The 136,288-nt window shown below is 36.1% G+C and overlaps 7 protein-coding genes across 14 annotated transcripts; 5 read left to right on the forward strand and 2 right to left on the reverse strand.

Moving 5' to 3' along the window:
- Positions 1–15,522: 15,522 nt before the first annotated feature.
- On the forward strand, positions 15,523–30,892 carry LOC117340531 (mitochondrial import receptor subunit TOM40 homolog 1-like). Its single transcript, XM_033902289.1, has 6 exons — positions 15,523–15,838; positions 20,708–20,815; positions 21,930–22,035; positions 22,773–22,904; positions 27,147–27,332; positions 27,921–30,892. Exons 1-6 carry the CDS (start codon positions 15,659–15,661, stop codon positions 28,067–28,069), a joined length of 861 nt encoding a protein of 286 aa, XP_033758180.1. The 5' UTR covers positions 15,523–15,658; the 3' UTR covers positions 28,070–30,892.
- A 1,962-nt stretch (positions 30,893–32,854) lies between these two features.
- LOC117341131 (AMP deaminase 2-like) lies at positions 32,855–84,411 on the reverse strand. Of its 7 annotated transcripts, none has more exons than XM_033902977.1 (19): positions 84,300–84,411; positions 82,155–82,377; positions 75,197–75,205; positions 73,405–73,455; positions 65,566–65,734; positions 60,937–61,129; positions 58,656–58,667; positions 55,286–55,514; positions 53,890–54,019; positions 53,283–53,417; positions 48,168–48,230; positions 46,305–46,436; positions 44,905–45,068; positions 43,299–43,425; positions 42,653–42,816; positions 41,795–41,915; positions 40,246–40,419; positions 39,677–39,787; positions 32,855–38,636 (listed from the first exon to the last, which is right to left on the reverse strand). In XM_033902977.1, the coding sequence occupies exons 1-19, from the start codon at positions 84,337–84,339 to the stop codon at positions 38,457–38,459; spliced, it is 2,427 nt and encodes an 808-aa protein (XP_033758868.1). In that variant the 5' UTR covers positions 84,340–84,411; the 3' UTR covers positions 32,855–38,456. The 7 variants fall into 7 exon arrangements, with proteins under 7 accessions (XP_033758868.1, XP_033758865.1, XP_033758869.1 ...); XM_033902974.1 differs by lacking the exon at positions 75,197–75,205 and adding an exon at positions 80,857–80,892; XM_033902978.1 differs by lacking the exon at positions 75,197–75,205.
- Positions 84,412–88,169: 3,758 nt separating this feature from the next.
- On the reverse strand, positions 88,170–99,788 carry LOC117341192 (39S ribosomal protein L39, mitochondrial-like). Its single transcript, XM_033903048.1, has 9 exons — positions 99,656–99,788; positions 97,452–97,646; positions 95,414–95,553; positions 94,017–94,116; positions 93,508–93,575; positions 92,252–92,512; positions 89,411–89,482; positions 88,979–89,026; positions 88,170–88,306 (listed from the first exon to the last, which is right to left on the reverse strand). The coding sequence occupies exons 1-9, from the start codon at positions 99,714–99,716 to the stop codon at positions 88,244–88,246; spliced, it is 1,008 nt and encodes a 335-aa protein (XP_033758939.1). The 5' UTR covers positions 99,717–99,788; the 3' UTR covers positions 88,170–88,243.
- Positions 99,789–99,858: 70 nt separating this feature from the next.
- On the forward strand, positions 99,859–110,528 carry LOC117340811 (cilia- and flagella-associated protein 45-like). 2 transcript variants are annotated; one of them, XM_033902589.1, is made up of 10 exons: positions 99,859–99,994; positions 101,146–101,441; positions 102,501–102,645; positions 103,239–103,409; positions 104,027–104,374; positions 104,614–104,721; positions 105,668–105,975; positions 106,401–106,625; positions 106,981–107,092; positions 108,927–109,107. In XM_033902589.1, the coding sequence occupies exons 1-9, from the start codon at positions 99,992–99,994 to the stop codon at positions 107,048–107,050; spliced, it is 1,674 nt and encodes a 557-aa protein (XP_033758480.1). In that variant the 5' UTR covers positions 99,859–99,991; the 3' UTR covers positions 107,051–107,092; positions 108,927–109,107. The 2 variants fall into 2 exon arrangements, with proteins under 2 accessions (XP_033758480.1, XP_033758479.1); XM_033902588.1 differs by lacking the exon at positions 106,981–107,092 and having other exon boundaries at positions 108,927–110,528.
- Positions 110,529–111,975: 1,447 nt separating this feature from the next.
- On the forward strand, positions 111,976–113,337 carry LOC117340532 (breast cancer anti-estrogen resistance protein 1-like). The gene has a single exon (XM_033902290.1). It carries the CDS (start codon positions 111,976–111,978, stop codon positions 113,335–113,337), a length of 1,362 nt encoding a protein of 453 aa, XP_033758181.1.
- Positions 113,338–126,395: 13,058 nt separating this feature from the next.
- Positions 126,396–127,592, forward strand: LOC117340533 (uncharacterized protein F54H12.2-like). Its single transcript, XM_033902291.1, has one exon. The coding sequence runs from the start codon at positions 126,396–126,398 to the stop codon at positions 127,590–127,592; it is 1,197 nt and encodes a 398-aa protein (XP_033758182.1).
- A 1,970-nt stretch (positions 127,593–129,562) lies between these two features.
- On the forward strand, positions 129,563–131,651 carry LOC117340534 (SH3 domain-containing protein C23A1.17-like). Its single transcript, XM_033902293.1, has 3 exons — positions 129,563–130,562; positions 130,830–131,032; positions 131,634–131,651. The coding sequence occupies exons 1-3, from the start codon at positions 129,563–129,565 to the stop codon at positions 131,649–131,651; spliced, it is 1,221 nt and encodes a 406-aa protein (XP_033758184.1).
- The last annotated feature ends 4,637 nt before the right edge of the window (positions 131,652–136,288 follow it).

Genomic DNA, 136,288 nt, shown 5'->3' on the forward strand with positions numbered 1-136,288 from the left:
CACTGGAAAAGTATAATGCCGTCATATCCGATCCCGTAGTACAAGGTATTGTATCTTAATGCTAAAACGCAGCGAAACTGTAAAATAACATTGTTTACAGGGTAATGTATAAGAGCTATTTTAGATCTGTATCGGTAAGGCGTAAGAATGGTATAGCGGATGCTCCCACTGCATGACCGTATGAGGCGACTTAATTTTGAAATGATCTTTTTCTTAAGAACACCCCTCCCTGTTCTTCTCCCTTGAGCCTTAACATTGCGTCAGTTTGTATTTAGTAGGCTATTGGCCCTGTGAGGATGGTTCTTTTGAGTGGAATGGTTGGTTCGGCCATTGTCAGTATATGATAGGGTTGGTGTCCTACCTGTTGTGCTTCGTCTGTGAGGTAGCTATAGACTATAAAGTGTGCAGTGGGCGCTGTCGTAGGGAGAAAAACACAAGTAGAGCAAGGGTACGTAGTGTCGCACAGTACGTAAAATCGCACACCTGACGATTTTTTGATTTTTTCCTCCAATGACTCGAGGACTGCTTTTTTGTTTATATGTTGACTAATGCCAAACTTTAGTGGAACTTTTTCAATTTCAAATACCTCTTTTCAGATTAAGTTCGTTTTGAAAACATAATTTAACTGATACGACTCTCTTCCGATAAAATGATACCGGATGATTAAATATTTTATTTAAAATAATCCCAGTTGTTGGTTAGGATGTGAATTTGCAAATATTTAGGGGAAATGTCATTTGATCAAATTTTAATAAAACTAAATTCAAACCCAATAAAGTAAAACTAATAAAATAATTGACCTGCAGACCCCCGTCATTTTCGCCTCCTTGCTTACATTACCTCCGTAGGGAGCAGTCATTATTCAAAGAAAAAATGGCAGTAAAAAGACACTTTCGAATTTTACATTAGTTTGTTTTTTAAGATTATTTTAATCATAGGGTTTGGCTTAATCTTAGTTAAGGATGTTTGTCTACAAAATGGCTGAAAACTGTTTTTACCGACAAAATTAAAGAAGTTAGATGGGTGTGCGAAATTACGTTCCCGATCGTCTTCAAACCCAACAATGAACACAAGTTAACAACAGCTCCCATGCGCAGTGATACGCTTGCGCATATCGGGTTACACATGTAACGAAGCATTTGTACATCTAACAATGTGAGGTTTTCTTTCTCGATTTGAAATTAATTTGATGGAAATGTATTTAGATACATACCGAAAGTGTGCGAAATTACGTACCCTTACACTATACCGCATCCTCCCCAAACAAACCCGCCATTCGCATATATTTTACACACAGGGATATGGTATGGTTAAGTATGTTTAACGTCATATCAACGATATGTTCATTAAATGACCATAGCTGTTGATAGGACGTCAAGTAATGCAAAACCAAACCAACACATCGCTTTCATTGCGAATTATAAAGTAGCTTCTACACAAGGATGACCGTTCGAATAGATGGCAACATTAAGTCAGTTTCAATAGCACCATCTAGGATATGACGACCATGCTGAATGCGTATCATAAACCTAATGGACGGGATTTAACTTTCTCTCAACAACCGAGGTCATATTCGCATAATTGTCGATGTGGCCAGAGTAGAAGGGGAAAGATAATGGCAAGTGTTAAAGTTGCTCGTTTAGCCACACACAAAAAAGCTCCTTTCCGGAACAATCCAATTAAAAGCTTGATGGTCATTCTCAATCCGTTTCGTTACATGATTGTTTCTGCAAGGGCTTCAAATCTTAGTCGCCTCCTGCGTTGCGCAAAGGGCAACAGCGGGCCATGAGTTTCAGCTTTGTATTGTTTTACAGCCATTCGACTGGTAAAGTCACAAGTGTTTTAGTGACCCGAAGTCAACCAGACTAAGATGACAGCGCCTTTCGCAAGCCCCTTCACGACCATAACGATGCACTAATTGGACAGTGTGTGTAGTTTTTCTCCTGTGTCACTACTTATTAGCACATTTATTTTTTGTCCAACAGCCTGACTATACTAGTGTGCTGACACGTTAATAAATGGCCTGACGAGATATTGTACCGGCTGCATACATTTCTTTTCATGAGAGGCGACTAATTTTTGGATCTCGCTGTCTTTCTTCTTTTGAAGCAACTTTCCTGATAATGTCTCCCTGGACACTGCCTTACTTTTCGCCTTTAGTTGAGCGCTCGCCCCTGTGAGGAATACTTTGTGTTCTGTCACCTGGCCGAGCCATACCACAGTCTTACCGTTGCTACACCTGCTTAGGGCCGTCTTATGGGAGTGGGCCGACAGTGAGGCAGCACTATGAAGTCGGCATCAGTTCCGCGCTATCACAAGGAGACCAACTCCAACAAACATATACACCTCACACATACATCACGCACTCATGGGAGACCGTCCTGAAATTACCTTGCCTGTTTGTTGATAGGCCGTTAAACAATACTTACTCAAAACCCAAGTATGCCTCTAAGCTTGAGCTTAATCAGAGAATAATATTGCCATATACACTACAAAACCAAATATATAGTTCACATCAATCTATTTCTAGCAAGTGTGAGTTTTTACCTCCAGGCATGAAAAGTTATCCCATGCAGGTACTTTCTTCGTGTCACCACTCGATAAGTTTTCGGTGCAATCGACCAAACAGTACTGCAGTTTTTTGTTCAGAAACAAAATAAGTGAAGAGACGGACAAATCTGATCACTTAAGGCCCCAGAACAAGGATTTAACGCACTCGCAACGGCTACGGTCATATGCGGACGAATGTCAAAGATACATTTTCACAAATTCCATTTAATGTTGCATTAGAGGCATAGGATATGTTTTGGTCTCTTCAATGCCCCCTACAAAGAAGACACTGAAAAAACTCCCGGATTCTGCAGATAGCTCACTGTCAGTCCCCTTCTACGATCAACATGTAGAAGGATTTGGTTTAGTTTGGTTTGGTTTATTTTGTTTAACGTCCTATTAACAGCTAAGGTCATTTAAGGACGGCCTCCCGTGCGTGCGACATACATGCGTGTGGTGAGTGCGTATGTGTGTTTTTGGAGACTGCGGTATGTTCGTGTTAAGTCTCCTTGTAATTGGCCGGAACTTTTGCCGATTTATGGTGCTACTTCACTGAAGCATACTGCCGAAAACATCCAGCAGCACACCCCACCCGGTCCCATACTGACAACGGGCGAACCAGTCGTTGCATTCCAAATACGCTGAGCGCTAAGCAGGAGTAGCAACTACCATTTTAAAAGACTGGTATGTCTCGGCCAGGGGACAGAACCCAAAGCCTTCCTCACAGGGGCGAACGCTCAACTAAAGGCCAAAAGTGAGGCATTGTCAAGGGAGACATTAGGAAGAAGAAAGTTGTTAAGAAAGAAGAGAAAAGATAAGTTTAGTCGCCTCTTACGATCATGCAATGGGGGCAGCAGGTACAATTCTTACGCCCTACCTGCAGGGCAGATGTAGAAGGATACAGCGGCCTTATTCTTTGGGCCTCCAATGACTAAGAAACTCAAAAGATGCATTCTTAGTTCCGTTAGTTTTTCTAATCCTAATGAACCCACACATTTAATATAATATGAAGATTATTCTTTTGATGATTACGGTTTTTGAACTAAGACTTTTTTAATAGGATTGTCAAACTGGTGGATAGGAACAACCAAAGTAAACGGAGTCTGGACAATGACAACCGGAAGCGAGATTGACGCCCAAATACCTGTTAAGGAAGATTCGGGTGACGCAAACTGCCTGGGAATTTTTGCATCTACTCTCTCGGATAGTGATTGTAATTGGAATACAGGTTTCCTTTGTGAAAAGTGATTGGAGCTGGATTCACTGATACTCGTGGAAGAGGAAAAATAAAGTTATGTTCAAAAACTAATTCTCACATTCCCCAATCAAAATAATAATCATGTGTAAGGATATCCAAACAATTGGCGAATGAATTTTAGCTTCAGCGCATCGTAAGCAGTGAACCATTTATCGTTAAACAAGTTTCAAGATGATCTACAACAAACATGATTTAGATTTTACCACAGTCAAAACATTCCTTTCAGAATTGTAAGCTGATACAAAATTTTGAATTATCTTAAAGCTGCTGGTCTGTATCACAGGATTTGAGTACCCAAAGTTTTTTTTCTTTTAAACTATACGTTAGTGTACCAATACAAGTTTTACTATTTGTATGGATTGGTTGATGTTGTTTCGTTTTGCCCATTTTAATGCAAATTATTTTGCCGTAGTCTCCAAAACACGTACTCAACACACGTATGCATATCGCACAGGGGGGAAATAATCTGAACAATGATGACTCTTGACACCCCTGGGGACAGAGGTATGGGACCCAATAGGGGAATTCCTTTAAATCGCTACTTGTCACAAAGTACAGACCGGTTTATAATCATTTGGTCAGAAACATCCATGGGGAAAGGGGAAAGATTTTGTATGGATGGTGACTCTGACCTCATTAGACAAGAGGGGCGGAGCCGAATAGGTGAGATACAAGCAAATTTTTAAATCGCTACTTGTCACAAAGTACTGAATGGATTTCAACCAAATTTGGTCAAAATCATTCTTAGGGGAAGTGGGGGATTTTGCATTAATAATGACTCTGACCCTTGGGCAGGAGAGGAGCGGAGCCCAGGAAAAGGGGTACAGACCGGTTTATAATCATTTGGTCAGAAACATCCATGGGGAAAGGGGAAAGATTTTGTATGGATGGTGACTCTGACCTCATTAGACAAGAGGGGCGGAGCCGAATAGGTGAGATACAAGCAAATTTTTAAATCGCTACTTGTCACAAAGTACTGAATGGATTTCAACCAAATTTGGTCAAAATCATTCTTAGGGGAAGTGGGGGATTTTGCATTAATAATGACTCTGACCCTTGGGCAGGAGAGGAGCGGAGCCCAGGAAAAGGGGTAAGTCCTTTAAATCGCAAATAGTATTTTTGAAAAACTATTGTGATCATCACTCTATAACATATATGGCATTACTGGGCATCAAGAGTTAAACACAATACTGTTACAAAAATGGATTCCAGGGACTTTGCCGACTCCTTTGGACCAATCTAATTGAAATCTAGATGGTCATTCTCACTACGTTACATGAACATCCCATAAGGAGTCACTATTAATGATAATAATAATAGTAAGGAATAATCGCAACATGTTAAAAGTGTTATCGATAAGAGGATAATTTTTATTGTCCTCCCTGCCTCGCGGTCTTAATCAGAACAAATTTTCTGAGACTGTTCACCTGAAGTAATTTGGGAGTGGGACGACTGGTTTGTCAGTATAATGTGGCTAGTTAGGTGTCATGTTGGTGTTGTCATCTGCCGTGACAGTGGGGAGAAACACGTGACCTGTAACAGATACGGGGACACTAAAATGACGGACGAATGTGCCGGTTCGCGGTAAGTTTGATGCTTTTAAACTCAATTACTGTATCGATATCAACAATTTGATAAGTGCACGGGACCCGTAATACTTATAGATAATGGATATACACAAAATACATCAATATATGCTGTAGTTATTGCAAACACTTATACACCATTTCTCACAACACGCAAGATATGGAGAATACATCGTCCATGAACATTACAAACATCATTCAAATAGTAATATTTAGCTGGTTAATTGCAGCCTAGGTTCTCTAGTTTAATCAAAATGGTAAAATAATATGATATGATGTTGACTCTGCTATCAAGACGCTGTATTTGCAGGTTTTCCTTGAAATTCTATAGAAATGATACGGAGAACACACCTTGTTATAACAGATATGGGAACATTTTTTTCTGTACGAGCGCTGACACATAGGCTAAGAATTAAATAAGTCGGGGTCAAACGTAATCGTAATTAACTGGACGCCATTTCACTGCTGCTATCATTAGAAACATCCGAGGTTCAAAATGTTGATTTTAATTATCGTGTAAGATTCGGTCAATTCAGCTCTATACTAAACTCGGTATTTAAACAAATATAGATATATATCTTCATGTGGATTTCAATAGTAAAAACATAGAAAGGAGAACTAAAAGAAAAAAATTATGATTCCTGCAAAATTTCCCGTGAAGATATTTCCCCTGTGTTACCTTGTGTTGTTTCGTTGGCCTTAGCTGTTCCGTGTTCGTGTTGTTCTGATGTACTCTTTTATGAAGTGTTAATATATTTCAGACGAAAGTTTCTATGCAAGCATTGTGGAAAAACCTATGAAAATAAAAGTAGTTTAAAACATCATAAAAGGAGGCACTCTGGCGACGCAAAATACAAATGCAATGAATGTGGGAAAATGTTTTTTTTTTCCAAAGTAACATTCACACGTCACCTAAATATACATTCTGGGGACCGTCCCTATGTTTGTACTGTATGTGGCAAGAGTTACATATCCAAAGCCGCAGCGAAGCGAAGAAGGCACACTTCAGCTCCAGTGTGAAATTTGTCACAAAAAAATCGAGCGGAAAGAACAAATGCAAGATCATCTGACAAAACACTCAGACGAAAAGAAGAGGCAGTGTACAATATGCGCAAAACATGTGAGGTACGCAAGTAACCTGTATCGTGATATGAAGATACACAGACAAAAAAACCAGCTTGTGATGTATGTGGGATGTCTTTCAAGTCAGCATCGTACATGGATGACCATAGAAAATATGTCCATTCGGATAAAGTTTTCCCCTGTGAAACCTGCGGAAAAGTCTTCAAGCACAGAAATATTTCACACTCCATGAGAGGAGAAGGCATTAATTCCAATCAATAATGTTTTTACAAAGTTCATTTTGAGTTCACGTTTAAGGAATAAACAACAGATTTTTTTTTGTAGCCAAACCTAATTATAACGTTTAAAATACGAACGCTAAGTAGTAAACTGCTACCAGGTTTAGTGTTATTAAAAATAAGGTACATTTTTAGGTCATCTGACCCGAAGGATCAGGATGACCTAAATAGTCAGCATGTTTTGTCCGTCGTCGTGCGCCGCGCGCTGTCCGCCGCCGTGCGTGAACTTTTCACATTTTAAACTACTTCTCAAATTCCAATAGTGGGATTCAGCTTTAACTTACCAGAAATGATCCTGAGATGGTCCTGCCCAAGTGTTGTTATTTATCGGGTCGGTCAGAAATCCAAGATGGCAGCCATCTTGAAAAACACTTTTTAAACTTCCTCCCCAGTTCAACTAGTGCAATTGAGCTGGAATTTGGTTTTAGTTTAAACATATTTTATTGTATCAAATATATACAATAGGATTGGGCACAAGTTTTCCAACTTATATCAAGCCCTTTCCATACAATATTATATAACACATACAAAATATACAAGATGACATTAACAATAAAATAATTATTTAGTGTGAAAGTGTGGATAAGGGAAGGGTAAGGATGGGGTGTAAGAAGGTGCAAGTATGTGAAAAGAATGTGACAATCTCCTTCATTTTAATTCTTTTATGAAATAATTTAGACATTTCCACTAGTAATTGAAACATCTTTTTTTTTTAAGACTGCGTGAATGATTTTTCTCGACCCACATGGCACAAGTACACAGTCCACTACTCGTAACTTTCGGCTTATCAATGTTCATCATATCCCCTGCCACGGTTTTCTTTCGCTTTGGTCTTTCCTTTCCTTCTGATATTTCCGTTTCCCAAGTGCCATATGAGTCGAGAAAGATAAAAGACGCAGACTTTGATAGAGTTAAAGGGGTTAAACAATTTACATATATATATATGTTTTTTTCTTTTTCTTTTCTTTTCAAAAACACAATATATCAAATATATTAAGTACTGAAGAGAGATATGTTGGGGAAAAAAAAAAAAAAAAAAAAAGAGGTAGGTGGTAGAGAAAGTACAAATGTAAAATCAAAATCTATTTGTATCGTGAATATATTGCTGAGTGTGCAGAAATATTTTTTCGTTGTCTGCTTTGGATAATTCATGACTGCCATGTAGAATAAGCTCTTGGTCCAGTGGGATGAAATCATTTAACTCACGGTACCACTTTATTCTCTGATCTATGTACTTGTTGCAAATAAAAAAGAAGTGAAATGCATTTTCAATAGAATGTCCACAATGACAAATTTGAAAATCAATTAAGTTAGCATGAAATAAGTCGTCGTTTAGAGTACTTGAATTAGTTCTTAATCTAGCATGCAAAATATTAGATTTTCTGTCACCAAACAAATAATAAGAGGGGATATTTATGTCATTAAGCTTACGAAGAGAGTTTTTAAAAGCTGGGGCTGACCTACTCTGTCTTATGCCAGGGTGAGGAATTTGGTAAGGATTTTTAGGAAGGAGAGCCAACAAATTCTAAGATGGCCACCATGGCAAACAGTACCACTATACTCGCTACAGAGAATGCATACTACAATAGTATAAGGGTTTTTAATTTAGAGTCAGAAAACCGTTACGGCCCTTGGGCCTCTTGTCGTGTAAGCAGTTATAAGACACTTCTAAGATGACCACAGCAGTACATTATAGGACTGACTACAGAAATATGTCCTTTGATATATAATATAAAACACGGACACAAACAATCCGTCATGGGGGGTACCTATTCCTTCATAATATCGATGCCTATGGAAATAGTCGTTTAATAATGTTTACAATATTACTTCCAACAATGTTCTTGATATTTAAATCAGATTTGTTCGACCTTTCTAAACAATAGTAATTCAGAGCTATCATATCAAGGGGCAACTGTCTAGGGTGTCAATATGACGAAGAAGCAACTAACTCATCAGTAGGCCTATTATACAAATAGTGTTGAACACAAAATCAGAATATGGATGAAGAAATCTTTGAATCATTATGTAGTTATAATCATAACTTCACGCTACCATGTCATGTTTTCAAAGTTAGTTACGATTTATTAAGATATTAAAAAATGAAAATCCGTGTTGTGTGTTTCGTTATAAAAAAAAAAAAAAAAACATTCCAAAAGTAATACGATCCTCAAATATGTCCGGGAGGTAATAGGACTAGTGATCAGTTAGGCGTGTCCTCATCTCTTAGTCCCATTTCCCCCGTTAAAAGCATCTTCCCCTCATTCACGCGCGCTTTCTCCCACCTAGCTCCCAATGTTCCTTTCTGCAGTGAATTCCTATCCATGGAAACAGTGCCGAACTTGTCTTTTCTTTGCTGTTCCTGTCGTAAGTCAAAGAAGTGATCCCTTCAAAAAACAATGTAAATGGATAGTTGCTAAAAGTGTAACAGAAGGTCATGAGTTCGATTCCTGAAAAGTGACACTGAAGTTTGAAATAAGAAAATGTCGTTGAAGGATAGAAAGTTGGGTGAAAATGGCTTACTGTCCATGCAACAGCTAAGGCCATGTGCGGAAACATCTGCCTGTCGAGTAAAGGGGGGCAAAGGATGAAAGATAGGCCCAGCCATAATGGATTCAGTGTCAATGTAGTGTTACTGAACACGATATATGTCCTACATGTAGCTTCAGCATGATATCCCGGTGTACTCGTTGGTTGAAGATAACTAGGTGTTTTCGCGACGTGCGGACAATTTCACGTGATTGTCCGCAAGATTGTCCGCAAGTCATTTAGTTATAGTTATTGCACAGACATTCAGTCCTTGCCTCTCATCACGACTAATTCTACGCATAGACGGTTATTCATGGACGGGGACAAATTCGATAATAGAGGTAACCTTTGTGTCCAACGCAATCTACACATCAGTCAGTATTTGGCACATCCAAAAACTCACATACGCACTCAGAACACACATGCACGCCAAACGCACGAGAGACCTCCTTAAATGACATGATCTGTTGTTAGGACGTTAAACAATAATAAAACAAATCAAACCAAATCGGCGCATGCCACAATCGGATAAAACGGACACGCGTAATGATGGCAGTTAGGTGTTACACAATGCAGAAACAATGGAAATGTACTCCCGTACATTTGGCAAGTTCTTGTTAGGAATCACCATTTCAAGGTATCTTCATGTCTTTATTCGCCCATTAATTGTTTAAATTATCCGTCTTAAAATTTTGACAAGACGGTACCTTTTTCCCTCTGCCGTAGACATTTGCTTTACTTCCTAATATAAAAAAGAGGGTGGGTATGTGTCAATGTCATTGGGCAACACATCGCTAAACCCTCTCTCCAATAGCAGGATATCGTTCTGTTTCATCCATGAAGAAATGCTATCGGCATTTGTCTGAAACATATGTCTTGTTATCAAAGAATCATTATTTCTGCTATCGGTAGCTCGGTCCAACAATTCTAATGATATATATATTGGTGGATACTATCATCATGGGCTTTATGAGATGGTACTTGTGCATTGAAAAACACTTTCTTCGTAACTTGTGTATTTTGAATGTTTGGTTTGGTTTGGTTTATTTTGTTTAACGTCCTATTAGCATCTAAGGTCATTTAAGGACGGCCTCTCGTGTGTGCGACATGCTTTCGTGTGGTGAGTGCGTATGTGTGTTTTGGGAGGCTGCGGTATGTTCGTGTTAAGTCTCCTTGTGATAGGCCGGAACTTTTGCCGATTTATAGTGCTACAGACATGTGTAATCCACTATCAATATCACGGAGTCGGATATAAAGTTAGAAAACAGTTGCACAGACAAATCTGTTCTGTGTTTTTTCAAGGAATTCCTCCCGCAATATGTGCCTAAATCACAAAGTGAAACAAACTCCACGGACAATGCGCGTTTAGCGGCAATGATGGTGCGAGAAACTTGTTGCCGATTGTTTATCCCACAGTGGTCCAATGACTCTGGACTATTTAAAAAAAAAACCACTAAATTACCACAATTTGTTGAAAGTCTCTAGAGAGGTAACAGCGTCCACAAAGGACAGCTACTTATTATGGCCGACTTCGGCTCACCGTCACATTGGCGCCCGGCCAAGCAAATAGCGACAGTGCGCCATGTGAACAGCGACAAAAGTACCCCGCAAATACGACAGAGCGACACAATTTTCATGTCGCAAAGTCACATAATTTTGTCGCACTGGTAAGCTCATTTTTCGCTCGGCGCATGCCGCAGTGTCGCTGGGGGTCAGTGAGACAATGGCCGAAATCAGTCGCCATATTTTGAGAGGCCGTCCTTAAACGACCTTAGCTGTTGATAGGACGTTAAACAAATAAAACCAAACCAAACCAAATCTAAGGCAAATAAGCTATGATGTAATGCTAACATGTATAGGTGAATGCATGTAGTCTTAAGAAGTAAATATTGACCCACAGTTAATGTAACATCTTCAAATTAACAAAATATTTTGCGAAAAAAGTTCAGCTTGTTGACAATAAAAAGAAAGAGAAAGATACCATGCCATCAGCACGCCAGACCTACTCTCAAACGTGACAGTATACCAGATATACAGTCTGTGACTGTTTTTAACTGTCAATGAACTAATTGTGGACAAACGAATTTATTTCTGCAACACATCGAAAAATGTTCATTTAGTTTTTGCTGAATATAACGTGTCACTTTCAAAACACATTCCTCTGCATCAGTCATGTTTTCAATATTCACATGCTCCTCGTCCTCCTCGTCACTATCAGCGACACTGTTGTCCGTAATAGATGCCTCAAAATGTCACCGTCCGACAGCGCTGTTGTTGTTACAACATTGATATCAACTGACACGTAATCCCAAACGTTATGCCGGTATTTTCCTAGCTCTGAATTATCCTGGGTTCGGCTAACGATACAATTGTAACAGGGTCTAATTTTATTAGTTTTTATCATTTTATATATTAAATGTGATATTTGTGTTCAGATGTCTGTTTAAATGTGCCCAGATTGTATTGTGTATGTGTTTGTCGTTTATTGGCGTTACATGTTACAGGGTGTGATGTTTTGTGTTCTCTGTGTTATGTCTTGCTGTATTTTGTGTTACAGTTTACACCCTGTGATCTAAGTCCAAAGTCTATGTCATTTTCTTGTGTTTTATTGGTCACTATTTTTATTTCCTTTGTTGGTCAGTTTTGGCGGGAATGCTATTGTTAGGGTAGTTAGACTCCTGTCGGTCAAGCTGATCACAAGTATATTTTCCTGGTTCAAGATTTTAGACAGGTTAAAGTAAGTTTCTATTATTTCTATTATTTCTTTGATTTTTATAAGCATAGCTAATTTAGATTACCTAGTGATAATTTTGAAGTATTTGGTAAAATTAGTTATTTTCTTATTTCTATAATTTCAGTCATAGAGCTAGAGGTAAATGTGTAAAGTTGATGCTTTTGAAAATGGTTATTTTGCTTCTTGAAATATATTCATCCATTTGTAATCAGAGTACATGTAGTAAATAGTTATTTATATTATTTTAGAATTTATTGAAACTGTGCAGAGAACGTGGAAGTATTGTGCAAGATGGCTCTGTGCCACACACAGGTATTTAATATATTTTATTTATAAATGGTTAATGTTATGTAACATTTATGTAACTTAAATATTCCTAAATGAGATATATATATATATACTGAAACGAAAAAGAAACGCAACTTCAAATTGTAGGTTTAATAAAATAATACTTGTGAGCATTATGTTTAAATTTCATATGTAATAGTTAATATTGAATATTGATGTAACATCCTTTAAATGTTTAGAGATTTTTAAGAACAGGTCACTTTGCTAGAAGGTCATGATTGGTAGTACCCTACGTGAATCCAAGTTGAAATGGCAGCAGTTTTGAAACCGTGCCCTAATATCGTGTGTGTCCTCCTCGAACAGTTATCACATCTCTAATTCTTTGTTGCATTGAGTTCATCAGGGCATTGACTTTCCGTATTGGAATGTTATTCCATTCTTGGACGAGTGCATTTGCTAACTGAGGGAGGGTATTTGGGGGGTTACGGCGATTTCGAATTCTTCTGTCTAATTCATCCCACAAATGCTCGATTGGGGACAGGTCGGGGCTATATGGAGGCCAATCTATAGGAACAATGTTCTGTGTCGCAAGAAAGTCTCTACAGACTCTTGCAACGTGTGGTCTCGCGTTATCTTGCTGAAAGGTTAGATGATGCTGCCTAACAAACGGCACAACATGGGGCCTAAGGATCTCATCCCGATAGCGTACGGCCGTTAAATTCCCATTGACTACCACCAAAGGCGTCTTCAATATATATGATAGGCTGTAGATCATTTATATAGCTGTAATTCTTATTAATTTAACTGTAATGTTATAATACTTCGAAAGAAGTTATTATTAATATTATGTAATTGAAGTCAATGAATTTGTAAATCTTTAATATCATAAAGGTTATATCTATTGTGATACTTTAGTAATTCTATCTAAAATGGAATTATTTATGTAAATTATAATAGCGAGTTATCTCCCTTAGTTATGTATGCGTGTGCAAGTTCTACTGTTCATCATACTCAGTGTCTAGTATATTTTTATATATTTATTTCAGAGTGTTTCCATTCCATTCCTTTCCTTTACGTATTCGTTCTTGTTCCCGTTCTGTACAACATGTGCTGTGTATAATACCTGCTCGAACGCTTCAGAATAAAGAACTCATCATCTTATATACCGGCTTTATCTTGTATAAAAAGCAACACGGTTACACAATCATCAACACATCCCGTATACTATATATAGTGAGTCGATTCCGTACGAATTAAGTTAAAATTGGCCAATTAAACCGAAATTTCACACATTTAACTTCAAACGGAAACTGAGTAAATCGTTGATTGCACTTTTTTATACCAATGAAAATGGTCTATCTCAACATTTTTTTAAAAAATTTCTAACTAATATTAATATATTATGATATGTTAATTAATGGATGCAGGCAATATGCCTCAACATAATGTATATCCATATCTGAATTATTAGTTTGAAAAGTTAGTTTCTCTTCTGGATATTGTGTTATAATTATCACTTGCCAAATGATGATATTTTAGTTCAAGGTCCTTCCAGTGGTTATCAATGTTGATTTCAAAGTCTTTTATCGTTGGTGAAACAACAACACGTTCGGCTCCTCAGGGGTATCTCGAAGCTCTGTGCTCCGGGATTTCCTGAGTAGAAATGTAAATGTGTATAGAACTTTGTAGTGTTGTGGACATTGCTAAGAAGAAAGATGGGTTTCAGTTTTGTTTTTTTAGTGTCTTAATTAAATAAAATTCATTTGCATAAACATCTAGTAAGTATTATATGATATTAAGGAAATTATATATTTGTGCTGAATTATGTCCTTCTTTCATCTCTTCTTTGTTTATTGTATGTAAATATCTACGTTTATATTTAATATTATTTTCAGAGTGAAAAGTGTATATACCGGTAGAACTGTGAAATAATTGTTAAAAAAAGTGTTTAAAGTATTCTATATTGATATCAGCAGGGACATACGTCCCTGATATCAGTCTAACTATAAAAGTATAAATACAGTTAAGAAATGTATCATATTCACCAAAATAAAGTCAGAATTGTATATGCTTTATTACATTGTTGTAAATACACTGTATATATATATGCTTTAGTACATTGTAAATTTGTGAAGAGAAAAAAGTTGAAAGTTGTCAATATGATTACATACTATATGTATCAACAATTAAGTGAGGCATAAATAAATAATATATATCCCATCTACTGAATTTTCTTGTCTTTTCTTTTCTGTAGTTTTCGTTGTTATACACAGGGACGTTTTATAATAATAATAATACGAGGCATAGGTTGATATCACGGATCCAATCACATCACCGCGAAAACAACACGATATATTGTTAGCTTCGATTAAACACGCTACATTGTATACAACAATGACGGAGACAAAATTGTATATTCCGATTAAGGGGCGACAACCTGTACTGAATAAAATTGTAAAATTATTATATGTTTACATAAATATATATATATATATATTACATATATATGTATGTAACACCAGAAAAGATTAAAAACACAACATGGGGGGTCGAAACGACTAAGGGGCCGGAACGACTAGGGACGGACCGGTTAGGGGCCGGAACGACTAGGGGCCGGACTGGTAGAGGCCGGAACGACTTGTACCGTTGTCAAGGGAGACATTAGGAAGAAGAAAATTGTTAAGAAAGAAGAGAAAAGATAAGATCCCAAATTTAGTCGCCTCTTACGATCATACAATGCATGGGGGCAGCAGGTACAATTCTTACCACTCAGCACATGGTCAGAATAAACTGTATAATCGGACACCGCGTGATACCAGAGACATATATACATAAAAAAAAATATCGTGGAAAAGACAAGCATCGAAATATACAAGGATCTGACTGCTTACTCAAGACACCACACTTGATACTATCAAGAGACCGAATTACACATCATAATGTCGCACAGGATACCGAAATATACACGGGTGTGTGATAGGACGCCGACACAGGGGCTCGGTTTCGGAATTTCGATAACCAAAATAATCTATACAGTAAGGATCAAGAATGTATATGAGTACCCAATTTATAGTGTTGTGGTTGTTAACTGATGTCATGATATGTTACTCAAAATCCCGAAACTGAGCCCCTGTAGACGTCGAGACACATAAAAGACTTCAAAACATGATCCGGAAATAAAGTCTAATGTATGTTTCTAAATTAGTATAGCCGGAAATGCAACTTACGCATGCTCGGTTGTCAACTTTCAATGGCGGTGTGAAACCACGAGGACATCACATAGGCATGATCTAGTTGCGATTTTCAAGAAAAGTACATTACGAATATCATTGAAATTTTACCACCATAGAAAATGGGTAACGTTTATGCTGCTGCGCCCCCTCCCGCACCCAATATGTCGCTTTCTCCCCCAGTACTGGCTCCGCCATCAACGACCAGTGCACCCGGGGAAACCGCTCCACAGCCCCCGTCAAATGCAGACGATAACAATCCCGGCACCTACGAAGACCTACATAAAAAGTGCAAAGGTAGAGTATAATGGATTTGTTATTGACCAGTAACTGTGGTACGGTAATTAAGTATTTTCTCAATCTAAAGTAAGTGTTTCTGTTGTGTTGTTATTCGTGTCAAGGGCAAATGTAGGCCAGTTCTCGTAATATGTCATCATTCTTAAATTTCAAGATTTTACAGACAGATTGAAATTTGTTATGAACCATTTTCAATTTCCTGTAAAACCCATTTTGTCATTCCATCTGGTTCAATCAGTCAATAACCTACAACTCATACGAAATAAACTTGACATCTGAATTGATCTTGAGTAAATTGACAAGAGCTGTCTCATATTGATACATGTACATGCATACATTTTAGCCCCCCCCCCCCCCCCCATTGACAAGAGCTGTCTCATATTGATACATGTACATGCATACATTTTAGCCCCCCCCCCCCCAAGAAGGTATAAAAACTGCGTCCTTTAGTTTGTTAGTGTTGCATTCTGTCAACTGTGTCAGACTTTTCTATGTGTCTGCATATTCTGTGACATTATATCACTTCCTCCTTCCGTACGCGTGTAAACATTGATGCACATGCTATAAGTGCTGTTTTCGTTGATAAGGTTATAACAGACACATGGGAAATGTAAAACTATTCAATGTAAAACACAACGTCAGATTGTTAAGGGAACTGTATGGCACTGTTAATTTGAAACAGACTATTATATAGTTACATACAATGACAGCACAACATTGTGACCTTTTCCAACCAAAAAATCCTAATTTGCATCACAGGTGCCTGACTCGTTTCATAAAATAATAACATATAAGAGTACAATATACATATAACTTTATATGTACTCTTATATGTTATTATACCCAGGGCCCCTGCAACGAAGTTAGGGGGGGGATACTGGAATCAGGTTGTCCGTCCGTCTGTAGACACAACGATGTACCGGCTACTCCTCCTAAACTACTGATCCGATTTCAACGAAACTTCATGACAATAATCCTTATACATTGTAGATGTGCGTAATCTATATCACGTCGTAAATTTTTGAATAAATCCCATTCACACTTTACCTTTCTCATAACCTTTTTAATTTTTTCTTTGTTATAAATTGATCAATTGAAAAGATTTTCTCATGTGAAACATTTCATAATGTCATGTACAACAATTTATTCATAATATAGATCAAAAAAGAATTAGGGTAACCAAGACCGATTTCAACGAAACTTCATGACAATAATCCTTATACATTGTAGATGTTTGTAATCTATCTCACATCGTAATTTTTTGGTTACCATGGTAACCAGGACACAAAACTTAGTTTTTTGGGCGAGTTTGTAGATGCAACGATGTACCGGCTACTCCTCCTAAACTACTTATCCGATTTCAACGAAACTTCATGACAATAACCCTTATACATTGTAGATGTGCGTAATCTATATAACATTGTAATTTTTTGGTTACCATGGTAACCAGGGCACAAAACTTAGTTTTTTGGTCTACTCCTCTTATGGTTACCATGGTAACCAGGGCACAAAACTTAATTTTTTCATGACAATAATCCCTATAAATTGTAGGTGTGCGTGATCTATATCACGTCGTAAATTTTTGAATAAATCCCATTCACACTTTACCTTTCTCATAACCTTTTTAATTTTTTCTTTGTTATAAATTGATCAATTGAAAAGATTTTCTCAGGTAGCAGTGTACAGTAAAAATGCCAAATTCTGAAAAATATGGCACATGCTTTAGATATGTAAACATTGCCAGTTAACCTTACATATAACCTCTAATAAAGTATATATATTTGAAATCTGTACAACATTTGCAATTTTAATAGAGCTCTGAAGGATAAGTAAACTGATATTTTCTGTGATTTTTAGAGCTGTGAATACCATGGTAACAGCTTAAAAAATTCTCAAAAATTGCAAAATATTATGATATTTGACCCAAAATGGCACAATTCTCTACACAATTTTTTTTCTGAAACCTATTTAAAATTAAATATCTCTATCCCAAAGACAGAATTAATCTTGTTTGGACATATGTTGTAAATTAAGTTTTTACGCTATCTTACCTTTTCTGTGGGCTTCCATTTTGCGCTGTAGGCCAAACTAAATTTCCTGTGTAAACACACGTTCGGAAAATCCGGATATTTAAAATCCGGAACCAATTTATTGATTTTTGTTTTGATAAATGTGAAGCCTGTATGTACTACTTCATACTGGATATACCAATTATAGTGTACATTTATTTTTTCATTTTTTATACATATCATAATACAGGAGTTATTTGCTTAACAAAAAAATTGCCCATGGCCAGGCTGTCTTACTGTGGTGTGCTACCTCATGTGAAACATTTCATAATGTCATGTACAACAATTTATTCATAATATAGATCAAAAAAGAATTAGGGTAACCAAGACCGATTTCAACGAAACTTCATGACAATAATCCTTATACATTGTAGATGTTTGTAATCTATCTCACATCGTAATTTTTTGGTTACCATGGTAACCAGGACACAAAACTTAGTTTTTTGGGTGAGTTTGTAGATGCAACGATATCGATGTACCGGCTACTCCTCCTAAACTACTTATCCGATTTCAACGAAACTTCATGACAATAACCCTTATACATTGTAGATGTGCGTAATCTATATAACATCGTAATTTTTTGGTTACCATGGTAACCAGGGCACAAAACTTAGTTTTTTGTTCTACTCCTCTTATGGTTACCATGGTAACCAGGGCACAAAACTTAGTTTTTTCATGACAATAATCCCTATAAATTGTAGGTGTGCGTGACCATGGTAACCAGGGCACAAAACTTAGTTTTTTGGGCGAGTTTGACGCAACAATGTACCGGCTTCTTTTCCTAAATTACTTACCTGATTTCAACGAAACTTCATGACAATAATCCTTATACATTGTAGATGTGCGTAATCTATATCACGTCGTAAATTTTTGAATAAATCCCATTCACACTTTACCTTTCTCATAACCTTTTTAATTTTTTCTTTGTTATAAATTGATCAATTGAAAAGATTTTCTCATGTGAAACATTTCATAATGTCATGTACAACAATTTATTCATAATATAGATCAAAAAAGAATTAAGGTAACCAAGAAAACTGAATATGACTAAGTGAGATTTAACTGTATATCTCGTTTATTGTATAAATGAACACATGAGTATGAGTTGGCCCTCTGGACGACAGTTCTAGTTATTTTATAAAACGAGTCAGGCACCTGTGTTTGCATACACCAGGTTGAGGCTTAAGAGCATGTAAACTGGAAAGCGCCAAGTAAGCTAACATTGTTGTCATTCAGGTAATGACTGGTTGCATTAATAATTTTCTTATTTATACGAATGAGTGATAAAAAAAATCAAATAATCTTACAGTCCAATAATATGTTCACTCTAAAAAGTGGTAGATAAATAATTCTTGTTGGATATTTAGAATAGGCATTGTACCTAAAATACTATCAATGTCATGATCAAAGACAACATATGCTCTTCCCATGGGCCACTGCTTGTAGGTAATAACCCTATTTTGTGCAGTATAATACATGTGTAATTGGAGAGGAAAAATGCACAGCCAAACCCGGGTTGGAAACCGGGGACCTCTAAACACTAGCCGGATGCTCTACCAATTGAGCTACCTGGTTGCCAACGTTCATCCCAGTCCAGTTCCGCTACATAACATTCCTTCCTCCTTCAAATGTCTTCGACACCGAAGACACACGTGATACCCTATACCACCTCTGGGTATTTAGTTGGGGCACCAAATGTAATAGAAGAAAAATGCATGGCCAGACCGGGGTGATCCTGTATGACAGCAAGTCAAATTTCTTCAGGGATCAAATGATCAAATTCCTTCCAACGCTTGACTTTATGAGTGTGTGTTTAAAAGTTATATATATATCCTGTCCATCATATCAAGGGTCCAAGTATCCACATAATTCCTTATCTTCCATGTTAAGAATAGAAAATAACATCCAAATAATTACATATGACACAAAAAGCAATTTTTAATGATAGTTTAACGGTTGATTTTCCTGTGATGTAGCAGTGATTTACTTTAGTTCTTATCTACTAATATGTGCACCTTTGTGTTCAAATCACTATTAATGTACCTTTAATAACAGGAATTTGAAAGGCAAATGATGCAGTTGCAACAAAAATACAAATAGTTTTTTTTTTTACTTTCAAAGTTTTAACTGCATGTACTACTGTAAATCACTTATATTTCGCGAGTACTTAATTTCACGAACTCACCTAATTTGACTTATTCGCGAATACATAATTTCGCGAATTCCGATCTCAAAATGACTTTAAATTCGCGAATAACGTTAACAGATCGGAGATATGTCCATGTTGGTAGCCATTTTGTTTATGAGAATCATGTGACGGTACAAGAAAAGTCATGTGATTCAATCATGTGATATCGGTGTCTGGTCTGAGTGGTCATACTGAATTGTATTTACCGTACCTGTATATGCCTCTCGGCTATATACAAGTGGATTAAACAAAAGAAATGTGGTGTTCAACGTGCGTTTATATTTGGAGGGTGAAATGAGTTGTTTTCAAAATAAATAAAGCTTTCACGCCCGTTCATATGTAGTTAGTCTGGATTATTTCACCGACATGACCACGCTTACAAAGGCGGTGTCAGACATTAAACAAAACCTACGGCTCATTAAGAATGCCTGGAAGATGACGGGACTACAATAGGTTGTGAGTAATTAACGTACATTGTAATTAACGTACGTGTGTATACAGTGATACCGATGAACAGTTCTCGGGACAGTCTATTTCGAATAATATATACTCCAGGCGATTATTTGTATTAATTACTATCTGATGGAGCTCTATCATGACCAACATACTTTTTATTCTTTCAGGTTTATCCGGTCATTATAGGGGATGTGGATGCTAGTGGAAACCTTAATGCCAATGTCATTCATGCATTTTCTGAACGAATAAGAACAAAATTTGTTTCACAGGTAAATAATGATAATTGAGAGTTAGTTTTGATGTGATAGCATTTTTACAAATTTCTCCTTGTTAGTTTGGAAAATTGTCCTTCCCTCCCCTTTCAGAATTCATGATGAAGCTGATGTGCTGTCTTATAACAAGCAGATTTTCTTCTTCTTTCTCTTCTTTTATTTACTTTGACGCTCATTCTACTTAGTGTAATAGTAAGGAGTCAATACCCTGCCCGCGCTGGGGCTCAAACTTGCAACCTTTCACTCAAGGTACACATCCTACCACTAGACTAAAGGGATATCCTTGCTAGCTGTACTAGTAAGGTGACCTATACTCTCCACTTAAACAATTCAATCTGAGATGTTGCAGTGAGACAAGACCTTGATGGATGGGTATTTGTACAAACGCTTGAATTTGTTTTGACGGGTCGGTATTTGTACTCAAACTTTTGAAATATAAGGGGGGAATTCTATTTTGACTAGCCTATTAGGGTAAATGTTTTTTTCTCGATTACTGTTTAAAAGAAACATATACACTAATAATTCAAATATTGTAGGGATAACTTGACACCAACATCTTTGTGCATGAAATTTCACTGCAATTGATGGTGACGGCACTCATTCCGTATGTTGTTCAGCAAGGAACACTCACACCCTCACTCCTCCCTCTCAAAATAACAATGAATCCAGCTTGCATGCAAACACCCATACAAAAAAAAAGAAACTTTGACACAAAAACTTACTTTTATTGTTTTATGTACCAGGGACCAGTCTAGGCATTTTCGCTTCCCGTCAAGATATTGTTCCATTTTTCCCCTCAGACTTCTATTAAATTCACTGAAATATTCTATTTCCTTTCATTTTATGGCAATGATATCCCCAAATCCTCCAGATTTGTTTTCCTAATTTAAAAAATCGTTTGCTGTTTTCACTTGCAAAATGTGTTTCTAAAGTAAAAAAATGAGGCTTAATGATTTTTCAAATTTCCCTTTTTTCAGAACTGATTTCCCCCTTTTTTCAAAAAAGGGCAGCTTCCCTTAAATTCTAGATAAATCCCTGTATTCATTATTATGTACATTAGCCATAAATACACTTCTGAAAAATAACAATCCTTTCTATTTATATCTAAAAGTTTCAAGACAGTAAATGTGCAGCTGCTCAAGGAACATTGGACTACAAAGGTGACGACTACACCGCATCACTTACAGCTGGAAATCTAGACGTTATAAATAACTCGGGTAAGAGCTTTCATACTGATTTTAATCTTGGAGTTTTGGAAGGACATTGGTCATGGGTCATAAAACAGCAAAAATTCAAAATGGCCCCTACCATGTATCACATTTTCATTGGTAATCTTGCTCAGGAAAATCTTTAAATACATACATATGATCTTTATGTACATGTGCTATGGCCATTTTAGGATGGAGTCACTTTGCCTGTTAATTTATAGGCCAGACTTGCAAACCCATGATTTGATGATGATTAATGGGCTAGTGTTAAAGGTGCTTTTGACCACTTTAAAAATTATAGAGCTTGTGTAGTACTCGAAAAATCATGAACCCCTGGACAGATTAATTGATAATGGAGGCAGGTTATTTCTATGTGAGGTGCACTTTGATTGCTTTTTAATCCCAAGGGCTAGTTGCCTGTTTTTCACTGCCATGAAGCAGTTAGCCCTGACCTGAATTTGAAAACCACTAGACCTGGGAGTCGGCTAGTGGAATTGTGTACCCCTGTTGTGCTATTTACCATTCATTTAAGTACTGTATGATTTCTGTTGAAAATTATTATTTTGCTTTTTCTGTATCTATACGCAGGCAAGCTTAATTTCTTCAGAAACCTGATTTCTTTTTCAAATCTGGGTTTTTGCAAGGTATTTTACTTAGGAATAGTAAAGTAACCTGTCTGTTAATTCTGAAAATTACAGGCCATTTTTCTGGCAATTGGGAATAAGTTATTTTTTTGTTTGTTGTAGGTATATTTGTTTCACAGTATCTACAGAGAGTAACCTCACGGCTAGCACTAGGAGCAGAATTAGTGTATCAGTTTGGTCCACAGATCCCCGGTAAACAATTCACAGTCGTATCATTAGCCGGACGCATTACAGGTACAGTTATGAATTGCTTTGATTTCAATAATTACCTTATCTCCACAAATAAGCAACTGCTCACAAATATGCAATTTCTTCATTTTTGCTGAATTTCAAAATAGTAATATAAATTGATATTAATATAAAAGGTGGTTACAATTAAGCCTTTCTCAAATTTTTTAATACTGAACTTCACTCTAGGAGAGAGGGTTTGAAATATTTGAGAAGTACTTCAAAGGGCAGTCCAGAAAATCTGGAAAATTCCTATTTTGCCAAGCAACTGGCATTAGTGCTAAAGTGCTACCAAAAGTATAGTTTTGATCACTTCAGGTCTAATAATAGAGCTTAGGGCTGTTCCAAAATAATCCCCGTGGGAGGAGCGAGAGGTATTAAATATTAAAAACACATTAAGTTTAAAAAATACTATAAAAAAATGCACATTTAAAAAAAAAAAAAAAACCATCCATTAAATTTTAAATGTACTGTTCCAAAATTATCCGTAGGGGAGGTGTGACAGGTATTTTTTCAGAGACCCCACCACTCATTCATTATTAGCTCACCTGGTCCAAAGGACCAAGGTGAGCTTATGCCATACCGTGGCGTCCGTCGTCCGTCGTCCGTCCGTCCGTCAACAATTGACTTCTTCTTCATAACCACTGATCAGAATTTGACCAAATTTGGTCAGAAGCATCCCTATGGGTAGGGGACTCAAAATTGTACAAATGATGGGGCTGACCCCCCAGGGGCCTGAAGGGCGGGGCCAAAAGGGGTCAATTTGGCTATATGATATAAACAACTTCTTCTCTGAAACCGAGCAAAGGATATTGCTCCTATTTGCCTGGAAGCATCACTATGAGGTGGGGATTCAAAATTGTACAAATGGTGGTGCTGACCCCCTAGGGGCCTGAGGGGCGGGGCCAAAATGGGTCAATATAGCTATATTGATATTAACGACTTCTTCTCTGGAACCGAGCAATGGATATCACTCATATTTGCCTGGTAGCATCACTTTGGGGTGGGGATTCAAAATTGTACAAATGATGGGACTGACTCCCTAGGGGCCTGAGGGGCCGGGCCAAAAAAGGGTCAATATAGCTATATTGATAATACCGACTTCTTCTCTGAAACCGAGCAATGGATATCGCTCATATTTGCCTTGTAGCATTACTTTGGGGTTGGGATTCAAAATTGTACAAATGATGGGGCTGACCCCCAGGGGCCTGAAGGGCGGGGCCAAAAGTGTTCAATTGGGCTATATTGATATAAACAACTTCTTCTCTGAAACCGAGCAAAGGATATTGCTCCTATTTTCCTGGTAGCATCACTTTGGGGTGGGGATTCAAAATTGTACAAATGATAGGACTGACCCCCTAGGGGCCTGAGGGGCGGGGCCAAAATGGGTCAATATAGCTATATTGATAATACCGGCTTCTTCTCTGAAACCGAGCAATGGATATCGCTCATATTTGCCTTGTAGCATTATTTTGGGGTGGGGATTCAAAATTGTACAAATGATGGGGCTGACCCCCAGGGGCCTGAAGGGCGGGGCCAAATGTGTTCAATTGGGCTATATTGATATAAACAACTTCTTCTCTGAAACCGAGCAAAGGATATTGCTCCTATTTGCCTGGTAGCATCACTTTGGGGTGGGGATTCAAAATTGTGCAAATGATAGGACTGACCCCCTAGGGGCCTGAGGGGCGGGGCCAAAATGGGTCAATATAGCTATATTGATAATACCGACTTCTTCTCTGAAACCGAGCAATGGATATCACTCATATTTGCCTGGTAGCATTATTTTGGGGTGGGGATTCAAAATTGTACAAATGATGGGGCTGGCCCCCAGGGGCCTGAAGGGCGGGGCCAAATGTATTCAATTGGGCTATATTGATATAAACAACTTCTTCTCTGAAACCGAGCAAAGGATATTACTCCTATTTGCCTGGAAGCATCACTATGAGGTGGGGATTCAAAATTGTACAAATGGTGGTGCTGACCCCCTAGGGGCCTGAGGGGTGGGGCCAAAATGGGTCAATATAGCTATATTGATATTAACAACTTCTTCTCTGGAACTGAGCAATGGATATCACTCATATTTGCCTGGTAGCATCACTTTGGGGTGGGGATTCAAAATTGTACAAATGATGGGACTGACCCCTTAGGGGCCTGAGGGGCGGGGCCAAATGTGTTCAATTGGGCTATATTGATTTAAACAACTTCTTCTCTGAAACTGAGCAAAGGATATTGCTCATATTTTCCTGGTAGCAACAATATGGGGTGGGGATTCAAAATTGTACAAATGGTGTGACTGACCCCTGGGGGCCTGAGGGGCGGGGCCAAGAGGGGTCAATTTGGCTAAATTGATATGAACAACTTCTCTGAAACTAAGCAATATATATTGCTCAATTTTGACTGTGAGAATCGCTTTGGGGTAGGGATTCAAAATTGTACAAATGACAGGGCTGATCCCAGGGGACCTAAGAGGCGGGGCCAAAAGGGGTTATTTTGGCAGAATTGATATAAACAACTTTTTCTCTGAAACTAAGCAATGGATATCTTTAATATGTGACTGGTAGCATTCCCTTGGGTTAAGGATGCAAAATTGTATAAATGATGGGGCCGACCCCTTGGAGGCTGAGGGGCTGGGCCAAAAGGGGTCAATTTTGCTAAATTGATATGAACAACTTCTCTGAAACAGCTCATATTTGACTATTAGCATCCTATTGGGGTAGGGATTCAAAATTGTATAAAGGAAGGAGCTGACCCCCCAGGGGGCAGAGGGCAGGGTCAAAAGTGGTCAATTGGTCTAAACAAGATCTTTTCTGAAACTAAGCAATGGATCGACGGATATCACTCACATTTGTGTGGTAGCATCCCTATGGGGTCGCGCCAAAAGACAATTTCATTTCATGGATTAATGCACCTTTTGGTATTTTTAGTATTAAAATAAAACCAATGTACATGTACCCATATAAAATGCTTATGATATATATTGACATAGCAATACCAGCGACAAATATACTTAAGCATCATTCTTGTTTCATATCTCATGAAACCAGGTGAGCGTTCGGCCCGGGGGCCTCTGTTGTAATACCCAAGTAAAAAAAATGCGGGAAAAATGGGAATTTAACCCCCCACTGACAAATTCTTGGGGGAGTGTCTCCCCCCCTCCAAAAAATTTTCTGAGTAAGACTTTGAAATCTTTACCAAAATTTTTGGCATGTGTGATTACAAAATTTCCCTTTTTTTTTTTGGACCTATCTAGGGATACCTGATTATCATTTGTACAAATTCATGTTTTCGTCAACGCAGGCTATTTCTTCAGAAATGATTTTAATAGTTTGAAAGTATTACTTAGGATAGTAAAACCTGTCTAATTCTGAAAATTACAGGCCATTTTTCTGGCAATTGGAATAAGTTATTTTTTTGTTTGTTGTAGGTATATTTGTTTCACAGTATCTACAGAGAGTTACCTCACGGCTAGCACTAGGAGCAGAATTAGTCTATCAGTTTGGTCCACAGATCCCCGGTAAACAATTCACAGTCGTATCATTAGCCGGACGCATTACAGGTACAGTTATGAATTGCTTTGATTTCAATAATTACCTTATCTCCACAAATAAGCAACTGCTCACAAATATGCAATTTCTTCATTTTTGCTGAATTTCAAAATAGTAATATAAATTGATATTAATATAAAAGGTGGTTACAATTAAGCCTTTCTCAAATTTTTTAATACTGAACTTCACTCTAGGAGAGAGGGTTTGAAATATTTGAGAAGTACTTCAAAGGGTAGTCCAGAAAATCTGGAAAACTCCTATTTTGCCAAGCAACTGGCATTAGTGCTAAAGTGATACCAAAAGTGTAGTTTTGATCACTTCAGGTCTAATAGAGCTTAAGGCTGTTCCAAAATAATCCCCGTGGGATTAAAAACACATTAAGTTTAAAAAATACTATAAAAAAATGCACATTTAAAAAAAAAAAAACACCATCCATTAAATTTTAAATGTGCTGTTCCAAAATTATCCGTAGGGGAGGTGTGACAGGTATTTTTTTAGAGACCCCACCACTCATTAATTATTGTAATACACCAAGTATAAAAAATGCTGGGGGAAAATGGGAATTTAATCCCACCACTGATCAAATTCTATGTGTGAGTGTCTCCCGCCCCTCCCAAAAAAATAATTCTAGAGTAAGACTTTGTAATCTTTACCTAAATGTTGGCATGTGTGATTAGCTAAGATTCCTTTTATTTTGCAGGACAGCGGTGGCAGTTGACTGGAAACATCTGTCCGACAGGTGGGGCAGCTCATGCCTGTTACCACCACAAAATTAGTGAACAACTTCAAGTAGCCGCCGAAGTGGAAACAAGTCTGGCCAGCAGGGAGAGCGTTGGCACATTAGGTTACCAGCTAGAAATACCATCAACTAATGTTACATTTAAAGGTAAGAGTCCAGGCATAAAAATAGTCTCGGCTAAATATCTTACTTTAGACTTTTTCTGTATGTTTGCGTTCATAAAAATGTTATTTCAGTCTTGTCTCTCAAAGAGATGGGGAGCTTACTATGTTGCTATGTTGGTGTCTGCGTTGGTTTCTGAATATTCCAGTTGATAGGGACCCCATCCCTAACGATTTGTTTTGGTTTGTTTGGTTGAACGTCCTATTAACAGCCAGGGTCATTTAAGGAACTGCCAGGTTTTGGAGGTGGAGGAAAGCCGGAGTACCTGGAGAAAAACCACTGGCTTACAGTCAGTACCTGGCAACTGCCCCACGTAGGTTTCGAACTCGCAACCCAGAGGTGGAGGGCTAGTGATAAAGTGTCTGGACACCTTAACCACACGGCCACCACAGCCCCTCCCCTAATGCTAGTGTGAGGTATTGTGACAAAAGTGTGCGGCAAGCTTTTGTACTGATGACGGTACCCTTGTTCACTTTGAGTTAATCTCGTCCCTGAAGTTGACACCTGTTAAAGATTTTGATTATGGTAATGTTATTTGCCAATAATATAATATCGCTTGTTTTTATGTTTCAGGTCAAGTAGACACCAATTGGTCTGTAGGTGCCACAATGGAGAAAAAGTTGATGCCGCTTCCTTTCACCTTTGCACTTAGTGGCATGGCTAATTATGCGAGCACACAGAAACCTCAGTACCGCTTTGGTATAGGACTAATAGTGGGATGAATACCCCTGTGATTAGCCAGTGTGATATACATTTATATGGATGCATTACAAGTTCAGACTGTTAATGGTCTCACCGACTGTGTGGGCACGAGTTGTGACAAGTGTATCATCAGTGTGTATGCACACTGCTTTTGTGTTATTTTTACACTGCGAATGGTGTGAAAAATGACTGGAATTGTTCAAAATGCATGCATGCTGAAATTTCATTTGTGGCACGAAAGGGGGGAAATCAGATCAAATAGGTATACGGCCTGTTCCAAAATTATCAATATGGGAGGGGTGGAAGGCATCTTTTCAGTGACCCTGCTACCAGTCTAAAACATATTTAGTATAGGGAAAACATGTGCTGGGGAAAATGGGGCTTTACAACAACCGCCCATCAAATTTTTAACTTAAGTGCCTTCCACCTCTCCTGCACAGATAATTCTGGAATAGCCCTAAATGATTTTAGGAAACCTGATAGAGATATATATATTTCTAATGAACATTGGTACCTTTGAGATAGAATTTTAAAATGTGATGAAATCAGGAAAATGAATTTGATCAGGCATGAGCAGTTAAAGAATATTGCAGTTTGGTTTTAATTAAGATGAGTAAAAGGAATCTCTAGGTTCAGATTAGAATTTCTTTCCCACACAACCTGATTTTAATTAACATAGAGTATGGAAATTTCTTTGTTTTCTGACACTAATTTCGAAGTCACTCTAGTTTTAAACTACTGACTATAAAATTCCAGCATAAATCTTCATGAAGTATGCAAAAGTTCGAAAGACAGAACTGTTAGGACTCCATCTTCTGTATGAGAGTTGCCTTTCTTCAATATTTCACGGGTACATCACCGTTTTTACCTGGGGGGGGGGGGGGGGGGGGGGGATTTTAACATGACTCTTCTTCATTTACTAACCTAAAGGCAAGAGAACTTGCATTCTGACACTTATCATTTTGAAAACAATATCTCCTACAGTGACATCTACATCTTCCACTTTCCTGTCCATCAATGTATCGTTATACAGTGTTAAAACCAGTATTGTGTCATGAAGTTTTTCACATATTTCATGTGCAACTGAAAAGTATGGTGTATTCAGTGTCACACTGAAAAGCATATTTTTTTACTGTTGGAAAATGTTGGTGAAAAATGAACAACAATCCTGAACTTCTGTTTGTTGCAGACAGAGAAGTGTGTACTTCAGATTTAATATAGTTTGACCAACCAGAGCCTCCTTCTATACCTGAACAATTTAACACTTGGGTCGATATTTCTCTTATCTATATTGCACAGCAGAGATGAATTTTTGGGTTCTGTTAATCCTGTTTCATGATGCTTGTATACATGTAACCTGTGCCTGTGAGAAGAAAAGCTGATGCTCACAGTTGTTTGAGGTCTATAGATGTTTTTTGTGTAGAACCTAGGTAGTATGAGCGTAATTTGTATGTCAAGTCTGGGCACAATTGAATATTTTTAGTTTTGAGTAAAAAGAGGCTACATAAAATACTGGTTGATGTTGATGGTATTACTTTCGGTCAAGATAGCTTCAAAAGTTCCAAAAAGCACGAGCATAAACAAGTGTTTTTTGTAATTTAAAAAAAACATACTAACAGGAGTGAAAGTTTGGGATTTCTGTTTCTATCAAAAGTTGTCAAAACGCATTAACGGTTTATACTGTGTGTGTTATAAACTGTACATTATACAGCAGTTGTAATGATTAATTGACGCCTTGGGAGTTGAACGACCTATTGTGGTAAAAACAGAATCTTTAGTATGTAGCAAACACAGATGTTTTCAGTGCTTCATTAGTTTTGGGAGTTACATCAGTTTAGGGTGTACAAGTACAAAAAATATGTGGAATATGGACGCCAGTATGGATGTTGAAATTTCCTTGATAGATAAATTGCAAACATGGGATGAAAACTACGATGTAAGGTTGTATTAGATTCTGTAACAACCAACATAACCTCAAAGTCTGCATACTTCGCACAAAGGAAAAGTACTACAATCTCAGGCAGCATTAGAACATGATCACTCTTAATATAACCCACACTGTAGGACTGTAGGCCAAGGTTTCACATAAAATGTATTTGTCACTGCTGCAGAAGTTTGGGTGTCATTTTCCCTCAATTTTTCCATTTTGATACTGAATAATTTATTGTTGAAAGTGTAATGCGTGTATTTAGGAAATCATATATATAGGTATTGAAAGCGTATCATATCTGGGTGAAATGTCAAACTTGTTCATGAATGATTCCACATGATTTGAGGATGTGTACATATATATTCACACAGAACGTATGTATACAAACAATGTACATTTATAAATAAAACGGAGGCCCTTTTGAAAACCATCATTTTAAAATTTATGATAATACCTTTTAATTACAGCCCTTAACATTGTGGGTATTATACAATGTCTTGAAGAATTAATTTTGTATCAAGCAGTATAGATACTACTGTTAACGTGGTAATTTACGCGAGATGGAAATTTTAAGTAAAACGTGAAGGCCATTCAACAGCAAAATTTCTATCGCGCATATTATTTTGCGATATACCTGGCATTTATGGAACAGTTGAATAAGAAAAATTTGGGTAATTATCCCCACATGTATAATTTACTGATCAAAATTGCAGAATAAACCCCCGCGATATAACCACGTTGACCGTATCTATAAGATTCCTGGTTAATGATTAATGGTTGATGACCGTACACAACCTGATGATATGTGTATACTAGTTAGATTGTTGCAACTTGGCTTTATTTCTCTGTACATATTGAAAGTGTATATGTGTGTGAGTGATTGTGAGAAGCAGAATAAAAGCAAAATCTTTGATTTGGATTTTATTGTCTGTACGTATATACATTCGCCTGTTAATTAGGGCCCTTCCAGTACAATATGATTATATCCAATGGGAGGATTGACTCCCCAAGTTATAACCTACCAATGTGATCTAATTTTAATAGTACCATATATGTAATAAGATATATTTGTTCTCTTGTGCTCACCATGTATAGTTTGAATTACTGGAGTTCTCTTGTAAGACATTAGATTTTACAGGAATAGCCCAGAAGTTATTTGTCAGATATAATTGAAAAACCTTTTAGTTATCAAAACTCTGCACAAGACGAATTGCCACTTTTGTTTGCAAATATGATGAATATAATTTGAAGTTCTTCTGTATCGCAGCAATATATTATCTCGAAAGCGGTTTAACAAATTAATAACCATGGTTATTGGGCCTTTTGCAACCAGCCAATATCTTTCTCAACTCTCTGGGAAATATACAGCCAGATCTGCCATTTTTGGTGCTAACAAGTTAAACACAACATTTTTTGCACTGGTAGTGACTACCTCTAACGCATACTGATTTAGAGGGCTGATCAGTTGTGAGCCTGGTATTGAAGGATTTGAATTTTGCCGGACATATTGTATTATTTTTCAACATAATCCCCTTCAGCATCCATACACTTTTTCCAGCGGTGTTTAAGGGCCCCAATGCCACTTTTATAGAACTCCTTTTCTTGGCTGTTCAGAAAGTCATCCACTGCATGTTGGGGTTAGGGTGCCTGAATTAGCTGTTTTCAGTTTTGGAAAAAGATGCAAGTCTGATGGAGTGATCGGGTGAATAAGGTGGATGCTCAGTCAATTTAAGCCACAATCGTGAATGGCAGCCATGGCAATGACAGACTCTTTCACTCTAACCCTAACCAATTTTGTCCATTTTGCAAAAGCTGCTTGTCTTGTTTACTTTAGAGAGCTACCTTGTCGATATAACTAACAAAATGAGACCAGTCCTTGGGTACACAGCCCTATATAGTCAGAGAACAGTAGGTACTTAAAAAGAACATCGATCCTTGAGAACCTCCTTCAATATGAGGCTCACAACTTATCAATCAGCCCTCATTCAACTGAGTTGCCTTGAACAACAAATTAAAGTTTCTTGTTCAACGATAAAACACAATGATTGTGCTAAGACTCGAACTAGTGACCTTTGGTCAGCACCCAACCACTTAACCACCATGACACCATATATAAACAATTCAACTTCTGTGTCAAAATTTGAATGTTTTCGAAGATCCGTTGGATCCAAGTTGTGTAGCATCAAATCCATTGGAGCAAACATTCACAAGAATGGACTGGGAACAGGTCAAGCTGAATTGGTAATGACCTCACAATGTAGGGGGAAAAAGTCCTCACATATCTTGGAGATATTCAACCGAAATGTTAGCTTTATATACTGTATTTGACCTGATAAGTGCACTGCACTTACAGAAACACAAAAGGGGTATGCTTAATAAAATCATGTACATGACAAACATTTCCATAGGTATTCTGGGTGAAAATAATAGCTATTTTTTTCATTTACATACATTAATCTATATAGTGAAAACAATCTTGAGAGTCTTTGGTTAAAATACTGAAGATTAGTGATGTACATTTTGTAAGGAACTTTTTATGGTTTAATTGGTGCACCAATGTTCTTCCTGGAAAGATGCAGGTGCAATTACGAGGTCAAATCGGTGTTCAAGTTACACCAACACTATTAGTCATTCTTCTTGGCTGAATATATGGAACACACAAGTGGGCCTGACCATGGGAGGAAACTGCAGAAAATCTACATGGTCTGGTAACCCAAAACCTCTTCACATCAAAATGGGGAAATTGAACTCCGGCTGCCTAGGTGAAAGGTGATTGTGTTACCACTGTGTCACCTGACTGTTCAACAGAAAAATAAGACTTTCGACTGTAAATGAATGTGGTCCTCTCGGAAAATAAACACAGAAAATATTGAAATTCAATTTAGCAATTTTATTTAATCACCTCATAATATATATATATATATGTTTAATTCTACACTCAATAACAATAAATACACGTTCCATATTGGACAACATTTCTATATAATTTCATTTTTGTAAGAAATATTTTACATCCTTCTCTCTTAAGTAATGACACTTTATTGGATTCTATAAAAGGTGGAGAGTCTTCATAAGATTATCATCGAAAAGGACATGAGAAATAAAATTTACCCCTATACTCAAGACAAACAATCGGATATACAGTGGAATTTTGAAATATTGAAATAACTAATACAAATCCCTCCTCAAAGACAGCCATACCAAGACGGCTATGTCGCATAATAGCCAGGGATGACATCAAGATCACCTAACATTTCTGAAAGATTGTTGTTATTAGATGTTGAATGAAATAATATAATTACAGCGTATGTGTAGTTTAACCCAAATTATTTTTGTTTTTCAGTTTTGATTATTTTCTTTAAAATTAAAATACCACACAAAATCATATTGCTATTTTGTTTGTTTCCTGTAATTCTTCAGTTAGGATTCAAAATCAATAAAGTATGGTTTAAAAAATTAATTTACAAATGTAAAAATAAAAAAAAATACTCTGGAAGCAGAAAAAAAGCCCATCTAAAGCTGTATATTTTTTGCTCTAAATTCATACATGTTTTTAATGATTTTTGAAAGTACCGGTACAGATCATCCCATAATTATCCCATCAAAAAACCTGAATTACAAAATGATAAAACCATGATGTTTCCCTACACAAAGACATTTGACACTACAACACACTAGTGACATTACACACTCGTTATACTGGGAAGAATACTTTGTTCCTGTGACACCTTCAAAAACTTTTAAATAAAACAATACTAGTATAAGATTTTTTCCCCTTAATTCTCCAGTACTGGCTGTTTTTCATGTACAAAATGTATCTATTTTTGGGGTGTGAATCATGTCAGACATTTCCAAACCTGCATCTAATATTTCCAAATTGCTAGAATATAAAGTATGGTAATTGAAAATTTTATTTTTTATTTTTATGTACATGTCCATAGTTTCTAATACTGAATGAAATTGACATCAATTTTCACACATAATTAATTATAAATGTATCTGTTTAGAACAGTTAAAATTCAGGAAATCTTGTTTATAATTTAAATTCCTCTGGAACAAAACTAAAACAAAATACTGATAATTTAATTCACAAAATAAAACATCATACAGTATATTTGTAATATAACAGCTGAAGCTCTGTTTGTAAAAATTAATTACATTTTTGAATGTGCTTTCATGAGATCCGTTATATATTTCGATAATTAGGTAAAGAAGCACCGATACCATTTGATCATGAGTGTAACTAAAGTTACGAATATTGTTTAAAAAAAGGAACATAAATATAACAGTATCACAATGGAAAATAAACAATATCAGTATCATCAATACATTTATTAACCAACTAAGGCAAAACAAGAAACAAAACCAAATATAAAAAGGTACAAAAGGCCTGTATAGCTCATGTTACTATAACTGTACTACAAGGGGCATAATTCAAGCAGGAATTTTTCAATCTAAACCTTGTCTAATTTTTGATAACCAACTGTTCATTTATAAGACAAATACAATAACTTTGGGACTCTTGGTTGCTACCAACACATTATCTGAAGATTCTGCTGCATAACTGACCAAAGTTAGAAGTTTCATTTTTGACTCGAGTGACCATGAAAAAAAGAAAGTCTTGATTATGTATGACCCTCAAAAAACAGCCTAAGATAGTGTTAAAAAAATAATACAGTATATTTAAATGACGTCACACTGTAACGAAAAATATGATCGATAATAATTCATAATTTGGCTTTGTAAGACACTAGCAAAGGAAGCTAAGGCTACTTCAGGAATGAGCAAAATAGTAAAATGTGGCATTAATATATTCTCAGTACAAAGGTTTCTAACAGAAACTTTCAATATAGAACTTCACTTGTTGGAAATAACAAATTTGATCAATTAGAAGTTATTAAAACAATTTACCGGTACATGTGATCCGATAAAACAAATATTGACATTCAGGAATGAAGTAGTGCCACAGTGATAAATATACCATTAATACATACACTTCCTTGACACGTAACTTATACAATATTACTTTTTGACTGTTCCCTATATTACTTACTAATTGGTTTCAGGTAAAATATACGTCTGATAGTAATTTTTAGAACTAATAATATTTTAGTCTTGAATTGTGTATTTGGTATTTTTATAGCAATATACCAGGGTAGTTACTTTAAATGTTATTTTCTCTGGGGGTTAATTTCGCAATTTTTATACTGTAAAAACTCGTGTAATTTCCACAGTTTTTTTGTACTGAAATAAAGTTGATAATAAAGTTGGGGGTGTACAAATTATACAGGTAGAGAGGTTTTCAAGTTTTTTTAATAGTACGGGCCACCACCAAAGCAAATATTTGACATTGGCTGATTTTCAACATCGGCTTATTTTAATGATTTTAAGTTATATAACAGAAACATTTGGCAGTAGTGAGTAGTAGATACTGGCTCTATATAGTTTATATATCCATTGTCGATGTTTAAGTTTATTAACATGCAATATGATTAAAAACTTCAAGATGAGATATTAGTACATTAATAACATTGTCCTATAAACACTGAATTTGAATCATATATAAAATGTGTGTGAAAAGATACAACAGAAATGTTTTGATATTTGTTCTGGTACAAAGAAGTATATATGTAACCCTGGTAAATACTAGACACAATATATACTCGGCTAGAGAGAATTCTCTTTCTCCCTAAGTTAAATGCAAGTCTAGTATGCCAGAGGTCCTGGGTTCGATCCCTAGCAGAGGCAATTTGATCATGGCCTCTAGCTGTAACATATATATATATTCCAGGTTAACATTTGTGCTGAAATCATTTCACTCACAGTGGAGAAAACTAGGACTAAACCATAATACATATACATGTACAAAAACAGTACAATTCAACATTGTTCTTAAAATTTTAAATGCTAACACAACAGTAATACCATATATATAACGTGAGCAAATGTAGAAATAAAATCTATTCGATTATAAAAGTCTGGCTAAGCGCACTTCACATAAACATCAACATGTAACATCATTATAAATATTTACTAACACAGTTAATACCAGATAAAAAAAAAGTTTTTTTTTAAACACAAAGCTGGGTAAATGAAGTCTATATAGAATTGTCAAATTTATATTATTGCACAGCGTTTTGTGTTACTGACTTTACAAGTTTAGAAATGATATTTTGGCATCATTTCCATATGCATATAAATGTGTAAGATTTTGTTCTAAATTTTGTTCCATATTTTTTGTCTGCACTTGATCCTCTTTAGTCCAGCGTTCATTAATTAGAATCTGGTAGTCCCACTATCAACAAAATACTAACAACGGAAAGACAACATTTAGTAATAAATGAAGTTATGTAGGCACTAAACCAGTAACTATCAAACCAACATCTCAGTCTGAACTAGGTCGCGGGTATTGGATATTGTGTAGCACCCCCTTGTAAACTGTCTTCAGTAAACACTTCTAAACATTTGTGTTATGTATTTGATGATCGTCAATACATAGCAAAATTAATCTATAATTAATCTATATTACCAACTACCAAGTGTATCTTATAGGGAAAAATGATTTAATGATGGACATCTTATCTGTGAAGATTAATTTGTAAGTTATCAAATATTTCCATACATCCAAGGAATATATGTTTAACATGTTTACAAAAAAACAAGATACCTGGTATATTAAAATGCAAAATACCTACATTACAAAAACAAACAAACATACAAACCAACAATTTTCACCACATTACACATACGACTAACATATTTCAAAATGAGACATTTTATACCGGTATGTAAAAATACATATACCGTATTTATCTGCAAATAAGCCCCCTTTCTTATTTGTGCAGAACCATCAATTTTAAAATTGTAAGCTAAAGCTATTAACACTGGTTCACACTTCGGATCTCCCCAAATTTTGATACTGACACTTTTACTGAAGGGGAGCGGCGTATTTGAGGATAAATACAGGATATTTATTTAGAGGCAGGTTGCCGCCAAAGTTTGATAAAATTTCTTGGTCTGAAATGTTGCTAAGATTTCTCTGTTTATATAATCTACAGGTCTTTGCTAAGATCTCTCTGTTTATATAATCTACAGGTCTTTGCTAAGATCTCTCTGTTTATATAATCTACAGGTCTTTGCTAAGATTTCTCTGTTTATATAATCTACAGGTCTTTGCTAAGATCTCTCTGTTTATATAATCTACAGGTCTTTGCTAAGATTTCTCTGTTTATATAATCTACAGGTCTTTGCTAAGATTTCTCTGTTTATATAATCTACAGGTCTTTGCTAAGATCTCTCTGTTTATATAATCTACAGTCGTTAATACTATCTTTTTAAAACATAATTTTAAAGCTTTCCCGGATTGTCACCAGGCTCACACCTACGTTTTCTGATACACAATGTTGAAGAGTTATCATTTTTGACATTCTGTTGCTAAAAATAGCATTACACTATACATGGTACATGATGTACCTCACTCGAATGTTAATCGCATCACCTCGTAATATTATAACAACTAACTTTACGACAATAACAACATCTGTTTAATCCGATTTCAAAGATGATTATTTTTGCAGGATTTCTATTAATCAATAAAATTTCATGACAATTTCCTAAATATTCAATCAATTTCAAATATCAAAATGACATATGACATCAATCGTCAACTCTTTGAACTTTTGTTGCTGAATTTGTGACGTGTAATAGGGTTTGGTAAAGGTCAATCACTATAGGCAAAGCAAAACCAGTCGACTGATAAATGGTTTCGTCAAGGACATGCCCTGAGGAAGCCCAATCACGGACGAAATTGTTTGACTAATTAATAGATGAACCATAAAGGTCTTCTTTGCCTGTTGTGATTATCCCGTACTTGTTTCTATAGTCTCCTTCTTCAATCACCCTGCATACCTTCAGGTATCCAGGCGAGGGACCCGGGGACCCAGGGACCCAGAGACCCAGAGACCCAGGACCCACCAAATTATAACTGAACCAGTGTTGCTCTATCCCCACTTACTAAACAAGTTGTAATGACGAATCTCCACAATGAAATGGATCATGTTTTTTTTTTCATACAAACAACTATAGCTTCATAACTCATGGATAAAATTCTTAAAAGTGATCAAACAAATCCTAAATATTTCAATTAAACAAAACTTCATTGATTAGTAATTAACACAAAAATATGATTAAACAGATTCAATCTCCAACTTTTCTCTTCAAAGTGTAACATGTAAGCATGGATGTAAAGCTAATGCTGAAGAAGCCGTCAATTTTAACCACGCCACATTTTAGACTGAAGATATGAACATAATTATTTGGGTACTTCCTGCTTAATTTGGTTTGAAAAACTATTAAGAATCAGTGCTCAATTTTCATGCAAAAAACAAAATTGGAACTGGAAAAAAACCCTCTATCAAAAACTGTCCAAAAATTGTCCAAAAATATCTTTCTTTAAAGACCAACAGGTAGGTACAGTTTTAGTTTTCTTTGCTGAGGGACTCGTCATACGACATGGCTCCTTTCCAGATGCATTCAAGCTCTCCAATAAGTGTCTCGTAACGATATGCCATGCGAATGTCTGCTACGTTTGTACGGCTTACGTCATTTCCTGCCACGCCTTCTTTTGTGTAGTTCAAGCCCAACCAGTGTTTCTTTACCTGTTGATTTATAGACAAGAGCGAAATTAACTACATGTGTGTCAATCATTAATGTCTATTTCTCGTAGAATGGAAATTCCCTGTTACTAAATATAGCATCACACAACTTATTACCCGGGGACACAAAGAGGTTGATAATGCATTTGTAAGCCATGATGGCTATGATTGTATTGGGAGACGTCACACAGTGGATTCAAAAAGAATTCTTGACCAAAGAATACGTTTGTTATAGATAATACACACTGTATTCTATTACATAAATGAACACATTTTGTAAACTATTTTGTATTAATTTTAACAATCAAATTTATCCAGTTTAGAGATTAAAACTTAAAACACACAGTCTAGATCTGCCACCTGTTGAAGTTCTGTACAGTATCTACTTCGAGTAGAATTTTCAAAACAACAATAAACAGTATTTATCAACACCAAGTGTAGTATGGAAGTTTGGGGATGGTTTATTTGTGATCCACTTTAGCTGATTATTTTCAAAGTTGACTTTAGGGTTATTTACATTAAAATGGCTACCCAATGGGGGGATGTTTCTGGCCTAATAAGTGACAATTTAAGGACTTGCCCCTATTTCCCCTCATTGGCCCCACCCTCTGGCCCGTGGGGGTCAGAGTAGCAATTTAAGCAAAATCATTTCCCCTTCTGCCAAGGATGTTTCTGACCAAATTTGGTTAAAATTTATTCAGTACTTTATGACAAGTAGCCATTTAAAGGAAATGTTGATAGACGACAGACAGACGATGGACGATAGATGCCACGCTATGGCATACATATGGCATAAGCTGACCGGCCCTTCGGGAATCATGACTCTTGCTTTCGTTTACATGACAATCAAAAAGGCCTGTAAAAGATTCTTTCTGACCTGTTGACCTATGACACCGTTGACCAATTTAATTTCCATTGGCTTCTGTGTCTAGATCAAAGGTCATGCTAAGAGGACCTCCCATGAGGAGTATGTTGTACTGCAGTGTATCATAAGAGGATTGTACAGGGGAAATTAAAGTCTAATTTTATTTATCAAAACCTACATCATGTCCAAATCCACTCATCTGGACACTGTTTTTAGCCATCTCGCACATGTCGCAGGAACTCAGTTTCCACACTTGGGCAGCGATACTATACTCCTCCATCAAGGCTTCCTGAAGTGTTAATGATTTATATTAGTTACAGTACAAGAGGCCCAAAGGGCCTGTATTGCTAATCAAGATATTCATACCATATTTTTGCTGTACTTAACAGAAAGCCTTTGGTGTCATAATTGTTGTTTTAAGCATATTATTTAGGTGAACGACAATGACTAATTAATGATATAATTTATTATATCAATAAATAATAGTTGAAACAGCTTAAGCACTTGTCTATGAATGACGTAAACTAAAAACACTCATGCATTTTACAAATTGTTTGAGTTGTTGCGAGAATAGGGAACATGTATAATTATATTTCTCGATTTTGATTCCAGTCTATCTTTAACAAGGGAGATAACAAACTTTCCTTTATAAAATACATTTGATTTCCCGATACCAGAGATGATTTATAGCTAGTTCTCTATTGTCCAATCAACATGTAACAAACCCAATCTTCTGCTCTGTGTTACCTTTGTGAAGTGGAACTGCAGTGGGTCATCAGTGGAGAGGGAGACATGGAGTCCACGAGCAAAATACTCCGGTAACGGATTACGATGGTAGTTCAGGAAGAGAGAGTTGTTACTGAGGGGTGACATGGCAATACCGATCTGGGCCAGATAGTACAGGTACTGTAGAACAGGTACCTGTCAATAGAGATCAGTGATATGTCAATATTACAGGTACTGTAGAACAGGTACCTGTCAATAGAGATCAGTGATATGTGTCAATAGTACAGGTACTGTAGAACGGGTACCTGTCAATAGAGATCAGTGATATGTCAATAGTACAGGTACTGTAGAACGGGTACCTGTCAATAGAGATCAGTGATATGTGTCAATAGTACAGGTACTGTAGAACAGGTACCTGTCAATAGAGATCAGTGATATGTCAATAGTACAAGTACTGTAGAACGGGTACCTGTCAATAGAGATCAGTGATATGTCAATAGTACAGGTACTGTAGAACGGGTACCTGTCAATAGAGATCAGTGATATGTCAATAGTACAGGTACTGTAGAACAGGTACTTATCAATGGAGATCAGTGATATGTCAATAGTACAGGTACTGTAGAACAGGTACTTGTCAATGGAGATCAGTGATATGTCAATAGTACAGGTACTGTAGAACAGGTACTTGTCAATAGAGATCAGTGATATGTCAATAGTACAGGTACTGTAGAACAGGTACCTGTCAATAGAGATCAGTGATATGTCAATATTACAGGTACTGTAGAACGGGTACTTGTCAATACAGATCATTGATATGTCAATATTACAGGTACTGTAGAACAGGTACCTGTCAATAGAGATCAGTGATCAGTGATATGTCAAAAGTACAGGCACCTGTCAATAGAGATCAGTGATATGTCAATAGTACAGGTACTGTAGAACAGGTGCCTGCCAATAAATATCACTGATATGTCAATATTACAGGTACTGTAGAACGGGTACTTGTCAATAGAGATTTGTGATATATGTCAATAGTACAGGTACACCAGCATGGGTACCTGTCAATAGAGATAAGTGATATGTCAATAGTACAGGTACCTGTCAATACAGATCAGTGATATGTCAATAGTACAGGTACTGTAGAACGGGTACCTGTCAATAGAGATCAGTGATATGTCAATAGTACAGGTACCTGTCAATAGAGATCAGTGATATGTCAATAGTACAGGTACCTGTCAATAGAGATCACTGATATGTCAATAGTACAGGTACTATAACAGGGGTACCTGTCAATACAGATAATTGATATGTCAATAGTACAGGTACTATAACAGGGGTACCTGTCAATACAGATAATTGATATGTCAATAGTACAGGTACTATAACAGGGGTACCTGTCAATACAGATAATTGATATGTCAATAGAACACATTGTACTGTAGCATGGGTACCTGTCAATAGAAATCATTAATATGTCAAAATACATTTACAAATAGTCATGGTGTCAAACGGACAACACAGATATGATTTTCTTTCATCATTACGATATAAACATTATGTTTAGGTGTACCTTTCTCAGCATGAGGCCATGTGATATGTTCTCCGCAACCATAAAGCCGGCTACGAGATGTGTGATATTGCCAGCCTCACCACAGTGAGGTCTCAGGTGGAACATTCCCATTCCGCGTGATCTACAACCAAAAGACATGTACAATATATAATATATCTATCACATAATTAGCCTGTTATCAAGTGGATTCAACTTTTATCTTTTATTATTTTTTCATATGTAACCAGTGTGATATACCATGGAATGGTTTTTCATGGCTGCGTCAGTCACAAATCCAATTGTGATGTCAGGATATGGATAATGACATTATGTCATTAATTGTGAACGGCACAACAAAATGGCTACACATGTCTCCATTACTATATGTCCTTTATTTTAAGAATTATAAGATTTTATCAAACTCATCTTCATGACTTCTAAGTCTTGTTTCATAAAATCTCATTTGAAATGAAACTCAATTAAGATTCTTTGTATATATATACTGTAAACGTGGTTATTTTTGCGCGGGGGAGGGGGGTTAATTTCGCAATTTCGATATGTGAACTATACATGTGGGGTTATTTTCGAGATCGATTCACCTTAGTTTGTATGTTCAAGATTATGCGAATTCATATCAAAATAATACGTGTGGGGAATTTTGCGTAAATTTCCCAGTTTACAGTATATATACCCTGGGGTGTTTTTCATTCCCTGAGTCAGTCACAAAACCATTATGATGTCAGGATATGGATAATGACATTCTGTCCTGTGAGACAGAATGGACAACAGACATTATACCATGACATAACTTAAGCTTATCATAAAATAAATACATATAAATTTTGCAAAGAACTAAGAAGTTGACGACTGTGGTTATACCTGCGGAACTGATTTAGGACGGTGACATTGGCATACATGAAGAACAGGTAGTAATTATACGGAGGGTTTTCCTTCTGAGTCCAGTCTTCAGGCAGTGGTGTGTCCCTATCAAACTTTATATGTTCCGCCTTCGACTCGTCATCTACGGAGTCAAAACCTGACACCTGGGTAATGAAAAAGAAAATGGTTTTGTGCTATTAAAAATCATGAAATCATTCACTAAAGACACTGAACAGAACATTGAGCATGTAAAGTTACAATAAAAAATATCACACAAGAAAGATCAACACCTTTAGAATGACAATATCATATTAATGAATCGCCGCATTCTGTTAATCTGCTTCATACGACCTCAATGCTGATGTTTCTCCTTACCGTATTTTACCACAAATAGGTCCTCAATCCACTTTTGCTTGCCAATCTGCTCCCCCTCCTCCTCCCCTCCTCTCACACACACTTGTTTTAAGTGGTACACATAAATTTTTACATTAATTCTCTTTTTGTAGAAGGTGAAAAGTCACCAGAGACAAGGAAGGACTCATAAATAAGCCCGCTGCCTATTTTTCGCTAACCGTTTTGTATTTGGTAGGGGGAGGGGCTTATTAGTGGTAAAATAAAGTAATCTCCCGGCGATACGGACACTTACATGCTGGAGGAAGGCGTAAAGCTCTGGATGTGATGCTGGATCATTTGTCACCTCAAACAGCGGCATGAAGATGTTATTGAGGATGTCTTGGAAGCTCTGTACTAGATTGTTACTTCTGTATACATCACTGTTAACAGACATCATCATCAATGGGTAAATTATCACATACACACTTATTTTTGGTTTGATTTAATTTGTTCAACGTCCTATTAACAGTCGGGGTCATTTAAGGACATTTAATGACTGGTTTTGGAGGTGGATGAAAGCCTGAGTACCCTGAGAAAAACCACCAACCAATGGTCAGTACCTGGCAACTGCTCCACGTGGGTATCGAACTCGCAACCCAGAGGTGGAGGACTAGTGATGAAGTGTTGGGACACCTTAACCACTCGGCCACCGCGGCCCCTACACTTATTTAATATCTTAACTTATGAAAGCGGGTCATGTATATATATATTAATTAATTTATCACATAACTGGCCGTTTCTGCCATGTCATACGGCCATGTCATTAACATCATAAGACACATGTGTAATATAGCTATTGTGACGTCATGATCAATATGTCTGTGTAGACAGAAACATTTTAACCGAGCCGGATTTCACCTGTCTTATATATACATGAAAATTGAATGTTAAGTTTTTTGCTTTCATTCTCATAAATAGCAGATAAATAGAATCTTACATTTGTGGCTATGTCATATGATATACAATGTAGGCTCATGGCATATCAAACTATTGAACGAGTTTTAAAAAATTTGATATAACATAGCCACTCATGTAAGATCCTCTATATACATTCATCAATTCTTCGTAGTTTCCAATACAATTTTCTCCTCGCTAATCCCATGACTTTGTAGATTATAATACTGTAAACATACTTATTTTAGCGCAATCAAATTTTAGCGCATTTGCAGATTTTAGCCAGTTAGCGCAATGATGAATTAGCGCATCCACAGAACTTTCTATAGAAATAGAACGTACAAAAAGTAATTAGCGCAATCATGATTTAGCGCAAGGCTTCCAGCGCGAAAAGCGCTAAAATAAAATTACCGCTAAAATATGTACGTTTACAGTAATGAAGACTTCTCTCCTACTAAATCCTTGACTTGACTGATGTAGTAAATATGTCAATCACCACTTTGTGTAACATGGCCTTTTGTAATAGTCAATCTGTGGTATCATAAAAAGATAATGAAACTTCAGTTGACACAGTAGACAATACATGCATTATGACATCAGTACACAAGTTGGACACATTGATTTTCCTACTGTATAACCCTAAATATTTTGTACAATCATATGACGTCCATGCACAAAAGACTGATCATCTTCCATGCATGCATACCAATATTTAAAGATATCTCTGAGCCCTGCATTCAATTATATATCACTGTCATGTTATTGAAGTGAAATTTGCTTTCTTCTATTTCCATTTTATAAATCTGTAAAACTCTCTGCAGAAAATAGTCACAGATCTGAAATTTACATTTGGTGTAAGACTATAGCAAGACTTGGATATTCTAATTTATAGATTCTTAATAAAATTCAGGCAATCTTCTCCTGTTATCACTAAATATGAGAGATTTATTTTCTGCAGTACTCACTACAGTCGTGGGACCTGGATGAGCCATCTGACATTGTCTGAGTACACCTTGTGCTCCACAGCCCACTTTGCTAACTTATCCCACTCATCTCTGGAACGCCCATATATGGACAGTCTGTACTCGGCATTCTGGTATTTGCTTTCTTCCAGATCCTCCATAACCTCCTGTAAATAGATGATCAATGAAATACAATAAAAGGTCAAAGGCCAAAGGTTAAGGGTTAATAATACAAATCATGTACATGGATGAGGTACGCTGAAATCTAATATAAATGTGGTGTTCAATTACCTGGCGTATATATCACATTATTTTTTTTATTACCTGTTGGATCACTACTACTGTGTTTTAAAACTGATTTTACTGAATGAATCATTTTAATTAAAGATGCATGGCTTCCCACAAATTTTCATTAAATTTTTGTTCCCAATAAATAAATCTTTTTTTTTTGCACTTTTCAAATCTTACAACTTAGGCAATTCAGGAAAAAAATATTACTTATTTTCATGGAATCAAAAATTGAGTGTAAATGTATGGGTCCTGGGAAACCATCTTTAATAATATACATGTACATGAAGGAAACAGAGCCTTTGTTTGTGGATGTAAGTGGTGACCTTTAACCTTTGCGAAATACCTATGCAGAGATCTGTGGGGTGATTAAGTTGTAGAGTAAATCAGGTAAGGGTTATCAATCAGAATAGGTTTCCTTATTAGGTTTTGTCAAATGATAACCTCATCATGTGATTTATAACTTTACCTAAATAATACAATCTTGCATATTCATTAAATTAAATAATATCAAAGTGTAATGAATCTGAAGGTGAAATCTCGAGACAATGTCCAACAAAGTGGCGGACATACAGATTGACAGACAAACAGATTGACAGACATACCTACAGACATACAGATTGACAGACAAACAGATTGACAGACACACTTACAGACACACAGATTGACAGACAAACAGATTGACAGACATACCTACAGACATACAGATTGACAGACATACCTACAGACAAACAGATTGACAGTCATACCTACAGACAAACAGATTGACACACATACCTACAGACAAACAGATTGACAGACATGTGCACACTTACAGACAAACAGATTGACAGACATACCTACAGACAAACAGATTGACAGACATACCTACAGATAAACACATTGACAGACATACCTACAGACATACAGATTGACAGACACACAGATTGACAGACACACTTACAGACACACAGATTGACAGACATACCTACTGACAAACAGATTGACAGTCATACCTACTGACAATCAGATTGACAGTCATACCTACAGACAAACAGATTGACAGACATACCTACAGACATACAGATTGACAGACATACATACAGATTGATACACCAGTAAATCTACATATTTACCTTGAGGACGTGAGCGAAGTATTTGCCGTTAATATAGTTATCGGTCTTGATGAAGATTTCACGAAGACGGCTCTGACCAATTGGGTTGTACTTGGCATTGAATTTGTCAAATCTGTGGAAAGTGTTCCTGTCCTAAAATGAAGAAGAAAATATAGAGTGTTTTGATCTTTACAAAAAAGTCAATAGCTACCTATGCTACTCAAGTATTACATATTGTATAGAGTAATGTATTATTTCTATCAAATTGTTCAAATATGACTGACAAACATACTTCCTTTCCTTCAAAACATGACAATTTTTTTCATTCTTACAATTTATAGAATTATTTTTCACAATTTCTCAAATTTTATCAAATATTGATACTTTTTAAAAAAAAATTCAAAGTTGCTACACATCTCCAACAAAGAGCAATTATGATGAATCAAAAACAAGAACAGACTATCGTATATTTCATACAATACCAACAAGTTACATAATTTAAGCCATTACCAAAAGTTTGAGCTTCTCTTTTAGGTTTTTAATTTAAAAGTGTTTCCATTCATCAGTTGATTGCATTTTCAATTTCAACAAATTTTATTTCATTTCATAAAAGGATTGAAAAACAGGCATAGCTTTGATCACATTTTATGCATTTTTTGTGACAATTTTTGCGACAATAATTGACAACTTTTGTAGCAATAACTCCATAAGCTTTTGGTGGTGTAGCATCTTTAAGTGAAATCTTTGGTAATTATGAAAATTATGTAAATAATTATTAAAACTTAGAAGTGTATACGTTTATTATCTGATATGTAACTTTGATCACTAGTGTGTAGTATTTTGTGACAATGTTAAGCATATGTGTGTAGCCATTGTGTAACTAATCCGTGCCTGTAAATATAATTTAACATACCAAAAAATATTTGCAACTTTTCAAAACAACCATGCATGTTACGATAAAAAAAATGTACAATAAGCTTACATTGTTTGTCTGCAGCAACAAAATAATGAAAAGAAAAGAAAATATTTCAGGACAAAATAATAGATTTTTACTAACCAAGAATTCCTTATAAAAGACTTTATGTTCAATGTGACTGTCTTCCTTAGATATGAGGATGTCCTGGTGGCAGAGTGATTACCATGGCCACTGGCCTTTTACCTACACCACTTAGTATGATTTCCCACAGAAAGGGTATGGGGTCACCTGCCCAACCATGGGGGTTTTCACTGGGTACTGTGGTTTTCTCCCGCACTAAGACTTCCTGCATGCTTATATCCAAGCAAATAACTGTGATTAGTAAGTTGAAATAACTTCCTTCAATTACTGTTACCTAATTATTTACCAATGATACTTGAGGTAATTATCTCCCCTGATTACTCCTGAAGAAATTGTCTCCTTGATGTTAAAATACAGCACATTGTCTCCACTGATTACTCCAATTGAGATTGTCTCCCCTGATTACAGCACAAGAGATTGTCTCCCCTGATTACACCACAAGCGATTGTCTCCCCTGATTACAGCACAAGCTATTGTCTCCCCTGATTACAGCACAAGAGATTGTCTCCCCTGATTACTGCACAAGAGATTGTCTCCCCTGATTACAGCACAAGAGATTGTCTCCCCTGATTACAGCACAAGAGATTGTCTCCCCTGATTACTGCACAAGAGATTGTCTCCCCTGATTACAGCACAAGAGATTGTCTCCCCTGATTACAGCACAAGAAATTGTCTCCCCTGATTACAGCACAAGAAATTGTCTCCCCTGATAACTGCACAAGGAATTGTCTCCCTGTATTACTAATGTTATCATCTCCTCTAATCATTGATTGGTTCCTCTAATTTCTCCATACTTTATCTCCTCCTACAAACCCCTTGGTACTCACTGCATGCACATCCAGCTTGTCTACACTCAAATCATACGGCTCCAGATCAAGGCTCTCAAAAACCTGAAATTGTCAAATTATGGATACCAGAAATTGATGTCTGAAAATTGGAGTTATCTCCCCTCAAGGCGAGGCTCAAAATTTCATCTTGTGTGCCTGCAAACAGCCAGACAAATGTAAACCAGCAACTGCAGATAAGATTATTTAATAAAATTTTGATTAAGATAATAAAATATATATTAGGTGAGATAAAAAGCTAAATTAGGAGTGTGGGCATGTTACGAGTGCAGCCAAGTACCTTGACATCTGAAATGTTTATTCCTCTTCAGGGGATAAGAGTGTAGTAGGAGTGGAAAAATGCACGGCCAGACTCTACCGATTGAGCTACCTGGTCGCCGATGATCGACCCGGTCCAGTTCCGCTACAAGAGTACCAACCAGGTTCCCTCAATAGCTAACATGCTGAGAGATAGTTCATTAACCAGTTTAAGCCTCGGTGGACCCAGGACAATATAGTCTTTCCATTACTCTCATTAATCCTTACACTGACTTAACCTGGATCTGTGTGACTTATTTCCCTGATGAACACCTTGTCTTATTCTTTTTGCAGTCTTTCAATTTCTGTTCATATTCTGCCCTTGAATGATTGATTTTGAGTAAGAATTGTTTTCTCTATTGTTTTTTTACCATTTTCCTTACCTTTTTGATGGTATTTAATCAGTTTTTGACTTCTACGATGAGTAATAATAATTTTGATAAGTTAAAAATTATAAAGTTAACTCTTTTCTGTTTTTTTGTTTTTTTTCTAAGGTTTAACTCTGTATTTATTTTGTTCATTTCCTTTTTTTTCTAGAGTTTCATTTAAAATCAGATTATAATATTGCTTTCAATTCATTCCAAATAGAATGGTTAAAATAAATTATATACATCAAATCCTGCTACTAATAATGTCAATAATTCTGCATTTCGAAATTCTTTAACCAGCAAAATTCTCTACTTAATTTTTTTAACTGAAAGGTTGGCAAGTTAAGAGATCTGGAACGCAAATGATTTTCTTGTTGTGATCAGCATTAGGGATTGAAATAAAAACAACATGTACATGCATACAAAAACGGCCATATTGTAAGTATACAGTGGAATCTTGTCAGACTTGAGGACGTGAAACAAGTTTTCAAAATGCAACTACAGTGTATTTGGTTTGACTGAAATTTAAGCTAACAATACTGTATAGGTAGTTTTAGAATTTCATGGGACTCTTATTTATATACATGTATATATACATTTTAGATTTTTATATATTTATATATATATTTTCATTTTAGAAGTTTATTGTACCCTATATTTTGTATGTGACTTTCACTTTTGTAGGCAATCAATGCCATGACACTTTTGTTATTTGTTCATTTGTTAATAGTGTTAATTAGATATATTTCTATACTATGAATACCATTTGATACAAGAATAAGCAGTTTACATGCTGTCAGCAGTGTAGCATCTTTAGATGAATCTCAATACTGGTCATTGCATTACAATTTATCATCCCTGAAAATCAGTTCTGAAGTGTAACGAAAGATTCCACTGTGATACTGTACATAAGTGTGGTAGTCCATCAACTCTGTATTACAATACAATAGATTTCTGTTGTTTTTCTTTTATTAAAACAAGCTTATTCCTTATCTACAATGTTGTCATTTTTAAATATTTATGAAATATTTCCCAAAACGTTTTACTTTTAATTCTGGATTTGTAATGTCAACTTCTAAAATAATAAATAGTAAATTAAAAAAAAAAAATTAAAAAATTCTTTTGAAATATTTTCTATGTGTAGTTTTTATAGAGTTGACCTTGTAAACATTAGTCTAAACATGCAACTAAACATAATTAATTAAATAATAAAAGACATTTTTTGGCTCGTTCAGGACTTACTGCATGGACATCCAGCTTGTCAACACTTAAATCATAGGTAGTCAACTTCAAACTATCACACACCTGTGGAAACAAGACTTAGGGATCAACAGACATTAATTCAAAGCAAGACCCGTACATGTTTGGCAACTTTAGAATCTTCCTCCTCGGGTTGAGATGCCATTTTCTCGTCCCCATGGTGGTGAAAGATTCTATTAAACCACTTGTGATAAGTCATAGAGAGGGTATCTATTTTGGTTTTGGACAGCCCTGCAGCATTTTATCATATATATATATATTTTTTTAAGGTTCAATGATTTTATTGTTCAGAGAAAACGAAAAGAAAACACAATATGCTGCCCTCACACAGGAGGGGATCCATTCGACAAACCAAGCACTCATGTCCTAGAGATACATGGAATAGTCTATATATTACTGTATCGTTTAGAATGGAGAGACAGTTGACCTCTCAACTACAGTATAGATTCCAGACAATGTATTGACTGGCGAGGTTGCCTCACCTTATTGCTTTCCTCTTCCTGTAGCGAGAGGTAATGCCAATCTGGGTATCAACAACATAACAATAACACCCTTGCTCAACCGTCTTTCGTTTTTAATCTGTCAACTGTCGTGAAACTTTAATACATTTGTTCACAAGAACGATCCTTTTTATGTGTTCCTATGAACCACCTTGGGTCAATAATGAGGAACTTCCTTCCAATGACTTAATTTTGAATCCGATTGTTGTCAAACCTGTTTACAAACATCACTTTTACTATTTTGCACATCATTAACCATCTGGGATAAAAAAAAAAGGTCACTGCTACTATAAATAGAATTTTGAACATCCTCTTTCTATCGACTTTATTTTCGATCTGATTGTCATGAAATTTCATACTCTTAGTATTTACAATGATTGGCTCTTGAATGAGTTCATATATCCGACACCTGGGGTAAGTGAAAAATTAGGTCATTGTTACTATAAATAGAATATTTGGATCATGCATAAACCAGAATTATTACTTATTAAATAATTTTATTTTTCAACTATTTCTGGAAAAAATTGTGTATGTAAAATATACCATCAAATTGTTCCACCTGAAAACATAATACTTCTTTTTTAATAATGAGCAAAATACATGAACACTTTATTCCACTGTGCAAAAATAAAGTTTTCTGATATCCATCTCAAGCTGAAATGAATTGTTGTCTTGTTATATATACATGATATATATATTCATAATACTGAGATATTTGCAATATATTATATAATAAGCTATATAAAAACAATACATGGCTATAATGTTATTATATTACATGTGTATGCGACACTAAATAAAGCTTCTTTACTCCAATTGAAATATGATACAAATTTAACAGAAATCTTTAATATTGTTGTGAATGGATGTGACAAGTTGACCTCCCTTGGTAAGATCTCCTAACCCATAAGATAGGAAAATACTATGTAATACGTGCACATCCAAAACTTTGATTTGTAAAAATTTGAATCTTACATAGGTTCGTTAGTAGCGTTATATAGTGAAGAAATTCAGGACCAAGCAAAAAGTTTGATACAGCGTGAAATTCGAATCAACGAAGTTTGAATCATCGAGGTTTGACTGTACATATATAGACTGTACATGTATTACATATTAGTTTCCTATCTTATGTGTCAGGAAATCGAACCTATGGTAAGATTGATACTTGAGATATCAGAAGACAACTCAGAGGTGATGTGCCGTAGAGCGGGACAGCTAACAGTGTAGTCTACACTTGGTCAAGCCCTGTAACGGATATCACGTACCTATACAGACTGATTATAAACTAACTTGGTCAAGCCCTGTAACGGATATCACGTACCTATACAGACTGATTATAAACTAACTTGGTCAAGCCCTGTAACGGATATCATGTACCTATACAGACTGATTATAAACTAACTTGGTCAAGCCCTATAAAGGATATCACGTACCTATACAGACTGACCACAAACTACACTTGGTCAAGCCCTGTAACGGATATCACGTACCTATACAGACTGATTATAAACTAACTTGGTCAAGCCCTGTAACGGATATCACGTACCTATACAGACTGATTATAAACTAACTTGGTCAAGCCCTGTAACGGATATCACGTACCTATACAGACTGATTATAAACTAACTTGGTCAAGCCCTGTAACGGATATCATGTACCTATACAGACTGATTATAAACTACATTTGGTCAAGCCCTGTAACGGATATCATGTACCTATACAGACTGATTATAAACTACATTTGGTCAAGCCCTGTAACGGATATCATGTACCTATACAGACTGATTATAAACTACATTTGGTCAAGCCCTGTAACGGATATCACGTACCTATACAGACTGATTATAAACTAATTTGGTCAAGCCCTGTAACGGATATCACGTACCTATACAGACTGATTATAAACTAACTTGGTCAAGCCCTGTAACGGATATCACGTACCTATACAGACTGATTATAAACTAACTTGGTCAAGCCCTGTAACGGATATCACGTACCTATACAGACTGATTATAAACTACATTTGGTCAAGCCCTGTAACGGATATCATGTACCTATACAGACTGATTATAAACTACATTTGGTCAAGCCCTGTAACGGATATCATGTACCTATACAGACTGATTATAAACTACATTTGGTCAAGCCCTGTAACGGATATCACGTACCTATACAGACTGATTATAAACTAACTTGGTCAAGCCCTGTAACGGATATCACGTACCTATACAGACTGATTATAAACTAACTTGGTCAAGCCCTGTAACGGATATCACGTACCTATACAGACTGATCATAAACTACACTTGCCATTGTCGGCATATTATACCTTTTTGTACATTTTGTATTCGGTCATCATTCACAACTATATGTCTTGAGGATAGAAATACATTTTGGCAGTTTCATCAAAAAGAATCGAATATTTTTTTACCCAGATGAACAGAGACAGGATTCCAATAAGAATATTAAAAGAAAATCTAGAGAAACTAACACTTACGTACCATACAAACCATCATAAATATTTTAAATTTCAGATAAGATAACAACTATCAAATACATTTCATCTTGATAATATCTTTATGAACATTTAAGATAACTAATTTTCACATATTCGTTAAGAAGTGTGATTACCTTCAGATAAAATCATTACATGAGATAATTTTGATACCAACCTGTTTCAAGGTCATCTCTTTCTTGTCTTTATCCACACAGACGACGTCGTCTGAACGTGTACGAATCATTTTCTTGATGAATCGTAGTAAGTGTTTCTGGTTCATACAGGAGGACGCATGGACGTGAGTGTCCACCTAGAACACACAGGAAGCATTAGTGTAGACATAGTTCAGCTAAATTTATCTACCATACAATTATGGCACTTCAGTTTTGATCGATGCGGTGTTATATGGAGCTCAGATAACCAATTTGTACTGAGGCCCTGACCATCATCTTTCGATAGAAAGAAAGTGTCATAACTATTTCATTACATTTCAGTATCAAAACCAGAGTACAGAGCCCCTTTATCTGTCATACTTATTTATACAAACCCCTTAAGGGAACCCCTTAACTAGCCATACTTCATAACATAAACCCCTTAAGGAGCCCCTTTACTTGTAATACTCAATTATACAAACCCCTTAAGGGAGCCCCTTTACTAGCCATACTACATTACATAAACCCCTTAAGGGAGCCCTTTACTTGAAATACTTAATTATACAAACCCCTTAAGGGAGCCCCTTTACTGCCATACTTTACAGTCATAGCATACATAAACTGCCTTACCTTACGGATGTTGTAAAAATCCCTGTGGGGAACCTCTTTTTGGGCAGCTGATTCTTTCAGTTCATTCAACAATATATGCAGCTGGTATTTCGAAGAAAGGTAAGAAAGACGTCGAAATGCAAACGACTTCCTGTTAAAAATATTCATCATTTTTATAATGTATACACTTGATTAACGGCAATAAATATCTAAACATTGAAATGAGTTAGATCATTAACGAAAAAGTTATCTCAAAGTTGTCTGGCTTAATCAGGAGCTGCCCTCTTCTTTTCAATTTGTTTACAACTTCATTTAAGAGGGCCCTTTATACCACTTGGGATCCCTGAGATCCTGAAGCCTAGTAATTATGAACCACAACACATATGAACATGACGTTGGTTCTAGGAGACTTCAACTGGAGATTTTTCTTGTACAGTTTTATCTCAGATGTGTTATAAAGTGACTCCAGAATTATCCCATCTGATGTTTGTTGGCTGTGTTTATCACCCCATGAACAGCCAGGGTCATTTTTAGGAGGGGTCTCCCTGTAGTAGTTGGTGACTTCCTCAATGAACAACATCCAGAGCAATAAGGGTAAAGTGTCTTGGCCAAGGACACAACTACGACAATACAGGCCGACTGAGCTATAGCGGCGCCCCGTCTGATATTAATGATTTATATATAGCTTTGTGTATAACAATGTATTGTTACATTACAGGCTAAATGAGCCTTAATTAACGTTCATTTGACTGTCATCAGTAAGACAACTTAATTCAGCCAAATTTGAGCTGAATCCCACATGTAAAACGTTTTAGGAAAACATTGTTGCACAACTATGTAACAAAACAACCATTATGATTGCCATATGGCGAAGTTTTCACAGAAAAATATAACTTCAATGTGATATTACAGATTTCCTTGAAAAAATATATTGATTGTTTAGAGGAACAAGGACGTATCTCCAACAGGGAGTGCTTAGAAGTAAAGGGCCGTATCTCAAATTTATCAATTTTTTTTATTTTGATAAATTACAATTCTGACTGAGCATTTCTAGAATATGTACTTTATATCATTGGAAATTGTCTAATTCTTTTTAATCACATAGTATTTTAACAGAATTAGACTATTTCAATAATATTGATATAATGTATAAATTCTATAAGAAAATCTCACTCATAGTTGTAATTTATTAAAATCTAAAAATTGATAAATTTGAGATACGGCCCTTTACTTTCAAGCACTCCATGTTGGAGATACGTCCTTGTTCCTATAAACAATCGATATATCCTTTTTGTTTCAATTCTTTTTTTCATTTTTTAATATTATTTTTTTTTTTTTTTTTGGCAAACTTTAAAAAATTTAAATCATTGTACAAAGCAAGCTTTACAGTTGAAGTATTTATAGAGAGATCACTTACAAAGGCCCATCACTGATGAAGGCATACATCATGTTCAGGTCGGCAATGAAACTTTCGACATCTGGATATGGCCACTCAAGGGGTTCCTGTCTCTCCAATGCGTCCTGGTCTTTGTACACATAAGGCACCCCACCTTTCATCTTGATGACACAGCCAACATTTTCTGGTATGACGTCATGGTGGAAAGGATCACCGGACATACGAGGCGGGTTGATCGGATGGTCAGCAGCTGAATCATTGATCAAATGACATCTTTAATCTCAAAATTATTGCATCTAACAAAGATCTAAATATTGCAGATGTTTAAATTCATTATTCATTGTCCAAATAAAAAAAATAACATAAAAATCAGGCATGTGTCAGATATATAAGCATGGAGCACTTGAATTTCATAAGTTTGGTCAATTCTTGTGTCAAGTTTAATACATTTTGTAATGTTTTCATAAAATGGGGCACCATATTTATCCTGTAACAAGCATATACTTGATATTGCTATAGCTATACATGTCCCCTACCGGTCCCCACTAAAAATAGTAACAGTGACCTTGACCTTGACCTTAGCCCAAAAGCACTGAAACTTAAACTTGTCAGAGATATTAGGGTTCTTTATCATTGTGTGAAGTTTGATAAAAATCCAACAAGGAGTGAAGCCGCTAAAGCGCAGACAACTGGTGTACGTACATACGTAAAAGACAGACGGAAAGAAAATCTGCAACCCTCCCGATTTCACCGATAGGGGACTAATATGTTGAGGAATCCAACATATAATTTAAATACCCGGTACTGCTTTAAGGTCACAGGTTAATACAGGACAATGAAATAGTGAGGATGATACCAAACATATATTTTATATTTCAAAGAAGGTTACAAAGCAGTAAGTGTGAAGACATACATTAAAGAAATATTGATATCAGATTTTAGATCTACATTTTCTTAATATATTTATCACAATTAATTTTTTTTTAATCAAATAAGATATTTCCATGAAAAAACTACCTTCCATCTTTTCAATATTATTAATATACAAAGTTACGAGTGATCTTCAAAACCAAATTAGATTTAAACTGTATATCTCTAGAGCAAACAATATCATGGTATCAAAGATTTTGAAAAATATATATTTTATGTACATGTACTGTATACATGAGAAGAAAAATTATTTAAATGATTATAATATTTCAATCAAAATCTAATACATAGCAAGCAAAACTTCTGTATACAACACACACCACTTCAAGCCACAAAACTGCAGAGTTGTGTCCCTTCCCCCTCTCAGTTATATCTGTTTATCTTACACCGGTCCATCAAAGATAACCTTGGAAAAAGAAGTCTTATAACAGTGCACCTACATAGACTGTCACCTGTAGAAAATTCTTGTAAATTTTCAATCAAAGTACAATGTATAAAGATCTTTTGTCATCAAACCATCAGTTAATATCAGTTCCTTGACAAATCTGACAGTCTTCCCCAGTGTTTGACTGAATTTCCCAGTAAAATGTTTAAATGACTTTCCCTTTAAAATGTTTGACTGAATTTCCTAGTAAAATGTTTGACCTTCCCAGTAAAATGTTTTACTAATTTCCCATTAAAATGTTTGATCTTCTCAGTTAAATGTTTGACTGTTAAATTTTCCAGTAAAATGTTTGACTTATTTTTCAGTATAATGCTAGACTGAATTTTTCAGTTGAAAATTAATTAATCTTAAATTGGTCAATGTCTGTTCCCGATCTGGCTATAAATCCTGATCACCTTATACTATCTGGTATATGACTAACTTGTATGATATAATTTACCAGAATTTTTATTGTATAATACACTTATTTTTTCAACACCTCTACAAACAATCTGCATATAAAATGAAATGCACACATACACACATGGGAATCAAAACAAGAGCAATAACTCTGTTTTATAAAGGGGAAAGCAAGGCCATTTCGTTTATCCTGGTTCAACAAATACATGAGTTTGTCTGTGAACTTAGGCAGAGTGATTTTAAATGCAGGCCTTGTTAGAGACTTTCAAGGTCTGTGCTAACATTATACAGCAGCTTAATTTAGAATGATGATTGAAATTTTAAATTTAAATATAAATCAACATTTTTCTCTGTATAAACAAATAGGCCCGAGATAATGATATCAATACGCAACATTATTCATTTCCACTTAAGAGGTTTTAGGCTGAAAGACATGTGAGAATGGGTATTGTATGCATTGCAATATGTTTTTAATTTCATCCAATTAGGACTGTTTAGGAAGGATGGCAATTTGGTTGAGAGGAGAGGAACTTGTTAGCAAGCATTTTCCCCAAAACTCAAAAAAAGTTAGTTATAGTTTAACAAAAACTCGACATAATAATCATAAAGTTTGAAGCAGACCCATTTTATTATTGCACCAGTTGGTTTTCTTGGATATTTACTATTTAATGATCAAGATGAATATTAAACCAACCAATTTGCATAATCATTATTGCTTCTATGTCAGTTTGAATTTTTCTGTACTTTTTTCCTTTTCCCTCTTAATGCTTATCATCAAGTGGTATTTACACAATATGATCATATTTTTTGTTCTTCTGTTCAGAAAAAAATTGAACATGTGAAAAAAAGACAAAGGAGAGCCTACAAACCTATTAAAATCCAAGATTTCAAAATCCAAAATATCATAATATGGCTTATTGTTTTAGGATTCAAGAGAGAAATCAAATTGATTATCGGAAAATGCTTCATAAATGATTATAAACTATCTTAAATTTTGCTGAAGATTCAGAAACACTCAAATGTAGTAGAATCAATGTAGAACTTCTAAATAAAATTATCAAGTTCACCTATAATTGAGTGCTTACTTGTTCAATAAAACCAATTTTCTTTCCACTTTTTTCAACAACTGAAACCTCACTATAGTGATTAACACACTAGAACAAGCATATCAAGAACATTCCCCCTATCAGTTTCTCAACTGAAAAAAGAATCAGGCTAAAACCTTAAGAAAAGACAGTTGACTTTTCTTAAGCCATTGCTTTTAGTGCACTTTCAAAATTAATCACTACAAATCCTTATAGTAAAATGTTTATCACAATGTTAAAAATTCCTAGAAACCATAATGATAGTTAAATGGTGATCATGATTAATTCCGAGAAATCATTTTAAAATGTTATCAAAATTAATTCCTAAAAATTATTAAATCTTAATGTTATAACACCATTAATTACTAGAAATTATTAATAATCATCATACTTTAATGTTATAAATACTTCAAGTTGATAACCACACAGTGAGAGAAAGAAAAAAAAGTGATAACTTCTCTAGATTCTAAAACAAACTTGGATATGCATATTAAGTAGGATAATTATAATGAGTCAGGTGGAAATTACATACCTGAAGAGGACTCTGTTTGAAGTTCAAAATATTGATGTATGTATAGGTACTTAAGGCAGACTTTCATTATTATATCATATATCATTAACAAGAGATCCCAGAGGGATCTTGGCGCCCACCATTGAATGATCTTTATAGGTTCCATGTCAGATTGATCTTTTCTCTATTTTTCTCTTCCTTTTACTAATCTGTGTATATTGAGAAACATCCCTCCAGTAATTTTCAAACAAGGGGAACCTATATATGAAATTTGAGAAAGATCCCTTTAGTACTTTCTAAGAAATAGCGATAACAAACTTCAATTGTCAAAATCCAAGATGGCTGCCTGTCGGCCATGTTGTTTTCCGATTGGACTCAAAATGCAATTTGCATAACTAGGCAGCAAGGGGAACCTACATATATATTTTCAGAAAGATCCCTTCGGTACTTTCTGAGAAATAGCGATAACAAACTTCAATTGTCAAAATCCAAGATGGCTGCCTGTTGGCCATGTTGTTTTCCGATTCCGATTAGTCTCAAAATGCAATATGCATAACTAGGCACCAAGGGGAACCTACATATGAAATTTGAAAAAGATCCCTTTAGCGCTTTCTGAGAAAGAGCGGTAACAAACTCCAATTGTCAAAATCCAAGATGGCTGCCTCACACTCGGCCATGTTGTTTTCCGATTGGACTCAAAATGCAATATGCATAACTAGGCAGCAAGGGGAACCTACATATAAAATTTAAAAAAGATCCCTTCAGTGCTTTTTGAGAAATAGCGATAACAAACTTTAATTGTCAAAATCCAAGATGGCTGCCTGTCGGCCATGTTGTTTTCTGATTGGTCTCAAAATGCAATATGCATAACAAGGCACCAAGGGGAACCTACATATGAAATTTGAGAAAGATCCCTTCAGTGCTTTCTGAGGAATACCGATAACAAACTTCAATTGTCAAAATCCAAGATGGCTACCTGTCGGCCTTGTTGTTTTCCGATTGGTCTCAAAATGCAATATGCATAACTAGGCACCAAGGGTAACCTACATATGAAATTTGAAAAAGATCCCTTTGGTACTTTCTGAGAAATAGCGATAACAAGAATTGTTTACAGAGGGAGGGATGGACGGAGGGACGGACGGACGGACCACGGACGCAGGGCGATTTCAATAGCCCACCATCTGATGATGGTGGGCTAAAAACTTGTCAAGGGAGATAATCAGATTACATCCCCTATTACAAAAAACAATCTTGACATGGAGATAAGATAATTGGGTGATCTCTCCTTTCACAGCAATGCTTATTTTGTCAAGGGAGATAATCTCACGATCTCCAATTTTACAGCAATATTTATCTTGTCAAGGGAGATAATCTGATGATCTCCCCTTTCCCAGGAATGTTTTTCTTGTCAAGGGAGATAATTGGATGATCTCCCCTTTTAAAGTAATGTCTTTTTGTCAGGGGAGATAATTGAATTAATCTCTCATTTCACAATAATAAATTTGTCATGGGAAGTTTTCTGAATATCTTTCCTTTGACAGCAATTTACAGAAAATTTAGAGTTATTCATTTTGTGCGATTTGATCAGATTTAGTCAAAATAGATCAACTTAATTGAAAACAAAACAAAAGTGAGAGCATATCACCTGCATAAGATTTAAGATTTTCCTTTAAATGTGATTTTAAGTTTTTATATCAATATTAATAGTCAGTATTACATAGCAGAAATAGCAATTCCACCTTCAAAAACACACCATTTTCAACCAATGCAAATATTCATCTTAAACTGTTGACAAATGTGTTTAATACTGTTACATGTATGCCGTGGTAAAAACCAAACTAAGGGTAAAATGCAAAGATTTAAAGTCTTGCTCCTACCAGTGCATGGCCACGACACAAATGAGGCCGTGTTCTTGTCTACAACAAAACATGGTCACAGAAAAGCTTGCAACAACATGTTAATATCAACCAGCCGAAAAAATAAGAATTAAGCATGGACAAAAAATACTCAGATATGAAAATTATCCAAAAAAGTTTTGAATTTCTAAATCATAGACAATAATAAATGTTAAATTCACATTTAAGTTTAACATGCATTTTTGAAAAACTATATTTTACATGCATATCATTTTAACCTGTTATAATGTTTAATGATTCTAACAATCAATCAAAAGAAAATAACATCAACTTTCAACCATTATACATTTTTATTATTTTTTCTTCCAAAATGTGAAAAGATTTTGATCCTTTAATTATCCTCTATCCAAAAAAAAGATCATTAGAGTTTCATTATTCAAACATACCTTCTGCAGTTTTGACATTAGTACAGCCGAATCCTTCCTTGATGCCGTGAAAGTCTTCTTTGTCCTCAAGGTTCTGGAGGAACCTGGCTGTGATGTTGGGGAAGCTCTGGTGTGACATTGCCATATACTTCTCACGAATCATCAAAGCTTTCACTAAGCTCTTGGACGCCTGCTCCAAGTCCTTCAGGGGAACCTATAGCAAACAAAGGCTTTGTTCTCATAATGCGACAGAACAAATAATTACTGTATTCTATGTAATAAGTGCACCTGTCCATTTGAGTGCAACACAACACATTTTTAGGAATATAGAGGATGGGTGTACTAACTGAAACATATAAAAAGCTGCCTAAACTTCACTGATCTGCTGATATTATCTCCAATCTTTAAAACCAAAGACTGTGGATTGGTTTCGCTACATAAAGGTATCAAAATAAAACAAGAGATCCCAGAGGGATCTTGGCGCCCACCATTGAATGATCTTTATAGGTTCCATGTCAGATTGATCTTTTCTCTACTTTTCCCTTCCTCTAAGTCTTACTAATCTGTGTAAATTCAGAAACAGCCCTCTAGTACTTTTCAAACAAGGGGAACCTATATATAAAATTAAGATTTAGCGATAATGGCTGTCTGTTGTTTTCGGATTGGTCCCAAAATAAAACACCAGGGACCAAGGGGAACCTACATATGAAATTTGAGAAAGATCCCTTCAGTACCTTCTGTAAAATAGCGATAACAAACTTCAATTGTCAAAATAAAAGATGGCTGCCTGTCGAGCAGGTTGTTTTCTGACTGGTCTCAAAATCCAATATGCATAACTAGGCACAGAGGGCAACCTACAAATGAAATTTCAGAAAGATCCCTTCAGCAATTTCTGATAAATAGCGATAACAAACTTCAATTGTCAAAATCCAAGATGGCTGCCCGTCGGCCATGTTGTTTTCCGATTGGTCTCAAAATGCAATATGCATAACTAGGCACCAAGGGGAGCCTATATATGAAATTTGAGAAAGATCCCTTCAGTACTTTCTCAGAAATAGCGATAACAAACTTCAATTATCAAAATCCAAGATGGCTGCCTGTCGGCCATGTTGTTTTCCGATTGGTCTCAAAATGCAATATGCATAACTAGGCACCAAGGGGAGCCTGTATATGAAATTTGAGAAAGATCCCTTCAGTACTTTCTCAGAAATAGCGATAACTTCATTTATCAAAATCCAAGATGGCTGCCTGTCGGCCATGTTGTTTTCTGATTGGTCTCAAAATGCAATATGCATAACTAGGCACCAAGGGGAGCCTACATATGAAATTTGAGAACGATCCCTTCAGTACTTTTTCAGAAATAGCGATAACAAACTTCAATTGTCAAAATCAAAGATGGCTGCCTGTCGGCCATGTTGTTTTCTGATTGGTCTCAAAATGCAATATGCATAACTAGGCACCAAGGGGAACCCACATATGAAATTTGAGAAAGATCCCTTTAGTGCTTTCTGAGGATTAGCGATAACAAGAATTGTTTACGGACGGACGGAGGGACGGAGGGACAGGCGGACGGACGGACGGACCACGGACCACGGACGCAGGGCGATTTGAATAGCCCACCATCTGATGATGGTGGGCTAAAAAAAATAAATGACAAGAGATCCCAGAGGGATCTTGGCGCCCACCATTGATTGATCTTTATAGGTTCCATGTCAGATTGATCTTTTCTCTACTTTTCCCTTCCTCTAAGTCTTACTAATCAGTGTAAATTCAGAAACAGCCCTCTAGTCCTTTTCAAACAAGGGGAACCTATATATAAAATTTAAGATTTAGCGATAATGGCTGTCTGTCGGCCATGTTGTTTTCGGGTTGGTCCCAATATGCAAAACTAGGCCCTGAGGGGAAGCTACATATGAAATTTGAAAAAGATCCCTTCAGTGCTTTCTGAGAAATAGCAATAACAAATTTCAATTGTCAAAATCCAAGATGGCTGCCTGTCGGCCATGATGTTTTTCGATTGGTCTCACAATGCAATATGCATAACTAGGCACCAAGGGGAACCTACATATGAAATTTGAGAAAGATCCCTTCAGTACTTTCTGAGAAATAGCGATAACAAACTTCAATTGTCAAAATCCAAGATGGCTGCCTGTCAGCCATGTTGTTTTCCGATTGGTCTCAAAATGCAATATGCATAACTAGGCACCAAAGGGAACATACATATGAAATTTGAGAAAGATCCCTTCGGTACTTTCTGAGAAATAGCGATAACAAACTTCAATTGTCAAAATCCAAGATGGCTGCCTGTCGGCCATGTTGTTTTCCGATTGGTCTCAACATACAATATGCATAACTAGGCACCGAGGGGAACCTACATATGAAATTTGAGAAAGATCCCTTCATTAGTTTCTGAGAAATAGCGATAACAAACTTCAATGGTCAAAATCCAAGATGGCTGCCGGTCGGCCATGTTGTTTTCCGATTGGTCTCCAAATGCAATATGCATAACTAAGCACCAAGGGGAACATACATATGAAATTTGAGAAAGATCCCTTCAGTACTTTCTGAGAAATAGCGATAACAAACTTCAATTGTCAAAATCCAAGATGGCTGCCTGTCAGCCATGTTGTTTTCCGATTGGTCTCAAAATGCAATATGCATAACTAGGCACCAAAGGGAACATACATATGAAATTTGAGAAAGATCCCTTCGGTACTTTCTGAGAAATAGCGATAACAAACTTCAATTGTCAAAATCCAAGATGGCTGCCTGTCGGCCATGTTGTTTTCCGATTGGTCTCAACATACAATATGCATAACTAGGCACCGAGGGGAACCTACATATGAAATTTGAGAAAGATCCCTTCATTAGTTTCTGAGAAATAGCGATAACAAACTTCAATGGTCAAAATCCAAGATGGCTGCCGGTCGGCCATGTTGTTTTCCGATTGGTCTCCAAATGCAATATGCATAACTAAGCACCAAGGGGAACCTACATATGAAATTTCAGAAAGATCCCTTCATTAGTTTCTGAGAAATAGCGATAACAAACTTCAATTGTCAAAATCCAAGATGGCTGCCTGTCGGCCATGTTGTTTTCCGATTGGTCTCCAAATGCAATATGCATAACTAGGCACCAAGGGGAACCTACATATGAAATTTGAGAAAGATCCCTTCAGTAATTTCTGAGAAATAGCGATAACAAACTTCAATTGTCAAAATCCAAGATGGCTGCCTGTCGGCCATGTTGTTTTCCGATTGGTCTCAAAATGCAATATGCATAACTAGGCACCAAGGGGAACATACATATGAAATTTGAGAAAGATCCCTTCAGTACTTTCTGAGAAATAGCGATAACAAACTTCAATTGTCAAAATCCAAGATGGCTGCCTGTCGGCCATGTTGTTTTCCGATTGGTGTCAAAATGCAATATGCATAACTAGGCACCAAGGGGAACCTATATATGGAATTTGAGAAAGATCCCTTCAGCACTTTCTGAGGATTAGCGATAACAAGAATTGTTTACGGACGGACGGAGGGACGGACGGACGGACGGAGGGACGGACGGACGGACGGAGGGACGGACGGACGGACGGACGACGGACCACGGACGCAGGGCGATTTGAATAGCCCACCATCTGATGATGGTGGGCTAAAAATGTCCACTCCAATTTTACATGGAAACAATTCCATGTACATATGTGTTAAGCGCACACAGTACCCTTATAAGGTCGAATATGGTTTTAAACATTGAGAAATGAAAAACAATTTTGTAGTTTACGCAGAACATTAACGCAGACCCAGCCTCAAACCAATTAATATCCTTCCGACTTATAATGTTACTCTGAAGTCTGGGAGGGACAGATTGATGGATGAACAGACAGATAGACAGACAACTTACTCCATTAGTGTCCTCCCGGCTGAAAGACAGAGACAGTTGGACAGACAGGCATTAACTTATCCCACTTACTCACACACACACTGTCCTCTGTACTGATAGACAGACAGAGACAGGCATAAAGACAAGGAGACAAGTTACCACTAATGCCCTCTCATCTGAAAGACAGACAGATACAGACAGACAGAAATAAAGACAAGGAGACAAGTTACTACTTATATCCTCCTCGCTGAAAGACAGACACATACAGGCAGACAGACAAAAAGACATAAGGACAGGGAGACAACTTACCACTAATGTCCTCTCTGCTGTAAGACAGACAGATACAGACAGATGGACTCCAAATATACTGATCCTCTGGAAATATGGTGCAGACAGATGGATGGACAGAGATCGGCAGACAGATGGACATATAGAGATGGACAGAGATGGACAGACAGACAGACAACTTACCCCACTAGTATCCTATCTACTGATACTGATCCTCTGGAAATATAATACAGAGGGACAAACGACAGAGACGGATGGATGGACGGACAGAGATTGACAGACAGATGGACAGAGATGGACAGATAGACAGACAACTTACCCCACTAGTATCCTATCTACTGATACTGATCCTCTGGAAATATAGTACAGAGGGACAAACGACAGAGACGGACGGATGGACAAATGGACGGACGGATAGACAGAGATGGACAGACAGAGATGGACAGACAGATGGACAGACAGATAGACAGACAGACAACTTACCCCACTAGTGTCCTCTCCACTGATACTGATCCTCTCGAAATCTGGAGCGAGATCATACTCCTCCTGTACTTCAGGAAACTCCATAAAGACATGTTCAACATCAAAGCTCGGCACACGATTAACTGGAGCATGTCCTCCGTTGTCACGCTCATGGCTTCGGGCAGATCCACTACAATAAGTCCCAGAGTGTTTATACCAGATATGGAAAACATATCAAAACAAAATATGCTTATATCTAAAGAAGTAATACCTCAGTAATCCTGGAACCTCACAGTACAACGTACTGTCGACTGTTGCCAGTATCCATCCACGAATTTCTGATTGACATGAAACTATCAGTCAGTAAAATGCTAAATTAAAAACATCTAACATGAAAATTTATCATCACTTAGGTAATTCATTCAATTCATCACAAAATTAAAATAAATGAAACAGCATCACTGTTATCACTCATAGGGAAATAATCAAAATGAAGGATTAATTAATTGCAATTGCATTGAAGTTTCTTGAAAATTGGTTCTGAGAGAAAAATAATTGACACTATGAACAATCTTCCTTCTGCATACTAACAGACACTTTGGTTCTGACTTTGATGTGGGATTGAAAATTACCGGTAACTGTACAATATTCTATTACCGATTTTAGTTTAATGTATTTCAACCCAATACATGTATTATACTTACAAGTGTTGTTTTTTTCGGCATATAAACAGATTCACATTTAGCATAAATGATATGAAATGATATGTGTAGTATATCAACAGATTTCTAATTGTTGCTTTTTTTTATTACTTACATTTCCATCAAAAGAATTATTGCAACATTTTTTATTTTTTTTTTTTACTTAAGCATTGATGTCATTTTTTTTTTAGTTTCATCGGGGTATAAAACAAATTTTGTTTGCAAACTGTATGAATCCGTGTAGCGGATTCTTACATAAGTTTGCAAACAAAATTTGTTTCATACCCCGATGAAACTAAAAAAAAATTGACATCAACGCTTATAATTAATTTTTGAAAATAATTTTCTAATTTAAAACATGTTTTATGTACAATTTTACTGGTTTTAAATAGGATTCTTTTTCTCAAATCAATACGCAACGTCAATTGTCGTATTGTGACGTCACATTTTTCGCGCCATTCTCGGAATTTCTTTCATAGAAGAATGAAAAGAATTTTTCAACCAATGACATTTGAGTATTTACCATGAAAAAAAAGGAAAATTAATTATTTCATCATACACCACATTGGAAAGATCATAAGCATCACATAGCAAAATAATCAAGCAATATACACTCATGGGAAAACACTTCTGTTATACAAATCTTAAAAGTTTCAAATCGGAGTACATATTTAAAGAGGAAATAATATCCAGTATTTTTATGTTAAGATGAACTCAATGTTCCGATGCCAGTTCAGCAAGTAATTGTAAAAGTATCAGATACAGATGCATAATTTAATATAGATAATCATAGTCATTTTTCTGAGAATTCAGCATTTCAATGCACTTTTACATGTTCCTTGACAGAATCATAAAGTTTACTATCATAATGTATAATATTCATATCCCCCATGCATTTTACAGACATCGTCTCCAACATGCAGAATTCAAAACCCAATACATGTACCTCATCATCATTGTACTACACCAAATACACAAGTGAAAAGCATCAACACAAACAACTAGGCCAAAGTAACATAAGCAATTCAATATTTACTTCATGCCTTATACATATGATATACATACAAACATTGTGATGATCACAAACATTACAGAACATTTGGGAAGACAATAGCTAAAAGCTTCAATTGTCAATTTACTGTTTATAAAACTTACATTCACTTAAAAAAATAAATGTCCAGTTTTTACGGAAACCACTTTCAAGTCAAATCAATGAATTAATAACAACATCTTACATCAATTGTTTAGTCTTAGTGGAATTACGAGATATCGAGGGTTGTTTTCCTTCAACTCCTTATTATCTTACCTATATATATAATAATTACCTGCCGATTTTCAACATCCAAACATTGCATTTCTTGCGTAATATTCCAGGTATTTCATAAGTTTTTCCATTGTGCATGCGTATAAAAGTGTACATGTTCATATAACGTTCTCAACCCCAGAACTGCAGCCAGATTCTATAGCTCCAAAATGGTCCTTAACATCCTCTTTTAGCTACATCGCGATATCTGGCATAGCCAAAAGTAGGCTGTAATAGGTATACCATAAGGTTATGAAAAATCCTCCCATGCTCGGACTTTAACTAGAGACGTCTTGGTCTCTGGGAGCATGCCCTAACACCAGGCTACAGGGATTATCGCCACCAGTAACACCTAGGATTCTCAGGTGCATGCATGCTTCCGATTGTAAGATTGTAAATTATTATATTAGTGTAAACTTTTTTTTATCGTTCAACAATTATGCGCTATAATTGTTAATCATTAAACTGTAAACTCTATCAATTTTTTAACAACTGTGAGCTAAGGAAGATGACAATATAAGCTTCTGGGCCCAGTTGTTCAAAAGGTGATTAGGCTAATCATATTTTAACAACATTTTTCAAATCCTGAATTAATAATTTCTGGTCGAACTAGCTGGACAAAACTTTATGAAATTCTGTAATTCTTAATTTTCTTCCAACTGGCATTGTTTAAAGATGATATACTCACAGGTTTTGCAACAAATGAGAAATGAAATTTTCACTAATCAAGTGATTAAGCTAATCACCTTTTGAACAACTTGGCCCTGATTGTAAGATTGTAAATTATCAAATTGATATAAACTTTATTTATTTTTCAACGATTGTGAGTTAATTGTAAGATTGTAAATCATTAAACTGTAGACTTATTTTTATTTTTCAACAATTGTGAAATAAGTAATATTAACTATACTATACAATCAAATAAGTAATATTAACTATACTATACAATGAATCTTGATAAACCAGATTGTTATTTGTGTGTGAGGAATATTAGCGTAGGAAAAAAAACGAAGTGCCCAGAGAATTAAAACCCCACATGGTTTTAAGTATTTATATCCCTATATTTTAACATCCGATTGGAGAATCAAACCCCGTCAACTACTGTGGACAGGCCAGTGTGCCCAACCACCCAAAATTTCGTAAATTATATGTATTTACAAAAGATAATAAATGCAATCCTATCCGGATACATACCTCTGGCCAAACAGAAGTCCATCAATCTCCTTCATTGCTCTTCTTAGAATTCACAACAATTTTTTGGGAGGATTAACAGTGATTTTTAAATGCTGGTGTCCTTTTAAATTGCCAATCAGTTAAAAATATCCCAGCTAAATAAGAAGTATCAGATTTGATTGTACTTATTCACTGTTCAAGAATTGTTTTTATTAGACTAATTGCTTTCATCACCCAACATATTTCTCCTCATATCTACAGCTCCTGTGACATTGGTTAACATTAAAATAACTATCTCAAGAGAATTAATTTCCACTCATTTTTTTAAAAAGATGGAACAAGAAAGCCATCCAGAAACAATTAAACTGTAGAGATAACAATGATAATCGCTGATCATTATTAACCAAGATAATCCATTATTTATGGCCAAAAGTTTTTAAAAGTTGACGAAGAAGTGGGCTAAATCCATGAAGCAGTTATCACATATCAACATAGCCGGCTTATAGATTTGATATAGTATCCATGACGATGTCTTGCTTCATTAGGGAAATTAAACATAGATTTTTCTTGTATACCATGGAGCTAGCTACGGTAGATATAAAATTTTGTCAGCAAAAAATTGTATGCACTCTTGCACTAGAGAACAATTAAGCTTATCTTTTGAAGAGGGTATTGAATACCTAGTGAGGAAATAATGGTTTGGTTCGTTTTGTTTAACGTCCTATTAACAGCCAGGGTCATTTAAGGACGTGCCAGGTTTTGGAGGTGGAGGAAAGCCGGAGTACCCGGAGAAAAACCACCGGCCTACAGTCAGTACCTGGCAACTGCCCCACGTAGGTTTCAAACTCGCAACCCAGAGGTGGATCGAGGGCTAGTGATAAAGTGTCGGGACACCGCAGCCCTTTTGAGGAAATAACTCATTTACAAACAATGAAGATTTTTGGAAGAGGAGATCTTTAAGCACCTAGACCGAGATCATTACTCTATATATGTGATAAAGATATAAATTATTTTTATTATTATGATTATAATTATGAAGATCATCAAAAGTGGTTTAACCAATATTTACTAGATATATATAATCTTAGATATGATCAAAGAAACTTAGTCTCCAGAGATGAGGAAAGACCTCTGGGCATATTTATTTACAACAGGTTGTGTTTTTCTCTTGGTGCCCAGTAATGCTATATATGGGTATAGGGTGGGGAATCTCAACAGTTTCAACAAAGAAACTAATCCCTTGGGGTGGGGAAAGACCCCTGGGCCTACTTTTTACAACAGGTTGTGTTTTTCTCTCGGTACCCAGCAATGCTGTATATGGTTATGGGGTGGGGATCTCAACAGTTTCAAATATAAAAGAAAGAAATTTTGAACTAATCCCTTGGAGTGGGCAAAGTCCCCTGGGTCTATTTTTACAGTAGGATTGTGCTTATCCCTTGATATCCAGCAATGCTATATGGTTATGGTGATAGGGTTTCAATGGTTTCAAAAATATAATCAAGAAACTAAGTCCCTAGGGGTGGGGGAGGACCCTTAAGGGCCTATTTTTACAAACTAAGTCCCTAGGGATGGGGGAGGACCCTTAAGGGCCTATTTATACAAACTAAGTCCCTAGGGGTGGGGGAGGACCCTTAAGGGCCTATTTTTACAAACTAAGTCCCTAGGGATGGGGGAGGACCCTTAAGGGCCTATTTTTACAAACTAAGTCCCTAGGGATGGGGGAGGACCCTTAAAGGCCTATTTATACAAACTAAGTCCCTAGGGGTGGGGGAGGACCCTTAAGGGCCTATTTTTACAAACTAAGTCCCTAGGGATGGGGGAGGACCCTTAAGGGCCTATTTTTACAAACTAAGTCCCTAGGGGTGGGGGAGGACCCTTAAGGGCCTATTTTTACAAACTAAGTCCCTAGGGATGGGGGAGGACCCTTAAGGGCCTATTTTTACAAACTAAGTCCCTAGGGGTGGGGGAGGACCCTTAAGGGCCTATTTTTACAAACTAAGTCCCTAGGGGTGGGGGAGGACCCTTAAGGGCCTATTTTTACAATGGGATTCTGTTTATCTCTTGATGTCCGCATACTAATTGAATTTTTTTTATTGTGAGCATTCTGAAATTGCTAACCTTTACCGTAACGGTATTGGGTGAGCAGTCAACGCCCCTTAGTTCATTAATTATGGATGGATATATAGGAAATTTATCTACATGCCAATCAATGAAAGTGATATGCCAGAGCATGTGTGCATCACCTCACACACATATTACGGACAGGAATCATGGACACGTTGATTGTACATCGATCGTAATACTAGTACATCACAAGGAGACAGGCTTCTGCAATTTCTACATCATAATTGGCAGTCATTTATACAGTCTAAAAAAATACAGGAATTTTCTAATTATCAAGCAGGGGAAAAAAAATCACAGGGAATTTCATAACTTTTACCTGAGAGCAAATTCACAGGGAATTTCAGAATTCTCATTTACCTAGCAACAAATTCGCGGAAAATTTATAATTATCATTTGGAAACAAATTCGTACGGAATTTAAGAATTATAATTCCGGAACAAATTCACAGGGAATTACAAAATTTTCACTAAGGAACAAGTTCACGGAAAATTTATTATCATTTGGAAACAAATTCACAGGGAATTTCAGAATTATTATCCCAGAACAAATTCACAGGGAATTTCAGAATTATTTCCCAGTATTTGGAAACAATTTTAAAGGGAATTCGAAAATAATTTTGATTCCACTCAGGGGTGGACAATGAGGTTTATCTAGTAAAATAAACTAAAGACATCTTAAAATGATCCTCATAGGAGACCAAATCAAAATTTACTCATAAATACAAATGTAATCTTAAATAAAACGAAGGCTTTCTCTCCAATTTAATTCCTAACTTCATCAAAAATGCCTTAATTATACTTGACCTATTGAAATCTGATTGGATCCAAATGATCATGTGACATTCTGTTATGCATACTAATGAAGCGAACAAGGTGATTAATGAGCGAGGATTCTCAGAATTTTCCAACATTTTTCGGGTGATAAAAATTACTACAGCTACCAATATTGATTTATGGGTATTTTTAACTTCTTTCATTTAGAAACCTTTTATGAAGCCATTCCATATTGTTCTGTCATGAAAGAAAGATATGGTTTCCTGCGTGTCTTTACTGTCAATGTGCAAGCAGGGGGGTATAAGGGGCCACCCCCCTCCCCGAAAAAAATCGAAATAAGGACTTCAAATCGTGCCATTGGATAACCCCTGTGATCTATCATTATGCAAATAATGAACATCAAAATGGGTTATTCTTATACATTTAATGGGCTGCAGTATGTAATAAGTAATACAAGTATGGTTTATTAAATTTCTATGAATATCAGAATATACGAAGGTATTTTACTCCCGAGTCAGTATTGAGGAAGTTCCCTGGACGACAACTGTGAATACGGTATAGGCCTAATGAGATCAAACCCAACTGTCTGATATTTTACATGTACAACATGCAACTCAATAAGCACATGCATAAAATATACAATCGCCATTAACATACAATCACCATTAACATACAAAGTAATCATGCTTTCTCAAAATAACCAGTTTCTTTTCTGGCTTCCTCAATAACAACATTTAAATTTCCTAAATTTTCAACAAATAACAATTTCTAGATTTGATGGAATTTTAGATATTATGAAACTCTGCATATGTGTTCAAAAAAAGCTAAAAATTCTTTTTTATTAACTGTTGTTTATAAGTTAGCCAGTTTTCACTAAGAACCAGACTTCAAGATCACACACATTCTTAGTTGAAATTTTTGAGCAAAAAAACACAAAAAATCTATATATAGAATTAACCGTAAGTTTTTTTTTTTCACAGAGCAAAGAGTTTTGGATAGTAATGAAATTTTGTGAAATGAACATAAATTTGCAGAGAATTTTATTTTTTTTTATACTATAAGAATGTTTTTGTACATGAACCTGTGGTAAACCCACAAACGTGCAGAGAGTATAATGATCCGGCGAGGGGCCTAAAAATAACCTGTGTTTCTGTTGAAGTTCATCTTATTACCTTACCCTAGATCAAATGGACTATCACTGTCTAACATTAAGTTTTAATTAATATCATAATAAGAAAGCTTCCATTACATATACATTTGTTGCCAAAATGATATTCACAATAGATATTGCTTGCATGTTAACATTACGGGGCTATGTTTTAATTGCCGTTTTTCAGCTAAAAACTGATAGTGTTTCCAAATTGAGAAAAAGAAAACATGAAAATCTTCATAAATTTTTATGAAATATTGCAACAATTCTCCAAAGTCCAGCAGGCGGAAACTGTTATAAATTTCTTGAAGGATTTCGGGAAATTTCTAGAAGAATTTAAATAACAGTGACATATTTATCCATATACCGTATTTATCCTTAAATAAGCCCCGGGGCTCCCTAAAAGTACAAGTTCAGTATCAAAATTTGGGGATAGCTGATATGTGAACCACTTTAAACTTAAGATTCTGCAGAAACAAAGAATGGGTCTTGCATGTAATTGTAGGCAGGGGCTTATGTACAGATAATTACGGTAATCTATCACCTAGAAACACAGGTATGATTTTAATGGCCTCTGATACACATATTGGTGAAAAGGTAAAATATACAAGGATTATACAGGTGACATTGACTCACTTTTTACCATCCTCATTCTCATTTATTAGTTGATGATCTGATGCAAAACATCTGTAAGGTCAATGGGGTCAAATCATTAACATCCAAGGGAGATAATCATATTTCATTAATAATACAGGAATTTATCTAGATTTTAAAATTTGCTACCTTTTTGAAAAAAAAAAAAAAAAAAAAGTGGGGAAGGATCAACGACTGACATGTTACATGTCTATTAATTGTGGGCTTAAATATTACCCTTTTCTGAAGAAAATGATACTGAAATATCAAAAATTTTATAACTATTCAAATATTTCTAAAGGGGAAAATTAAGGCGAAGAAAAGGGGAGAATAACAGGTAGTAAATATGGCCTAGATAAATCCCTGTCTATGTTAGTGTGGTCACTATATAGATTATGTTGTGTTTAATTTGTGGTGGCTGCCGGAGGAATGTACAATTCAGGTCATAAATGCAACTAACAAAAGTATAGCTTCACAATTCTAAAAGTATTTTCTGTATCTTACTAAAAGTACCTCAACACAGTACAGAAAAAAAATTAAAACTGATTCATTAAAGACTTTTCAATATAAATAGAATAAATTAATCCAAGCGTTTCTAATTGATTAAGATGCATAACATGAAACGCTAGTGTGACCTTTCTTTCATGGCCTGCGCAGCTTCCAAACTATTGTATTTTGTGGCTACAAACCTTCATGGTTAGCCCATGCAACAAAAAATAAAACAATGATACATATAACAATATTTGCCGAATTTATATTTGTATTTCCATAGCAACCACAAAAACGACAAGTGTTTATACACCACTAATATTTCATATTATACAGTATGGTATTAAATCCATCATCTAATAATTCTGTTGTATATGAGGTAATCTCTTCCTCTCTAATGAGGACAATCATCTTGCATGCTGCAATCAAAAATCTGCCTACATATTATAACAGATAGTATTTATTGCCAGCTAGTGTGTGTCGTAATCAGGGATGCATTAAACAACACACCAAACAAGCCGTTGCCAGATTGAAGTTACAATTTGTATAAACAAAGGGAGACAAGTCATTTAAATTATCCACTCACATATGATGCATTCTGTTATAAATTACATACCAAATAAAACACAAATTATTGATATTGCTCATCAAATAGAAAAAAAATTAAATAAATCTATGAATAAATTTGGTAATACTAGAATCAAAGGTAGATTATCTGTAATTTCCTTAATTAGACTTATAAACAAAATTCAGATCTAAGTAAAATTTGTACCTATACTAATAAACAAAATTCTAACATCACTAATATGCAATGTATATATTAATCATAAAGCTAACTTTATGATAAAATACTTTTAATTCATCTTATAACATTATGAAGCCAAAGACAACAATACACATTCTCTACTACATATTCCGTAACTCATGCAACAAGACAGTGTTTTTAATGACATAAGTTAATTGGGACAAATTCAGACCAAATTTCTTAGAATAAAACATATATTAACAAACGAAAATCCATTATAGATAATGTTTCCAGACTATAGCTGTTCATTTGAAAGATTAACATATTTTGTGGATGTATTGTTTGTCTTCCATTATGCAATATGTAAATTGAATGAAAAAATATTATGCTTTTGAGTTAAACCAGATTCAATAAATCAAAATATTATTTATTAACGAAAAAAAAAGTTACATGATAAAGAAGTACAAGAAAGAATTCATGTAAAGTCAATTTTTTTTTAAAATACGCATTTATAAAAAGAAAATATTTCAAGAAATTGGTGTGAAGAAAATAGTTGCTTACCTGTCAACTCTGTGTTGTGAATGTGTAATAGGCAAAAAACAGAAAAATAACAGAAATATTAAAACACCACATCCTTTATCTCCAAGAAAACACATTCCCATAATCGACTCTCTGTACCTGTTTTAAATATGTCACATACAGTCAAATGCACACAACTATAGCTATATGTATTTGATTGGTGTCAAAATCTGACCAATATCTAATCTGATGTATTTCTTTTTAAGGTAACTGAGTAGTGATGTATTCATTCTAAAGACTACAGTGGATTGACAATCAAGTTCAAAGCCAGTAATTTAACTGTATAGTGACCTCAAATGAGGTAATTTTGTCTCTAACATGATAGAAATAACAAAATTGTGTTTTTCGTTACTTAAGTGATCAGATTACTGATTAAGTGTAGTAACAAACAACCAAACACCAGAATCCAGATATTATCGAAAAATATTTTTGAACCTCTGTTCTTGGTTTAATTTGAACTCCACATAAAAATTAAGGGTCAGTAAATATTTTTGTACCACTGTATATACAGTTTTAAACTGATCTACATATGTACGTTCATACTATGTCATAATTACAAGATAACCAAGTCGTAATTACAAGATAATAATTTATAATTACTAGATAACTAGGTCATAATTACGTAACTACAAGATAATTCAGTTATAATTACCAGATACTTAAGTCATAATTATATAACTACAATATCATTACGTCACAATTAAAGATATTTATATGTCATAGTTAAAATAAACAAAGTCACTATTATGACATAACAAGAAATATCTTTAAAAAAGATAAACGGCATAATTTCAATGCTGGTGGTTATAACGTAAAACTGCTGGTGAAATAAATTAACCAACTAATTAATAAATGCGCAGTTTCAGCACGGATAACAAAATTATATCAGTTTGAATCATTTTTGGTGATAATAAGACTGCATTTGAATCAGGAATATAATTTCATTAATGTGTTATTTGAATAGATACATCCACTTATTCAGCTTGCATTCAATCTTAATTTTGTTTCGTCTTTAACTGCATTTCTGCATTTTGCATTGACCGCTACATTAACCAATCACATACTTCGTCTTGACCAGTAACATCACCTGTAGCTTCATACCCGGAGCCAAAAGAAAATTATACGGCTATGCCGAAAAAAGTTAACTTCATTTGGCCCCAACCAGTTTCCGTATCATTGAGAGTTTCCATACCTGTAACTATTGGATCAATCCTCGAATAAAAATCAATACTATACATGAATTGCCAGGAAAACGTTTCTATGGTAACTTGGCAAACAATAACAATGTTATTAGCTATATAGGTAAGTTGACACTTTCCCTACCATTAATGTTGCCAAGGCAACCATTATTGTACATGACATTATTGCACATTGTCCCTTGAGTAATGCTTATAAAATCCAGCATTTTGAACTCAAACAAGCGGCCCAGAGGGCCTGTATCGCTCACCTGGTTTCATGAGATAAGAAACAAGAATGATGCTTCAGTATATTTGTCGCTGGTATTGCTATGTCAATATGTATTATAAGCATTTTATATGGGTACATGTACATTGGTTTTATTTTAATGCTAAAAATGCCAAAAAGTGCATTAATCCATGAAATGAAATAGCATTCTGGTGCGACCCCAGTAATAGTATTTTGGTGTGACCCCAGTAATATTACTTTATTAGAGGTCAGAGGTATTACTTTGTTAGAGGTTTATTATGGGGGTAGGGGCCGTGGTGGCCGAGTGGTTAAGGTGTGCCGACACTTTATCACTAGCCCTCCACCACTGGGTTGCGAGTTCGAAACCTACGTGGGGCAGTTGCCAGGTACTGACTGTAGGCCGGTGGTTTTTCTCCGGGAACTCCGGCTTTCCTCCACCTCCAAAACCTGGCACGTCCTTAAATGACCCTGGCTGTTAATAGGACGTTAAACAAAAACAAACCAAACCAAACAAACCAAATTTATTATGGGATGCTACCACACAAATGTGAGTGATATCCATATTACTTAGTTTCAGAGAAGATCTTGTTAAGACTAATTGACCCCTTTTGACCCTGCCCTCTACCCCCTGGGGGTCAGTTCCTTCCTTTAAATAATTTTGAATCCCTACCCCTATAGGATGCTACCAGTCAAACCATTGCTAAGTTTCAGAGAATAATTTGTTTAAATCAATGTAGCCAAATAGACCCCTCTTGGCCCCACCCCTCAGCCCCCTGGCGGCCTGGGTCAACCCCAACATTTGTACAATTTTGAATCCCCACCAAATAACCTTGCTACCATACAAATTTGAGTAATATCCATTGCTTAGTTTCAGAGGAGAAGTTGTTTAAACAAATTGACCAATTTTGGCCCCGCCTCTCAGGCCCCTTGGGGGCCAGCCCCATCATTTGTACAATTTTGAATCCTCACCCCATAGTGATGCTACCAGGCAAATATGAGCAATATCCATTGCTCGGATTCAGAGAAGAAGTCGTTTATATCAATATAGACTAATTGACCCTTTTGGCCCCGCCCCTCAGGCCCCTGGGGGTCACCCCATAATTTGTACAATTTTGAATCCCCACCCCATAGTGATGATACCAGGCAAATATGAGCGATATCCATTGCTTGGTTTCAGAGAAGAAGTCGTTTATATCAATATAGCCAAATTGACCACATTTTGCCCCGCTCCTCAGGCCCCTGGGGGGCAAGCCTCATCATTTGTACAATTTTGAATCCTCACCCCATAGTGATGCTACCAGGCAAATATTAGTGATATCCATCCCTCGGTTTCAGAAAAGAAGTCATTTATATCAATATAGACCAATTTACCCGTTTTGGCCCTGCCCCTCAGGCCCCTGGGGAACCAGCCCCATCATTTGTATAATTTTGAATCCCCACCCCATAGTGATGCTACCAGGCAAATATGAGCGATATCCATTGCTCAGTTTCAGAGAAGAAGTCGTTTATATCAATATAGCCCAATTTACCCGTTTTGGCCCCACCCCTCAGGCCCCTGGGGGGCCAGCCCCATCATTTGTACAATTTTGAATCCCCACCCCATAGTGATGCTACCAGGCAAATATGAGCGATATCCATTGCTCAGTTTCAGAGAAGAAGTCGTTTATATCAATATAGACCAATTGACCCCTTTTGGCCCCGCCCCTCAGGCCCCTGGGGGGCTAGCCCCATCATTTTTACAATTTTGAATCCTCACCCCATAGTGATGCTACCAGGCAAATATGAGTGATAGCCATTGCTCAGGTTCAGAGAAGAAGTCGTTTATATCAATATAGCAAAATTGACCCCTTTTGGCCCCGCCCCTCAGGCCCCTGAGGGGCCAGCCCCATCATTTGTACAATTTTGAGTTCCCTACCCATAGGGATGCTTCTGACCGAATTTGATCAAATTCTGATCAGCGGTTATGCAAAAGAAGTCAATTGTTGACGGACGGACGGCAGACGACGGACGACGGACGACACGGTATGGCATAAGCTCACCTTGGTCCTTCAGACCAGGTGAGCTAAAAAGTGCATAAGATTTTAAACATGCCAGTTGTTTTGGGTTTAATTAGTAATACACATAAAATACCAGAACCTCAATTTTTATTAATCTAATCAGAGAAATAAATTTTGAGTAAAACAAAATCACCATCTCTAGTTAATATTATATGGAGGTTTTGATTATGTCTATTGTTTTTATAAACCCAAACAACTGTGAATACAACCATGATATAGGACAGTGAGGTTTTTTTCTCACTGGAAATTAAAATTGGTGAATTTAAAATTATTTTCAAAGAGTAAACTGCAAATTTTGGGTAGCTCTCAGAAAAAGCCCTATTAATTCTTAAAAATTTAGCTTGCAGAAATATTTTCCAGAGAAGTATCATTTTAGACAATCTATGAATTTCTAAAGACATCACACTTCCTAATTACCGGTGTAGTACCTGACAATGATTTCACATTGAAATATTTCTCAGGAAATATAAACTTTTTTATGGGATGTACAAAAATGTTTCCTCTTTCCCAAAAGATGCTTCTTTGAATTATTTCCATGTCTATCTGGAAGCGTCTAAATTATGTTGAGTGCAGACAAAATGGTAAAGCGTCAAGAGAATAGCGTGAATTGTAGAAGACAAAGACTGAAAGAATAAAGAAATCACTGGTGTTGATGGCAATAAATAGCCCAATTGATAACATCTAATTGCTCTAAAGAGATCACATAGAAAAATATCAACATTGAAACAAAATGTCTTAGATTTCTTTATAAATCAGTCTATAATCATGCAAGTTGAATTAACAGTAAAAGAATCAAGCACTCTTAAATTAATGGACAATATTGAATATGTCTGATTTCAAGCACTTTTCCTGAACTTTTTGGAAAATTTTCAAACTCAAGGACTTTTAAAGCACTACTCTGAAGCTCAAGCACTTTTAAAGGTTTGTACATTTAAAAGTCATTACATTAATTGAAGCATATATACTGTTTATCAGATTTTTTTAGCGTATGCCAAATTTCGCGTTTTCTGTACAAAATGACACATTTTATTTTCAGCGTATTTTATTGTTAGCGTTTTCACAACGTGTTATTCAAATTTTAGCGTGCATGTGTTTCATACACAACAAAAACGAAGAAGTACAGTAATTATAATGTATAGACACCTTTGTTTGCTTCAGCAAACTCAGGTCTGTCCCTGACCAGATTTTCTTTGTCCTTCCGTGTAACGGTTACAAATCGTAGCATGGCCATGTTTCACTTGGCAATGCGACTCTCGTTATGATTTCAAATAGATCTATACAAGGGACAAATATGGTCAACTGTGAGTACATTTTTATTGAATAAAACAGTTCAGTCGAGTCACGGTCAATTAAGCACACCTGTATACGGCACGTGTAAAAACAGGTGATCGGTTAATGAAAAAATCCCTACAAGGGAGCTAACTCTTACTGTAAAATGTGACCAATTTTAGCGATATCTTATAATTCGCGAACGAGTCTGGTCGCGAAATTAGCGAAAATTAGGCAGTCGCTAAAAAAAACCCGATATACGGTATCAATATGCTTAGGTATTGTGGATTGGCTGTATAGTGGAGGTTCATGGGACACAACCAGGGCATCCAATATTAATTAACCCTTGAATTTTAGCAATTTCATAAGTTAAATAAATAAATTTTTCACAGAAATATGAAGGGTCAAATCTTAGTAATTACAGATATATAAACTTCAATTAAAATGATAGCAAAACAAGTTACAATTTATAGCAATCACTTTTGTTGACCCGGATGAAAGTGTGTAAAGGATCCGAGCTCGAGGAAACCAGAGTATCCGGAGAAACCCCACGTAGTCGGGCAGGTGACCAAATACCTTTTCACATGCGATCTGGAAATCAAAACCTGGCCACCTAGGTGAAAGGCAAGTGTGTTGCCACATGCACCGTGCCACCCGACTATCATGGTTGGGAAATTGACTCTAAATCTGTTCACATGTAATAGAGGAATCAAACCCTGGTCACCTATGTGAAAGGCAAGCTTAAGTGTATACTGAAGAAGTCAAATTGGCATGTCACTTCAAACCCAAGAGACAAATCTCATTTTGATGAGACAAAAAATCTCAATGGTCAACTGGAAGCCCTGAGGCATGAACATGGACAAATTTTCTGAATATCATTGTAGTACCTACCCATCAGATTCCTTTGGTAGTTGAAGATTTAACCTCCTGTTACAGAAAATGAATTTTTACATAGACACAGCATCCTTTTCCAGTTTACCCTTGATTTAACAATAATGTTATTTCAGAAGTAAAACTATCACTACCAGGTATTTTAAGAATTTTTAAGGGTCAAACATGATGTATATATATGTTACCGGGTAAGAAGACATCATGGAAAATCAAATGCATTATGTAAAAAATATATATACATCATGTCACATGATGTATATATATTTTTTACATAATGCATTTGATTTTCCTTATCTATACCCATAAGATAAATTTTGTATTGTTACCTGACTCTCTATATAAATGTAAATTCAGTATAACCACATGCGCCCAAACACTAAAAGGATTAAGATGAAGCGTCTTTCTGATCGCGGTTCGTAAACAGAATCTCTAGCAACGCCTAGATTCGAAGTCAGAAAGGTTAGAAGAAATCTCTTCTCGGGGTTTGTTGTTTCTCATTGATACAGCTACAAATATCATAATTTTGGCCTCTATCAGAATTCTTACAGTGAAGATTCTACTGCTAGGCCACAGTAACATCAACTTAATTTGGAGTTTGAATATGCACCAACGCCGGAATTAAAAGTTTACTGAAGAATTTTGACTCGGCCCTCAGCCAAATAAAATATCCTATATGTGAAACCTTGTGGGTTATTCAGGTAACAAAACTGTTGTTTCATGCCTTATCAGTCTTATCATTCATCAGTCAAAACTTTCCCCCTCGGTGTAAGGACCAACCCGATGAACTGTTTCCCTCTGCCTCATCCAGTTGGTCCCTGCACTACCTCGGGGAAGAGTTTTGACTGTTGACCAATAAGGCATGAAACAACTGTATACTATTGCACGGTCACTATTGAACACCTGTGACATTTCTGAATTTAGTCCTACCCTGTCAAGCGTCTAAATCACTCAGATTTCAACATTGCTAGAAAGTCATGGTGACTTCTAGGCCTAGAGAAGTTGAGATTTCAGTGATTCTAAGTGTGTTTTAAAAACACTAATAAAACATGTATATCATGGGTGTCTGTGCAATAGTCCAGAATATTTGACCCTCGGTCATGTTAATCGACCTTAGTTCTATTGCACTCGGCCTTTGGCCTCATGCAATAGAACATTGGTCGAATACCAGAACCTTGTGTTAAATATTCTGAATATCTTATATAAAACATGTGAATAAAAGTCACACCACTCACAAAATTATGAAAAATATTACAGCTAAATGGTCTGTAAACAAAACAACTTTCACGATTTCCACTCACCTTCTGCTGTACTGTCTCTCGAAATAATTCTTAGTCTCATTCTGTTCGATGGGGTAACTGCCCAATTCGAATGGAGCAGAAACTTCATTGAATGGCTCCTGACCATCTACACTGCGGTTTAAGATTTTGTCGGCAAGTTCTTTAAACTTGTCATCCATTGGAGTGTGAATGTGCTTTGGGAACTTCAATTTTGCTGGTGAAAATGTTGGCGACATCAATTCCTCTGAATAGAAAATTGTTTTTGGGATATTTTAGTATTAAATCAGATATGCAGAGACATGCCAAAACTAAAGTATTCGCACGGTCATACAGCAGTAATATTTTTACAACATATTTCATGTTTTTTTACCAATTTTCATTGATTTTTATGACTTTGTTTTTCAATGGAATTTATTTTTCATTGAAATTTCACAAACTTGCATATTCCTCTGATAATATTTGTTTAATTTTCTGTTGCTAATTTCAAGAGATATGGCATGTTACAGTTTTTAAATTTCAGCGATGGTATTATTATGTAAGAATAAAGAACAAATATATGTCACACTTTTGTTAATATGCATATATTCCTCTATTTCAGGAAAATTAAAGAACGAAAAAGTATGTAAAAAATATCAGGTGAAAGAGCTGACAAATGTCTGCTAATGAGTGGAATTTCCAGAAAATTCACTGAAAAATGCAATGTCATAAAAATTCATTGAAAATTTGTCAAAAGGCATGAAGTATGTAGTTGAAATATTATGTGACCGAATACTTATGGCACTTCACTGTATATTATCAGTCTCCGGCGATTTAACATTATGTACAAGCCACACTGACCTGCTCCTTTTATATCTGTTTTTGACAAATCACGTCGCTTGTCTCTGTGACATCCGGCTCAGCTAAAGGCTAATGTAATATAGAATCTCTTGTCTGTCTAGCAGACAGCAGTATCATGAAACGTGAAGTAACAATCACAGGTTTCCGTAAACATACCAGGAAGTCATGAATTTTACTGGATCAATCAAAGCTATGTATGTTGGCGATATATGCTAAATTTCAAACTGGGTATAATACATTTTTTGTTTATATAGCATATTCAGCTCAACTATTGTCAGCCCAAATTCAAATGCATGGGGTTACAGTGCTTGTAGCATTCTATGACTGCAAATATGCAGTTGTATATTGCACAAATGCCTTGGTAGCCTGCAGATCTCTTTATATAAAGGCCAAAACACTATTGTGATGAGTCAGCCATGCCACTCTCCCTAGAAAATGACATGGGTCTGAAACACATTGGAAGCAGGGGATATGATGTCATGTTATATATATATATGTTATAGCCTGAGTTTCCTCTGGCCCTGTCACCATGTCTGGTACCAGACATGGTGACAGGGCTAGAGAAAACTTAGGCTAGTTATGTTAGTGATTTCCCAAGCCACTAACATGCATGTATCGCTACCCCCACTATCATAACATAAAAACTCTTGTTTAATTTGTTTGGTTTATTTGTGTATATAGTGTTACTGGTAAATATGACCCCATCTGTCTCCCGGCCGACACCTAGAGCATGCTTCATTGCCTTAGGAGGTATATACAATGTATCCTGTTGAACGTGTTGTGTATATGTGTATTAACCGATTTGAGACAACAGGCTAAATATATCTATGCATATATGTTTTTTATTGATCATTTGCCAGGACTGGATTGCCAACTATATATATAAAATTTCTAATATATAAAAGTCTTTATGATGCCTGGCATAACATAAACCTTAAAAGAATTGTTTCATTCGCGCGACAACACAACATATCTGGCTGTTTTAAACATCGGTATATTGTTGTAGACTGTAGACTACTGTATGCATAAAAAAATGCTGCAATGCAGACGATCAGCTGACAATAATAACTAAATAGGTAGTCTAGATCTGGTTATATTTAGCCATAATTTCTTTGTACTTCTTGGCATTCTGCCTGAATCAGAGGTCTAAACATAGCAGGTACAATTGTTAATCAATCCGATCGATTTTAGATATAATAATTTGCGCCCTAAAACAATACTAGTTAGTCCGTGACAGGAAATGGGTTTGTATTAGAAACATCGCCTGCAATGGCGATCAGGCACTGCTTCAAAATAATCAAATAGGGCCATCTTGTTCGCTTTGACTACCTGAAGGTCTCTTCTTCAAATCTTCTTCTTCGTTATCCATTCTATCACCTAGGTATTGTCTTCACGAGTGAAAATGCAGCTGTCTGTGAGGGTCACGGATGCACTGACACAACTGTCAACAATGACTAATGAAGAGCTCCAACTAAAGGGAAACAACTGCAGCGGGATGAAAACCTTGAACGCAATATTCAGTATTTTAAAAACAGAAAATACAAATTATTTATATATGTATTTAGTTTTTCAATAGATCATATTCATTTCGTAAAATTATCTGCCTGTAAAAAATGTTTTAATATTAAATAATGAACCAAATTCACTATTTTCTTCCATAAGAGGCCCAATGAGCCTGTATTTCTCATCTGATTCTAAGTTTGGTTTATTTTGTTTAACGTCCTATTAACATAAGGTAAGATAGCGGAAAAACTTAATTTACAACATATGTCCAAACAAGATTAATTCTGTCTTTGGGATAGAGATATTTAATTTTAAATAGGTTTCAGGAAAAAAATTGTGTAGAGAATTGTGCCATTTTGGGTCAAATATCATAATATTTTGCAATTTTTGAGAATTTTTTAAGCTGTTACCATGGTATTCACAGCTCTAAAAATCACAGAAAATATCAGTTTACTTATCCTTCAGAGCTCTATTAAAATTGCAAATGTTGTACAGATTTCAAATATATATACTTTATTAGAGGTTATATGTAAGGTTAACTGGCAATGTTTACATATCTAAAACATGTGCCATATTTTTCAGAATTTGGCATTTTTACTGTACACTGCTACCTAAGGTCATTTAAGGACGTGCGATATGCATGTGTGTGGTGAGTGCGTATGCGTGTTTTGGGAGGCTGCGGTATATTTGTGTTATATTGTCTCCTGGTGATAGGCCGGAACTTTTGCCGATTCATATAGTGCTACATCACTGAAGCATACTGCCGAAGACACCAAGCAGGACACCCCACCCGGTCACATTATACTGACAATGGGCCAACCAGTCGTCCCACTCCTAATATGCTGAGCGCTAAGCAGGAGTAGCTAGGCTTTGAATGTAGGTCAAAGTCATTCATTGAAACAAATTCAATAGCCCTTTATCCTAGCATGCTACATACCCCATATCAGGTCTCTGGGTCGCTTGGTCATTGAGAAGAAGTTGTGTCAATCGTTTTGGTAATTGCCCATGACCTTGAATGTAGGTCAAGGTCATTCATTTGAACAAACTTGGTAGCCCTTCACATGAGGATGTTATAAGCCCAACATCTGACCTTTTGCTTATCAACAATTAAAGAGACTGTTTAAACAATTTTGCCCATTTGATCCCTGTGAATTCCACATGCATTTGATCCCTGCCAACATGAATTTACATGTAGGTCAAGGCCATTCAAAAGAACAATTTTGGTAGCCCAGGTCTCTGTTCCTCTTGATTATGAAGAAATTGTTTAAGGGGAAAAGTTAGCACCAGACGACAGACGACGGATACCTCAATATAAGTGTGTAAAAATGTATCATATTTCTTGTTTACTAACACTTTTTTAATTAACTTTTTTTTTATTTTGCAATTTTATACTTTTTTATACAAATAAGTTTTGACCAAGTGGCATTTTTCATCTTGTAATTTTACCAGATTTTGTCTAATTTTGATTGATATATATAAGATTTGGTGCTTATAGCTTTTAATTCTTGTGCGTCTTTTGTACAATCCTAAGTTTGAGACTGCAGCCAATAAATCGGGTAGGAAACTGCAGGTGGACTTCAACCCCTGAGGTATATTTGCGATTACCTGCATGCCATATTGAATAATTCATTTGAACAGTGGAACAGTTTACATGCAATTGACACTATTATTGAACAATTTGAAATAAATTGGAGACTATTTCATGATGGACGAGTTCTAGAAGTATACAAAATTTAATTTGTAACGAAAAGTGTTAATATTTTGTGTGTCTTTTGTAAACAGGTAGAATTCCCTAATTGTTTGTCTGTATGTGTGGTAAAACTTACTTTAGTTTATTTTGTTTAACGTCCTATTAACAGCCAGGGTCATTTAAGGACGTGCCAGGTTTGGAGGTGGAGGAAAGCCGGAGTACCCGGAGAAAAACCACCGGCCTACTGTCATTACCTGGCAACTGCCCCACGTAGGTTTCGAACTCGCAACCCAGAGGTGGAGGGCTAGTGATAAAGTGTCGGGACACCTTAACCACTCGGCCACCGCGGTAGTGGTAAAACTATCAACCACATATGGTAAATGGCCGTAATCTCGGCTTTTTCCATGGGTTATATGACTTTCTTATAAAATTCATAGACTTAGATTTATAAACACCAATACTAATTAATAGATATCATTTGTAGTTTTACAAATCAATACTTTATGTAGCATAAATAATCAGTTTATTTAGTTAGATTGTTACATGGTTACATAAATGTATGTCTATAGGATTTTTTCCAGGTTAATCTTTTGCATTCAGCATTTCATCCTCAATACTATATACTGGTACCTTCCTTTGTTATCTCCCTTTTTACACCAAACTGAGGACCGTTAACAAATCAGAAATGAGCAGCAACCAAGGTCAAGGTCGCATACCGTTAAAATAGCTGGCTTTCAACTTGGTTGTCACTCCTTAAACAAATGCATTGTGCAATAACTACAGGTTGAAAAACACCTCAATGTCATACGTGAATGTCAATGTCTGGTGTCGGGGCCAAAGGAAACTCAAGCTCATCTTCATAGGTTTAATGTCAGAATGTCAAAGTCTGGTGTAAGGGCCAGAGGAAACTCAAGCTCATCTTCTCGGGTTTAAAATGAATGTCAGAATGTCAAAGTTTGGTTAAAGTGCCAGAGGAAACTCAAGCTCATCTTCTCAGGTTTAAAATGAATGTCAGAATGTCAAAGTCTGGTGTAAGGGCCAGAGGAAACTCAAGCTCATCTTCTCAGATTTAAAATGAATGTCAGAATGTCAAAGTCTGGTGTAAGGGCCAGAGGAAACTCAAGCTCATCTTCTCAGGTTGTACATGAATGTCAGAATGTCGAATTAAGTCAAGTGTCGGGCCAGAGGAAATAGTGGGTCAGTGTTAGATATGCCTGTAAGGAATCCTACTGCTAGCAGGTGTCCGACCTACATTTGGAAAGGACCAATTATCCGTTGTACTGGTGTATATCGATGAGTGCTCCAATAAGACAGTGCAGGTATTTCAGTATCATACAAAGATGCTAGTACATAAAAGTACACATGGTTTAGATCTTTTGATTTTTTAAGGAAATATTCTCATATACTTTAGAGGGCGATACCCTGGAACCTAGGGATGGGGTAAATCAATGTCACACGGGGTAGGGACAGCAGACAAGCACTATAACACTACTCACAATAGCTTCATCATTTTAAGGAGCAAAGTCACATGGCAAATTGATAACATTTTTGAAGCAAATTTTCATGATGGCGCCATGAAAGATTCAAAACATTTGATAATTTGTTACTTTTTTAAGTACTTTATATGAGAAAAATAATCGAACATCGGCCTGTACGATGGACAGGGATATCTCAAGCCTTTTGTAAGAGTTTAACTTGCCAACACTCCGCATGCTAAGTGCTGGCCAGAAAGACTCTTTCAGTGGGGTTGAGATATCCCTGTCCATGGTACAGGCCGATGTAAGATTCTATTAATCAAATCTACCATTTATATTACAGTCTCCGTGTGGTTTAGGTTGGGAAAGCACTATCAACACATATCAATTGTCCTGCACCTATATACAGTCAGAGTATAGGCTTAATTAGATACAGCACATTTTCAGATTTTTCTTAAAAAGAATTTTTTTTAATTATGAAATTGATAAGTGTATTGTCATGTTTGACTTTAAACAAAAAGAATAAAAACATTTTGCTAGTTACATACATATCAATTTAATAATTTCAATATTCAAATTAACAACAAATATCATAAGCACTCTTTCTATTGTTTTTCTAACACTTCCTCCTTCTTTTCACGAATATATGGAAGCACAGCATCCATATTCTGAAAACAAAAACAAAAATATTTTAAACATTAATTACTGTTAATTAAAAAAGGGAGTCAAAGACAACAGATTCTTCCTCAATCCAAATTTAATGATGAAAGTTGTTATTGAATTTGGATCTATTGTGCTGGACTCGATCCTTTTATAGTAAGTTTTATCTGAATTGTGAACAGTTGAGAGCTATCGTACCACATACCATGATATCAATGGTAGTTTGTGAGGATTTCAATGATTTTTTTTACCTTTAGGAACATTGTATTTTCCCATATGTCAAACATGCATATAATATTTTCACTAAGGAGACTATCATGAGAAATCCTCATTATCACATGACCGAACTGTTCTAACATTTCATTATAACCTATATTCCCATAAATACGAGTTATGTGATAAACAGAATCATACCTAAGGCTATGAAATATGGAACTGATGAAATAAGAGCTAAAATTTGATAAACTATGAGTCTTAAAGGCTTATATCATATCAAATTACATGTATAAGGATGAGAAAATATCCCAGGGTTAATAATTTGATCTGTGTCACAACTGTGTTTATTCAGTAAGTCGATGTGTGTAACATACACTATATGGCATGTGCTATAAAATTATCAATAGACTATATCCAAATGAGATGATGATGTCAAACGTTAAGAAATTCGGGCTACAACTTACCAGTTTGGCAGCTCGTTCTGCAAGTTGATCAAATGCCCAGTAATGTAGCTAAAATATCAAAGTTATGTAAGATTACTGCACAAACAGGAAATGCTACATCTATATATTTTGTAGCGATATCTCTGATATGTTTGAAATGCTTCAGAAAGTCAGATAAGGAATGCATTTGTACAGTCAAACTCTCAGACCTGATAACTAGTATAGACGACAACTCAAAGTTAAAATTCTGTTCTGACAGTAAAAACTAAGTGTATATAAAATTTACCTAGTTACCTATTAGACTTAGGATATCTCAATTTTTTCATGATTCTAATGACTTCCAAATAATGAGGTTTGACTGTATTCAATGAATTTTGCATATCAAAAATCCTTTGTGTGAGCTGCTTTTCTGTTTTAAACACAATTTAACAAAGGGAGGCAATTCTATCTTACCTTAAGACCACTAGGTATAGCCAATCCCTGGACTCGGTGCATCTGACCATAGCCTGTTGTGATGGGATGAACCTGTAGAAAAAAATGTTATCATGTACGATTGGATGATGGCGAAGTAAAAAATACAAAAAAAACAGGGAAACTAGAAATCTTCTGAAGAGCAGAACTGAATCTCTACCAAGGAGAGAAAGGTGGATCACTATATCAGATAGTACATACTGACCTCATGTGACCCTGATAGTCTATACTGACCTCATGTGACCCTGATAGTCTATACTGACCTCATGTGACCCTGATAGTCTATACTGACCTCATTTGACCATGATAGTCTATACTGACCTCATGTGACCTTGATAGTATAAACTGACCTCATGTGACCCTCATAGTCTATACTGACCTCATGTGACCCTGATAGTCTATACTGACCTCATGTGACCCTCATAGTCTATACTGACCTCATGTGACCCTGATGGTGTATACTGACCTCATGTGACCCTGATAGTCTATACTGACCTCATGTGACCCTGATGGTGTATACTGACCTCATGTGACCCTGATAGTCTATACTGACCTCATGTGACCCTGATGGTCTATACTGTCCTCATGTGACCCTGATGGTCTATACTGACCTCATGTGACCCTGATGGTCTATACTGACCTCATGTGACCCTGATGGTCTATACTGACCTCATGTGACCCTCATAGTCTATACTGACCTCATGTGACCATGATAGTCTATACTGACCTCATGTGACCCTCATAGTCTATACTGACCTCATGTGACCCTTATAGTATACAGTTATCAAATGGGTATGAGGGCAATAGTAATTTTGTCAGCCCCGAGGCAACAACTGTTGCACGAGGGCTTTAGCCCGAGGGCAACAGTTGTTGATGAGGGGCTGACAAAATTACTATTGCCCGAATTACCCCATTTGATAACTGTTTTATTATACCTTTACGTTTTTTCTTGGCATAAAACTCACCATTAGCCTTTCGGATATCAACGTAAAAGTTTCTAAGAAATAGGTTAAAATCCGTTGTCGGTATCTCGTATAATGCTTTTATAGTGTTTTGGCTATCTCTGTCCGTTAATAATGACTCAATCTCTACGTCTGTGGCGTTTTGAAAATGCGTGTGTTGATCCATGTTTGACAGTTTCGTGAGAGAAAACAAAATGTTAGGCTACCGTCTGCAACAACAAACAATCTGTGTCAATTAAGCGCTTGCATGTCGTGGTGTCTTTCAAACGTTCTGACGACGTTACAGCAGGGGTGTGACAGTTCGCCGTGTGACAGTTTGCCGTGTGACAGTTTTTTCGAACTGTCACACGGTGTGATAGTCCTAGAAACAAATGCGCAATCCTCTCGAGGCTGATAGTCAAATTATCACATTACTTTTATATAGAGAAAAAAACGTAAAGGTATAATAATCTATACTGACCTCATGTGACCCTGATAGTCTATACTGACCTCATGTGACCCTCATAGTCTATACTGACCTCATGTGACCCTCATAGTCTATACTGACCTCATGTGACCCTCATAGTCTATACTGACCTCATGTGACCATGATAGTCTATACTGACCTCATGTGACCCTGATAGTCTATACTGACCACATGTGACCCTCATAGTCTATACTGACCTCATGTGACCCTGATAGTCTATACTGACCACATGTGACCATGCTAGTCTATACTGACCTCATGTGACCCTGATAGTCTATACTGACCTCATGTGACCCTGATAGTCTATACTGACCTCATGTGACCCTGATAGTCTATACTGACCTCATGTGACCCTCATAGTCTATACTGACCACATGTGACCCTGATAGTCTATACTGACCTCATGTGACCCTGATAGTATATACTGACCTCATGTGACCATGATAGTCTATACTGACCTCATGTGACCCTGATAGTCTATACTGACCTCATGTGACCCTGATGGTCTATACTGACCTCATGTGACCCTGATAGTCTTTACTGACCTCATGTGACCCTGATAGTCTATACTGACCTCATGTGACCCTGATAGTCTTTACTGATCTCATGTGACCCTGATGGTCTATACTGACCTCATGTGACCCTGATAGTCTATACTGACCTCATTTGACCATGATAGTCTATACTGACCTCATGTGACCTTGATAGTATAAACTGACCTCATGTGACCCTCATAGTCTATACTGACCTCATGTGACCCTGATAGTCTATACTGACCTCATGTGACCCTCATAGTCTATACTGACCTCATGTGACCCTGATGGTGTATACTGACCTCATGTGACCCTGATAGTCTATACTGACCTCATGTGACCCTGATGGTGTATACTGACCTCATGTGACCCTGATAGTCTATACTGACCTCATGTGACCCTGATGGTCTATACTGTCCTCATGTGACCCTGATAGTCTATACTGACCACATGTGACCATGATAGTCTATACTGACCTCATGTGACCCTCATAGTCTAAACTGACCTCATGTGACCCTGATAGTCTATACTGACCTCCTGTGACCCTGATAGTCTATACTGACCTCATGTGACCCTGATAGTCTATACTGACCTCATGTGACCCTGATAGTCTATACTGACCTCATGTGACCCTGATAGTCTATATTGACTCCTGTAACCCTGATAATATACACTGCATCCTGTGACCCTGATTATATATACGTATACTGACTCTGTGACCTTGATAGTACATATTGACCCCTATGACCCTGATTATATTAAGTATATACATAATGTATTGACCCCATGTGACCCTGATAGTCTTTATTGACCCCTGTGACCCTGATCATATATATACTAAGTATATACATAATGTACTGACCCCTGTGACCCTGAAGGATGAGATGTGGGAGGTGGATGACATCAGAGGTCCATTGCTCATGTCGATGTGGTCACCCATTCGATACACTTTCACTTTTGATTTGCTTTCTGACTGTGACGCTATAGCAACAAGCTGCTGAGACTTGTATGGATTATCCTCGAACATCTTCTCAGCAACAGATAAATCCAAGTACAGAGGTTCAAATGGTAGGTTTTGTGCACTCAGTCGATATCCGATAGCGCTCAAGCCCCTTAATACACTCTGAAGAATAATACAATATTGCAAAGTTAGAAATTGCCCTGTAAAAGTATCTCAATCATTTCACCTATTGATTATAACATTTGAGTGATGTGAAAGAGAAATTTCTGATATTTTTCCAACATGTTATACATCTTATCCATTCAGACCTGGGTTTTGTTGTTTTTTTTCCCCGATCAGTCACCAAATTGATGACAAAGGGAAAACATGCCTTATCATCAAATAATCAATCCAGCATTTTTTATTTATTTATTGCTTTTTTGTTTTTGAAAATAAGTCATTTGCTAAATTGCTTCCAACTTCATTTGACAAGTTTGAAAATATCACATGTAGAAAAAGAACCAAGGGCCGGGGAAACCTGCAAATAAAATTTAAGAATACCACTCCAGTTTTTCTTCCGATTAATCTGAAAATACCACATGCACAAGAAAAGACTAAGGGGAACCTAAAAATGAAATCTGGGAAAGATCTCTTCAATGCTTATTGAGAATTATAGTGAATAGTGGAGGAATTTGCCATGGACAAAGGGAGATTTGAACATCTAATGATGCTAAAAGCTGATTAACATCCTGGAGTTAACACTGCCAACTTCAATACTCCTCGTCTTACACTCAATCTCTGTAACTGTGGAATATGTCATGACAAAAGTTGAAAGCATGCGACCAGCTATTTGATTGGGTGTCATGAAAAAAACCAGACAAATTGCTAAGCTGATGCATTTCTTTTGATGATCACAGAGGAGCTACAACCAAGTTCAAAGCAAGTCAATTTAATGGTATAGCAAAATATACATTTGATGTACACCTATCTGCAAAAGGGCAAAGACTGAGCATTTGATTTTGCTAGGATTTATTCCAGGGAGCTGGGGTACAGGGAGAGAAAGTGACCGTCACCCCTGGAGTATCAAGGATGTAACACTGCATATACTGGAGCATGAATACAGTAGTCACATCTCCAGTAAATGTGATTTATATAATGTCAGTAATCCATGTAATCACCTCGTTTATTGTGTAGTCTGTAGTTGCGGTGCCGAGATTTGCATCGTACACAAAACTTCCACTATTAACTGCAAAATAGATACATGTTTATGAAAATTATATCCGGAATTAAACAATATTGATCAATGGAGCAATTGTCTTACATCAATTTAAAGAAAGAATTCCATAGGGTCTGTATGTATAGGCTAGGGACAACTCTACAATTTATATAAAAGTAAATCCTTTTCACTGAGTAATATGCTTCTGACTTCATTGTAATTGATTTATTCCTCCATTTATAAAAACTACCTTCTGTTCAGCAAATTAACGGATGCTTCAGAATAAATCTATTTCTATTTCCTCTATAAGTATATAGCCCTGCAAATCTGCACCTTATTTACCCAATGATGCTCCAAACAAAATTTTATTAAAATAAACTCCAACGACCTCTCTCCACTAGTAACCATAAAAAAAACAATGAACACTGCACTGTAACAACATCTTACCAAATACCAGTTGAGCAAACTTACCATTAGGACGAGGAAATGAACACAGATCCACTCTGATATTGTCCTTGAAGCCTGTCTCTAAAATGTGACCTAATACAAATGACATTGAGCGCCAAAATGTCTGAAAGAAAAAAAAAAAAAAATTGTAATCAATTCATAAAAACAAATAGCTTATGGACCTACGGTATATGTATATCTGACATTTGAAAAAAATATTGCTTTGTGATTGAAAATTAAAATTGTACTGAATTTGGTTTGTCTTCCGAAAATTGCAACTAACTAACACTTGCAGTGGAATACATTTCATAAGTTGATTAACACAATTGATTCAGTGTCATTTAGATGTTTCATATTCCCTTACAACAATGTAAGATCCTCTTAAGAGTCAAACATTTATATGACATTAGGCTGTTCCGAGAATCATCAGAATTGCATGTTTTACCTGTTTTGGTGTTGTATTAATTTACAACCCTTTGACAATTGAAATAATTCCAGCACTAATGAAGCTATAATTATGACTCTGACCCTTGGTATTAGTTAAATAAACTCACCTATTGTATGTGTATATACGTATCTACATAATATACTGTGATTCCAGAATAATCCCCATCCTTCATAACTTCATTATGGCATCAATAGTTAAAACAAATCAGTGCTCAACATAACGTTTTAGATCAAGGAGTGATGTACTCCCTCTGACCAAGGACAGGGAGTAATCCAGATACTTTTCCAGTCATTGTACGCAAACTTAAGATAAACAACACAACATTCTACTTGTTTGCTTTCCATCCCTACATTCTTTACTAAATATGATCTGTGCGTCACCGTCACTCAAAAATTTAAGATACGGAAATGAACAGATCCACGCTTTTGCCGTTGTTGAATGAATATTGACATGCTGTTTACTTTTACAAATCGTTAATAATTTCGTCTATAATATGTTCAATGATAATCTGGTTATCATTGACAGATGATTCAGTTTCAAAAAATACTGTCAGCAGGCACCATCTTAAGCTTGTTGTCATTCACACAGCACACCTCATGTCATTAGTGATCTGATCATGAGTCAATAGAGTGCTTAGAAGCACTTGCGGCTAGACTTAGCGACAAACAGGGCTTGGAACAAATCTTGAAGCGTACATAGAGTTATGCTGGGCATCATCACTGTCAGTCGATAAAAAATGTGTCGCACATTATTTATAAGCAGCTCATGGAAACATTACTAGGCTCGGTCACAGGAGCTTTTATGTTTCGCGTCAAAGTCTAAGGCGTAATGCTACATTCATGGGAGTTTTGTGTACGTCTCTATTTTTTTCTATGGAGTTTTTTCTTCTTCTAATTTCTAGGTGTAAATTATGCTTGTACGCGCCTTATCTGAGGCACCGACACAATATACAACTGTTACAATAACTACTTACATTGTTACTATCAAAAGGAGTGGCCTCCAGAAAGTGTCGCAGTTCTAATGAACAATCTTCCTCAAGAGGGCGATGCATATCCCACAATTTACCATTGACTTTCGCCACCACTGTCCGATTCATAAGCAGCTCTTGCATGTCTAAAACAAATATCCGGGAGTCTATTTAAAATACATATATCCTTAAATTGATAAACTAGATGTATCACAGAGACACAAATGCCCCAACAGAGATTCTATAACTTTGGTAACAAGGTATGCTTATTTTTTTCTCTGATTTTTTTCTTAAATCCCACTGGTGTTATTCAAGGCTCTCCAATTTCAGGCCTACCTTTTTTGTGAACATTTTGATTAAATTTCTTATAATCTAAATGGCCACATATAACTCTTGATAGAATAAATTCCCCATGATGAAATTGTTATTATATATATAAAAGAGTAAATAAGCAGAAAAAACTATGATGGAATGACAGACAAGGGGTAACAATATAAAAATGTTCAAATCCATTTAAAACTCAAATCTCTATTTCCCCTATTTGGCCCCTCCCTTCAGGGCCCTTGGGGGTCAGAGTCAATATTTATATAAACTCTCTTTCCCCCTTCCCCTAAGAATATTCCAGACCAAATTTGGTTCAAATCCATTCATAACTTTATGAATAATAGCGATTTAAAGGATAAACCCCTATTTCCCTATTTGGCCCCGCCCCTCAGGCCCCTGAGGGTACAGAGTAAAAATGTATCCAAACTCGGTTCCCCTTCTCCTAAGGATGCTCTTGACCAAATTTGGTTAAAATCCATTTAAAACTTTATGGCAAATAGCAATTTAAAGACTAATCTCTATTTCCCCTATTTGGCCCCGCCCCTCAGGCCCCTCAATATTTACACAAACTCTTTCCCCCCTTCCTCTCTCGATGTTCCTGATAAAATTTAGTTAAAATCCATTCGTAACTTAATAATTAATAGCGATTTAAAGGATTAACCCCTATTTTCCCTATCGGACCCCACTCCTCAGTCCCCTGGGGATTCAGAATAAAAATTTATACCAACTCGGTTCCCCTTCTCCAATGAATATTCCTGACCATATTTGGTTAAAATCCATTTAAAACTTTATGACTAGTAGCAATTAAAAAACTAATCTCTATTTCCCCTACTTGGCCCCGCCCCTTAGGCCCCTAGGGGTACAGAGTAAAAATTCATATAAACTCTGTTCCCCCTCCCCTCAAGGATGTTCCTGACCAAATTTGGTGAAAAGCTATTCAATACTTTAGGACTAGTAGCGATTTAAAGGTGTAACCCTATTTCCCCTATTTGGCCCCGCCCCTCAGGCCCCTGGGGGTTCAGAGTAAAAATTTATACAAACTCTGTTCACCTTCTGCCAAGAATGTTACTGACCAAATTTGGTTCAAATTCATTAATAACTTTATGACTAGTGGCGATTTAAAGGATTAACCCTATTTCCCCTATTTGGCCCAGTCCCTCAGGCCCCTGGGGTTCAGAGTAAAAAATTATACAAACTCTGTTCCCTTTCTGCCAAGGATGTCACTGACCAAATTTGGTTCAAATTCATTAATAACTTTATGACTAGTAGCGATTTAAAGGCGTAACCCTATTTCCCCTATTTGGCCCCGCCCCTCAGGTCCCTAGGGGTTCAGAGTAAAAATTTATACAAACACTGTTCCCCTTCTGCAAAGGATGTTCCTGACCAAATTTGGTTCAAATTCATTCATAACTTTATGACTAGTAGCGATTTAAAGGAGTAACCCTATTTCCCCTATTTGGCCCCGCCCCTCAGGCCCCTGGGGGTTCAGAGTAAACATTTATACAAACTCTGTTCCTCTTCCCCCAAGGATGTTACTGACCAAATTTGGTTCAAATTCATTTATAACTTTATGACTAGTAGCGATTTAAAGGAGTAACCCTATTTTCCCTATTTGGCCCCGCCCCTCAGGCCCCTGGGGGTTCAGAGTAAACATTTATACAAACTCTGTTCACCTTCTTTAGGGACATAAATAAACCTGAAAAAGCCAGAACAAGCTTACGCATGGTACAGTGATATGGGGTTGATAGTCCTTTATTCATGATGAGAGTGCATGGTTCGGGATGACCTTCATATTTCACTTCTATCTTCTCAATCCGGGTCACCAGAGAAAACTGTCGCGCCTTTTCTTCCTCAAACAGGGCATTTCTTTTCTTTCTGATTTCTGCATTTGTCAGCTTTCTTTGACAATAATATCCTATAATACAAAACAACAGTGTTATTTTGATGTTTCTTATCATTACACATTTACAGCATCTCTGGTATGATTTACATCAACATGACCATCTACAGACTATACACATGTGGATTATATAATTAAGCTCTTCCAGTTTGGTTTGATTAACATCATATTAAAAGCTATATATGGTCATTTGAGGATGACATCCTTGGTGTGCAAGATGCCAATCTCATTGAAATTAGTCTTGTAATTTCCACTCCTCTACGATACATACACTGCAATACAAGATCTAATAATATCCCGCTGGAGGTCATCTATATATATATATATTTGCTTTGTACTTTGTATTTTGTCATATTCAAAAATGTTTACTTGAAGCGATGGAATGATGTAGCAAAGTATTTTGTGGCAAATTATTATTAATTAGGTGTGAATTAGTGATTGGATTGTTTAAATGGGATATATATAATACACAAACTGTAATAAGTACACACCATTAATGTCATCAAGTTTAGAATTGTAAATACTGATATTATTGTATTTTTTGTCTGTACTGAAATCAGGGCAGAACTTGCACATGCATGCAGTGTCAAATAGGGTTTGGTTACTAAAGGTTGGTTGGCGTCAGAACCAAAAAAATAGCCAGAGATCTAGACCTTAGCCAGAAACATATATAACAGAGATAAGGAACTCTCTATTTGCCCCTATAGTCTAAGTGGTGGCCCCTGACCATCCCACAATCCTTAGCGGTCGCTCGGTTCAGTCTTCACTTGACGCCATATTGGAGAAAACCAGACACTGTGGGGTTTTGAAAATAAGAAACGTTATGAATAATGTTTTTGTTTTGTTTCGAATATCGTTAGGAAGTTAGTTTGTGGTAATGGGGTAACATTAATTTAGGTTATATAGTGTTTTGAGAAAATCTCATTGCGATACGAAATGAACAACATTTTTATTTTATCCATTCGACAACATATTCAAAGTGTTGTGCTAGGGCCCAATGGATTTTCGAAAATACGGATAAATGACAACAATGTGCATGATCAACAAGCTTAAGACTATATTCCACAAGTATGATAGTTGATAAAGTAGATAACTTTTGTAGTGGCCAACATAAAACGATGTGTTTTTTGTGTGCATTTAAAATTGAAGACGTTTTGGTATGACGTAATGGCAAGTTCCGGTACATTGATACACACATGCGCAAAGCCTGATTTACCTGTTCTCGCGTGTGTGTGATAGGGGACAAGGCGCTCTCGATAAGGGATACACTTGACTGGTCATGGATAAAGGGAGCCACAGGGAAATAGTGTTGTTACTCATCTCCCTAATACATGCTTCTGCCTTAGCTAACTGAAGTATAATCACATCTTACTTTCTGCACTGATTTGAGTGCGGGCTGGCATCAAAGAAACAGTGCTTGGGAAACAATAGGACGCAGTCGGCACAATAACATGACATCAGATAATAAATAGGCTGACCAACGGCCACTTTTATGTTATAGGACTTAATAAAACACCTAGATGGGACTAAATGGGTGTTCTGGGGTCAACATTTATCCATATATATGTAAGGTAGGTGTTATGTCACACCCGATTTTATGGTATTTGCACCAAATGGTGTCGGATAATTCCACGTTTTCATATAGTAGTGCGCTCTGGCCCTACACTAGACATGGTGACAGGGCCAGAGGAAACTCGGGCTAAGGACTTAAATGTGCAGCTCTTCTATGCATGGAAATTCTCATATTGCAAGATCGGATGTTTGTGGGTCTCAGGAAGTGGCTACATATTCTAGCGCCCTATTCTAGTGATGGCGTAGATTACGCTACTGATAAAACTTTCCGGGTGCAGATGACACGTTGGGCCATAAAAAGCTTTAAGTTTTGTGAGCTTTGTCACCGAATCCATGGAATCAGACTCGATAACCAACGATGAGGGGCAGAGGGGGTATGCTTTGCATCACGTCATTCATTCGTGTTGCTCACTTTACAGCCATCTTGAAAAGCTTCTATCTAATCAACTTACTGCAAAATGTTTTATCCAGCGGGCGGATGAATCTGTTTGTGCAAAGCTTACGAATAGACATCTTCAAACACTTGCTCCGGTCAACCTCACATGTCACACATGTATCAAAAATAATGCTCGGCGTTGTTAATATGCTTAAGTGATACCAAGTATGTAAAACGCACAAGTGAGTCAGATTTTTATTATGTCCCTTGTTTGCAGCGCCACCATACGTCATCGTCATAACAACCACATGTAAATAGCATTGGGAACCATCTTGTGAGTGGTGGAGACGAAAAACAGTGTATGTTTTAAATAACACCAATAGTTGGTGATTCTGTCGGCTTAACAAGAAATATGGTAAGTTGGATATGTTATCAAGGATATGTTTTAATTGAAAAGTGTGGAATTACTTGTTTTTCTATGAAAAGTTGACGAAATTGAAGGATGTTTATAATTTCTTTTTGTATGGATTTGTCATTGTGAATATTCTATATTGACATTGTGCTTTGATATGAAGAAGAAACAATCCCTTGTATCTATACATACGTCGCTGACAACATATACTTTATGTTGATGCTTAATTCATTACGATTGTTCCAACATGCGGTGTTATTTTGTGAAAACCAAGTGTGTGCGGCCTGCCCTATCGAATATTATTATCAATCTACTAAAAATACAAAAAACGAATTGACATTCAATGTAGGAACAAATCCACATTAATGTTCGTTGTTACCCAAAGGCAAAGTTTCAATTAATTAAAAAGAAACATTGTGCTGTACTGCCTCAATATTTCTTTTGGCCATTTTCTTTTCCAGTCCCCAGGATTAGGGCAGTAAAACAGGGTGTCTCTAAATCTGTGTCTGTAGAAATGTTACAATGATCATGGTATATTACATTTATTCCAAGGCTTCTGCTCGCAATCAAATACAGGACGGGCTTACTAATCTTACACTCAACCGTCACCAAACTAAAAGAATTTCTATCGATAGATACCAGAGCAGTAATTTTGGATAATGGTCAATGGATACATATAAACGTAAGGAGTGATAGGGGGAAAATGTTACCTTAGATACCTTTCAGAATGACATACATGCACATTCTTAGAATAACTTCTGTGGACATGAGGGTGTGTGCAGATCATTTCGGACTAGCAATTCATGAACTTCCTCTGAAGCTAAGGACATTACTAGAAAAATGACATTCCATCGTTCTATTGGATTCCTTGTTTATTTGTAAAGGAGTGGCTGTACAGGGAATAGGGACGTCCATAGTGTTAATCCGTCAGCCAATTACTGGTAATGCTGCCGAATTAATTTTGATCGATAATTTTACATGTCCAGGTATTTATTTTGTCAATTAAATTATGATTATCAGGTTTTTAATATAGGAAGATAAATTGTTATGAATGTATTGTTATATAAAGTTAAGTATATATGACAAGCAAATAAAAGATTTCAGTATTAGTGCCATTTCACTCTTAATTGTTTATAAATTCTACTTATTTGTAGCCTGGCAGTGTAGTCTCCGCAGTTGGAAGTCAAACTTCTTCTGCTTCATCAAGAAGAGGTAAAACTAAAAATTACAGGACAGTAAGCAACCATTCACAGATTGACGAGTCTTTATTTGGTGCCCCAAATCATGTTTCCAAACGTCAAGAGATGCTACAGGATAAGTGGAATAACAACCAGGAAATTACCATTGAACAGATGGCAAGAGAGAGGAGTTCAAAGAGAAAAAATGGCAACGGAAAGAAGGGCAAAGAAACTGTTCAAGTGATTACAAAAGACTTAATCAGAAATTTAATGTGAGTTTTTATGAGTGATATTTAATATTTAGCCTATTTATCATCACTTGCTGTTAAACTATAAAAAAATTGTGTTTTCTCTGGGAATAGAAACCCATGGATCTCAGATTTTCTACTGGGATGCACTTTAGCAGGGCTTTTTCTGTGGGCTTTTTGGGGCCGTTAATGGGCCCCATAAATGAATTCCCATTTGAAATTATTTCATATTTAAGCCAATTTCCAAATTTTGCAGTTTACTGTAACTCCTGAAAAAAATCTTTTCTTATTCACAAGTTTTCTTTCCCAAAATGAGACAAAAAGGCCTTTTCCCAAACCAGTGAGAAAAAGCCCTGTTTAGGGTGGATAGCCTTGTCATTCAGAGCCCAATATACATGTATACTATATGTTACATTGAATACAAAATATATATTACATTGAATACAAAAATATATGTTACACTTAATGCAAAAATATATGTTACACTTAATACAAAAATATGTCATAAAATGACTTGAAATTGAACAAAAAATCTTTGGACTGCTTGAGTGAATCAGTTCGAATTTGTCCATAAATTAAGTCTTGAAAAAAAATAATAAAAAAAGACATGAGAATGTTATGAAATGCTGGGTAAATGTTGAGACTTGCTAAATTATAATTTGCCCTACAATATAGGTCATTTCAGCTAGTTGAATTTATAAAATATCCTTCTGTACATGTATTGAAAACATTAATTTTTCAAATCTTGAGATAAACAACCGTCAACATGTAGTGGTTTAGCCTATAGGTATGTGCCCAAAACCGTTCACAGAAAGAGTTTTTAAAGATAGTTTTTAAAAAGTGAGTAGTTAAAATAATTTAGCTACATATACATTAAGCTTTTACATCAGGAATGAATGTCATAGGCCAGCCTAATGTGTCGCTGTTGTTCCACTTCTTGTAAAAATTCTCCAGTGAACAATATGTCTAATGACCTTGAATATAGTGAAATTAAATCCCTCACAAAAATTACCAACTATGCAGTATGTTGTTGATGGGAATCAATACATCATTACTAATATTCAATGCTTTGTCATTATTTAGTGTTCCAACAGAAGACCCATCAGGCCAGTCCATGATCCTACAACGGTATGATTTCTACAGAGTCCTTAAATCAGCAGAGGTCTTAACTAAAGAACAAAAATTGGCAGAGTTAGCGCGTATCAAGGAAGAAAAACTGAGAGAAGAGGTAGAGTATATTATGATGACCCTCCCATATGTATAGACATTTTCTTTTATTACCGTATTTTGCGAAGATGAGAAAATCTCAACCTGATTATGATATAGAAATCCTCTGATTGATATTCTCATTTCTAGAATAGATGTGAAATCCTCCATTGTAAATCACTGGTTTATTCTGGAATCCATCTCATTATTAGTAAAAAAAAAAAAAAAAAAAAAAAACAATAAACAAACAAAAGATAATAAAAAGAAAAGAAGAAAAGAGAACCCAATAAATTTATAATTATTCAAGAAGTGTAAAAAGTGGATTATGTTGAAATGAATTATTTACTGTTAAACTTTGACAGTTGAGTATAACTTCAATTTTTAAAATTGCTTGCTTCAGGTTATGTTTGTGAATTTATTGAGAGTCTTTTGACAATATTAGACTTTTTCACATTTGTGAAATAGCTGGAGTCCCCTATTCTCGTAGAAAAACTACAAAACAAATTAAAATTGACCAACAAACATGATATGTGATTCTATAATTATCAATTCCAATAAATGAATAATGTGTCTTCTGAGAAGAAATTAAAAATTTTCAATTTATCATGGTTTCAGGAGGAATGCGAAAGACGTAAAAACCAAATGAAGGAGTATGATATGGATAGAAGGAAAAATGAGGCACTTAACGATTTAGAAGAAGAAGCAAAAGAGAATGCAGAACATCTACTGGCCAAGGCTAATGAAATGAGACAGGAGCAGGAAGATGAAATTAAACACCTGAACGAGGTAGGGGATAACAAAGTTGATTGTACAGCTACTGTAATTAATTTGTATGTTGCCAGGAATGCCTACATTAGTCAAATCTAGTCTCGATGTCAGTATAGGGCCATGAAAACACTTCATGATATACTTAGTATTCAAGGTAACTGAGTATATTTTTTATAAACATTTTCTGCTGGAATTTAATTTTTCCTTCGAGTTGAGCAGTTTTCAAGCCAAGACTGTGAAAACAAAGTTTCACAGTAGTTATCTCCCTTGATACAATTTTGGTATTTTGCTTTTATATGTTGATATTTTTCAACTTATGCTGTTTTTTTATTAATCAATGTCCAAACGATTAGACTTGCCGGGCATGCAGAGTTTTTCATTTATGAAATAAAGACAGATTTATAGTGCCTTAATTTTCAATCATTACAGATGATAGTCTTATCAAACACTTTAAAAGTCTGTATTAAGGTCTGCAGGTCCATCAAACATACATTTACAAAATATTTATCAATAAATAAAAAAAAAAATTTGTCTGTGTTCTCAAGCAGACAGGCCGATGTTTTCTTTTCTATTAAGTTAACTGTATCTTAAGTTATGTGTCCTTCGTTTTAAATATTTTACTTTTTATCTTACAGCTAATTTTGAATGCTAAATGCCATGCTATCAGAGATGCTCAGATTCTTGAGAAACATCAGATTAAGGGTGAGATGATTAGCGAAGAAAAACGTCTAGACTCCATGATGGAGGTCGATCGACAGAATGCTATTAAGATTCAGGAGGAGATTGAGAAACAGAGAAAGGGGGAGAGATATCTAGGGGCAGCTAAACTCCTCGACCAGATCCAGGAAAATGAAGAGTCACGCCTGTTTGACCTTGAGAGGAAGGACATGGAAAATGTACAGATGCAGAAATACATTGAGAAAATGATGGAAGAGGATAAGACGAGTCTCGAGAAACGTAAAGTTGAACAGACAGTTCTCAGGGTAGGTTCATGTCGGTATCTTCATGCGTTATTTTCAAAACATGATTTTCAGAGATCTATGTATTTGATTTTGTATGAATAAATTTTGGACAAATTTAAGGTGAAAGAATGTGGAAAATTTTTTAATCCAAACTCAAAATCTTTTATCATAATTCACCATGAAGCCTTTCTATTATGGACTCTGAGTTTTCCAACATCTTGCTTGATTTAATATTTCTGCTTGATTGGGGTTTTTTTTAGGAGGAACTTAACAAAGCTAATGATGAGATGATTCACAGAAAAACACTCCGAGCAGAACAAGAGAGAGCAGAAGAGGAGAAAGTCATTGAGTACATGAAGAAGAAAGCTGTGAGTTATTGTTAATGTAGATTACACCTTGTTTCCTGTGAGGCCAGCTATAAAGATACAATGCCTAAAACATGATGTATCAGTACCCATGTTTTCACTAAACCTACCGACCCTATATTTTTCTGCCTTATATATTTTGCTATTTTCAATAAATGCCTAGTCAAGATTCTTTGTCTATATAGAATCTTAGTAAAACTGACTAAATCAAAAAAGTTTTATGTAATTAATCATGGAAATGCCATGACAGACTGGAATGCTCAAACACGTTTGATATAACAATGACTGGAAAACCGTAATTTTAGTATGTTACATGTATTCTTGGAGAACCATGTGCATGCTGAAATTTTTTTAACATTCATTTATCCTCACTTTGATAAAATGTTATCCCAAAGCAAGTTCTAAAAAGATTGTAAATTTATTTTGTTGATCTGATAAGATTTATTTACAATATTTGAATAACACTTCTAATGTCATACTTCGGGTAAATTTTCTCATGATTGGAGATTTTTTTTCTTGCTTTGGGTTGCTTTGCATTAATAGGGAAATAAAGAGTGTTTGGGTGGTAAATTTATGTACTACCTTTTATGGATTACATTTAAAGCAGGTATAGATTAAACCTTGAAATACATAGGTATATATATACAAGGATCAATCTAGGTATTTTTCACTGCGGTTTTTGGATAGTTTCCCCTCAGACTAAATTCACTTAAATATTGTATTTTCCCTCATTTGAACGGCAATAATCCTCCAGATTTGCTTTCCTAATTAACCATTTACTGTTTTCACTTGGAATATACATGTATGTGTTTTAAAGGTAAAAAACTGAAACTTTGTGATTTTCAAATTTCCCCTGTTCAGAACTGATTCCCCATTTTGTCCAAAACAGGTACCAGGTAGTTTCCCCTTAATTTTAGATTAATCCCTGAAAGTTTTATTTGTTTATCAGGAGAGAGAGGCTGCCTATGAAAAGGAACAAGAACGCATCAGGATAGAGAAGGAGAAAGAAACATCTCGACTACGAGCACTTCAGGAGCGTGCAAGGGATGAACAAGCCGAAAGAGACGCTCTGCGAGCAAAACGTGCCCAGGAACAGACAGAGCGGGAATGGAGAAAGAAAGAGGCAGAGGAGATGCGCAAAAAGGCTGAAACCGAATGCATGTTGATTGAAGCACGTGCTAAACAGATGAACCAGAAAGAGCACTTCTTGGCAGTCCAGGCACAAAGGGAACGTGTCGAGTTTGAAAGAGTTTTACAGTAAGTATGATACATATTCACCTGGACTTAATCAACACACTGTGTCTGGGTATTCACATAAAAGTTAAATATCTCTTGAACCGTTATGTGTAGATTTTATTTCCGTGTCAGATCAAATCAAATTTAAAAAATATTTACTTTCAATTCGGGGCCAGTTTCATTAATAATTCCTTAACCTATAATCTTTCATTGAAAAGATTTAAAGAGTTTAAGGAAGGTTCCCAAATTATGATTTTTTCCTTAAATGGAATAATCCAATAACATTTTCCTCTGTTAAATTTTAAGTGCCTACATTTTCATTTATCAAAGTTGTGTTTTATTGCCTTTTCATGAGTATAAATTCTTTAACTATGGGAAATATTCAATCAAAAGTATCAGGGATCTTCATATATTTTTTTCAAAACTTTCTTGTTTATTTTAAACAGTGCCCAGAAGGAACTAGTTGAGAAGGAACGTCGAGAGGAACTGGAAGCTACCAAGAAACGCCATACCCATGCTGACGATGTCCGTCAACAGATCCGCCAGAAGGAAACACACCGTATTATGGAACGTAATGCATTCTTTGAGGAGGGTGTTAAGTTGGACGAGGAAGCACGCATCCGACGAAGCAAGTTAGAGGAAGTTAAGAGGAAGAAGCTGGGAGAGTTGAGGTGGGTTATCGTTTTGTTTTGTAGATTTCTATATGTCTGTCAAACAGGCCCAATGGGCCTTGATGTTCAGGTTTACCTGAATGAAATTTGGATTGGATTCAATATGAAAACAAATATCAGCTTTAGATGACAGAAATGAAATCTATAAAAAAAAAACAGCAAATTTAAATGAGGTTTTAAAATACTGTCCAGTCAAATATCTTTTGTCATTTACCTTTTTTTTTTTTCTGAAAAAAAAACAACAACATGTTTTTACAAGAAAAAATATAAGTACTGTACATAATATACTTATTGAACAAATATCCAAGAAAACATATATATTATTTTTAAAATTTTTGTGGAAATCTATCAACAGGGATGCTGGAATACCAGAACGATATGTCACCCATGTGGCACACAAAGTAGATGTTGTCACAGCTTCATAAATATGCAACAGTTGTGGGGCGTTTCCTCCAATAGGAGGCGGGGTCAGTACTGCTTGATTGGCACATGTCAAAGTGCTTTTGGGTGTGGCTTGATGTAAAGTGCCAGTTCATTCAATTTTTTCTATTGCACACTCCTTTGCTTTTTTGGAGGACCACATTTCGGAGAAAAAAATCACACAGTCTATCACTGTATAATTTTCTTTGCATGAAAATGGAATTTCTGAACCAACTTTTCCACAGAATTGCACATGTGTATCACTATGCAATGTTTTGCACAATTTGTACAGAAATATGAAATCTGTTCTTGGAGTTAAATATGTTTCCAAAAAATTCAATCATTCATATTTCAAATGGGATTGAATGTTTTTCTGGTCAATTCAAATTTACAGAAGGTTAATGCCAAGAATTCGAATTTTGTTTTTTTCTTTATTTTTTTGTACACTATATTGTATTGTAAAAATTAATTATAAATTAAATTCAACAAATCAATTGAAAAACATTCATTTCTTAAATAAAAATCAACCAAATAAATGGATTTTTATTCTTCTTTAAGTTGAAGTATGTTCCAAAGAAAAATATGTTTTCAAAACATACCATACATAATAAAATTACATTTTTAAAGGGAGATAATCATAATACTTGCTGGTGTGGACTTTTGCAATTACAATGTGTGCATGGTGATTTTGGTTGTTTGTGGTATTGGGATGCTGAGATATTTAAATGGCTTGGTGTACATACTTTTCATATAATGTAAACCTAACACTTGAACTATATATATATGTATCCAGGTAAATTGAGTGTGGAGTATTATATACTGTATTGGGAATCCAATTGGTTTCTATTCCAGAGTAGGTATATATAGGTATAGACTTGACTGTATCCTTGTATTAGGGTCCTGGTGGATAGCGACTGGAAAATATTAAATTGTAGGAGATGTTTTTAATGTTCACAAAATAAACTTGATTCATATATACGGTAAACCTCCGGTTAGTTCGAACAAAATTAAATAAATATTGACGAACCTGTTCGAATTACATGTATTCGAAATTATGCTTCAGAAAATATATATATTCATATCTGGTATATCTGGACAAGCTATTTCAGATCATACATTATGAATAACTTGTGTTTCATAAAGATATCAAAGTGTTAGTGTTGTGATCATTTGATGTAGATATAAAAACAATCATGTTCCGACAGATCATGTGTTTGGAGTGGAATATGTGAATTTGTTACATGGGACATGTTTTCAGATAGAGTATTCAATATTAGTAGTATGGTTACAAGTAACTGCTAGAGGAGGCCAATTCCTTTTTGATTGAGATAGTCAAGTATGAAAAAATATTCCTAAAGGGTTCTTAAAAAGGTTGCTTAGTTGTTATTTTTCCATACCAGATGAAGTATTAAAAATTGAATCAGTAATTATTATTTATTTATTAATATTGTGTGAGTATACACATGGTAAAAATGTATTTCAACTTATTTTAAATAAAATTAAATTAAATAAAAAATAAAAAGGTACATTTGATCCTATCCCTATGATCAAAGTAGAATTTTACACAGTTACTGGTAGTTGGTATTTTTTAAATGAAGTTACAGGGCAACAAAAATCAACCAAGATAATTTGAATATATATTGTGAAAACAAAGAAATTTTAAACTGCAGTATTAGATGTACAGGAAATAGCGAATATTCTAATTTGATTGTATTTTGAAGAATGTAACTTCAATGTACTCATTTAAAATGTTACAAAGGTATTTTCTTTCTGGTAAAGACATAGGGACAGAGGAAACTAGTAATTTCATTACAATCGCACAAGTTTTTGCTAGATTTGTTTGAGCTAACTTTTTCTTATCATTATGTTGTTGTTTTTCAGAAATGCTGGAATTCCGGAAAAGTATTTGGCACAAGTGGAAAGAAAGATCACAGCACCCCAGCATGTCAGTGCTTGATGAACACCTGATAGACTGTCAAAAATACAAACATTCCAGAGATTAAGATTTAAGTAAAACTGTTTAAGTAGATATTCGCTGGATATTACAACGAGAGGCATATATATAAAAAAGTGAAAAAGCGAAAACCCAGTCGAGTTCAGCTTGGTTTTATTTCAAGTATATAGCTCACAGAACTAAGATTCAAGTACACAAATATCACATCTTAGATATTCGGTAAACGATAGTGAATTTAAATAAGACAAAAATGAATTTGAATATAGACTGAACACTTTGACTGAACACTAAAAGTATTCATTTTTAAAGCTAGAACATTAAAAGTGTTCATTTCTAAAGCTTGAACATTAAAACTGTTAATTTTTAAAGTTTTTTTTTTTTTAAAGAGTTTATCTGAAAGGCAATTTTTCGGTATTGCGTGTATGAAAATTCTTTGTTACTCCGATCCATGGCGTAACATGTTATGATCAAAGTTCATATATCACAAAATGTTGAAGCTATCCAACCTCATTTTGTTTATAGGTCATTTTCAATATTAGTACATTGTTAATATCATCCTGTATTTCCGTTTCTTACGAAACCCAAACATCTATACATTTCCACACAATTTGCAGCAGACATCTTGAATTTTATACTAATTTGCCATATCAAACAATTATTTTCCTGAAATTTCTGGAAAAACAATAATTGGTTTATATGGTCAGCCAAGTATAAGTCACTATACGCTGTCAACCTGAATTTTTCATAATTTTTTTCAAAAGGAAGATAAAAGTTGAATGGTTGACTCAATGCTGCATGTTTTGTTCTGAGCACACTAATACGGTTGTGTCCAAGTATATCAAAGCTGTGATATATTATATGTTTTAATGTCATGTGATAATTTAGTTTAGAACCAGAGAGGTGTGCTCAGTTTCCGTACTTTTAAGTATAGCATTAGAATTGGCACATTTATATTGAAACAAGCATTCGGTGATAATAAGAATTACATTTCTACCTTGTTTATAAAATGTCTAATATTATCACATTTGCTGTCAAATTAAAACAGAAACTAATAAATGTTACACGTTTTGAGTTGGTTTTTTAAAAATATTTAATGAAAGAACTTTTTCCTAGCATCTGTTTGAATTAATCATAGTACAGTTAAGCTTTAATTATTTTGATACTAAAAACTTTCAATAAAGAAATTTCATCATTTTATTTCGCATTGAAATCTTCTTATTTTGAAACTTGTTTCATTTCAATATTTTGCTAATCTGTAGGGAGATTATTTTTTTTAAAAGTGTTAGTGTCACAATCAAGAATTTAAAATTAATATAAGAGGTTAAGTAACAAGAAGATCAGGCACAGAATGAAGGGTTGGATGATGCTAATGTGTCAGATTTTAATCAACGGGGGTATTTTGATACAACTTAATTTTACTGTCAGTGTTTGGTTATAAATGTGATGGATGATCTGAGAGTGCAACCTCTGTTTCTCATTGATAAATACCCTCTGTACAAAAATGAATAAAAAAAATATTTATTACATTATTTTGTGTATAGTTGTACATACAGTACTTTATTTATCTGAAAATAAGCCACTGTCCACAAATAAGCTTAAGCTTATGTACTTAAATAAGCCAATGCACACAAATAATCTGATGTTCTAAAATAAGTCACTGCACACAAATAAGCTTCTATCCACAAATAAGCTTCTATCCACAGATAAGTCGCTATCCACAAATAAGCAGTCCACAAATAAGCTTCTGTCCTCAAATAAGCCACTGTCCACTGATAAGCTTCTGTCTTCAAATGAATGTGATGCGTGCTTGGTGTAAATAGATCAGATCTGATGTTACAATAAACAGTTAGAAAAACTACAAAGGAAACAGTAGTAGCAGCATTAGATTCTGATATTAAGGGGAGACAACCTGATCTAAGTTTAGATATAGTGAATGAAAATGACAACATTGTCAGCAGTCAGCAAATTGGTGACAAAATATCCTTCAGGTGAATCAATCCCCATCATTATACGAATGTTATGTTGTTACATGTAGGTTAAGTTTCTGATTTAACCCTAATACAGTTCAGTGAAATAATGAACACACATGTACATTTGTACATATACATGTACTTTTAATAGAAGAATTTACAGCAATATTAATTTTGTACCATTTACAAAAATCTACAAATCTTTCATTTGATCAGCTGTGTGATGTACACAATATATACTCTATACTTACTATATATTACATTATTTACATGTTTTTAAAGTTATAAAAAAAACTAAATTGAACTATAATTATTGATATTTATACATTTGCTTAGATGTAAATCAATGGTAGGGGCCGCGGTGGCCGAGTGGTTAAGGTGTCCCGACACGTTAACACTAGCCCTCCACCTCTGGGTTGCGAGTTCGAAACCTACGTAGGCCGGTGGTTTTTCTCCGGGTACTCCGGCTTTCCTCCACCTCCAAAACCTGGCACGTCCTTAAATGACCCTGGCTGTTAATAGGACGTTAAACAAAAACAAACAAAAATATATCAATGAATATCAGTGAATAAATGAATAATAGATAAATAAACACAGTCATTCATAAAGATGGATAAAGCTTAATGTTAGCATTTATTTTACAAGTTTTCTGAAAACATGCCTGCTTTTCAAAACGTCAAAAATAATATTTAAATATCATGGACATGCATAGGCCTAGTATTTGTACGTCCCTGTTTATATCCTGCAAAATGATGACCTTTGAGAAATAATATAATTGACCTCCCAAGACACCCAAGAACGTATCTCAGCATCTGTGATTTATGAGCCTTGTGATCAAATTAAGACAGCTTTTATCAGCCTATTTGGAATTGTTTGGTCGCCTCCTATACTTTATGCTGTTGGCATCACTGATTGTTCAAGAAGCTAGGACTACAAAGCTCTTTGATCTGTTCCTGTCATCACGGACAGTCCAAGAAGGACACAGTTGTATGATGTCCCTGACATCATGGACAGATCAAGAGGGACACAGCTGTATGATGTCCCTGACATCACGGACAGTCCAAGAAGGACACAGCTGTATGATGTCCCTGACATCACTGACAGTCCAAGAAGAACACAGTTGTATGATGTCCCTGACATCACTGAAAGTCCAAGAAGAACACAGCTGTATGATGTCCCTGATATCACGGACAGTCCAAGAAGAACACAGTTGTATGATGTACCTGACATCACTGACAGTCCAAGAAGAACACAGTTGTATGATGTCCCGGACATCACGGACAGTCCAAGAAGAACACAGTTGTATGATGTACCTGACATCATTGACAGTCCAAGAAGAACACAGTTGTATGATGTCCCTATCCTCGCTGTCAGTCCAAAGAGAACACAGTTGTATGATGTCCCTGACATCATGGACAGTCCAAGAAGAACACAGTTGTATGATGTCCCGGACATCACGGACAGTCCAAGAAGAACACAGTTGTATGATGTACCTGACATCACTGACAGTCCAAGAAGAACACAGTTGTATGATGTCCCAAACATCACTGACATTCCAAGAAGAAGAACACAGTTGTATGATGTCCCAAACATCACTGACAATCCAAGAAGAAGAACACAGTTGTATGATGTCCCTATCCTCACTGACAGTCCAAGAAGAAGAACACAGTTGTATGATGTCCCTGACATCACTGACAGTCCAAGAAGAACACAGTTGTATGATGTCCCTGACATCATGGACAGTCCAAGAAGGACACAGCTGTATGATGTCCCTGACATCTCTGACAGTCCAAGAAGAACACAGTTGTATGATGTCCCTGACATCACAGACAGTCCAAGAAGGACACAGTTGTATGATATCCCTGACATCACTGACAGTCCAAGAAGAACACAGTTGTATGATGTCCCTGACATCACGGACAGTCCCAGAAGGACACAGTTGTATGATATCCCTGACATCACTGACAGTCCAAGAAGAACACAGATGTATGATGTTCCTGACATCACGGACAGTCCAAGAAGAACACAGTTGTATGATATCCCTGACATCACTGACAGTCCAAGAAGAACACAGTTTTATGATGTCCCTATCCTCGCTGGCAGTCTAAGAAGGACACAGCTGTATGACTTCCCTATCATTTTTGACTGTCTAAGAAGAGCACAGTTGTATGATGTCCCTGACAACACGGACAGTCCAAGGACACATTTGTATGATGTCCCTGACATCACGGAAAGTCCAAGAAGGACACAGCTGTATGATGTCCCTGACATCACTGACAGTCCAAGAAGAAGAACACATTGTATGATGTCCCAAACATCACTGACAGACCAAGAGGGACACAGCTGTATGATGACATCATGTCCCTGACATCACTGACAGTCCAAGAAGAAGAACACAGCTGTATGATGTCCCAAACATCACTGACAGTCCAAGAAGAAGAACACAGTTGTATGATGTCCCTATCCTCACTGGCAGTCCAAGAAGAAGAACACAGTTGTATGATGTCCCTATCCTCACTGGCAGTCCAAGAAGAAGAACACAGCTGTATGATGTCCCTATCCTTGCTGACATTCCAAGAAGGACACAATTGTATGATGTCCCTATCCTTGCTGGCAGTCCAAGAAGAACACAGTTGTATGATGTCCCTGACATCACTGACAGTCCAAGAAGGACGACATTCTCTATAACTTATTTGAATACCTACATGTACAGCCTTGTTTTGCACTGAACTAATAACACTGTATTTAATCGTGCAAAAAGCACTGTTCCTTATACGGAATTTATTACTTGTTTCAGCACACCCGTTACATATTACATAGAATTATGTTGTTATCTCAATCTATGAAAATTAGACTTACAATTTCCGTTCCTCTAATATGTTCTAAGATACACTGCAATAGTATCATATATATGGGGCGCCGTTTTACTATTTATTCCCATTTGGTGATATCACCTATTCAAATGAGTGATATCACCTATTCGAATAAGTGATATCACCTATTCGTTTCATTAAGTGATATCACCCATTTGAATAGGTGATATCACTCATTCGAATAGGTGATATCACTTATTGAAACGAATAGGTGATATCACCAATTTGAATAGGTGATATCACTCATTTGATGAATAGGAAATGGGGGTTCTGCGCCACTTTATCCCTCCTTCTTTATTTATAGTAAATCCCTCCCTGGCGGGATGGATCAGTGAGGGATCAGTGAGGGATGAGGGATTGACCCCATGACCTATAATTAGAATGTCCTATTAATTTATAATATCAATAGGTATAAGAGCAGTGAAACATCCATTCACAGCCAATATTTCCGGACCTACGTCCTGTGGAAAGACAAACTTGCGGCACTTTCCGCGGCACCTGCGGCAGAAAGTGCCGCAAGTGCCGCAAGAGTTTGTCTTTCCACAGGACGTAGGTCCGGAAATATTGGCTGTGAATGGATGTTTCACTGCGCTTATACCTATTGATATTATAAATTAATAGGACATTCTAATTATAGGTCATGGGGTCAATCCCTCATCACTCACTGATCCCTCACTGATCCATCCCGCCAGGGAGGGATTTACTTTAAATAAAGAAGGAGGGATAAAGTGGCGCAGAACCCCCATTTCCTATTCATCACCCATTTGAAAAATGAATTGGTGATATCACCTATTTGAATAGGTGATATCACTGATTGAATAGGTGATATCACCTATTCGAATAGGTGATATCACCAAATGGGAATAAATAGTAAAACTGCGCCCCATACATATAGGAGTGGGAATTATAAGTCTGATCTTAATTAGAATGGTTAACATCGATTCCTGTCACATTTTCGTTATGTTGTACCCACGTTGTGTTAGGTTGTTACGTTGTGTTACTTGTACCCACATTGTGTTACGTTGTGTTACTTGTGCCCATATTGTGTTACGTTGTGCCCACGTTGTGTTACGTTTATCCACGTTGTTACTTGTGCCCACATTGTGTTACGTTGTACCCACGTTGTTATATACATTGTACCCACATTGTGTTACATTGTACCCACGTTGTGTTACCCACGTTGTGTAACGTTGTACCCACGTTGTGATACGCTTTTTCACGTTGTTCTCACGTTTCCCTCGTACAATGTTGGGAGAGAAACGTAAGCGAATTTCCTAATTTGTCAAGAATTTAAATCTCAAGTCTGTGTGTTGTCACGTTATATGACGTCATAAGACACTAGAGCTCTTTAATCTAGATTAATATATTCTCGTCTATATAATGATGGAAATAAATATCGGCCTTCAAGAAGAGGTTCATACTTCATGTAGTCTGGCCCCCTATCGAACAACTTCGCTAGCCAAGGGTGTCAAATAACTACTCTCATGCAACCTCGCACCCTGCAATTTGAAGTTCGTAATTCCTCATTAATAAGAAATCCATCAGATTTTCGAAATTAAACGCTGGGTGCGACGATGACTCTCTTGTCAAAAGGAGGCTATCGTATTAGCTTTCCTAGCGAAGTTGCCAATCGAATTGCACTCGTCTATTTACTATTTCGTATGTAATTCGTACTCCAGACTGTGCAATCTGCTGTGAATCTTGTTAATGCTCATACTTTTTATTTGTAATTTTGAAAAGTGACAAGGTGCAGAATGTACATATAGGATCTTAAATGAATTTTTATCTCGTGAGATTTTTATGAAACGAGTCTTAAAAGTTTCTATTTTTGCGAGACTTGCCTTTAAATTTCATACAATCTGAAATCTTAAGGGTTTTCCTAGTTTCCATGAAACCTCGGATTTATCTGCATGAAAATTATAAAATTATTTTAAATTAAATGGCTATTGCACCTTCCCATTTACATTTTTAAGTTTCTTTCGATTAACATTTGATAATATTACGGCCCATCAGTGATGATGAGTACTTTAAGTTCCAAACTGCCGTATAATAGGCTCTAACTCTCAATTTGAATCGAAATGTGCTTTTGATATCTGCGGTTTTTGTTCAATACTTCTTTATAATCACGATAAGTCCATCCGGAACAGGTGTGAGTGAACGTTTATGTATTTATTATACCGCCGTGTAGCCTGCCAAATGCTGGAATTAGCTGTATCCTCAGTTTCTTTCTTTCTCTTATTTGAAAGTTCTTCAGTTTCTCTATGTCTTTCCTTGAATTATTTTACCACTCACTTATTACATACTGCATAAGCAGGTAATATTCGTGGGGAATTTTAATTCGCTATTTTCGCGGTAGCTCCAGCGAAATTTTATACATTGTATACACATAGAGGTGTTCACTACAGAATTGTATACGCGTAGTTGCGAGAAATTTCACATTCGAGAAATAGATCAAATTAGGAAAACTAAATTATTAGCCCCGTGAAATCTATAGATATACTATAAGTAGAAGAAGCAGCTACAATTTATATAAGCTCTGGTTTATCTTGGCAAAGGGAAAGACCAAACAAATCCTTATAGGGCCGAACTCGCCAATAAAGGCAACACGTGAGACGGTGTCATGGGAGACATACGGAAGTAGAAGTTGCAAGAAGAGAAAAGATAGTATCCCAAGTTTAGTCGCCTCGTGTAATAAGGTAATGCGGGCAGGAGGTACAATTTTAGGCCCTGTATTACAGTGTCTGATCTGTGCCATTTCGCCCCGAAAAGACGAAAATCAAATATCTTAATTTAAGGTTTATTTTCGTGGCGAAAAGTCGAAAAGACGAAAATAATGAACCTGAAAAGACGAGAATAAAAGTTGCTAATTTGCGTGCATTAATTCGTCTCTTTATGTATGATGTTTCGTCTTTTCGCCCGAAAAGACGTAATTTAAGTTTTGTTAATTCGGGGCGAAAAGACGAAAGACGAATCGACGAAATGGCACTCATCAGCCATCGTACTAAATGCAGGGCGATTTTGGATGACAACCTTAAATCCAATTTTTTTCTGTTATTTTGATCCTCTTTCCCTTGTAATAGTATCATCCGCGGAAACTAACACGCCAAAATGTAGAAAATTGATGCACCGTATGTATACATCCCCCAGCTCCAGGATCACTCTCTACACTACTGGAATATATATGTCATTCCGTCCATCCGCATCAACATTACCGCACAATAGTTCAAGTTAAAGTGGACCGATTAAAATTTAAAACACTTCTTCCTCATCAAGAGCGTTTGGTTGAGATTTATCCTCGGATAAAAGGGTCACAGGTCAGGGTCATTGTCACTATAAATAGAACACTGGTTTCCGGACAATAACTGATGAAGTTCAAGTGGGTCGACTGATCAAACTTACACAATGCTTTCATTTTTGTTTCACTGTCTAAATAGTGCATCTATAATCATAGCTTATATATACACGATGTTTTTTTTGGTTTTTATTTTGTTTTACGTTTCGTGACGTATCTACTACACCCATTTGACAAAACTTGACGCTATGACAGGGGTTATACTTTACTTACATGTATGATGGAATTTGGTCTGGCATTATTGGACTATTGGGCAAAGGAGATCTAATGTTGTATAGACGGCGAGTGTGGCTCCCTTGGGGCCGGAAGGGGGTAGGCCAACTAATTACATGAATAGTCCTGAACGAGTTAATTAATTTTGATAAAATTTTGTCAGGAGTATTATTTGGTAAAGGAAATCTAATGTTGTATAAACAGCAAGCGGGTGTGGCTCCCTAGGGCGGAGGGGGTATGCCCAATAGGGGAAACTGAGGTAAATAATTTAAAGTGCTCCTAGTCATGAACTAAATGGATTTTGAAGAAATTCGTTCAGGAGCATTATTGGGCAAAGGAGATTTAATGTTGTATAAATGAAGTGTGTGGTTCCCTTGGGGCCGGAGAGAGGTGGTCCAACGGGCGAAATATTGTAACATAATGACAGGAGTTAGTCCATATTTTGCTTGAATCATTGTTTGGGAGGCAGAATAAAATAAATGCAATATTGATTATACTGAAATATCCATGCAGGTGTGCGTTACGGGCCCCCGGGGCCTCTTGTTTTAAGTACATGCTGTGTTGGATATGTCGTCCATACATCATACATTTGTATAACATTTTCCATTAACTTCATACGCCATTGTTTATTTACTTATTTTACTTTTTTTTTTACTTATGTACTTTCCGCCATTTTCATTACCTTTTTTACGTTTTTATATATTACGTTTTATTTCTGAAATAAATGAGGAAGACGTTTAGCTTGTACTGGCCTCTTGCTAATTCATTAAACAGTTTCTGAAATTGAGGTGAGTGGGCTTGGGAACGTATAGGTTATCTGCCCTTACATAATTCCACCCCAATGGTAGTTTAATTGATACGAATCGTCCATGTATGTGTTGCTGTTTTTTATGCTGCTTTGTCTTCAAACTACTTTGTATAATGTGCAAATAAAACGAATTGAGATATTTTAGAAACCGAACATCTGGTGGACTGAAATATAAGCAATCCTATCGATGGTTTCATAAATCCGCTTTAAAAAGCGAAATGGAAACGACTGTACGATCCTGTTTATCACACAATGGTGATAATCCAGCTATTAGTTTAAATATTGACTGTGTTCATATGAAATCCAAAATGGTGGCGTCACAAATCACAGAAAACAAAATTGAATGAGATATTTGATTGTAATTAAATTTATACGATCCAGATCTGTAATAAAATGAATTAAAAATGTTCCGGATCGAATTCCTTTCAGATTAAATATGAAATCGACGATCAAAAATATTATACACAGTCAGAAACTTATTATATTGCTATTTGGTTCTCTGACACAATACACCACTATAATGTATTTTGAGTAGTCTGTATGCTTACTCGATTGTCAATATACCACAAACCATAAAACTTTGTCCTCGGGGTGTCTGTGGGTTGGACCGAGATACCATGCTACCCTCGATACACAAAAACGTGTACACTTTAGATTTTGATAATAAATGACTAACACAAGATCCCTTTAAGAACTGGTTGTGTTATATATAGCCGTAGAGTAAAGTACTGACCCTATTTCTGTAATGTAGGACCACGTTTGTAGAATTTCTTTCACCAAATTGTGTCGTTGATTCCTTTATAGTATGCACTCACCAAATGACCTACATATTTTATTTGCATTTATAAATACACTAAAGAATGTATATATATATATATATATATATATATATATTATATCTACCGACTCGCCGGGTATGGAAAAACAAAATTCAAAATGCTAATACGTCCCAGTATTGTGACCTTTGTCCATATTATAAAGAGCAAACCGTGAACATACGATAGCTTCGAATTCACAGCGGCATATCCATTCCTACTACGGTCATGGGTTCGATACCCGTGGAGGCAGGTTGTGTGTATTCCACAGGAACCTGTTTGTTTTGTTTTTTGTTTTTGTTTTGTCTGTATTTGTTTTGTTTTATTATTTTTTTATTCTGTTGTTTTGTTTGTTTTGTTTGTTTTTTTAGGAGTGGGCTTTTAGCAATTTAATCGTGCTAGTTTATATCGAACTTCGTTCAAAAATAACACTCGGGAACACCGAGGGATGGCATTTTTATAAAATTCTAATTATGCCTCACCCCCACCCCACCCCCCAACAAAAAAAAGAATAGATAAATAAATGAAAATGTTCTTAAACATAGACTAACAAATTCCCAGGTCCCTGTACGTGGTATACAGTTGCCTTCCTCAAAGTTGCCTGCCAATGTGTGTAGGGTTAGGAAAATGTGTTAAAGCCCCTTATCAGCGGAGAGAATGACCCGAGGCCAGAAGGAGGGAGACGTGCACGGGATATTAACCGGATTTTATCATATTATTGTGTGAAGGCGACATTTAGGTCTCAAATGGCCGGTTTTAATCGCCTTTTGTCCGTCGTCGTGCGTACGTAAATATTTTGTATTTTCGGCCTTTTCTTAGAAATTCCTAAAACAATTTCAATGATCTTTTGGACGAATTAAGCTTCCATAGACAGATATGCACCAAATACCGAATTATGATATGGTTTCCGCTCCTCGAAGCTCGGGTGCAGGGATCGTATCCATCGGAACCCCTCGTCATTTTCTTCGAAACCGGCCGACGGAGGCGAGGTGTTCCTATTGGGAGCGTATGTGATCGTAACCTCTCGAGGATAGGAAGCTCCGAAAGGCGGGGTCAGCAATCTTCTTCTTCAGACCCGGATATACTAGAAATGAATACCCTTTAATTAACGCTATGTAAACTTCCTTACCCCGGGCTTCACCATGGCCCCGGGGGAGGGATGACGTTTACTACGATTTGTATTGTTGGTCAGTTGGGTATATAATTATGTCATGGTGGATCTTTGACTAATGAGCATGCTAAACATATATGGGTGATTTTTTTTTAATTTCATTTTTTTATTGAACTTCTCATTTCAAGACATTACAAAACATTTAAGGAATAAGATTAGTAGGGGTGAAATACCGGTGCCAGATCCTCCCTAATCCTCCTTGACAGGAGGATTATGACCTTGACCTAATGATGCAATATATACGACCTGATGATGCAATATATGTGATGATAATGAGATATGACGTCACAGGAATGTGAGGTGGGAGGATTGACCTGATGATAACAATAGAAGATATGACGTCACAGGACTGGAAGGTGGGAGGATTGACTTGATAATACAATGGTGGGTACCCTTAGCATTCTTAAAAATAGCCATGGTGCAATGTTTTGTATAGATTGCCACCCTCCGTTTGTTTACAGTCACGTGGTAGTCCTTTCATACCGGACACGACAACAGAAGTCTAGGTGGACAGTGTGATAAATCGAGCGTGAATATGTACACATTCAGTCTATGGTCGAGATTAGATAATGTCCTCAAATGACCTTAAGAGTAACACGACACAGAAAAATATTGTTTAAAAATAACTACGTTACAGACAACTCATTATTTGTGAAGGTAAAGCTGACAAGATTAGACATGTTCATAGTAATTTGACAATAGTCAAGTCTCAACAGGTTATCACTTTTTACAAGCTATGGTATGTGTAACACTGCATATATAAACCAGGTGGACACTTGAAGTCACCACTAATGGCTCAGGAGATCATCAATCGGATAGTCGCGGAAGATATTACTCTGACAAATATATCAAACAATCAAATAGACTGTCGTCTTGGTATAACACAACAAGTCATCGCTAAAAAAGTCAAAGGTGAGCTGAAGATCTGTTTAAAAGAAAATGGAAAGAGTATACAAATAACGGGAAACTATTTTAAAAAGATACTGTTTCTATCAGAAAGTCTACAGTGTATTTGTGCTCTACTACATTGACATGTCAGATATCGGAACAGATTGTTTTCGTCATAATTTGTACCACATACGACCAGTACATCATTCTATGATCAAGTGTAAGGATCGATTGCAAACTTTCCAAGATTGGCCTCAACAAATACGCCAAACCCCAAACGAACTTGCTCGAAACGGATTTTTTTATTCTAGACAGAGCGATAAAGTCACCTGTTTCATGTGTGGAGTACAGTTGAGCTCCTGGATGTCCTACGACAGTGTAGAAAACGAACATAAAAAGTGGTCGACAGAGTGTATTTACCTACAAATGACAATACCGCTATAACATGGGAGGTCTAACTTTTTATTTGCATGACGTTGATGATAAAGATGATCTAGGTTGTAGCTGCAACATATGTCAGCAATATAGGACACATGGTTCACTAATTAACGAACTCATCGAGGAGAGAGGTTGGTCTTTCGATTCGGGATTCATAAAACCTGAACACGTCGTCGAACTAGCAAAGATACTGGCAGAAGTGTGGTCTGAAGAGGATTACGCCATTGATGATCCCGTTTTTAGCTCTCTGGACGGAGTCCAGGAGAGCTTACGCAGTCATTCTCATGTTTTTGCCGGAAGTAGAATTATTAAAAGTTTGTGGACAGAGGATATCAGAAACAGTGGGACTGTCAGAATGGATTTCAAGACACATGATTGGGGTCGACACGAACTAGATTTGACAAGAAATTTGAGTTGTTAAATGATTTCATTTTTGAGTAATCGTCAATTAACGGTGTCATTTTGGACATTCTCGGTGTCACAGGGACATGCCGAACGTTATTCTGAGGAGTTATGAGGCAAAGTTCCTATATCAACCCACTGTAATGTGTATATAACAATGTGCTGCAACACACGTATCCCTGTGAAGCTGCAAAAATTTGCTGCTATGCGTGTTACATTATATACATTATGTCGTCTGCTACAGTGTACAGGGTGTCTCGATAAGTATATGTGTATACGTCCCTGGCAAACACTGATATGGAATATTACTATGTATTCTTAGTAGTTCCAATTGTTTATCTTCTCTCATAATAATAACTTAATTTCTTGAAAGCATGGGAATGGAGCCCTATCTTTAAATCGGCAAAAGTTCCGGCCTATCACAAGGAGACTTGACACGAACACACCGCAGCCTCCCAAAACACACATATGCACTCACCACACTCATACATGTCGCACGCACGGGAGGCCGTCCTTAAATGACCTTAGATGTTAATAGGACGTTAAACAAAATAAACCAAACCAAACCAAACCAGAGCTATTACTTAGTATTTGAAATATGTCCTGTTACCCAGTGTATAGCTTTAAATCACTAATACATGTAACTGTTGACAAATGTGTTTTGGGTATAAAATGTACCATGTGTAAATATGGTAAATATCAGAAAACTTGTGATAATTTAAATCAAATTTGGAGAGAATATAGGTTTCTAATTGATTATAGTCATATGCATATATATTGATGATTTGTATTATGTAGTGATAATGTGCAAGCTGAAAGTATGTCGCATTGGTACTATATTGATGACCAATTTGACATGTGACCTTTGGTGACTAATAAATGAATAACATTTCTCTAGTCATATACATCGGAAAACAGTGAAAATATTATGAGATGAAACAGGAAACAATTCTCAAAATTTCGTTTGAAACGATCAATACACAAAGTCAGGAAAATTCATTGAAAAAGTTGAAAATACAGAGAATATATAGCAAAATAAAAAAAAAATAAGACTGAAATTCGCAAGGAACTGTATATACAAACAAGCTGGATTTCTAATCAACGTCCAGAGAGCTACGAGGCCCTTGGCCTCTTGTTGATTTATTAGTCACTTTTAAGGAACACATAGGTTACAGAGTATCTTGCTAATGGATACATTTGAGGAAAGACTTCATTCTTACCTGAGAAATCGTATCGAGGAAAAAGCATACAAGAAGATTGTGACGAAATTGTTATGTCTAGCCTATGCATTGAACGTTAAAGACGTCATATCGGAACTTTTTACCTGTACAGGATGCCTAGAGGGTCAAGCTAACCAGGAAGGTCACAATTGTGTGATGCTTAGCGGTGAAGATATAGTGGATCGATATTTTGAAGAAGCTTTGTTAACTGTCAACCACCTAGAAGTAGAGAAACTGTGGCGGGATCTTTCTATTCAATCTTGTGTTCCCTCCCACGTGTTACGGAACTTGATGAATGACGAACGGTTTCGTTGTGAAGAATATGTAAAACGTCATTTCTCTAGCAAAATCCTCAAGATTGTGAAGAAAGTAGACATTGTCAGACCGAAACTATTTGCTTAACATGGAGGATACTCAATCTATTAATGAGAAAATAGACTCGTTATTTAACTTTGTATACGCCTTTCACATGTATCAACAAACATCGGAGAGTGATATGTTAAGACATTTCATAGAAGAAGTAAACAGTTTTAAAGTTCCCGACGATATTAGAAACAATTATATTTTAAAAGTACTGTGTCCTGAATGGAGAAATATGGAACTGAAAATACTATGGCGAAGAAAAAAGATTAACAAAATAATTCAATCTATGCATCGTCTAGAGAACCGCTTTATAAAACCGTAACCACGGTCTTTTTGTTCATTTATGTGGAAGATATTGAGACAGCCACTTCAGTATGTATAACAATATTATTATAATCTTTTATGTCAATTATACATATATAAACTCATTTATGTGGAAACTTATTAGACAACGATTTGAGTATTAAGATATTATTGTAATTCTTTATTATATTAAAGATGTAACGACAGTCCGTCTTGTCTCTACGTACTAATGATTGTAAAGGTGCACATTTTATCAAAAAGATATTCCCATGTATGAAATTATTTTATCTTTATTTATGAAATTATTTTATCTTTATTACTAGTTAACATTATAATTAATACAGTTAATACTTATAACTGTTTCTTTATGATATAAATGTTCACCTTTACAATGAATGTCTATTGTAGGAAATGTTGACACCACAAGAAAAACAGAGAGTAGATGACATTTATTATAACTTTAATAACGGTGGAACGTTCCTCAGTCCGACAAAAGTACATCAAATACTCAAATCACAAGGATTTAACTCTCCAGGTTTGCACAAGATCAGACGATACATTCAAAGTCTCGACGATTACAGTCTACAAAAACCTGTGAAGCGTTCATTTAAGCGCGCACGTGTAGAAGTTGGGGAGCCATTCGAGCAGTATGACACCGATTTATTGGACATGACATCACTTGCCAAGCATAACTCCGGTGTGAAATACTTGTTGATGGTTATCGATGTGTTCAGTCGCTTTCTCTGGGTGGAACCTATTAAAACAAAAACGGCAAAAGAAGTATTAGAAGCCTTCAAGAAAATAGCTGAAAGGGGTAGAATTCCGAAGAAAATTCATTCAGACTTAGGTAAAGAATATAATAATAGATGGTTTAAAAAATGGTGTCATGATCACAACATTCATTATTTTTTTTACTGCACAGAGTCATTTTCACGCCTCAATGGTAGAACGCGTTAATCGAACATTTAAGACCATGATATTTCGCTACTTTACTAAATATAGAACCTATAGGTATATCGACGATTTACAAAAATTTGTCGATTCGTATAATGCCACACCCCACCGCTCCCTCAATGGTATAGCTCCAAAAGATGTTAACGACGACAATCAAGCAGATTTATTTGCTTACATGTACTTGAGGAAAAAACAGAAACTGAGACTAAAAAGGAATAAACGGAAAAAAACACCCGAAAAAAACAATCCCTACAGATTCAAGATAGGAAGTTTAGTTCGTATATCACACACAAAACAGTTGTTTAAGCGTGCCTATCAACAACAATGGTCATCCGAAATATTTAAGATAAACAAAAGATTTCTTATGCAGGGAATACCTCTGTATCAATTGATAGACTTTTTAGGAGACCCCATCAAGGGTAATTTTTATCAGTCAGAATTACAACGCGTCGACAAAGACGAGCAAACGTTATGGTTTATAGATAAAAAAATACGCAAACGTAAGAGAGGAGGTCAGATCGAGTGGCTCGTCCAATTCGAGGGTTGGCCCTCTAAATATAACCAATGGATTTCAGAGAAGGACATCAAAGACGTCACAACAAACAAACATGACACACTACGTCATCATTAACAGCGACAAGAATCTCGACTATTTTCCCGACAATAAACCCTACCATTTTCGCTGCCAACTAAAATCTCCCATTACTCTGAATGGTACATGGAATGTAGCACTCGTTGACATATGTGTAGCAACAAGTAATACGAAAACGAGAGAAAATTTATACGTACACTGTGATCTAGTTGGAGAATCCATTGTCGACGGTGAGAAGCAGAATCTACTTCGAATGGTGAAAGCTCAAAAGGTTGCAAGCTGGAGTCAAACACTTGACACTCCCCAATACGTTCCTGTAAAGAGATCAGAAATCAGAGATATAGAGATATCTATAAAAGACAGTGACGATAACTTTGCTTCATTCTTAAAAAAGTCAGCAACGATTACACTTCATTTTAAAGCCTATCCATTTTACAGATGAATGTTTCTAATCTATACGTACCCAATGTGGGTAAGTGGTTACAGTATTATCGGAAAGTTACGGATGGAAAGGTCAATCCTTATACAGATATGAAAGATGTAAAACAAAGGGGAGGAAGCATATCAGGTGATACGACTGAATTCATCGTTCCCATCGACAAGTACAGCAGTGACGGAGAGAAAGCCTTACCAACCCGAAACCTCGACATCAACATGGTATCACCTTCGCAACAGATTGTGGATCAAGCCAAGTCGGAATTAAAAAGGAAGAGAAAATTAAAAACTAATCATTCTAACAGGAAACGTCGAAGGGTACACATCATCAGAAGAAAACCGACAGGAAAGAAGACAAAACAGAAAACTACACAGAAACGCAAGTCTACACAGAAGCGTAAGTCTACAAAGAAACGTAAACACACAAAGAAACCAACACAGAAGCGTAAGAAATCTAATCACTTACTATCATCATGGCTACAATAAACAAGGACTTTTTCAGAGAAGCCCAACCTTCACAGTTGGAACTTTTTGAATTACCACCCACACAGACAGCGGTCGAAAACGTATACTTTCAAGATGTACTACCGATATCACAGATGACTGGGGATTCACCAATAGAATTTGTCGTTTCCGGTCAAAATGGTATGGAATACATCGATATGAAAAATTCACTAGTTTACTCTAAAATAAAGATAACAAAGGCAGATGGATCTGCTATAAGCACAACCGAAGATATAGGACCCGTCAATTTTTTGTTACCTGCCCTATTTTCACAAGTAGACGTTACACTTCAAGGGAGAACGGTAGTCTCTACCACAAGTAATTATGCCTATAAGGCATACATTCAGACATTATTGAAATATGGAACTGATGCTAAAACATCCCAGCTGACGACTCAGTTATGGAACAAAGATACCGATGGGGAGATGAACGATACAGACGTGAGGACTGGTAATAACTTAGCTTTGCTGGAAAGAGCTGAACTATTCGAGGGTGGTAAAAGTGTCGATTTAGAAGGTCCCATATTTCACGATCTATTCAGGATGGATAGATACCTACTTAATCAAGTCAACGTAAACGTGAAGATGTACAGATCAAAGCCTGAATTTTGTCTATTGTCCGGAACACAGACTCCAGACTACAAGATTGAATTTGAAGATATTAGACTACGCATCGCTAAAGTCAAGGTTAACCCTGCCGTCATCTATGCTCAAAGTCAAGCCCTAACTACTACTACAGCAAAATATCCATTTACGGAGACTGTACTAAAACACATCACCCTCCCAGCTGGAGGTACCAGTTTTACGTACGACAACATATTTCAGGGAATGAGACCAAATTTCGTAACAATTGGATTTGTCGATGCAACTGCTATCACGGGAGCCTACGATCAAAACCCATGGTTCTTCCAACCATTCAACTTAACATCCATTGGTCTCTATGTGGACGGAATACCCGTAGGAGGTAACACCATAAAAATCGATTACAATGCCACCACCGGCCAGACCACCATTCCAGTTCTCAGGAACATGTTTAAAACGACTGGAAGATGGTTATACGATTGTGGATTGGAAATAAATAGGGAGAGCATCTCAAATGGTTATTCCCTCTACTCATTCAACTTGGAGCCGATATTTCAAGGAAGTCAATATCTTACCTTGCTGAAACAGGGAAACGTCAGATTGGAGGTCACATTCGGAAGTACACTACCAAAAACCATCAGCTGTATCGTCTATGCCGAGTATCCTGGCTATTGTGAAATCAACGCTGCAAGAGATATTTTAAAACCATGAATACCAGTCAACTTCGTTGCGTCATCAATTGTGATCCCGTCATGAAGAAACAGAACATAAGTGTTTATGCGCGAGATCACATACCGACACATATAGAGCGATTTCCTACCGGGTTTATTGTAAATACAGACGAAAGTCATCAACCTGGACGACATTGGGTGGCTTATTACATGGAGTCACCCACAAAAATTGAATTTTTTGACAGTTATGGACATTCTCCAGAGTACTTTTCACTTCCAAAATGTACATCTTTCAACGTAACACGGCTACAGAGTACAAGATCAAACGTGTGTGGGGAATTTTGTTTATTCTATATGCAAGGACGCTGTAAAAATGTATCTCTCAACTCTATTGTCAATGTATTTAGCAGTGATTATAAAAATAACGATGAATTTGTATATGATTACATTTACAATTCTTTTCCGTTTTGTTTCAAAACTGGTGATGGGTATCAATCGTGCTGTTCAGAACATCAATAAAATGTACATACATCACTCACATGTTGTCATTTTGAATCATGACACAGTCAAGTCTGGTCCCCATCGTCTGTCCTGCCACGATACAGCTAGCAGGAAGCTCTGGAAGTGGTAAAACGTTTCTGATGAAACAAATGTTAGAACATGCCGATGGTTTGTTTAGTCAACCTACGGCTAAGATCATGATTTGTTATGATACCTGGCAACCCATGTTCGACGAACTCAAGCGTAATATCAAAGAAATCACTTTCGTTAAGGGAATACTAGAGGAAACACAGTTTGAGGAATGGACTTCTACTACAGACAAGCATAAGATAATAGTGTTAGACGACTGTTTGATTGAAGGGTCTAATTCTGTACAACTCATGAAAATGTTTTGTATAGGATCACATCATAGAAATGTGACAGTTATATTTTTGGTACAAAATGTGTTTCAAAAGGGTAGAGTAATGCGTACTTTAAGTTTAAACACTCATTACTTCATCCTGTTTAGAAATTATAGAGACCAGGCACAAATTGAGACGTTGGGAAGGCAGATGTTTCCCAGACGACTAGACTATTTCAGACAGAGTTACCTTTCTGCCGTGTCTAAAAGATATGGATACCTGTTTGTCGACGTTAGTCCACACGCTCCACAGTTAAATATCATTGACGGCCCGACCGAACTTTCACCACTTCGTACGCAGATATTGCCTGGACAGGATCCAATCATCTACGAACCTAAAAAATAAAATATTTTCTCGATTTCATGCTTTCTGCATCACAACATCAACAAGCAGCTATCATAAACACGTTGACTAGAGAACAATTGCAATTGTTGACAGAAATCATATACAATACGGTGTTGGATAACGTCCCTATGTCAGACGAGGACAAAAAGACTGTATCTAAACAGAAACTTGCCATTCGCAAGGTGCTAGTCGAGGATATCACACCTAAACAGAGGAAAAGAAGATTGCTGGCTATTATTGAAGTGTTACCGATATTCATCTCCAACTATCAACAATGGCAAGAGAACTCGTCCTGATAACGAAAGCTAAATACGACAGATTGATGGATGAAGCAGATAAATCGGATAAAAACCAGGAGAAAAATAGAACAACTGAACAATCGCCTGATGAATTGGATGATATTAACGATAACACGGAAGTTAAAAAACCTAATGAACATATCAAACACAGTAAAAATGCTGTAAACCATCCTAACGAGGCAAAAATCGAACAGAAAGGAGGAAAGTTAGCATTAGAAGATACACCGGAACGTTTCATGGTTAATTTAAATAAATCAATGAAGCGTAAATGGTTATCCTTTAGGGTTTAATTTTCCTTCATCTTTTACATCACGACTATAAATAGACACAATGTACATATAGATACAGGATCTGTCAAACGTATCATCGCTTTATATAAAACTGTCAGTATTTCATCGTACTGCTCGATCTGAACATTAAATACATTGATAACGCAAAACAAGCTCATAGTTGAGTTGACCACCATGGACGAACTACCTTCTATAGAACAACTATTGCATGATTATCCCAACGATGTTGTAGCAGAACAGTTACGAGAACTTAAAAGGAAGCTAGAACAGGACAAGGAAAATCAACCACCCTCCAAACAACTGCGACTGATTGACTCGGAAATTTACCAATGCCATGTGTGTGGTAAAAAAATAAAACGATTACAAAACTTTAGGAGACATCTGGCAGGTCACGAGAAACCGTTTTCATGTGTACACTGTAATACTTCATTTACGAGGATGGACAATTTAAAAAGACATATGGCAAGGAAGCATCAAGATGGAGGAAACGTTTCAACTAAACCACTTCATGTACAGTCTCCATTACCTAAACCACTTCATGTACGGTCTCCATTACCTAAACCACCTCACGTACGGTCTCCATTACCAGGACCACCTCACGTACGGTCTCCATTACCAGGACCATCTCACGCCCAGTCTCCATTACCAGGACCATCTCACGCCCAGTCTCCATTACCAGGACCATCTCACGCCCAGTCTCCATTACCAGGACCATCTCACGCCCAGTCTCCATTACCAGGACCATCTCACGCCCAGTCTCCATTACCAGGACCATCTCACGCCCAGTCTCCATTACCAGGACCATCTCACGCCCAGTCTCCATTACCAGGACCGTCTCGGATACAGTCTCCCATACCAAACCTACCCCAATCTTCCACACGTGAAAGATATTCTCCCATAATCGAACCCGTTACACCGCCACCTACAAATAATCATCAGTTTTCTGACGATAGCAGCTTAAATGGATCCGCCAATGTGAGATCTATTAACCCTAACGATGTTGACAATGCTGATTTACTAACATTCTTCAGCAACATCAAGGAGGAAGTAGTGGAGCATATTACACACCAATGTCATTCTTTACAGGGTATTAAATGGTATCTCTGTGCACAGGTGGAACTTGAAAAGGAGGATAAAGATGGAAACAAGCAACAGTCCTACCCTCATTTCCGAAGTAAAAGCTACGTGTATCTACCAAATGAAACATTTTCATTGCATAATTTAAATGAAGCATTTCAGAAAATATTTATATCATTTCAAGAATATCTGAGAGAGGGATCTAATTGGAGACTTAAAAAAATAGTGAAGTTTGAGATAAGTACCGTTACATACTCACCTTTGGGTGGGTCTTCATATTTACCAACACCTGACACGTTTCGACATTCTGGCATTATCAACGTTGTTAACAGGGACGAAAAATGTTTCCTATGGTCCATTTTAGCTTCTCTCCATCCCAACCATAAAGTTCCGGAACTGGTAACCAACTACCTACCTTACGAACAGGAACTAGACATGACTGGAATTCAGTACCCCATGACCATATCACAAGTGGAAAAGTTTGAAAGACAAAATAATATTTCTGTGAATGTGTTTGGGTATGAGGATAAGGATATTTTTCCTATGTATGTTACAAAGCTGCGGCAGGTATGTCATCATGTCAATTTATTGTATTTAAAACATTATGCACAGAGTCATTATTGCCTCATTAGCAACCTTGATAGATTTTTATCTAGAACAAAAAAAACACAACATAAGACTTATTTTTGTCATTACTGTTTACAAGGGTTTATAAGAAATGACCTGTTAGAAAATCACATTGAATATTGTTCAAAATACGATCCACAACACGTAGAACTTCCGAAAGATGGAGAAAACATACTAGAGTTTGCCGATTTTGACAAACAGTTAAAAGTACCATTTGTCATTTATGCCGATTTTGAAACTTTCGCTCAGAGAATGGACACATGCCTACCCAATCCAAATCGATCGAGTACGACTAAAAATACAAAATTCGAACCCTGTGGATTTGGTTATCAAGTCGTCAGCATTGACGAAAAGTATACCAAATCTCCAGTCATATATCGAGGTCCAAATGTAAGCAAAACTTTTCTGGAACATATAATGGAAGAAGAAAAGGAAATATATGACATTTTAGCGCATGTAGAACCTTTAGTCATGACTCCAGAGAATGAGCGAGAGTTTCAAAATAGCACAAAATGTCACATATGTAGTCAATATTTTACAGATAAAACCGTCAGAGTAAGAGATCATTGTCATTTGACGGGTAAATTCAGAGGAGCCAGTTGTCAAGATTGTAACCTCAATTTTCAATATCCTTCTTTTATTCCCGTCATATTTCACAACTTAAAAGGGTTTGATGGACACATCCTCTGTGAGAGTATGGGTTTATTCAAAGATCATGATATCAAGTGTATTCCAAATAACATGGAGAAATACATTTCGTTCAGTTTGGGAAATTTACGTTTCATAGATTCATTTCAGTTTATGTCTCAGAGTCTAGAATCACTAGTCAACAATCTGGCTCAAGAGGGATTAGAGTCATTTAAACATTTAGGTGACGAATTTTCTGTAGAGCATGCACAGCTTTTGTTGAGAAAGGGTGTATACCCTTACGAATATGTAAACAATACAGACAGATTTGACGAAACCTGTTTACCACCAAAGGCAGCATTTTACAGTCAATTGAGCAAATCACACATTAAAGATGTAGATTATGAGCATGCGCAAAGCGTTTGGAATACACTTGCTATCATGAATTTTGGAGAATATCACGATCTCTATTTAAAAACAGACGTGTTATTGTTAGCTGATGTGTTTGAAAATTTTAGAAGTATGTGTATGAAGTATTACAGTTTGGATCCGGCTCATTTTTATACGAGTCCCGGTTTAGCATGGAGTGCTGCACTCAAAATGACTGGGGTTAGTTTAGAATTGTTGACAGATCCCGACATGTACCTGTTTTTCGAGAGTGGGGTACGAGGTGGTGTGTCTATGATCTCAAACAAATACTCCAAAGCTAACAATGCTTACCTATCAGAAACTTATGATAGCTCCAAACCAAATAAATACATTCTTTATACGGATTGTAACAATCTGTACGGTAAAGCTATGACTGAACCCTTACCTGCGGGAGGTTTTCAGTGGGTGGACAATGTAGACCATTTCGACGTTCAAAACATACCAACTAACGGAGACACGGGATCCGTATTAGAAGTAGATTTAGAATACCCATCAGAACTACATGACCTCCATTCAGACTATCCCCTTGCCCCTGAAACTAAAGCCATTCCCGACGACATGTTATCTTCTCATAGCAAAGAACTATGGAAAAAATTACACCCCGACCCTAAACACACCGACAACAAATTAGTTGGACGTGTTGCCACACCCAAACTCGTACCTACGCTAGAAAACAAGACGAAATACATCTGTCACTATAGAAATTTACAATTGTACTTAGAGTTAGGAATGAGACTGACCAAGATTCATAGGGTTTTGGAATTTAGACAGCATCCGTGGTTGAAACCTTACATATTGTGTAATACGGAATTGAGAAAACAGGCTAAAAACGAATTCGAAAAAGATTTTTTTAAATTAATGAACAATTCGGTGTTCGGTAAAACTATGGAAAACGTACGCAACAGAGTAGACATCAAACTGACCCACACCGAGAAAAAAATGAAAAAATACGTAGCCAAACCGTCGTTTCAAAGATTCAAGATATTTAACGAGGATTTGGTAGGAATAGAGAACAGTAAAATCAAACTAGTACTCAACAAACCCGTATACGTGGGTCAGTGTATTTTGGATCTCTCAAAATGTACCATGTACGATTTCCATTACAATCACATGCTGTCTAAATATCAGAACATACGTTTACTCATGACGGACACCGACAGTCTGATGTACGAAATATCGGACGTAGCAGACTTGTACGACACAATACGAGAAGACAGACACTTATTTGATCTCTCCAATTATCCTGCTGACCATCCAATCTATGACGTCACAAACAAAAAGATCCTGGGTAAGTTTAAAGACGAATTAGGCGGAAAGATTTTACGGGAGTTTGTCGGGTTGAGACCTAAAATGTATTCTTATACACATGATCAACAATCTAAACAAATCGCTAAAGGAATAAATAAGAGTACTATTGCACACGACTTACGTCACGATATGTATCTAGAATGTCTGTTTGGTTCTAAAACATTGATGTGTGATATGAATTCCATCAGAAGTGACAGACACGACTTACACGTGTATACCATTAGAAAAGCCGGTCTCTGTAGTTTTGACGACAAGCGCTATGTAAGAGAAAATGGTGAGACGTGGGCGCATGGTCACTACAGAATCAAAAACGACATATTTTGAATACACTTTTATTCAATACAATATACATGTTTATCGAAAAGGCGAAATTTTAGTTATTTATTGTATTTCTTAAAGAGTTGATGCTTATATAATGTATAGTTACATAATAAAGATTTTGTTACATTTTGCAATTTTTTTGTTATTTTTTATATATGTAAAGGAATACTGTCTGATGTGGAGTAGGCCAAGTTTACGAGATTTTCAAGTCCGCGCCAGTGACTTACGACCTTACAGCTTTTCACGGCATGCCAGAGGATCGCATCCTATTCTTCACATCACGTATTATACCTTTTTAATAACAGTAGCACTGTCTGATGTGTAGTAGGCCAAGTTTACGAGATTTTCAAGTCTGCGCCAGTGACTTACGACCTTACAGCTTTTCACGGCATGTCAGAGGATCGCATCCTATTCTTCACATCACGTATTGCTACCATACCCCACCCCCATGTTGGCATAATTCTAACGTTTATCCTCGAGGAAAACAAGACTTTAGTTTAAATAAAAAAAATTGTCAAATACTAACACTTAATGTTTAAGTATAAGCTCTATAACTATAACTGTAATACATGCAATATTATATTGGAGTTATCTCCCTTCCTATAGTCAAAGTCTACCTATACGGTATAACTACTATTTATAAAGCTATCAGTGATGATTATTTAAGTTTTAGAGTTAATGAAAATTTACATACCGTATAGGTAGACTGACCATTTACTTTGCATCGTCTTATTGATTATATGGATGATATCTCTGACGTGTCGATCGTGGGGTGTTGACATCATCCTCTGGAACTTTCGATTGCGTGGCTGCTGGGACACCACCCTCCAGAACTGCAGGAGTTGATGCGATACCACTCAGAACTACCCTCTTATCCTCACCAACGTCTAACTGTTGTTCAGGCTAAAAAGAAAGAAAAGCAAAACCTGTTTACAAATATAATCTGTTTATTTCATGTTTACTAGGCTATCGTAGAGGATGTAAAAAAAAAAATTAACTATAAATTGATGCACAGAGTTTTGTTTAAAAAAAAAAATATTTAGCCTTAAATTGATGTACAAAGTTTTGTTTAAAAATAAAACTTACCACATCGTCATCTAGCAGATGTATTTTATCATCAATTGCCTTTTTTATAAGGCATAATTCCTCATATTCTGCGTAGTGCAGACTTAAGCTTACTCCCCATCCTTTAGAGATATGAACATACAGTTCATTATTGCCGGTGCGATATCTTGTCACCGCAACCTATAGTATGAAATAGAAAAGACATTAAATTTATGCTTAAATGTATCATTTACATTAGTGTAAGTGTTTAGTGATAACTCAAGGTTATGGGAGCAAATATTAAAATACAATTTAAATTTGATAAATATTATAAAAAAAAATATCAAAATTATAAATAAATATTGGCAAATAATTTAGTTTAAATAAAAACCATCAGAACTAAAATTTGTATAAAATTGCAAAAAGTTGTGAAAAAAAATAAAAATAAAAATGAGTGATTTTGTAGTATACAGTGTAAATATTTGACCAAATGATACCATTTGTATCTTACCATTCCAATACTTTGATAAGCTGTATCTATTGAAGTTACTTTAACTATTTCACATCTAGGTTTTAAAGGTTTAGAACATTCTCCTGTTTTCGAAAATACTCAGAAACTACCTCAATCCGTGCAATGGTGTCTATGACTACAAAATGTTGATTCTATATGTTTATTTTACAGATTAGTTCCATACTTATAAACTGATGAAAAATAGATTTATATATCTGATCTCAATCTATGCAATGGTGCCTATGACTGCAAAATGTTGATTCTAATAATATGTTTATTTTACAGATTAGTTCCATACTTATAAACTTACTTATAAACTGATGAAAAATAGTTGTATATATTTGATGATTTTGTAGACTTTAGATAACTTTATATTTGTTGAAGTTTTTTTTTTTTTTTTTTTATAAGTATACTCAAACATATTTTATGGTAAAATTTAATGGTGTTATGCTTGTTATTTTTTTTTTTTCCTGAAACCCTTAACACTTTTGGTTGTCTTGGTTTTAAGTATTTTTTCCATTGTTTATATTCTAGCTCAAAATACTCTTGATTTACTAATGTTGTAATTGATATTTTAACAAGCAAACTGTTTTATGTAAACTTCTACTAACATGTGCCACATAGAAAGAAATCCATATTTTTCCATTGTTTATGTTCTACCTCAAAATACTCTGGGTTTAAAAATGTTGTTATTGATATTTTAACAAGCAAAATGTTTTATGTAAACTTCTACCAACATGTGCCACATAACAAAGAAATCCAGTTTTATCTTGCCTTACTGTTGATTTTATTGCCAAATCGATGTATATATTTTGTTGATTAAATTTGTTGCATTTGAAGTTTGTTGTTTGCTTGTTACTTAGATGGGAAGACATAGAAAGTTAGCATTTGTAATACTGAGCATATTGGGGTGGCTTTTATTCTTCTTAGGACCTCCTATATGTTTCAGTGATTTG

Source organism: Pecten maximus, chromosome 13, assembly GCF_902652985.1.
Source record: "Pecten maximus chromosome 13, xPecMax1.1, whole genome shotgun sequence".
Lineage (NCBI taxonomy): Eukaryota > Metazoa > Mollusca > Bivalvia > Pectinida > Pectinidae > Pecten > Pecten maximus.

What these genes read in the sequence shown, in the direction of transcription:
- LOC117340811 (XM_033902588.1), top strand. An exon ending in AAATTAAACACCTGAACGAG is followed by an intron (nt 103,410 to 104,026) that starts GTAGGGGATAAC and finishes TTTATCTTACAG; the next exon opens with CTAATTTTGAATGCTAAATG. An exon ending in TTGAACAGACAGTTCTCAGG is followed by an intron (nt 104,375 to 104,613) that starts GTAGGTTCATGT and finishes GGTTTTTTTTAG; the next exon opens with GAGGAACTTAACAAAGCTAA.
- LOC117340531 (XM_033902289.1), top strand. Translation starts at nt 15,659, where the DNA reads ATGGGTAACGTTTATGCTGCTGCGCCCCCTCCCGCACCCAATATGTCG. An exon ending in ATAAAAAGTGCAAAGGTAGA is followed by an intron (nt 15,839 to 20,707) that starts GTATAATGGATT and finishes TACTTTTTATTC; the next exon opens with TTTCAGGTTTATCCGGTCAT. An exon ending in ATTAGCCGGACGCATTACAG is followed by an intron (nt 22,905 to 27,146) that starts GTACAGTTATGA and finishes TTTATTTTGCAG; the next exon opens with GACAGCGGTGGCAGTTGACT.
- LOC117340533 (XM_033902291.1), top strand. Translation starts at nt 126,396, where the DNA reads ATGACTGGGGATTCACCAATAGAATTTGTCGTTTCCGGTCAAAATGGT.
- LOC117341192 (XM_033903048.1), bottom strand. Translation starts at nt 99,716, where the DNA reads ATGTCTATTCGTAAGCTTTGCACAAACAGATTCATCCGCCCGCTGGAT. An exon ending in CTCCTTTTGATAGTAACAAT is followed by an intron (nt 94,117 to 95,413) that starts GTAAGTAGTTAT and finishes TTTTTCTTTCAG; the next exon opens with ACATTTTGGCGCTCAATGTC. An exon ending in CAGACTACACAATAAACGAG is followed by an intron (nt 92,513 to 93,507) that starts GTGATTACATGG and finishes ATTATTCTTCAG; the next exon opens with AGTGTATTAAGGGGCTTGAG.
- LOC117341131 (XM_033902974.1), bottom strand. Translation starts at nt 84,339, where the DNA reads ATGGATAACGAAGAAGAAGATTTGAAGAAGAGACCTTCAG. An exon ending in TTTACGCCTTCCTCCAGCAT is followed by an intron (nt 42,817 to 43,298) that starts GTAAGTGTCCGT and finishes TTCATTACCCAG; the next exon opens with GTGTCAGGTTTTGACTCCGT. An exon ending in GTCCTAAATCAGTTCCGCAG is followed by an intron (nt 41,916 to 42,652) that starts GTATAACCACAG and finishes TTTTGGTTGTAG; the next exon opens with ATCACGCGGAATGGGAATGT.
- LOC117340532 (XM_033902290.1), top strand. Translation starts at nt 111,976, where the DNA reads ATGGACAGATCAAGAGGGACACAGCTGTATGATGTCCCTGACATCACG.
- LOC117340534 (XM_033902293.1), top strand. Translation starts at nt 129,563, where the DNA reads ATGGACGAACTACCTTCTATAGAACAACTATTGCATGATTATCCCAAC. An exon ending in GTCCTACCCTCATTTCCGAA is followed by an intron (nt 130,563 to 130,829) that starts GTAAAAGCTACG and finishes GGTCCATTTTAG; the next exon opens with CTTCTCTCCATCCCAACCAT.